Source organism: Hypanus sabinus, chromosome 8, assembly GCF_030144855.1.
Source record: "Hypanus sabinus isolate sHypSab1 chromosome 8, sHypSab1.hap1, whole genome shotgun sequence".
NCBI classification, from domain to species: domain Eukaryota; kingdom Metazoa; phylum Chordata; class Chondrichthyes; order Myliobatiformes; family Dasyatidae; genus Hypanus; species Hypanus sabinus.
Genome location: NC_082713.1, coordinates 43437599 through 43581777, shown reverse-complemented (window position 1 = coordinate 43581777; position 144179 = coordinate 43437599). Strand labels below are relative to the sequence as shown.

At 39.9% G+C, this 144179-nt stretch overlaps 2 protein-coding genes across 4 annotated transcripts in view; both read left to right on the top strand.

Moving 5' to 3' along the window:
* The window catches only part of gdpd2 (glycerophosphodiester phosphodiesterase domain containing 2), a 65602-nt gene extending 11150 nt beyond the window's left edge, over window positions 1-54452 (top strand). The window contains exons 2-16 of the mRNA XM_059976492.1: window positions 3456-3596; window positions 13425-13528; window positions 18106-18199; window positions 25555-25614; window positions 32441-32539; window positions 35461-35554; window positions 40134-40279; window positions 40692-40774; window positions 44008-44158; window positions 45348-45572; window positions 47252-47397; window positions 48332-48479; window positions 49717-49799; window positions 52267-52289; window positions 54329-54452. Of these exons, the coding sequence (XP_059832475.1) occupies window positions 3504-3596; window positions 13425-13528; window positions 18106-18199; window positions 25555-25614; window positions 32441-32539; window positions 35461-35554; window positions 40134-40279; window positions 40692-40774; window positions 44008-44158; window positions 45348-45572; window positions 47252-47397; window positions 48332-48479; window positions 49717-49799; window positions 52267-52289; window positions 54329-54369 (1590 nt within the window). The 5' untranslated portion in view covers window positions 3456-3503 and the 3' untranslated portion in view covers window positions 54370-54452. The remainder of the gene's footprint in view (window positions 1-3455; window positions 3597-13424; window positions 13529-18105; window positions 18200-25554; window positions 25615-32440; window positions 32540-35460; window positions 35555-40133; window positions 40280-40691; window positions 40775-44007; window positions 44159-45347; window positions 45573-47251; window positions 47398-48331; window positions 48480-49716; window positions 49800-52266; window positions 52290-54328) is intronic.
* An 8878-nt stretch (window positions 54453-63330) lies between these two features.
* On the top strand, window positions 63331-126233 carry kif4 (kinesin family member 4). 3 transcript variants are annotated; one of them, XM_059977041.1, is made up of 31 exons: window positions 63331-63468; window positions 65554-65680; window positions 65811-65925; window positions 66217-66407; window positions 71200-71289; window positions 71646-71812; window positions 71940-72034; window positions 73124-73243; window positions 74629-74804; window positions 74997-75058; window positions 76747-76879; window positions 77290-77348; window positions 78229-78334; window positions 85750-85821; window positions 87114-87296; window positions 87414-87517; window positions 91251-91395; window positions 92109-92219; window positions 92854-92937; window positions 93314-93424; window positions 96420-96572; window positions 97100-97197; window positions 101666-101795; window positions 103576-103746; window positions 104617-104715; window positions 105545-105622; window positions 108987-109076; window positions 120241-120402; window positions 121156-121269; window positions 123023-123133; window positions 123571-126233. In XM_059977041.1, the coding sequence occupies exons 2-31, from the start codon at window positions 65555-65557 to the stop codon at window positions 123742-123744; spliced, it is 3630 nt and encodes a 1209-aa protein (XP_059833024.1). In that variant the 5' UTR covers window positions 63331-63468; window position 65554; the 3' UTR covers window positions 123745-126233. The 3 variants fall into 3 exon arrangements, with proteins under 3 accessions (XP_059833024.1, XP_059833025.1, XP_059833023.1); XM_059977042.1 differs by lacking the exon at window positions 63331-63468 and adding an exon at window positions 63560-63628; XM_059977040.1 differs by lacking the exon at window positions 63331-63468 and adding an exon at window positions 63629-63667.
* The last annotated feature ends 17946 nt before the right edge of the window (window positions 126234-144179 follow it).

Here is a 144179-nt window from a genome sequence, read left to right as displayed (position 1 = left end):
CATGTCTGATCAGCCCTTCAGTGTCTCCTCAAAACCAACTATAAAGCAAGTCAGAAAAATGCCAGTTCTACATCTAAGTCATCTTTCCTGGGTTATGTCCTTTCATCCCAGGATATAATCATGGACCGAGAGAAAGTGTGCAGCATCATTGAATTGCTGTAACTGCGCTCCCTCAAATGGCTACATCTCTTCTTGGGCTCTTCCAATTTCTACAATTGGTTCATCAGAAAGTACAGCCAAATTGCCATTTCTCTCACCTCCCTCACCAAGTCCCCTACCTTATGGATAACTTGGTCTGCTGCCGGGGACCGTGCTTCAAGGAGCTCAAGAGACACATTACCACAGCTCCCATTCTCCACTATCTGAACACCTCCAGACCTTCTGTGATAGAGGTAGACACATCTGATATGGGACACGGGCCATCCTCTCCCAGCAAGGACTGGATGGGAAGAGGCACACTTGTGCCTTCTTCTCACACAAGCTCAACTCTATGCAGCACAGCTATGGAATAGGAGACAATTCTTGCCTCTGAAGTATGAGACTCACCCTCAAATGAGCTTTGGAGGAATGGGGACTTGGCAATGGGAAACACCAAGCCTTTCCTGATCCGGACTAACCACCAGAACCTCGTATCCATTCAGCAGAACCGCCAACTAAACCTGTATCAGGCTCGCTGGGCCCTCTTCTTCAAGCAATCCAACTTATCCATCTCCTACCAACCTGGATCCAAGAACACTCAGGCGGACACCCTGTCATGACAGTTAAACCCATGTTCCCTGTGAAGGAGCCAACAGTAAAGATTCTGTCCACCAGGACCCTGGTTCACAGATGCTGGAATGCTTGGAGGAGGGCATGGAGAACCATACCAGCTGCCAAGAGTGCTTACTGCCACCAGGCTAACACACATTGGTGCCTAGGCAGACTACTGCTGCCTGAGGACTGCGCCTGGCTGTTCCTCGGAGACATGTCACTGCACACTGACTCCAAAAGCTCTTGCCCCGGTTCAGTGGTACCTTTAAGTTTACGCAGATTCCATTCACTTGCCTTCTCCATCTGCTACTGTCCCTCCAGATCACGCCTACATTCCATGTGTCATGCCTGAAGTCCATTGTCCATGCCCCACTTAATCCATCTAAACCTGCATGTCTAGAACCAAGGGTGGTGGAAGGTAGCCCAGTATTCACAGTTCATCAGTTGATGGATTTACAGCATTGTGGGTGGGGTGTGCAGAACCTGGCCAACTGGGACTAGCCCACAGGAGAGATCTTGGGCCATCCAGTTTCATCTTGGATCCATCATCACTCATCAAGGAGTTCTGCCGGACCTATCTAGATCATCCAGGGCTGTCAGGAGCCATCCATTAGCAGGTGTGGTGATGGGGGGGATTCTGTCTGGCCTGCAAATGTAAGCTCCTCCCAGTCTCCAGTCAGCTAACAGGAATCACCTTCCACTTGTTTCCAACTCATTACCTGCAGCCTATTTAAACTCAGCTTTCATTCGCAATCTTTGAACCCTCAAATGAACCAGCCAGCCTCAACCAGTTGCTCCAGGCCTTCAGTTACCTAGTTGCCTTGTTAGGTATCTGTTGTCTCTTGTTTTGTGGCCCCCTCATAACTTGTTATTTTGTAGTTTATTATAAAGTGATCATTCTCGGCTAAATCATCTTTGCTGCCCTGCACTTGAGTCAAACTTTCTCTACATTTTCTGATAAGGTAAAGGGAGGGAATAAAATTGGTGGAGCTTTCAATATAAGACATGTCTCCTATTCTTAATAGGTTGAATAGACATCATCACAGTAAAGGATTGCAGAATTAAAAAGGAGTTTCATGCCTCTGCAGCTTGATTTGTTCAGAATTGAACATTGTGTAGATAAGTGCAAATTAATTTACTTTGATAGCAAAAAATAAGAAGGAATTATGTAATGAACTGCCCCAAAGGAATTACCTTACTTTGTCTGTCTTACAAAACCACGGAAGCTTTTCTTTGCACAGATAAATTGATTGGGATAATTAATCATCATTTCAGTTCCTCAAGTTCCACATATACAGTATAGCTGTAAATGAAGATCCATCAGAAACACAATAATGTCAAATGTATGCTGCACATTTACATTTCTTTTTATGGAATTCTACTTGAAAGTACCAATTCAATATATGCAGCCATTGTAACTACAAACAAAGTAATTCGAGTCAATTCACCAAATTTGCACCAATGTATTTAAATCAGAGAAGCAATCAATGGAATAAATGACTGTACAAAATTCCTCACTGCTGAGCAGGATGAAAGTCAGTAGCATATAAGTAACATGAAATAAAACCCTGTTTCATATAAATAAATAAACATGCTGAGCTATCTTTCAATGTACAATGTGCCTGCATGACATGCTACAGAGTTGCAGAGACATACAATAAGGAAATAGTCCCGACATCCTACCATGTGCATGATGACCATCAAGTGTCCATCAATAGTAATCCAATAAGTTTGGAAGTTTATTATGAGTTTCCCAAGTAGCAAAATAAAGGAATGAGCATGGTTTTTTTCCTATTTCTAATTTATTTTCTTCATAACTATGAGTTACTATAACTTCATTATATAGTTCATTGACCTGAGTATCAGCATTTACTAGGGGTGATTGATAAATTTGTGGCCTAAGGTAGAAGGAGTCAATTTTAGAAAACCTAGCACATTTATTTTTCAACATCGTCCCCTCCTACAGGTACACACTTAGCCCAGCGATTGTGGACCATACAGATCCCTTCTTTGTAGAAGTGGGCCACAACAGGGGTGTGGCCTAAGGTAGTAGGAGATGAGTTATTAACTTCAAACTTTCTGCATTATCACTCAAAGAGTTGAACTGCACGTGCATGTAACAAGAGAGTCTTGGACCTCCAGGTGGTCCACAGCAGGGGTGATTGATAAGTTTGTGGCCTAAGGTAGAAGGAGGTGAGTTATACAGCTCTCATTACGTGCACGTGCAGTTCAACTCTTTGAGTGAAAATGCAGAAAGTTTGAAATTAATAACTCATCTCCTTCTACCTTAGGCCACGAACTTATCAATCACACCATGCTGTGGACCACTTTCTGGAGGTCCAAGACACTGACTTCTACAAAGAAGGGATTCGTATGCTCCATGACCGCTGGACTAAGTGTGTAAATGTAGGAAAAATTAATGTGCTAGGTTTTCTAAAATTGACTCCGTCTACCTTAGACCACGAACTTATCGATCACCCCTTGTATTTTGCTTATATTTACTCATACCAGATATTTCAGAGTTCAATGAGATGATACTTATTCTGGCTCAGGTTGTTCCCCAACTCTTATCAATTTTTGTCTTTTTATTTTCAAAGCAATAACTGTGAATGGGATATAATCATTTCTCTGGTTTAATGTAACAGAATGTTTTACTCTTAACATGTCTCAATTAATTTACTTGTTTTCCTATTTTTCTTCCCCAGGTTAGTAAAGTTAATACCTGATAACAGTATTTGAAAGAGGATAAAGAGATGCCGCATGTGCTGAGGAAACAATGTTTAATCTGTGTTACTGGTATTTATGGTTGCCGCTGGAAACAAGATGGATTGCATCACAACAAAAAGGTATCATTCTGAATTCTGGGGAAATAATTACAGTGGGACACAAGATCTTTTCATGAGCAGAAAACCAACTTAGAAAAAAATAGAGTTCCCTACTGAATGCATTGATTGTCTAGATTACAGATGCTGTCTATGACTTTAATAACAAGTTTAAGTTTAGAAAGAGGTAAAACTGAAATAGCCAGTGCATGAGTCCGTAAGGGAGTGTACATCCTTCTAATTCTTGCAAGTGCAAAAGTTAAGTGCAAAGTAAATTTATTATCAAAGTACATATGTATCAGCATCTACAACCCTGGATTCATTTTCATGTGAGCATTCACAATAAATAAAATGATATATTCTAGGATCAATGAAGACCTCACACATGATGGACAAACAATCAATGTGCAAAAAACATCAAAAAAATACAATAAGAAAAAGAAAAACACAAATAATAATAAATAAGCAATAAATATCCAGAACGCAAGGTGAAGAGTCCTTTAAAGTGAGTCCATAGGTTGTGGGAACAATTCAGTGTTGGGGTTACCCTTCTGGTTCAAGAACCTGATGGTATAAGGGTAATAACTGTTCCTGAAACTGGTGGTGTGGGTCCTGAGGCTCATGTATCTCCTTCCTGATGACAGCAGCGAGAAGAAAGCATGGCCTGGATGGTGAGAGTCGTTGATGATGGATGCTACTTTCCTGCAACAGCATTACATACAGTGGTGCTAGAAAGTCTATGAACCCTGTAGAATTTCTTCTTTTTCTGCATAAATATGACCTAAAATGTGATCAGATATTCCCTTAAGTCCTAAAACTAAATAAAGGGGGCCCAAATAAATATGTTACACAAAAAACATTTTACTTGTTCATTTATTTGTTGAGCAAAATGATCCAATATTATATGCATTTGTTTGAAAAAGTATGTGAACATCTGGGGTAATGCCTTCTGCAAAAGCTATTTGGAGTCAGGTGTTCCAATCAATGCAATGATATTGGACGTATGGGTTATAGAGGTGCCATGCCCTATAAAAAAGACACACAGATTACTGACAGACCCTGCTGTTCTCAAGGAAAATCTGTCTATATGCACAATGCCTTGATCAAAACAACACTCAGAGGACCTTAAAAGAAGAAATACAGGGATGTATGAAGCTTAAAAAGGCTACAAAAGCATTTCTAGAGATTTGAGCATTCATCAGTCCACAGTAAGAGAAATAGTCTACAAATGGAGGAAACTCAGCACTGTTGCTAGCGTCCCTATGAGTGGGCATCCTGTATAGATCGCACCAAGACAACAATGTGCAATGCTGAAGGAAGTGAAAAAGAACCCAAGGGTAACAGCAAAAGACCAGCAAAAATCTCTAGAACTTACTAAAGTCGCTGTTCATGTGTGCATTATCAGAAAAACACAAACAAGGATGGTGTACATGGAAGAACACACAGAGGAAACCACTGCTCTCCAAGTATACAATGCTCCCAGTCTCAAGTTTGTAAAAGACACCGGGATGTTCTATACTTCTTCTGGGACAATGCTCTATGGACAGATGAGATAGAAGTTGAACTTTTTGGCAGAGATGCACATTGCTAGGATAGGAGGGAAAAGAGCACTGCACACCGCACAAAAACCTTATCCCAACTATGGAGCATGGTGGAAGGAACATCACAGTTTGGGGCTGCTTTGCTGCCTGAGGACCTGGACAGCTTGCAATCATTGAGGGGACAATTATTCAAAATTGTATCAAGACATTTTACAGGAGAATGTCACGGTAGCAGCACATCACCTGAAGCTTAATAGAAGTTGGATAAAACAACAAGGCAATAACCTGAATGACAAGAGTAAATCAACAACAGAATGGTTTAAAAGGAAGAAAATTCCTGTCTTGGAATGGCTGATTCAAAGTCCTGATCTTAATCCTATAAAAAGTGCTGTGAAAGAACCTGAAGCATGCAGTTCATGCAAGGAAGCCCACCAACATCCCAGAATTGAAGCAGTTTTGTAAGGAAGAATGTAAAGTAAAATTCCTCCAGGCCGACATGCAGGACTGATCAGCAGTTACCGGAAATGTTTGGTTGAAGTTATTACTATACAAGGGGGTCACACCAGTTACTGAAAGCAAAGATTCACATATTTTTTCCAACAAATACATGTAATATTGGATCATTTTTCTCAATAAATAAATAACTAAACAAGCATAATGCTTTTTTTGTGTTATCTATTTAACTGGGTTCACTTTATCTAGTTTTAGAACTTACATGAAAATCCGATCATATTTTAGTTCATATTAATGCAGAAATAAAGAAAATTCTACAAGGTTCAAAGACATTTGACTACACATGCTCAATGGTTGGGTGGGCTTTACCCATGATGATCTAAGCTGTATTCACCATTTTTTCTTACCAGGCCATGATGCAATTAGTCAATATACTCTCCATTGCACATCTATAGATGTTCATTGAAGTTTTAGATGACATGCAGAATCTACACAAAGTTCTAGGAAATTAGAGCCACTGTCATGCTTTCTTCTTAATGGCATTAGCTCTCTGAAATGATAACACTGAGGAATTTAAATTTGCTGACCCTCTCCTCTCTGGCTGACAACTGGCTCATGGAAATTCACTTTCCTCCTCCTGTAATCAGTAATCAGTAATCAGCTCCTTGGTCTGGCTGACATAAAGTGAGAACCTCTCAGCCAAATTTTCATTCTCCCTCCAATAGTATATAGAAACATAGACAACCTACAGCACATTACAGGCCCTCCGGCCCACAATGCTGTACCAAACATGTACTTACTTCAGAAATTACCTAGTGTTTCCCATGCCCCTCTGTTTTTCTTTTTTTTTGTAATTTATTTTTTTAATTGAAGTTCATCATCAAACAAACACTTCCATAAGATGTATTTCAGATGTTGTACACATATATATTATAATCATATATATCACAGATCTCCATAAAGTATTTCTCTGAGGTATACACTTATAGAAAAGAATGGAAAGAAAAACCAGCAAAAGGAAAGAACTATGTACAAGTAGGGAGCGATCTTTTTTTTACAACACATTCATTGATTTGTGAGAATAAAATCAGGCCTATGAGGCATTATGTAAAACCACTTTTCCCAGTATGAATCAAATTGTTCCAGCTTATGATTAACAGAATCTGTTATCTTCTCCATTTTGTAAATGTCCATTGTAATTTCCATCCATGCATTTAAAGTTGGAATCTCCTGTGATAACCATTTCCTAGTAAGAGTCTTTTTACCAGCCACCAACAGTATATTAATTAAATATTTATCTCTTTTTAACCATTCTTGAGGTATATTTCTCTTCAGATCATATAAATCTTTAGCCCTCTGTTTTTCTGAGCTCCATATACGTATCCAGGTCTCTTAAAAGACCCTATTGTATCCACCTCCACCACAGTCACCAGCAGCCCATTCCACACACTCACCACTCTCTATGTAGAAAACTTACCCCTGACATCCCCTCTGTACCTACTTCCAAGCAACATAAAGCTGTGCTCTCTAATGTTAGCCAATTCAGCCCTGGGAAAAAGCCTCTGACTATCCACACGATCAATGCCTCTCCTCATTTTATGCACCTCTATCAGGTCACCTTTCATCCTCCGTTGCTCCAAGGAGAAAAGGCCAAGTATACTCAACCTATTCTTGTAAGGCTTGCTCCCCATCCTTGTAAATCTCTTCTGCAATTTTTCTATTGTTTCCACATCCTTCCTGTAGTGAAGTGACCAGAATTAAGCACAGTACTCCAAGTGGGGTATGACCAGGGTTTTATACAGCTGTAGCATTACCTCTCAGCTCTTGAACTCAACCCCATGGCTGATGAAGTCCAATGCACAGTATGCCTTCTTAACCACAGTGTCAACCTGTGCAGCAGCTTTGAGTATCCTATGGACATGGACACCAGGATCCCTCTGATCCTCCACACTGCCAAGGGTCTTACCATTAATACTATATTCTGCCATCATATTTGACCTACCAAAATGAACCACCGCACATTTATCTGGGTTAAACGCCATCTGCCACCTCTCAGCCCAGTTTTGCTTCCTATTGATGTCCCACTGTAGACTCCACACTATCCACAACAAACCCAACCTTTGTGTCATCAGCAAGTTTACAAACCCATGCCTCCACTACCTCATCCAGGTCATTTATAAAAATCGCAAAGAGTAGGGGTCCCAGAACAAATCCCTGAAGCACTCCACTAGTCACCGACCTCCATGAAAAATACGACCCGTCTGCAAACACTCTTTGCCTTCTGTTAGCAAGCCAATTCTGGATCCACATAGCAAGGTCCCCTTGGATCCCATGCCTCCTTACTTTCTTAATAAGCCTTGCATGAGGTATCTTATCAAATGCCTTGCTGAAATCCATATACACTACATCTACTACTCTATCTTCATCAATGTGTTTAGTCACATCCTCAAAAAATTCAATCAGCCTTGTAAGGCACGACCTGCCTTTGACAAAGCCGTGCTGACTATTCCTAATCATATTATGCCTCTCCAAATGTTCATAAATACTGCCTCTCAGGATCTTCTCCATTGACTTACCAACAACTGACGTAAGGCTCACTGGTCTATAATTTCCTGGGCTAATTCTACTCCCTTTCTTGAATAAAGCAGCAACATCTGCAACTTTCTTATCCTCCAGAACCTCTCCCATCCTCACTGATGAAGCAAATTTCATTGCCAGAGGCTGAGCAATTTCCTCCCTCACCTCCCACAGTAGCATGGGGTACATCACATACGGTCCCAGTGACTTATCCAACTTGATGCTTTCCAAGCTCGAGCACATCCTCTTTCTTAATGTCTGTACGCTCAAGTTTTTCAGTCCACTGTAAGACATCCCTACAATCGCCAAGATCCTTTTCTGTAGTGAATACTGAAGCAAAGTATTCATTAAGTACTTCTGCTAATTCCTCCGGTTCCATACACAATTTTCTACTGTCACACTTGCTTGGTCCTATTCTCTCACATCCGTCTTATCCTCTTGCTCTTCACGTACTTGTAGAATGCTTGAGGTGTTCCTTAATCCTGCTCACCAAGGCCTTCTCATGGCCCCTTCTGGCTCTCCTAATTTCATTCTTAAGCTCCTTCCTGCTAGCCTTATAATCTTCTAGATCTCTACCATTACCTTTTTTGTACCTTTCATTAGCTTTTCTTCTCTTCTTGACTAGATTTTTAACAGCCTTTGTACACCATGATTCCTGTATCCTACCATCCTTTCCTGTCTCATTGGATTGTACCTTTGCAGAACACCACACAAATATCCCCTGAACATTTGCCATATTTCTACTGTACGTCCCTGAGAATATCTGTTCCCAATTTACGCTTCCAAGTTCCTGCTTGATAGCTTCATATTTCCCCTAACTCCAATTAAACCCTTTCCTAATTTGTCTGTTCCTGTCCCTCCCCAGTGCTATGGTAAAGGAGATAGATCACTATCACCAAAATGGTCTCCCTCTAAGAGACATGACAATTGACTAGGTTCACTTCCCAATACCAGATCAAGTACAGCCTCTCCTCTTATAGGCTTATCTACATATTGTGTCTGGAAACCTTCCTGAACATACCTAACAAACTCCACCCCATCTAAACCCCTCGCTGAAGGGAGATTCTAATCAATACTGGGGAAATTAAAATCTCCCACCATGACAACCCTGTTATTATTACACCATTCCAGAATCTGTCTCCCTATCTGCTCCTCGATGTCCCTGATACTATTGGTGGTCTATAAAAAACACCCAGTAGAGTTATTGACCCCTTCCTTTTCCTAACTTCCACCCACAGAGACTCAGGAGACAATCCCTCCATGACTTCATCCTTTTCTGCAGCCGTGACACTTTCTCTGATCAACAGTGCCACACCCCAATCTATTTCGCCTCCCTCCCTGTCCTTTCTGTAACATCTAAAGCCTGGCACTCTAAGTCACCATTCCAGTCCCTGAGCTATCCAAGTCTCTGTAATGGCCCTAACATCATACCTCCAAGTACTGATCCACACTATAAACTCATCTGCTTTGTTCATGATACTCCTTACATTAAAATAGACACATCTCAAACCATCAGTCTGAGCATATCCCTTCTCTGTCACCTGTCTATCCTCCCTCTCACACTGTCTACAAGCTTCCACTGTCAAGTGGCACAGGCAATAATCCTGAAATTACTACCTTTAAGGTCCTGCTTCTCAGCTTCTTTCCTAACTCCCTATAATCTGTTTTCAGGACCTCCTCCGTTTTCCTACCTTTGTTGTTGGTACCAATATTTAACACAACCTCTGGCTGTTTACCTTCCCACTTGAAGATATCGTGGACGTGATCAGAAACATCCTGGGCTCTGGCACCTGGGAGGCAAACTACCATCTGTGTTTCTTTCCTGCACCACAAAATTGCCTATCTAACCCCTCTAACTATAGAGTCCCCTATCACTGCTGCCAGCCTCTTCCTTTCCCTACCCTTCTGAGCCATAGGGCCAGACTCTGTGCCAGAGCTGGAACAACTGTTGCTTCCCCCAGGTAGGTCATCCCCCCCAACAGTGCTCAAGCAGGAATACCAATTGTTAAGGGGGTTAGCCACAGGGGTACTCTCTAGTATCTGAATCTTGCCCTTCCCTCTCCTGACTGTTGCCCTCTTACATGTCTCCCGAGGCCCCGGTGTGACTACTTGCCCATAGTTCCTCTCTATCACCTCCTCACTTTCCCTGACCAGACAAAGGTCATCAAGCTGCATCTCCAGTTCCCTAAACCGGTCCCTAAGGATCTGCAGCTCGACGCACTTGGCGCAGATGTGGCTGCCTGGGAGGCTGGGAGACTCCCGGACATCCCACATCTGAAACCCAGTCCAGAACACCGGCCTCACAGACATACTTCCTGTTTCTATTCTTCGCAAGTAACTTACCTTACCTCAACCCATTGAGCCAAAGCCCTCCTACTCTGATGCCCATTCTATAAAGCTGTCCTCCTTTTAAATTCTTCCCGCCGTCTAACTCGCTGACGTCCGCGCACCTGCACAGTCGTGCCTTGATCAAAATGCTGATGTGTCACCACCTTTTCTACCTTTGATTCAGCCAATGACAATGGTGTCATCAGCAAACTTAAGTATAGCTCAGTCTTCCATTTGCTCAATAATAGGTCTTATTTACTGTTTCATTCTTCATAATGCAAAGGTTTATGTTGTGCACGACTCTCCATATGACAGTTATGACACTGGTGCTTTTCTGTTTAGTCAGTTTGCAAATAGCGCTCACTGCTGCTGCTCTGTTGTTTATTTTTGTCTCTCATGTCTAAGTTATAATGTTATCCAAAACTGGATTCTAGTTGAGCTGTTATAGAATACAGAAACAAGAGCAAACCATTTTCCTCTCATTCCTATCCTACCAAATAATTCAGTTATGGCATCAGCAATTGTATTGTTGCCTAAGCATATTAGAGGATATAAATCAGATGGATGACAGGGAAGAGCTTTGTCATCTGGAACTTGGCAAGTACAAAGTGATTGATTTTGATAAGACAAATGGTGTTGGACAGTAAATGAAAGAGCACCAAGGAACGTTGAGCAGGGCAATCTGGGATTTTGAGTCTTTAATTCACTGCAAGTGGCAATACAGGTACATAGTGTAGAGTGGTAAAGAAGGCATGTGGCAAAGTTGGAATGTTATGCAAAACACCAGATCAACAACACTTGACGTACTGTCACCACATTTCAGAAAGGATGTGGTTGTAATGGAGAGAGTATAGAGGAGTTTTACCAGAGTATTACCAGGATTGGAGAACTTTAGTTATAGGAAGAGATTAGGTAGTCTAGGCTTGTTTTCTCTGGAGTGAAGAAGGCTGATGGGTAGATCTGATACAGATATATAAAATTATAAGAGGCACAAATAGGGTAGATAGTCATAATATTTTTCCCATGGTAGGGTTATTAAAATAAACAGAGTATACAGTAGGTTCAGGGTGAAAGGAAGGAATTTCAAAGGGGATGTAGGAGGAAGCATTTCTTTCACACAGAGAGTGACTGTCATGTAGAGCTTGTGGCCAGAGGAGTTGCAGGAAGCAGATGTAGTCACCATAGTTAGACTGGCGCGTGAACAGACAAGGCATGGGAAGATACCGACATAATGCAGGCAAATTGGAATAGCGCAAATGGGCATCAAAGTTGCCCCAGTCACAGTGGGCTGAAGGAACTGTTTCTCTGCTGTACAGCTCTATGAATAGAATGACCTGCACTCCTGTTGCCTGGAGAGCATACTGCTGCAGAGCTCTGTCTTGGACGTACTCAAGAAATTCAACATTGGCCTTACGATAAAACAATTTTTTCTACAAGTTTCTCTATTCTCTGAATTAATACATTCATAGGAATGTATTTTGCATAAAAAATTGACCAAATTTTCAACTGACTGAGAAGTGGCTCTTATTTGGAAAAGGTGTTAGCCACAGTCTGATCAGTGCATCTTCCAGTAAGTGAAGATGGGAGGTCCTACCTCTAGAATCGCTACAAGGAGCCTTACAGTGGAGAATAATCACACAAGGCATGGGCATCCACTAAGCAGAAAATAGGAATTTGTGCAGCAAAATCGACATTTACTCGGAAAATTCAGATATCAGATCACCATGTAAATGCTACACAGAGTCATGAAAGAACTAATAGAATTTAACCTCTAATTAAAAATGTTGTGATCTCTAGAATTAAGAATATGGCCCACAGACAAAGAAAGCTACTGCCAAATAAAATAGGAGAATGTAAAAGAAAGTATCTACTATTGTGCTACAGAGTTCTAACATGCTGGGAGTCAATGTATTGTTTGTTATTTATCACTTCGCTTTTCAAATGTGTTGCATTTTTTCGCATACTACCATTGAGGTTGGAATCCTTCTCACAGGTAAACCAGATTTTCCCCCAAGATTCCTTTAAGACTGCTTTAGGAAATGTTGCACAGGAATGATCAGACAGACATTGCTCTGTTTTAAGACATGTAAAAATCTCTACAGTTATCCATTAATAGCTTTATCTGGTTTATGTGTTCCTCTTAAAAGATATTTGTATGACAATGGATTTGGGCCTGAGTTTTTCTCTAGTATTTTGATACATGAGTTTTCATTAGCAATTTTGTAAATACTGAAAAATAGCTCCATTCATAGAACATAGAACATGGAAATCTACAACACATTACAGGCCCTTTGGCCCGCAATGTTGTGCCGGCCATGTAGCCTACTCTAGAAACTACCTAGAATTTCCCTACCACATAATCCTCTATTTTTCTAAACTCCATGTACCTATCCAAGAGTCTCTTAAAAGACCCTATTGTATCCGCCTCTACCATCATCACCTGCAGCGCATTCCACACACCCACCACTCTCTGTGTGAAAAACTTACCTCTGATATCCCCATTGTACCCACTTAAAAACTATGCTCCCTCAATTAGCCATTTCAGCACTGAGAAAAAGCCTCTGCCTATCCAAACGATCAATGGCTGTCATCATCTTATACACTTATTCACAAGTTACACTGACTTCTTCTCAATGGTTGGATCCAGTCTTGACCCACTTAAGAGGTGCAGATATGATTTGAATTAATATAGGTTTGTTTCAGCAGCTGTGGGAAATTAGTTGAGAATAATGGGGAAATTAATGGGGAAAACATGATGACTGAAACATTGCAGGAAAATGAACAGTTCTGTAACAAAATGTCTTGCTCCTCTAAGCAATATTTTCTCGGCAATATTTTCAATGTAATGCATGTTTTCATGTGCAATTGAACATCTAGACTCTTCTCTTAAGCCTTTCTACATGTAAGGAAATATTTCTCCTTTTTTCTAACCATCTTTATTTTGTCTTTGCAGATAGAGTCTACCTGGAATATTGTCCTGTCTTGCTGCTTTGTCATCAGTATTTTCTGGTTTTACTGCTGGTGGGCGTTGCTTAATGACTACAGCAATTTAAATGAGTAAGTGTGAAATATTTCCAGCATCCCTTGGGGAAATAAAGTCTATCAGTGCCTGGCTGAGACATGCCTATTGATTTTAATTCAAACTCTTTTCTTTTGTTCAACATCAAATTCCATCCTTCTGAGTCTTCATTCCTAACAATGCAGAATTCTTAAACTCCATCATCTGAGTAGTTATGGCGACCACTGGAGGTCGAACAAATCTCTATCCCTGTGTTTCAGCTTACCATCGTGTGGGCATCTCATTAAAATGTTTGTAACGTGACACATCTCAGATCATAATTAGTAGAGCTAAAAACTAACAGAAGCATTGAATTCTAACGGTACCGAAGAAAGATGTTTTGACCATAAGATGCATGAGCAGAATTATGTCATTCAGCCACTTGCGTCAGCTCCATTAAAGCCTATTTAATCTACGTCAGCTGTTGTTAAAGAAATCCTGTCAATATCATTTCCCTGTCGCCATGCTCTTTGCTATCAAGCCTTTCCAATTTCACTTTGAAAGCCCTGAAGACCCCGTTTCTCCCATTCGTATGTAGAAACTGATCCCAATCCCGCTATGCATACAAATTGTGTGCCTCATATATTCCAGGATCCCCTGCCTATAGATCTGTATTCCTTGTTATCTTAAAGGAGCAAATGCATAAGGGCATCATCTTCTATTTCCCAAAGCAGACCATCCTCAAAAGATCCCATGATATTAAATTCAAATGTCTGACATATAGACACACGTTCCATCTGAGGAACTGAAGGATTGGTTTCCCTTCTCTCTCTTCTTTTGGTAATTGGTCCTTCTTATTATACTTCTGTGCTTCTGACACCAGTCATTACAACACGTGGAGATATGGTTATCATATCAAGTGATTTTTATATATTTCCGACTTGTAGACAAGGCTGATTTATGGAAGTGTGTAAAAAATGGAACCGTTTCATTAGTTGAGAACAGGCTATGTCCAGTAATATGCAGAACATGCCATTCTGTCTTGAAAATTCTTCTATTTCAGTACAAATATATACTAAGGGTTATTCTCCGATTTGAACATCACCACCTTTGAATGTGCTGCCTTCCACTCCCTCCCAGTCAAACCCACAAGCAACAGGGGTGCTGTTATAGTCTGTTAGGCTAACCTCTCCCTTGTTGAAACAAGGGAGCAACTCACAGACATCTTCTCTTACTTACCTTTTGAACGGGACACCAACAAAGAGCATCAGGCCATTGGCTCCACCCTCGTCAGTGCTAGCAATCTCCCATCCACTGCCACCAAGCTCATTGTTCCCTTACCCCACATTGCTCGTTTCTACTTCCTATCAAAATCCACAAACCTGAGTGTTATGGTATGCCCATTGCTTGTGCCTACTACTGCAATACTGACCTCATTTTCATATAACTCAACTCCATTTTTACCTGTTGGTTCAGTCCCTTTCCACATACTGTATATCTGTAGCATTTCAAATGCTCTTGGTCACTTCTCTCACTAAGTTTCCTGGCCCTGATTACCTCACTTTTACTATGGGCATCCAGATCCTATACACTTCTATGCCCATTTAGGAAGATCTTAAAATTCTCCACTTCTTTTGGGGCAACGCATCTAACCAGTTCCTCTCCACACTACCCTCCTCCATTTGGCAGAACTGGTTCTCATCCTCAAAAATTTATTTTGCTCCTTCCGCTTTCTCCAAACCCAAGCAGTTGTCTGGAGCCGCCCCATAGGCTTCAGCCTTGCCTGCATTTTAATCAGTTATGTGAAATAGTCCCTGTTCCAAGCCTACATGGTAACTCTCCCCAGTTCTTACTGTGCTACAATGATGGCTGCATTGGTGCTGTTCCTGCACCCATGCTGAGCTCGTCAGTTTCATCAACTTTGCTTCCTACTTCCACCCTGCCTTTAAATTTACTTGGTTCATTTCATACTTCTCTCTCCCCTTTCTCAATCTCTCTGCTTCCATCTCTGGAGACATCTATCTACTACTCTCAGACTACCTACTGATTCTCACAACTATCTTGACTATAGCTTGTAAAAATACTATTCCCTTTTCTCAGTTCCTTCACTGTCCTCAGGATGAGGCTTCCATTTTAGAATATTTGAGATCTCCTCCTTTGACAAAGAACAGGGCTTGCTTCTACTTTCTACCATTGATTCTGCCCTTTACAGCACCTCCTCCATTTCCCACACATCTTCCCTCATCCTATCCTCTCACCCATATAACAAGACCATGTTCACATTGTCCTTATCTACACCACATGAGCCTCAATATCCAGCAAATTATTCTTTGTAGCTTCAGCATTTACAACAGGATCCTAACACTAAGCACGCCATTCCCTCCTCCCCACTATTGACTTTCTATAGATATCACTCTCTACACAACTCCCTTGTTCACTTATCCCTCCCCACTGATCTCCCGCCAGGCACTCATCCGTGCAAATGTGAAATGTGCTACATCTGCCCCTACACCTCCTCCTGACTCCAAACTGTCCTACCAGGTGAGGTTTCACTTCACCTCTGAGTCTGTTGGGGTCATATGCTGAGTCCCAATGTGCCCTACTCATCATCTGTGAGTCCGGATGTAGATTGGGAGACCACTCATCGAGCAGCTTTGCTTTGCCAGCCACAAACGGCAGAATTACCTGATGACCATCCATTTCAATCGACTTCCCATTCCCATTCTGACATGTCAGAAACATAGAAAAACCTACAGCACATGATGCACCATCAATAACTCACTCTGAGATGTAAAGGCGAGATATCGGCTTTTATTGACTGGAAGAAGGAACCAGCAGTGAGTGACCACCATACTACATCCTGGAGACTGAGAGGCCAGCCCCAGGCCTCGATCGCCTTTATACAGGGGTCTGTGGGAGGAGCCACAGGAGCAGTCAGCAGGGGGCGTATCCAGACAGGCACACGTAGTTCACCACAGCACAATACAGGCCCTTCCACCCACAAATTTGTGCCGAACATGTCTCTACCTTAGAAATTACTAGGCTTACCCATAGCCCTCTATTTTACTAAGCTCCATGTACCTATCCAAAAGTCTCTTAAAAGACCCTATCGTATCCACCTCCACCACCGTTGCTGGCAGCCCATTCCACGCACTCACCACTCTCTAAGTAAAAAAACTTACCCCTGACATCTCCTCAGTACCTACTCCCCAGCACCTTAAACCTGTGTCCTCTTGTGGCAACCATCTCAGCCCTGTTGGTCCAGGCCCTCCTCTACTGCCACAATGCAGCCACACTCGTTTTTATTTACTCATTTATTTAGTTAGAGATACAGTGCAGACCCTTCTGGCCCTTCAAGTTGCACCACCCAGCAACCCCCAATTTATCTGCAGGCTATTCATGGGACAATTTATAATGACCAGTTAACTTGCTAACTGGTACACCTTTGAACTGTGGGATGAAACCGGAGCACCCAGAGAAAACCCATGCATTCCATGGGCAGGACGTACAGGTTGGAAAAGCGACAACTCATATTCCGTCCGGTTAGCTTCCAGCCGAAAGGCATGACCATCGATTTCTCTAACTTCCAGGAATTTCTCCTCCTTCCCCCTTCTCACTATATTTTGCTGATTATTTTAATTTATCTTTATTTGTAATTATCATCTGCAATTTCAGAATTTTATTTTTTAGTTTTTTTAAATAATGACTTTTTGAAACTTAAGTTTTAATCTTTTATATAATTATTTACATCAATATTGACTGATTTAAAAATGATTACCAGAATTAATTTAAAATTGTTCAAAAGTTTGTAACTGCAGTAAATCATCAAATAATTAATAAGCCATCATGCTACTTACTGTACACCCCACCCTTACTTGTGGTTTGGCTGCAGTATCCTGACATCAAGGATGATTAGTGTAGCAGACCTGCAGAAGTTATGTGCAGCTGTGAGAAAAGCATGTGTAAGGTGAGGAGCAGTAGTACAGGAGAGGATGGCTAGCAAGGCAGATCAAACACAATCTGACCAATTAACATACTTTCAACTAGTCTCTGAGCACTACAATTGCAGCACATTTTCAGTAAATGTAACTGTTACTCAGTGAGATAACATTTTGAACTTTCCTTATGCAGGTACCCTCAGTTTTTGAATCACTGACTTATGTAAGCCCATATTTATGTTTGGTTCTGGCATTTCTTTTAAACAGATCTCCCTCATGTTACTGAACACTTTATTTAAACTGTTCCCTTGAGGTCACCCTGATCTAACAATAAGAAATTCAACTTCAGTTGTATCATGAATGTAACTTTTTTTTATCTTCCTTGTGTGTGGAATTTCGTAGCAGGTAACGGCACAAAACGCTGTCCACAAACTGTCCCCATCCAGCCCATTCAGCAACAACAGTGGGCAGTTTTCTGAATTTGTGATTTACCAAATGCAAATTTGTCCAATTAATTTAGAAACCCTGCAACTGTCAGAGGCAGTCTTCTACAAACAGTAATGCAACAGAACCTCTCCATTGCTTTTGGTCCTTATGCTAAATAAATTGCGGTCACTTTTGCCAGTTGGTAGGTATAATATGTATATCATGTATGAAATATGGCCATTCAAGAAATAATGTTTGCTATTACATTATAGGTATTTATTTGGAAAAATACATCGATGGTTAGATTGGTCTGTAATTCTTCTGGTATTGGCAGCGACCATCTTTAGCTATTGCTGTCTGCTCGTGGTAAGTTTACTGGTGAATTACAGTTTTGCTTTTGTAAGCTATTGGCACGTGAAATTAATAGACATTCTGGTGCTATAAGCTAGATACGTGTGTTAAAGCTTGTTCAAATTTGTCCCAAATCGATACACAAATATTGGGTGTTTGTTCTGATCCAAAAAGACATTAGGCAATGTCATTGCAAGTGGGGTGAATGAACACAACAAAATTCTTAGTTTTGCACAGATTTGTCAGAGTCATTTAGAGAGCTGAAGTAAAGTTGGTGCTGGAAATAAAACAGTTGAACTTTTCAGAATAGGGGGCTGACTTATGGGTTCAGGAAAGGAAGCTTTAATTGGAGCATTCTTGAAGATTCTTCAATCTCATTTAATCCATACTTTATTTCACCTGCAAACATTGAACAGAGCAGCACTTGTCTTGTTTTCAGCATGTGGTTATCCCAATGGCCCAGTTTAGCCACATACCTAACTAGTGTTGCACTTCAACACTAGTACTGTTTCAAGTTCATGTTCAAGGCCATCTTCATTTCCATTCAACCATAGTTGTTAGTTTCAGCACTACCAACGGTTGGCCTGGCAGAAGAAGACATGTTTTGCAGCTAGTATGGCCTCAATGCCTGCTTCCAAACATTTGGGAGATGGTGAACCATGGTTCTGGTGGATGGAACCTCCACTGTTGACACCTCTGTGGGGAACAATGGAGTTTGTAACCATGAAGCATTTCAAAGGGAGAGATACCTGTGGCAGAGAAGGTGTGTACATTGGGGGACCGCCCAGTCCAGAACAGATATTTCCTCCATGTGGAAAGATTAGAGGCTGCAAAGTATTGCAGAAATTCTCCACTTGCTGATTGGCTCTTCCTGACTGCCCATTGCTCTGCGTATAATAGCCAGAGGAAAAACTCACTGAGGTGTGGATGCAGACAAACGGCTCACCAGAAGTGAATTGTAGGCCCTGGTCCAGCACAATATCCTGGGGAAGCCATGGATGTAAACTACAATACATGTTGGACAACCAGGTCCATAGTCTCATCTGCTGATGGAAGTTGAGGAGGGCAAAGAAGTGGGGCACCTTGGAGAACTGGTCCACTGTTGTCATGATCACTGTGGCCCCATCAGAGGGTGACAAATTTGTGATGAAATCCATGACAATGTGGGACCATGGGTGTTGAGGGACCAGTAAGGGCTGCAGGAGCCCAGTGGGCTACTGGTTGGAGGTTTTTGACTGGGCATATTGAAGGTAGACAGCGACAAACTGATATACATTTGCAATTGGGGTGGACCACAAGAACCAGCGTCATAGAAAATCCGTCACGTGCCTGGATGGCTGGAGAGGACTATGGCGTGAGCCCACTGGAGTGCCACAGAGTGCACAACAATCGGCATGTACATCTGGTAATCAGGGGTGTCAGCCAGAGCAGATTCATGCTGTAGGAAGTGGTGAAGCTGGTTCTCAAGATCCCAAACAATCAGGACAAGGATCTAGAAGCACATAATGACGTACTGAGGATTGATCTCCATTTCAGCTGGGTCAAACTTTCATGACAGGGTGACTGCCTTTGTGTTCCTGAAGCTGGGTCAATAGGAGTTAGTGACATTCAATTGCTCAAAGAAGAAGGTCCAGCAAGCCTTACTTCAGTTGGGTCTGATGTATGGATATGAGGTTCTGGTGGTCAGTCCAGATCAGGAAAGGCTCAGTGTCTCCCATCAGTCAATGTCTCCATGTCTCCAAAGCCCATTTAATGGCAAGTAGATCCCTGTCTCCTGCTCCATAATGGTGCTGTGTAGAGCTGAAAGTGTACGAGAAGAAGGCAAAAGAGTACATCTTCCCACTTGGCCCGTACTGGGAGAAGGTGGCCCTGGCTCCCAAGTCAGATGTATCCACCTCAAGCACAGAAGGGCTGGAGGCGGAGAGTCGGAGCAGTGGTGAATTGTCTCTTGAACTCCTCAAAAACCTGATCCATGGCAGCAAAGCAGCTTATCTGTGAGTTAGCTGACTTAGTGAGGAAAGTGAGAAGAGCGGCAATTTGATTGTATCTTCAGATGAAGTGGCGGGCGGTAGAATTTGGAGAAGTCCAATAAGTGCTGTAGCTGTTTGAAGGAGCGCAGTCAGGGCCTTTCAATGATGTTACACACTTCCTCTGAGTCCACGGTTATGCCTTGGAGTGAATGCACGTAACCCAGGTAGGATATGATTGGAGTGTGTGACTGGTAATTCTCGAACTTGCAGTACAGTTGTTTTTTGACATTGGCTGATGGACTGAACAAATGTGACAGATGTGGTCTTGGGGGTCCTTGGAGAAATGAGGATGTCATCAAGGTAGATGAACAGATATCTGTGTAGCATGTCTCAGAGGATTTTGTTAATAGAACATAGAACAGTACAGCATATTACAGGCCCTTGGGTCCACAATGTTGTGCCGACCCTCAAACCCTGCCTCCCATATAACCCCCCCCCTTAAATTCCTCCATATACCCGTCTAGTAGTCTCTTAAACTTCACTAATGTATCTGCCTCCACCACTGACTCACGCAGTGCATTCCATGAACTAACCACTCTCTGAGTGAAAAACCTTCCTCTAATATCCCCCTTGAACTTCCCTCCCCTTACCTTAAAACCATGTCCTCTTGTGCTGCGCTGTGGTGCCCTGGGGAAGAGGCACTGGCTGTCCACTCTGTCTATTCCTCTTAATATCTTGCACACCTCTATCATGTCTCCTCTCATCCTCCTTCTCTCCAAAGAGTAAAGCCCTAGCTCCCTTAAAGGCTTAGAAAGCAGCTGGTCAGTTCGAAAGTCTGAATGGTATTACCAAGTATTTGTAGTGGCTAGTGGGTGTTATAAATGAGGGTTTCCTTCATCTCCACAGATTTATGGAGTGAAGTCAACTGAGGATGCAGGCAGGTGGGTCCCCAACTCAGTGGTGAACCAGATGACCAGGTGAAGTGAGGGTCACGAGTTGCGAGCTAGGGGTAACTCAAGAAGGGTGGAGTGTTGGGTGAGTTGATTAGGAGGAATTGGATGGACTCGCGGTGCACTCCATTGTTCATGTTCATTGGCTGTATGTGTGCTTTGACCATCCCAGACCCCAAGGGACATCTGTCAATGGCTGTGATGCAAATGCAGAAAGTGCAAGAGATAGGTTCAGTAGGAAGTGGAGGCTGCACATGGAGTGTGGTTCAGAAAGTTGCCTGCCCAGTCAAGATTCACCAGAGCCTACTGTGCACACAGAGCTGTTGGGTTGTGGAGAAGGACAGAGAGCGTGAGTAGGGCTATGGTTCTGGAACAAGGATGGAGCCATTTCCCAGGCACAGTGGGTATTTGATGCGTTGGGGAACGATTGCTCTGTAGTAGGCACACAGACTGTTTCTCCACTGATAGTCACTCTCTTTGGGCATTAAAGGAGCTCGTCCTAGCTGCCTGGTTGCTGGAGGCTTTGCTGAGAAGGATCCCTCAGCCTCAAGTGTTTCTGGGAATGGAACTGGAGGGTCCAGTTGACAATCCAAAGGACTGTTCCAAAAGACACTGGTCAATTCAGAAGGCCAGAGTGATGAAGATCTTGAAGTCTCAGGGCACCTCCGAGTAGGCAGCTTGACTTTCAAATGCTCCGAAGGGATGTGATGGTAACGGACCAGCAGTGCTTCCACACTCCAGTCAAACTCTACTTCAAGGGTTGTGAATTCCTCAGTGTAATCTGGCACGAAGTATGACTCATACGAAGTTTCTAATCCTTTGCCTCCCTTACACTTTCCAGATGGCCAAAAACCTGGTACATTTCAGCAGTGAAATCCTCATATCTATTGCAATGGGGGTCTTATTGTCCCAGTTAGTGGAGGCCCAGGTCACAGCTAGCCCAGTCAAGAGAGAGGTGATGAAGGGACTCTTGGCTCAGTCCATAGAATTCAAAGATGTTTGGAGCTCAATGCATTGGGTCAGGAGGCTGTGGCACTGGGATGGGGAACCGATAAAATTTTTAGGCACCGAATCTGGGACTCTGAGGGAGGAGGTTGACTAGCATGGTGTTGCCGTATTGAGACGGAAAGTTAATTGCGTGTGGCAAGCAAGTGGTCAATGGTTTCCTGCTGCCTCCGGATTGTGTGCTTATGTCGATGGATGAGTTCCTTTAGGCAAGGCTGTGCTGGATCAACCACAGGTCCACTCATCCCCTCAGGAAATGAAGAGGAGTCTTGACCCAAAAGCAGAGAACCTCAGACAATTCAGCAGTGAGCAATAACTTAAATCATAAACTACAAAATAGTAAGCCATGAACAGGTACTAATCACCGCAGACAACAAACTGAAAGGTGGACGCAACTCATCAAGGCTGGCCGGTATGGTAAGTGAACAAGGGCTGAGACTGAGAGCTGGGTTTAAATAAGCTGCAGGTGATGCGATGGAAACAAATGGCAGGTGATTCCTGTTAACTGGGTGGAGACTGGGAGGTGCTTGCCTGTGCAGGTCTGACAAAGAACCCTAACAGCCTAGGGGGGCAGGGGGAGTTGTTACCCAGCCTAACAGTTCTGGTTCTTATGCTGTGGTACCCTCTACCCGATAGCAAGAGGTCAAAGACATTGTTGGAAGGAAGAGAGGCACTGCTTATGCTTCACCTCTGATATATGTCTAGACAAGAGATGATGGCGTGGGAGTTATTCCTTTCCTTGCACGTAATATTCTTCAACATGATGGCCAAAACATCTAACCAAAAAAGATAATTACCTATGCATATAAATATTCACAATAAAGGGACAAACTGTTTGAGATTCACAAAAGAAATGTAAGAAGGTATGAATCAAACTTTGTACAATATCGGTACTGATGTGGAAAGCACTAGCTAGATCTACTTGTACCTAGGACTGGAGAAGGCCATTCAGTCCCTCTAACCTGTTCCACTATTAAATAAGATCATGGCTAATCAAATGTTATTTAAGTAACACACACAAAATTCTGGAGGAACTCAACAAGCCAGGCAGCATCTATGGAAAAAAGTACAGTCATGTTTCAGGCTGAAATATTGGAAAAAGGCCACACTTAGGTTGGAGAAACAACACCTTACATTCTGTCTGGGTAGCCTCCAAAATGATGGCATGAACATCGATTTCTCAAACGTCCAGTAATGCCTCCACCCTTCCCCCTCCCTTTTCACCATTTCCCATCCCCTTGTCCCTCTGTCACATAATCTCCTTGCCCAACAATCACGTCCCTCTGGTGCTCCTCTCCCACCTCCATCTCTTCTTCCATGGCCTTCTGTCTCTTTCACCAATCAACTTCCCAGCTCTTTGCTTCATCCCTTCCCCTCCAAGTTTCATCTATCACCTGGAGTTTCTCTCTCCCCTCCCCTCACCTTTCAAATCTACTCCTCAGCTTTTTTACTCCCGTCCTTGCCCGAAACATCAACTGTACTTTTTTCCATAGATGCTGCCTGCCTGCTGAGTTCCTCCAACATTTTGTATCTGTTGCTCAGATTTCCAGCATCTGCAGATCTCCTCTTGTTTGTTGTTTAAGTACACTTTCCTACTCTCTCCTCATGGCATTTGATTCTCTTATCAGTAAGAAATCTATCTTCCATTTATGAAGAGTTCATACAGTTTAACAACACACATTAAACACCCATTAGAGAGGGAAAACTCTGATTTCAAATCTCCGCTGCCTTGCGGCCATACCCACTCATGGGAAAGGCTTCCAGAGAAAATCCTGAGGACAAATCTGGACCTGGAGTCCCTAAGGCAGTCTGACGTGGTCTTCAACCTCGCTCTGGCAACTCCTGTGACGTCACTGGTGCCAAGTTGTATCAGCCCTTGCCCTTCCCTTGAACAACATCGGTGGCATGGAGAGGGGAGACTTGCTGCTTGGGCAACTGCCGGTCTTCCATACAACCTTGCCCAGGCCTGCGCCCTGGAGAGGCTGAAGCAAGACTTTCCAGGCACAGATCCATGGCCTCGCGAGAGTAACGGATGCCATCCATTAAACACACTTATAATACATATACAAGAAACTGGCCCTATAGCTCAATATGCCAGAGTTCTAAAGACTTACATCCCACTCACTGAAGAGTTTTTCCTTATCTCACTTTTAAAAAGACAACCCCATTAATATGAGGCAATGTCCTCTGATTGAGGACTCTGCTGGGAAACATGCTGCAAGCATTTATCCTGTCTATAAAACTGACTTTCTTATATTCTTCAGAAAGATTGTCTCTCAATCTTCTGAACTCCAATGACTAGGGTAGAAACCTATTTAATCTCTCTTTTTACAGGAGAATTCTTCCATATCTGGATTAATTCTCATGAACCTTTTATGAAGTACCTCCAATGGAATAATAACTTACTTTAAGGTTCCAGTTATAATCTCCTTGACATTGACTTTCATCTCTAGTTGTGCTATTGATTCATTTACCTTATGACAAATGGTTCATGCATTAATATAAATGTGTTTAAGTTTGAAATTTTTAATCTCTTTGCTTTTTCTTTTGTATTGTAGACTTATTTGCCTTTTGCGCTTGATTTCTTGCCTTGTTCATTTACATTCTATTGTCCTTTCTTTCCTATCCTCAGTTCTTTCTCTGAATAACCTTGCTTAGAGCCCTGTCTCTCAGCATACAAATTTAAACCTTCTCCCAGATGAAATCCATTCTGATAACTACAGCTCCTTCATTCGTGTTACTCATTGAACTTACAAAATACCGATAATAAACGTGTCGCAAAGAGTTAAAACTTGTCAGGCTTTTATTGTACCATAATCGATGTAGATGGAAGTAAATAAACTGTCCCACCAAGCCTGTACTCAAACATATTCATTGCCTCAGATATGATGTACGCACTTGTAAGCCATCCGACCCACTCAATTGGATTCCAGGCTATAATTCATTCCAGTACATCCATTATTCTATAAGGAAGTGATTCAAATTCAGAATTTAATTCCAGCCTGTGAAATTCCATTTATGAAGAGTTCATACAATTTAACAGGACATATTAAACATCACTTATAATATATGGACAACAAAAATAGGTCATGGAGCATGTTATCAATTCTGAATATGTTTTTAACTGGATAGCAATGGGATGTATAAGGTGGGAAATAACTGGTAGTGCAATATTGAAGATATACGTTAATAATTACTAAAGGGCTCCCTAGTATAAAAGTAGAATTTCAACTTTCTGAATTGTAGAAAGAAGGGATAAAAAGATTGCTGAATTTTAGTCAATAATTTTACTAACTTTGAAGCCAATTGTAAAGATTATGCATCCGTGACTGCCATAATCCTTCATTGATGATTTTAACTGGGGACTTATTAACTGTAGCATTGACATTGGTTCAACATGATACAGGCTGAGTTCTAAGTAATTATTTCTGTACTATTGTTTCAGATACTTGCACTGTGTCACCGTGCTTTGGGTATACCACTTTATTTACACTGGATGAACAAGGTAATGGAAAACAACTCTCTGCACTTTAGCTAAAAAGTCACCATTTTTGACCTGGTATCAACTGAAAAAGAATTAAAACTATTGCTGATTTTCCTTACTTTACCACTTCTATTTCATCTAGAGACTGAAATCTTTAATTTCTTACTGTGCTTTTACAAAATTGTGGAGTTATTACCCATGCCCTGTAACACTAAATGCACCTGACTGGTTAAGAAAAATGGTTGATGAATGTAGAGAAGCAGGGAGCAGAAATGATAGAGCAACTGAAAAAAAAGATTGAGAGTAGAAATGAGTGAGAATCAGCATAAGATGAAGAGAAGAAAAAGGAAAATGTGAACAAGGATGTAGTAGAGAAAACATAAAATGATAGAAGGGAGATGGGGAAAGAATGAAATGAAATCTGTCAGAGTAAAACCTAGAAAGAACTGGTGTATAAGGAGAAATAAAATGGTGACAATAGAATTGCAACATTCAAATGCATGTTGTGCTATATCATACTGAATTGCATATTCCATATGAGTTTCGTGCACATGCCAAAAGTGTGTAGAGTCAACTGTTGGTGTTATTAATTATCATGCAATGGTAAATTGACACGGGTTCATCAGGGTAAGGTACAGGAGCCTGAAGAATCACACTCAACAATTTAGGAATAGCTTCTCCCTCTCCACCGTCAAATTTTAGAGCAATTCATGAACCCATAAGGAATTTCTTTAGCCAGAGATGGTGAATCTGTGGAATTCATTGCTACTGATGGCTGTGGAAGCCAGATCATTGGCTATATTTAAAGTGGTCATTGATAAGTTCTTGATTAGTGAGGGTGTCAAGGTTATGAGGAGAAGGCAGAAAATGGGGTTGAGAGGGATTATAGATCAGCCATGATTGAATGGTGGAGCAGACTCAAATGTCCTAATTCTGCTCCTATGTATTATGGTCTTATAATATGAGCACTACTTCGTAATTCCTTCTTATTGTACTATTTATTTATTTTGTAGTCCTTTAGCTCTTGGCAAAGTCAAACTGCTGCAAAACAAAAAAAAAATCATATATATAAGTCAGTACTAATAAACCTGATGTTGATTGCTGGTAAATTGGCAATATATTAAGCTTGTCCGGGAAAAGTGCCTGAAAACTGGCAAAATGACAACCCACCAACACACTACAATTCTGACCACTGCACCAAACACATCATAGCCTTGAACAATTTGATGAGCTCTTTATTACTAACAGAATCATTGTGAGTTGCTCAGAAATTTTGTTTTGGCCTTTCCTCAATGCTGAAATTCTCTCATGTTGTTCTCTTCAATTACTGTATGTGTACAATCATTGACCTTAGACACCCGAGCAGGAGGAGGAGGTAGAAAAATAGGAAGAGAAAGAACAAGATACAGGACCATGTACTTGGATTTGATGTAAGGGCATGGTCAATTCACAAGGACTTTATTAATTGAATAGAGGGCCATACAAATTAACTATTTATACATGCATGCTGCACCTTACAAACAGTCAAACTATTTGTCTCTTATGTTGAATAACATCATTGTTGCCTATTCTTCCAAAACTACCATACTGGAGATCACCATCAACTGTAAAATGACAAGATGTATGACCAGAAACACTAAAGTTGCTGGATGCTGGAAATCCCGAACAACACACAAAACGCTGGAGGAACTCAACAGTTCAGGCGGCATCTATGGAGAGGAATAAACAGTCGTCACTTTCAAGCCAAGACATAACTATTTTGTTTGCAGATGCTTATTAGTGGTTGTTTATTCTGCAGAGAGAGACTTGTAGTTTGACATGGCAACTCCCTCCCATTACATGTGAAACACCCTGGTTTCCTTGGCTGTTTAAGTCTAGGAGAGACAACCGCCAGCCCCACCACACTTGTCAGATTGAGACGCGCTCGTTCCCACCCCAAACCCCGGTTTGTGTGGATGCTGTATCATTTGCTACCCTGTTACAAATTAATACCACAAAATAACAGACAGTACACTGCATACGATTAAAGGAATTATATTTATGAATCTTACTTAACTAAAGGGTTAGTAAAGTACAGTATAGCAAAAAGAAAAGGGCCCTCTCTAATTAAACAGTCAAACGTGCACAAGTTGGAGCTCATCTTGAACTTCTCTGTCACTCATGCGCTGGGCTCTCAGTCAACGTGAAAGCTCACACCACCTTCCGAATGTCACTTATAATCTATCTCGAACAAACGGGTCTCCCACCGGATCATATAGTACCACTGGTTCTCCCCAGTGTCTTCTCTCTTCATCTCCTCTTGAACAAAAGTCCCAAGGCCAACCTTAGTGTCCCTCACCAGAGAAACCTTCCCTTAATCTGACAATCCTAATTGCATGGCACACATTTCTCCTCATCTCTTATCTTCAGCAGTAACCCAAACAAGCATGAAAACAGAACAGACTGCTCTTACAGAACTGCCAAAATGAAATACATACAGCATAGCAGTGAAAATATGAGCCAGGGAATTACACTCTCCCCCACCAAAATGGTCATGTCCTCGTGACTTTGAAATAATTTGTCATCCATCATTAGCTCAGTTGGGCTTCCTGTCGTGCCAAACATCTTTTCTAGTGCTTGTATGTAGGCCACAGAGGTGGCAAAGGGGTCCTGTGTCTTTACGGATCTCACTATGTCAACTGCCAGCCCCTTCAAACTTTCAACCAATTACTGCCTTTTTCGTCATCAGAGCATTGCCACTCATCCAGCAACTGAGAGGTCTGCTCTGCCCAAGTCTCATAGTCCTCTTCCCCTTTAGGGCTGGGCTTCGTTCCTAAGAAAAGGCCGAGCCTGCGATAGCTGCGACTTTGAAGCTGGGAAATTTGTAATTTATTTGCCAGGGAGGTAAGGGCCGCTACTAACTCAGAATGCTCAGCCCTCTCTGGAGGACTCATTTGATCTTCTATCTCAGACCACTCCTTCCCCTCGCTCTGCAGAAATGAGAGCAACTTGTCTTTAAAGTCTCTGCCTCCAGCTATGGAAAACTTGGCTTCTGACTCAGCATGTTCATCTTTATTCCCCTCCTCCCACAAAGTATGGACAGCCCACAGCCCTTCCTCTCCCAGAGCCCCGATAGTACCAAGTAGTTCTACTGCCATTATGCCAGTGCTAGTCTGAACTAGAACAAAGTCTTTGCCCGCCATTATATGAAACCTCCACTCCACCTTTGCAGCAACCATAACCATGTATCATAATCACTTTATCGAACAATAGTTTAACACAGACTTAATTAACCACACAACCCACTGAATGAATGCTCAGGGCAATCACACAGTGTCTAACAAAATCCATCCTGGATGATACCCCCACTGTGAAACACCCTGATTTCCTTGGCTGCTTAAATCTAGGGAAGACAACCTCCAGCCCAGCCAAACTCGTGAGATTGAGGCACACTCATTCTCAAATGCTGTGTCATTTGCTACCACATTACAAATTAATGCCACAAAATAATAGACAGTGCACTGAATACGATTAAAGGAATTATATTTATGAATCTTAAATAAAGGGTTAGTAAAGAATAACAAAAAGAAAAGGACCCATTCTAATTAAATCGTCAAACGTGCACAAGTTGGAGCTCATCTTGAACTTTTCTGTCATTCACATGCTGGGCCCTCGGTCATCCTAATTGCATGGCACACATTTCTTCTCATCTCTTATCTTCAGCAGTTACCCAAACAAGCATGAAAAAAGAACAGACTGCTCTTGCAGAACTGCCAAAATGAAATACATACAGCATAGCAGTGAAAACATGAGCCAGGGAATTACACTCTCCCCCACCAAAATGGTCATGTCCTCGTGACTTTGAAATAATTTGTCACACACCACCTTCCAACCGTTGCTCACAATTCACCTCAAACGAACAGGTCTCCCACCAGAATGTACACTACGACCGGTTCTCCCCAACATCTCCTCTCCAGCAAAAGTTCCAAGCCCAACCTTAGTGTCCCTCATCATCCCCTTAATCCAACCGTCCTAATTGGATGGCACATATTTCTCCTCATCTCTGATCTTCAACTGTAACCCAAACAAGCGTGAAAACAGAACAGACTGCTTGTACAGAACTGCCAAAATGAAATACATACAGCATAACAGTAAAAATATAAACCAGGGCATTACTGCTGTAAGACACAAGCCCCAGCTCCGACATATAAAAGAAGCTTGACTTTATTAAGAACAAAGAATGAAAATGGCTTGAATTCGATCCTGTTACCCACCCGGAACATTGAGTGTTGTGTCTAATCAATGTGGTTGTAGTATACACCATATAGAACATGAGTAATATCAGTCCATCAGCTGAGATATCCATGATGTAAACCACATAAAATAAATTGGCTAGTATTACTTGAATGTTTGACCAACTACAAAGTGATCTCCAAGTCTCACATCATCTTGAGTTGAAAATGTACCGCTGTTTTTGCAATAGTTTCTCAGTGACCACTAAAAGCAGAGATCTTGGTTGTCTGATGCTATATCATTGTAGGGTCAGTGGCAACGTTTTATAATTTGCTTCACAACATTTTTTGGCATTTAATCAACTTTGCAGTTAACCCCAATGCTATTTGAGAAGGCTGAATAAAGTACAGAAGTTTCAGTCATCAAGTTCATAAGACAATCTTGTCAGCATTCCATGCTACATTGGAAGTTCTTGCAGATCTCAGCATACACCATTTTTACATTCTTTGCATGTGCAATCTTTATATCCAGACCTTAAGGGGACACACCAGAATAAACACCAATTTTCGAGCTAACTCTTTCTGGATGATCATTGTAACATGCTGAGGTAATTGATATTTGAGTCACTTCTAAGTTAAAGTTTGACTGCAAATGAGCCTTAGTTCACAACTAGAAACAACTATTACCTTCTATTGAACAAGTCATCAATTGGAATCCAGGAAGGACATTGTCAGAATTAGAATCAGGTTTAATTTCACCAGCATTTGTCATGAAATTTGTTGTTATTTGGCAGCAGTGTATTGCAATACATAGTAATAAAATAATTGTACATTAGAATAAATATATATACATATATTTAGTAATTAAATTAAATTAATAGTGCAAAAAGAGAAAAAATGAGTAGTGAGGTAATGCTCATGGGTTCAATGTCAATTCAGAAATCTGATGACAGAGGGGAAGAAGCTAATCCTGAATGGTGAGTATGTGCCTTCAGGATCCTGTACCTCCTCCCTGATGGTAGTAATGAGAAGAAATCATGTCCTGGGTGATGAGATCCTTAATGATGGATGCCGCCTTTTTTGAGGTATCACTCCTTGAAGATGTCCAGGATGCTGGGGAGACTAGAGCCCATGATGGAGCTGGTTGAGTAAGCAGCTCTCCAATTTAGTTCAATCCTGTGCAGTGTCCCCCCCCCCCCCACACCAGCTGGTGATGCAGCCAGTTAGAATGCTCTCCACGGTACATCTGTAAAAATTTGCAAGTGTATTTGGTGACATACCAAACCTCCTCAAACTCCTAATAAAATATAGCTGCTGTTGTGTTTTCTTTGTAACTGCTGGACCCACGATAGATCTTCAGAGATGCTGGCCCCCAGGAACATGAAGTTGCTCACCCTTTCCATTACTAATCCCCTGATGAGGACTGGTGTGTGTTCTCTCATCTTATCCCTTCTGAAGTCCACAACCAATTCTTTGGTCTTACTCATGTGGAATGCAAGGTTAATTCTGCAACTCAACCAGTCGATCTACCTCAATCCTGTACACTTTCTCTTCAGCATCTGAAACTCTGCTAACAATGGTTGTGTCATCAGCAAATTTATAGATGGCATTTGATCTGTGCCTAGCCACAGTCATGGGTGTAGCGAGAGTAAAGCAGTGGGCTAAGCACATGTGCACAAGTGTTGACTATCAGTGAGTTGGAGATGTTTTTTCCAATCTACACAGACTGTGGTCTTCCTGTTTGGAAGTCGAGGATCCAGCTACAGAGGGAGGTACACAAGCCTTGATTTTGGAGTTTTTTGATCAGAATTGTAGGAATGATTACCATATATGAATTGCTGAGCTGCAGCCTGTCGCAAATACCAGAATCGTCCAGGTGATCTAAGGCCGCGTGAAGACCCAATGAGATCACATCCACTATTGACCTATTGTGGTGATAGGTAAATTGCAGTGGATCCAGTTTATTACAAACCTTATTTTACAAAGAATTTAAAACTTTAAATTATTTGTAAAATAAGGTAGAAACAAGTAATTACATAGTAAATAGATGGAAAAGGTGAACAATGACAGGCATAGGAAATAAAGAGTGGAGACAATCTATGAGCAACTGTTGTTACAGTCCAAGGGTAACCATAGTTGACAGATTGATCTTAACTAGATAGATGTGGCAGATTATAGGAGCTTGGAACAATCAACTCCCCCACCTCTACACCCCACTCTCCATGTTGATTGGTTTCAGATCAACATAGACAGACTACATCATTTGCACTACTTCCTGAATTTCAACAAACAGATATCATTGCTGTTTCTACAAGTAGCAGCAGTAAGTGTGAAATGCACGTTTGGTTTCGATGCCTCTTAAAGGTGTTAAAACACAATAACAATTTCTTAAAGCTAATTGTTGTTGCTGTTCTACTATTTTGTTGCTGACTTCTGATTTAGCTTCAGAGCGCAGTGTAGTATTTATGGACAGCACCAAAAATGAAGCCATTCCAATTTCTATCCCTTACTTTCATCTAGGAATGTTAAGTATATCCTAAAATAGTGCCTGGGGTATATGAAATCCTGCAATAATTCCATAGGTCTCTTTTCCAAGTTAATTACTGTCATATCGATGTTCTCTCCTTATTCTCCAGGTTGCCGTGTTTATTTCTGCCTTGCTTATCTTAATGTTGATGGTTGTCATGAGAATAATGTGGAAGGAAGAATGGGACACAATACACATGTCTATTCAAGTGAGTTTTCTGTTTGTCCTCTTTTTCAATTTCTTCGTTTGGAGCCAAATTACAGAGTCATGTCAGATAACCTCAAACTTTGCAGTTTCCCACTGGCAGCATTCTCTAGGATCGTATTATGCTTGGGCCAAAAGCTGGGCACTGAACTAATTAGAAGCTTCTTTGTATTTTCATATGGAATAAAGCCACTGTTCTTTTGCCAGAATGTATGCTTCTAAATTCAGATATCCTAGAAAGTCTCAATCCAAACAGTAGGCTTTTTTCAAAGAAAGTGCCTGGTGAACATCAGAAGCTTGTTTTCTTAAATAGACAGTTGAAGAAAAATGCAGATTTTTTGAATATTCTTTCAAAAATGATCTCTTGCTGTATTTAGTTTTATGTGTTAGTTGCTGTTGGCCCTCTATTTGAACCCTTGCTTTCTGGGCAAAAGCTTCCTTCAATACGCTTGATTGCTGCTTTGAAAGCCTGACATTATTCTGAATGCACTGAACTTCTGAAGAATGAATAATATATGAATGTGGGAGATTCCAGCCACCTCCACTTCATTAGATACATTTCCAACCTCATTATATGCAAGGTAATTTAACAATGTCAGAAGAAGCAGTGCTTATAAATCCTGCTCTAACAGACAAGCTATGATAGGCTTGCAACATCTAATTCCAGATGATGACCTGCAAGTAACGACGAGATCAGAAATGGTTCTTCCTATACAACTTCACACTTCTAAAGCTGAAAAGTTTCACATAGCTGTGCTCATTTACAAGACATTTGCCATATCACCTATATAACAAAGAAAGAATGGCAGCATCAACACTTTTTGCTGAATGGAATTATCAGTTGCACTGCAGACAGTGCTATCACAGGCAATAAGGACTCCCAAGCGCAATGTCAAAGATAGTTTCTTCTTATCAGCCTCATAAACTGGGAGAATATCATGAAATTACATTCAGTCCATGGTTATTGGTATCTGATGACCTAAAATTTTGTAAACCAAAAGTTAATTACTATCCTGAAAATATCCAAAATATCTTCATATTGTAATGGGCGATGTGTACTTATTTTTAGAATACAATAACGTTAGGAAATTGGCACTTGAAAGAAACGTATAAATCTCCACCTCCATGCTATTGACATCACCCCAGCAGTAGTGGTTACCTCCGGTTTTATTATCTTCTATTGGGTCCAATCTCGCAAGCAGGAAAATTGCGCCATCCAATGTTCATACGATACACTACACAGAAAAGGCGATCGGTTTGTTCTATTGTGGAGACATTCATAAACACTAAGAATAATACTTCTCAGAGTGGGAGTTCCCAACTTAGATATTTCCTGTGTTTGATGAAAAAAGTGAACATGTATGAGGAACAGTTTTAACCAATCTTTTTTCAGAACATCAATAACCCTTTCTTCATTTAGTCATAGATGAGAAACCAGTGATTTTTAATTAACTAATTTAATTGATTTCCTATTCCTTTTATTGCTGTACAGTCTGCTTCCCTAACTAGAGCCATCAGCTTTTGATGTAGCTTCATCATCGCCATCATCAGCTCCAGCAGCTTGTCTCTATTGTCCCATTATAAACTATGAATCTATTTTTCTGTGGTATTACATTTTACCCTTTAGTGATGAGCTACAGCCCTGAAAGGAATGCTGCCCTATTGGATCCTGAATTCCCTAATCATATATGCCAGACAAGATCTCTAAATTTTAATTAAGCTACAGACTAATCAAACATAGAAGAGGTGACTCCTGTCACAAAATGATTTAGAACATAGAACATAGCACATTACAGGCCCTTCAGCCCACAATGTTGTGCCAACCATGCAACCTACTCTAGAAACTGCCTAGAATTTCCCTTGCTCATAGCCCTCTATTTTTCTAAGCTTCATGTACCTATCTAAGAGACCCTATTGTATCTGCTCCCAACTCTGCTGCCAGCAGGGCATTCCACATATTCTGTGTGAAAAACTTACCCCTGACATCCCCTCAGTACCTTTTTCCAAGCACCTTAAAACTATGTCCCCTCTTGTTAGCCATTTCAGCCCTGGGAAAAAGTCTCTGACTATCCACACAATCGATGCCTCTCATCATCTTGTGCACCTCTATCAGGTCACCTCTCATCCCCCGTCGCTCCAAGGAGAAAAGGCCAAGTTCACTCACTCTATTCTCATAAGGTACACCCTCCAATCCAGTCAACATCCTTGTAAATCTCCTCTGCACTTCTCTATAGTATCCACATCCATCCTGTAGTGAGGTGACCAGAACTAACACAGTTCTCCAAGTGAGTCTGACCAAGGTCTTATATAGTTGTAACATTACCTCACGGCTCTTGAACTCAGTCTCACAGCTGATGAATACCAACACACCATACGCCTTCTTAACAACTCCCTCAACCTGAGCAGCTGCTTTGAGTATCCTATGGATCTTGTGGATCCCCTACATTGCCAAGAGTCTTGCAACTAATATTATATTATGTCTTCAAATTTGACCTTCCAAAATGACCCACTTTACACCTATCTGGGTTGAAGTCCATCTGCCACTTCTCAGCCCAGTTCTGCATCCTATAGATGTCACGTTGTAACCTCTGACAACCCTCTAGCCTATCCACAACACTCCAACCTTTTCAGCCCAATTATATAGAGAAATATGGCATAACAGGTTTACCATACACTTTTCCTACAGGAACACTCCCACTTTTGCATATGATTCTTTGCCATTTATCAGCAAATTTCTTGCATGTTCAGAAATCACACTTCTCTCCAAATTGCACACAGATTGTGGTATAACTCATTTTAAGGGTGGAAGTTGTGAGTAAATGGACTTGAAAACTATGTTCATTTGCTTTTGCTTTGAATTAAAGTTTTAGTTTTGACTTAAGATGTTAACTTTAGAATTTTAAGTAATACTTTCTGTTTTTGCAGGTAACAGCTCCTTTCATTCACTTTGGTGCTGTTGCTGCTCTTACCATTGTGACTTGGCTGATGGCCAAACACTTTTTCCAATGTAAAAAACGCGGTGAGTAATGTGCATGTGAAGATGAGATAAAAGTCAACAAATAGGAGTCAAAAATTTAACATAAGAAGCTACAATCTAAACTTCCCAAGAGGATAGATCTAAGCAACAATGTTTGTCTGATATTTAGACTTCTGAGTGTATACGTATTCTAACTTTTGTACTCCGTTTTGGGAGTTGAGCCGTTTTAGAAGTGCACATCAAAAACATCAACTGAATAATGCAAATGATTTTCCAACTTCTTAAATTTTAGTCATGTTTTTCTTTTGAGAAGTCCTAACAATTTGACTTCTTGGGGAAACTAAAGTTTAAATGGTTTCTGTTTCCTTTATCATGGATTTTTATTTTTGAAGATATACTTTTCCTTAACATGAAACACAACAAAGACTGGAGAATCCTGTGCAACTTTCCATGTAGAAGATAGGGAAGGGGTATGCCTACATTACCTGATAATAGTGATCCCAGAATGTCAACGAAATATTTCAAATTTGCTTGAATTTTCTGCCTACAGCATTGTCTTCAGTGGACATTGAACACAATGTTTCTGATTCAGAAAAGGAAATATCACCATACAGAGGCTCTCTCATGAATGTGGGGAAAACAGAGAACAGAATTAATGTGGTTATTGTAAGTGGGTGGTTTGACAGTGGGCCAAAATGTCTGTTTTCATATGAGACCTTTCAATAATGCAGATGATTATCCCAACAATTATCCTGCTGGATGTCAACCAATTTTTTTTATAGATCATATCCTTACTGCCACCTATTGGGTTTGTGTGGCTTAGGCATTCAATCCTTCACCCACTAAACAAAAGGCTTACACTCAATTTATACTTGATGGTGATTAGAAAATCTCTATTTTTATGACAGCTTTTACTACTTGTACTTTTGGAGGAGGAAATTTTAGAAATTCTACATAGAATCACAGGTAGTAGTCATGGTAGTCAGGGTCGTAAAGAAAACTTTTGGCACACTGGCCTTCATAAATCAAGGCACTGAGTACAAGAGATATAATGTTATGTTGATGTTGTACAAGACATTGGTGACGCCTGATTTGGAGCACTGTATTCAGTTCTGGTCACCTACCTACAGGACAGATGTCAATAAGATTGAAAGAGTGCAGAGAATATTTACAAGGATGTTGCCAGGACTTGGGGACAGGAGTTACAGGGAAAGATTGAATAGGTTAGGACTTTATTCCCTGAAGTGTAGAGTATAGAACTCTTAGGGGAAATTTGATAGAGGTATCAAAATTATGAGGAGGATAAATAGGGGAATTGCAAGCAGGTATTTTCCACTGAGGATAGGTGAGACTAGAGCTAGAGGTCATGGGTTAAAGGTGAAATATTTAAGTGGAACATGGGGGGAACTTCTTCATACAGAGTGTGGAATGAGCTGTCAGGGGAAAAGGGGATGGGGGTTTGATTACAACATTTAAGAGATATTTGGATAGGTACATGGATATGAGGGGTATGGAGGGTTATGGTCTGGGTTCAGGTTATTGGACTAGGCAGATTAATAGTTTGGCATTGACTAGGTGGGCCAAAGTGTCTGTTTTTGATCTTTAGTGTCATATGACTCTGAATGGGATTATAATATGAGAAGTGTTCATGGTTTTGACATCAGAAACATGTAAGAGACAAATAAGGCTCAGCAATTGTCCTTCATATCTTGTGGAATCAGGATAACGATCAGTTTCAAATCTGCAGGGTGGTAGAAGGGAGAAGGGAAGAGTCAAAAGTTTAAAAATTAAAAAAACTGCTGGTGTCTTCCTCACTCATGGCTGATTCCATATTTTAAAAGAAGCTTCATATCTAACATTTTTATTTGTGTGTACACTTTAATGTTGGCCATCTCTATGACCCAGGGCTTCAAGAAATATGACAACTAACAGGAGATTGAAGTTTTCAGCCTTTCCTTTATGGAAAAGAAAAGCTGAAACCTTCTATCTCCCATTTGCTTACAGCTTAACAGACGAGAATAGTCACTGATACACACAAACTCCCTTAGTCGCTGTTGGTACTCTCCACTTCTCAAATAATTATCCAGTACCATATCACTTTGATGTCCAACCACAATCTTTACATTTTTCCTTCCCACACTTTCAACTAATTACAAGCTGTGGACATGATACAGGGTTGCTCATCCAATACAACAGCACAACAGCTCAAAAAGGGAATCCAACAATGTTAATCAGGTTAAGTTCCGCAGTGGCTATGGCTTCCAGGTTTTCTGGTCATTAAATGCTAACTGTTCCATGCCCAGACCATATTTTGGTAAATCTGCTCACGTGGCCAACCTTCTCCTTTTTGCATACAGGCAGAGGCTAAAGAGCAAAGCTCCAGAGACAAGGACAACAAAGAGTTGGTCCCGGGATGTAGCGGAGCAGATACAGGATTGCTTTGAGTCTGTGGACTGGGCAGTGTTCAAGGACACATCTGTGGATCTGAATGAATACGCCATGGTTGTCATGGACTTTATTAAGACAGTTGTAGATGAGTGTGTCATAACAAAATCATTCAGAGTCTTCCCCAACCAGAAGCCCTGGTTGAACCAAGAGATCCGCTATCTGCTGAGCACCAGGTCAGAGTCCCTCAAGTCTAGGGACCAAGTAAGTTACAAAAGGTCCAGGCATGATCTCCGAAAAGCCATCTCATTGGTGAAGTTACAATTCTGGACTAAACTTGAAACAACAAATGATTCTTGACTGTTGTGACTGGGCTTGAATACTATCATCACTTATAAAGTTAAATCAAGCTACATAGGCAACAAAAGGGCTTTGTTTCCAGATGAACTCAATGTCTTCTATGCTCACTTTGAGTGTCAAAACATAAACTCACACAGCCCCCAATGCTCAGTATCTGAGGCCAATGTGCAAGCAGCCTTCAGGTGGGTGAACCCACGAGAAGCACTCGGGCCAGACAGGGTACCTAGCCAAGTACTAAAGACCTGCACTGATCATCTGGCTGGATTATTCACTGAGATATATCATCTCTCACTTCAGCAGTCTGAGGTAGCCACTTGCTTCAAGCAAGCTTCAATTATACTGGTGCCTAAAAGAACATGGTAACCTGCCTCAATGACTATCATTCAGTAGCACTTACATCCACAATGATGAAGTGTTTTGAGAGGTTGGTGAGAAACATATCATCTCCTGCCTGAGAAGTGACTTGGATCCGCTCCATTTTGCCTCCTGGAGCAGCTTGACAACCGCAGATTGCCTTTTCACTCAACCCTGGGGCATACATTAGAATGCTCTGTATCAGCTACAGCTCAGTATTCAGTACCATCATCCCCTCAAAATTAATCAATAGGCATCAAGATCTTGGACTCAATACCTCCTTATGCAATTGGAATCTGTATTTCCATACTTGCAGACCGAAGTCAGTTTGGATCGGCAACATCACCTTCTCCATGATCTCCTGTTGTACAGATGTAGCACAAGTGGGTGTTAAACCCCCAATCTACTTGCTTTACACATATGGCTGTGTGGCTAAGAGCAGCTCCAATGATATATTCAAGTTTGCTGATGGCACCACTGTTGTTGGCCAAATCAGCATACGGGTGGTGGAATTGAAAATCTGAGTGAGTGGTGCCATAACAGCCTCTTGCTCAATGTCAGCAAGACCAAGGAGCTGCTTATCAACTTCAGGAGGAAGAAACCAGAGGTCCAGGAGCTAGTCCTTATCAGAGGTTAAGAAGGCAAGCAAATTTAAATTCCTTGGTGTTATTATTTTGGAAGACCTTTCCTGGGCCCAACACTTAAGTGTAATTATGAAGAAAGCACAGAAACACTTCTACTTTCTTAGGAGTTTATGATTACTCGACATTTCATCTAAAGCTTTGACAAACTTTTATAGTTGTGTAGTGGAGAGTATATTGACTGGCAGCATCACAGCCCTTGATGGAAACACCAATGCCCTTGAAGGGAAAGTCCTATAACAAGTAATGGTTATGGCCCACTTGTAATGCACATGTAATGCACATTTACATGAAGCATTGTTGCAGGAAAGCAGCATTCATTATCAGAGACCCCTACCATCCAGGATATTCTCTCTTCTCATTGATGCCATCAGGAAGAAGGTACAGAAGCCATGGTGCTCACACCACCATGTTCAGGAACAGTTATTACCCCTCAACCATCAGGCTCTTGAACCAAAAGGGACAGATAATTTCACTCTACTTCACTTGCCCCATCATTCAAATTTTCCCACAACCTATGGACTCACTTTCAAGGACTCTTCATCTCATGTTCTTGATATTTATTGCTTATCTCTGTGTTATTACTATTTACTTATTTTTGTATTTGCACAGTTTATTGTCTTTTGCACATTAGTTGAACGCCCGAGTTGGTGCGGTCTTCAATTGATTCTATTATAGATTTAATTGAGTATGCCTATGACAAAAAGAATCTCAGGGTTGTATATGGTGAAGTATATGTAATTTAATAATAAATTCACTTTGAACTTTGTAAATTTCCCTCAAATATTTCTGTAAGTATTGGAATGTGTGTTTGTTTACTGTTACAAAACCAAGATTCTAATCAATAGATCTGTATCATTAATTTTAATTTCTAATTTTAGTTTTCCAGATTGTCTTGTTCATATTTTATCTTGGATTGGTGATACTTCTTTATTTAACTCCTCTTGCAATCTCCTCTCCTTGTATTATTGAAAAGTCAAAATTGGCACAGAAACCAGATCTGATAGGGCACCGAGGAGCACCTATGGTAAGTATGAGCAACTCATTTGCATTAACTTCAGAGTCAGAGGGATCTAGGCTATATACCAGTAGTTAAGTTACCCAGATTATTTTCACCTCAGACCTTCTGATTCTGCTGTGTAGAGTTAAGATCTTCTTTTGATATTGCACTTTAAGAGCAAAGGAACTAAGGGGGAATAGATGGTGATGGAAGAAGACATTGCTCTGAGTAAAATTTACCCTGTATAATTCCTGTGTTATTTTGGAGCTTTACTCTGTGCCTAACTTTTGCCTGACATTCTGATAAACTAAGAATGCATAATACAAAATGTAGGAAAAGTAGACTGAGCATCATCTTACCCATGTAGTTTCTGAGTTTTGGGTGTCTGACACTGAGTGGATACTGGACATCTCATGTGGTCATAACTTTGCATTTCCAGTTGGCACCGGAGAACACCCTGATGTCTTTCAAAGAGACTGTAGAATGTGAAGCATCTGCATTTGAAACTGATGTAAAGGTTAGGTATGTGACAACAGCATTTGTCCTTAAGCAGTGAATTTACTATTTTGGGGGTTATTTCAGAGACTTTGGTTTAGTCATTTTAATTTCATCATTTGTGCAATGAATCCAACTTCATCAATGAAACTAAGTAACTTACTCCCCCTACCATAACAAACGACCGCCAATGCTGCTGGAAATGTCACCAATGGAAACAGTAACTGTGGAGAAAGAAATAGAATTTGCCCTTCAAGTCAAAATTCAAAATACCTCAACAACTTGTCCTCAAAAGCTTTTCTGTCCTTGCTGTACTGAGCTACTCCCCTGGTCCTATCTATTCTTCCCCTCCTTCTCTGCAACTTTAAAACTGTTTTTGGTCTTTCTGCTTTTTGAAAAAAGGTCTTTGATCTGGAACATTAAACCAGTTTCTTTTTCCACAGTTGCTGTTTGATCTCTTGAATGGTTCCAGTACTTTTGTTTATATTTTGTATTTTGTTTGAAGGACTTTTCATCAGAATGCCTGAAGCTTGTCAAACTCTCATTTTCATGCTGAGAATATGGAAAATTAGTACAAGGTTAATTGCTGACCCCAGCTAAATCAATAACAGGTGCACTCAAGTAGCACACAAAGATATTTCTTTTCCCCTTTCCAGTCCTCTATCAACTGTCTCACTGTGGTACTGTGGAAGAACTCTACAGCATGTTCCAAAATATGTATCAATGCCTGGGAGTTGGAGTGGCCCACTTCTGGGAACTGAGTGGTTATATTCCAAGTTGAACCTTAACCAACAGAGCTTAGTGACAGGCTTTTTGCTCTGGGCAAGAGACTTGCAAAGTGTAACCTATTCAGATCAAATTTCAATTTCTTGAAAGAGTGCCAAATAATTGTACACAAAACAGCAGACAAACCTCAATAAAAACCGAGAAAGGGCAACCAAGCAAGAATGAATAATCCAACCAAAATCAGGCTATTAGATAAAATACAAAGTTATTTCTAATGTGTAAGATTTCTATTGTTTTCCACCTTGATTTCTCGTCAAACTTGGAAAACTAGGTCTAAAAGTTGGATTATGTCTGTATAGCTGTTTTGGTTATGTAGTCCATCAACAACCATTTCAATCATAATGAAGCTCTGTGAAAGGTTGCTTTTAACAAGAATTATCTCCTCCCTGAGCAAAGACTTGGGTGCATTGCAATTCACCAGCTGCTGTGAAAGGTCTACCATGCAATAGTGAATGCAATCTCACTGACTCTCCAGTCTACTTTAGAGCATCTAAACAGCAGCAAAACATATGTCAGGCTGTTGTTTATCGATTACAACCCAGTGTTCCATACTATCATTCCTTCAATATTAATCACCAGACTTCAGAACCTTATCTACTGTAACCTCCTCAGCAACTGGATTCTCAAATTCCTCACTGGGAGACCACATTCAGTATACATCAATGACAGCATCTCCTATTCACTAACAATCAACACAAGTGCACTTCAAAGAGTAGGCTTAGCCCACTGTTCTACTCTCTCTACAGTCATGGCTGTGTGGCTTCGCACAGGTCATATGGCATTTATAAATTTGCAGAGGACACCACTGTTGGCCTGATACCCTGACCTCTTCAATTTGGCCTAGTGCCTGAATCATTGTACAAACACTAGGTTCAGTCATTTTGATATGATCTGCAGCCTAGACCCCGCCACCTCAATTTGGCCTGGCACTTAAATCGTCGTACAAACGCAGGGTTCAGTGGCTTCAATGCACTCTGGGGCTTGGACCCTGCCACCCCAATTTGGCCTGTACCTGACCTTTCCAATTTGTCTCGGTGCTTAAATCAATCAAACCTTGGGTTTTCCTTGCTCTCAGCAATGAGCCCACTGCCTCACCTTGCCACGGTTCTGCCACATGGAATTGCCTACGAGTCCAGAGGAAAGTTACAAGCCATTGTTTGCAATGACCGTTAACAGAAAAATAGTGATTAACAAAGTAGTTAGTTGTTTTCTTTGTCTCACTGGCCACTGCCCAGAAGTCATTGAGATTTTCCAGCAGCATCTTTAAGGGTGAGCAGCTTTAACTTCCTGTGCCTCAACACCTCTGACGATCTATCCTGGGCTTAATACGCTAATGCAATCATGAAGAAAGGTGTTATGAGCATGAGATTTGGTATGTCACCAAAAACTCTTGCAAAGTTCTCTAGATGTACAGTGGAGAGCATTCTGATTAATTGCATCACCGTCTGGTATGGAGACTTCAATGTACAGGAGACTGCAGGAGTTTATAGACTTTGCCAGCTCCATCACATTCACAACCTTCCCCATTACTGAGGACAACTTCAAAGAGGCGGTGTCTCCAGAAGTCAGTTTCCATCATTAAAGACTCTCACCATATGGGACATGTTACTACCATCACAGAGGAGATACAGTACTGCACTATACTGTGGCCACAAAACAACAACTTTATGTCACATAAGACAATTATAATGAATACAATTCTGATTCTGATTCCAGCCGGCTTCTGAAACCAGAACAGACATTGTAATATTTTATATACAACTGAGGTCAAGTCTAGGAGGGTGTGCGGAGGTCAGATGCCCTATCAGGGCCTGGGGTTGTTTGGAAGGATCAGGCTGGGATGATGATAAGGTACAGTAAGAGGCTAATGGTCATCCAAAAGGTGTGATAATTGGAATCAGGGCTAGGGGTGGGAGGCAGGAAGTTGCATCTTCCACAGAGCAGAGAAGGAAAAACCATTGTCTTTAACTACACTTACTACTATCTATTTTCAGTGGCCTTTTGAGTAGCAGTTTATAGTTGCAAGAAAACATTTTAAAGTGCAGTGCTCTCTACAGGGAACCTGTGGTTTGTGCAAGCTTGTGATGCCATTACCTTCAACTGAGTCATCATTGGGATTCATGAATGTACTGCAGTCATCTAGTCATCTTTGTGTGAGACATGATTCCACACAGTCAGTGGACCAGATAAATTTCTGATCAATGGTAAACTTCCCTGAGATTCAGCAAAGTGAATGTCAGGTGAGGATGGAGAGAAATGGAGATACCCTAACCCTAATATTAAGAATATTATTTATGAATATTGATTTGAGTTTGATTACATAGGTCACAGGGAATACTATGTCAGTACATTAAAAGAGTTACATAAGTGTACAAAGGGAATGCATCCACTGGATAACAACATGAGGAATTGGATAATTCATTAGAAAAATCAAAACTAGACTGATAAGCTTTACATTTTTCTTTTTTTCCTAGCTTGGATGGAGTTCCATTTCTAATGCATGACAGAACATTTGAAAGGACAACGGATATAATGGATATTTTCCCCAAGCGAGTTCACAATGATGCCTCAAGTTTTACATGGGCAGAGATTCAGCGGCTCAATGCTGGAAAATGGTTTCGGGAGGTGAAGATGCTGCCGCTTTTCAAACCTAAATTTCTCTTTGAGATCAAAGTGCTGCGAAATACTATGACCCATAAGGGAAATAAAAACAAATGAACTCAAAGCTTACCAATGAGGGAATAAATAATTTATAGAGAAGGCATTCAACTTGCATGAAAATCCCAAGTTTAAATCCCGCTAAAAATGATAGTTAAAATCATTTAAAGTCAACTGTTCAGAATAAAAGAAGATTTTTTATTTATTCTTTTGGAATAGCTCAAACTGCTTAATAGCAATAGGGTGTAATTGAAATAAAGGAACAATTATAATGCAGGGAGTGTGACAACCAAACTTCGACAAATAGCAGTGTGTAAGTAACTCAGTTATAAGAAATGCTCATTGAAACATAAGTATTTCCATTGGGGATAATGCTTTTTCTATTTAAAATAGTCCCATGTCTTGTTTTAATGCACCCTTGAAGGTGGAATCTAAAAGTCAGCTATTCCTGCAGTTCAGCATTCCATCTGTTCTGCAGTGAGGTATCAGTTTATATTTTGATGCACATGTTTCTTTAGTGAGACTACGACCCACTTCCAACTCAGATAAGATTCATATCTTTTGTTAAATTAATCCTGGATCTTCAACACTTTCTAGTAAGTGAGAATCCACTTCAGACCTGATGATCACTATAATATTATATGATACTCCCTCCCAGAAACACCACACATTTGCTGGTTGAGTAGATAGAAACATCATACAGAAAAGAAATGTTATTCTGATACTGAGACTACGTAATACAGGGAAATTAAATAGAGATGCTACATTTAACCATGCCTTATCTTTAAACACTGAATGGGATAGCATTCAGAGAGATATATTTTACAACTAACTTGTATGGTACCTAACTCCAAAGCTCAATGCCAACTGAAAATATTTGTGATCAAATATATTTATTTTTGTTAATTAATTTTCTTCAATTTAATGAACCATATTAGCAAAAATTAAAGAAAGAATATTGATAGTGATTAATAAACATTCCCTTGCCCAGCACTATAAAGCTGATTATTGTAATATTTTCTTGAAATCTTTTAAAGCTCTGTGTGGTAGTCAACAAATGGAACATTGTGTTTGTGTATGATATAAAATAATAAGAACACTTTTCTGACGATTAATCTGAATATGTGCTTTATTTTCCCACTGCATTTAATAACAGAAAGATCCTTACAGCACAGCACAGTCATTACCAAAGAAATCTCAAGAAGAAGCTTGCAAACAGCACGTTTGTTCACTGGCTGAACTACTGAAACTTGCAGAGGACAATAAAAAATTTATAATGTTTGACTTGCGAACTCCAACTGACAAATCTCATCGACACTACAATGATTCACATAAAGTTGTTGTGGAAACCATCATGAATTCTTCCATTGACCACAATCTGGTAAGGAAACTGAGTTTCTCCTTCAACTGGGCTGTTAACTAAAATTCAGAAAATCTTTGTACCGGAAGATTGTTAATTCTATAGCATGGCTCTTATAACAGGTCTCATTCATCTTGCAAAGAGTCTCTGCCAGTTGTAAAGCATTTTTAACTGAACATTTGTATCTATGTAGGATGGTAACTAAATAAGAATTGAAAATTTCAGAGAGCATGCAATAGCAATTCAAATCCACTGACCGTTCCTGGTGTACCAAACAGACTATTTTATTCCCGCATTTAAATTAGTCTTGAGGTGGTCACATACCTGAGGTATTTCCTACCATTTTAAAATGATATGATTGCTTCTATTCCTCAGCAGAGAACTTGGTTGAACTAGATACTTAAATACTGCAGTTCTCTTTCCCTCGCATTCAAGAGAAGAAATAAATTAGTAAATTGCTTCATTATTGTAACGTACATCGAGGTATAGTGAAAAATTTGTCTTAAATACCTGTTCAATTAATTACAACAGTGCATTGAGGTCCTACGTGGAAAAACAATAACAGAGTCCAGAAGAATTGTTACAATACAGAGAAAATGTTGTGTAGGTAGACAGCAAGGTGTGAGGTAGATTGTGAGGTCAAGAGTCTTGTCTTTCCATTCAAAAGAAGCATACAATAGTCTTTTATCAGCAGGATAGAAATTATACCTGCGTGGCAGTATGTACAAAGTACTTTCAGGCTCTTGTTTCTTCTTCCTTGTGGGAGGGAGGTGAAGAGGGAATGTCCATGGTGGGTGGAATATCTGATTATGCTGCCTGCTTTATTGAGACAGTGAGAAGTCATAGGCAGAGTCCATGGAGAGGAATGTTTTCCATGATATGCTGAGCTGTGTCTATGACTCTCTGCAGTTTCTTGAAGTCACAGGCAGTGAAGTTTCTATCCCAAGGTGTGATGCATCTAGAGAGGATGCTTCCTGTCATTCATTTATAAAAATTGGGGAAGGTCCAAAGGGACATGACAAATTTATTTAGCCTCCTAAGAAGGCAGAGGTGCTGGTAAGCTTTCTTGAAAGTGGAATTAACATGTTTGGATCAGGAAAAGCTATCGATGGATGTTCACTCCTGGGAAATGCTTTTTCATTCCACCTTCCAAAAGGCAGGAAAATATATGCGATTGTGCATGATGGACGATGTTATGTAGAAAAAGTAATCTGTGTTACAATCATTATAATCATTGAGCTGTACTGTTGTTTAAATAAGTTTGTCAATATACCTGCATCACCATCTGGTACAGGAATTGCAAGACTTCTGACTACAAGTCCCTATGAAGGATTGCTTGGAGGATCAGCAGGGTCTCTCTTCCACATATCAGAGATACTTATCAGGAGCACTGCAAATGCAGGGCCCTTACAATTGTCCATGATCCCTCCCATCTGTCCAACAATCTCTTCGACCCCCTACCATCAGGCAGGAGGCACCTGGTTCAGAGGAACATTGTTTCATTTGGTGGTATACATGTATACAGTTGAATGACAATAAACTGAACTTGAACTTAAACGCTATTATTAAAATTATGCATCTCCACCTCCTTATCAATAGCAAGTTCTGGCTTGCTTCAGCTCATCTTCTGCCTTTCGATTACAATAAAATTATCAGCCAATTTTTTTCCTTTCAGACTTAGTGTGTTTGCTTCCTTGTAGATCCTTTGGCTGCCCAACAATAAGAATAGCACCCCTCCTGGTTTCCAGCAGGTTCTGGGAGATAAACTTGACCCAGAAATACTGCGAAGGAAGAAAATTTACAAAATCAATATTCGTTATAGCAACATCAGTGAGGCAGAGATCAGGTGAGTTACTTCTAACTTAAATATGAATTGAACCAAACTGTAAACTATATAAAAATAGATCATGGAAGAGCTTAGCTAAAATCTCAAAGATAAAATGCGACTCATTTGAGAACATAGTAATGAAATTCTTTGTGTTGCAATGTACTAAAGGGATAATGCAATGAAATCATGCTCGCCACATAGAATCTCAGCTTTTAGGAATGATTTTCTACTCAGAACAGACTTTCATGAATATGTCCTCTCTAAGGTTCAGATATATGTTAACAGAATAGAATGTGTATTCTTAAGGATCATTCTCTGCAAAAGAACAATTTTGTATCATTCTTCCTAGCACATGATAGGATAGCAAGGCAAATCTACCCCATAGGACTTTTCCCCTTCCTGTTCAAGTGCATGCCATCCCTTGTTTACAGGTTAACTCTGGATCCCTGCCCCCTGCACCAACTCTTCAGCCACACACTAATCTGCTATATTATCCTATTCTAACCCTCATTCCCTCATGGCGCAGGGAGTAATCCAGAGATTACTTCTGAGGTCCTGGTTTTTAATCTCTTTCCTAACTCTTTATATTCACTCTGCAGGACTTAATCCCTTTTTCTACCACTACCATTTGTGCCAATGTGCACAATGACTTCCGCCTACTCACCTTCCCCACCAGGCACCAGGGAGACAACATACCATTCTAGGATCTCTTTTTCAGTTACAGAATCTCCTGTCTACCCCTCAACTATTGAGTGCTCTATCAATAAATTTCTTTCTGCCTTTACCTTTACTGCTAAGCCTCAGAAGCAGTAATGGTGACACAGACCTTGCTGCTGCTTTCTCCGAGTGCTCAATCGCCTCCTCCCCAACAGTATCCAAAACAGTAACTGTAAAGTATCCAAATCTTTTTGAAAGCATTTGGTTAATACCTTTTATCACTTTAATATTTCAGGAACTATGCAGCAAAAAATATCAGCACAAATGTTTATGTTGTCAATGAACCCTGGGTGTTTTCCACACTATGGTGTGCCAAGGTAAATTCTGTCACAACCAACGCATGTCATATCTTCAAGAAGATGGAAGTACCTATTTGGCACATGGTAAGTGAAACCTTTAAACTTTATGTAGGATGGGAGGTGTGTAATGAAGCAAGGCTGGATGTGGCACAGTTTGTATATTTCTTCATTTATTCTTAAACTTCATGGCAAACAGTTTATCTGAACTTCCTTTTTTTTGTAAACTAATTCTGCTTTCCTCATAAGACAGCAAGCTGAAAAAAAAGATTGACTATTTCATTTATTAACTGAACAGTTAAAATTCTTAGATGGTGCAGAAAATTCAAAGTAAAATTTATTATGCAAATACATACATGTTACCATGTACAACCCTGAGATCCTTCTTCTGTGGACATATTCAGTGAATCTATACATCAGTAACTGTAAAAAGGATCAATGAACAACAAACTGCGTAAATACAAATATAACTAAATAGCAATAAATAATAAGAGCATGAAATAACAAATAAAGAGTCCTTAAAGCAAGATCATTGGTTGTGGAAACGTCAGAAATAGAATGAGTGTAGTTATCCTCTTCAGTTCAAGAGCCTGATGGTTGAGGGTAGTAATTATTCTTGAACCTGGTCACGCGAGTCCTGAGGCCCCTGTACCTTCTACCTGATGGCAGCAGCGAGAAAAGTGAGAAATCTGCAAGAACACTGACGTCCTGGCAACAAAGTGCAAGCTTGACCAAGTTATAAAGGACATGAGACAATGTACAGTTTTTAATGATTAGAAAGTAGAAATCATTTAGAATAAAATTAAGCCAGAGATTTTTGAAACTATTTTGCATAACAAGGTACATCTGTAAGGAATTCATGTTAACTAAGGTTAATATTTCAAGTCGATAGCCTATGGTTAAATGTATTAGTTCCAATTAGCAAATGGGATTAGAACTATGATGCCTAAAATTGTAATTTATCTCTAATCTTAATCAATCAATTCTCTGAAATTTTGATGTAGTTTTATAATGTTTGCCAGCACCAAGCAAGATGAGATTGTGCAAAATTCAAACTTAAAAATTAAAATAAAAGATAGATTTCTAAGTTGCCAACTAATTCAATAATAGCATTTTTAACATGAACCTGTGGCAAAAATCAGCACGATCTAATGTTTATCATGAATCCATTTGATTACTATAACTATAAAGAACAAGGATCAGCTTTGGTCTGCAGTTAAGTATAAGCATTGTTAATTACCAGACCACTCCTGTCATTTTGCTTATAAAAATTGTTAGTATATTTTGTTAACTTTTGTTTAATCTTATCCTGTTTTGTTTGCAGAACCCTGAAGACTATTTAATCATATGGATAACTGTAGATTCTGTGTCTTTCCTGTTGATTCTTTTAATATGCTTCATTCACTGGTAAGGAATACTACTTAGCCTGCAACCAAAATAAAAAATATAATTTCAAGGCAGTAAATAAGAACAATGAGTGCTTCTTGAAGCAGACAGAACAAGGACTGGCAGCCCTTAAGTATGAGATTTAAACCCCAAAAAAAGTGAGAATGAAAGTCATGGAGTGTGACTTCCAATGGTGTACTTACCTGCAGACGCATATTCAATCATTCTTCATTCAGGGAGGACATATGAGCATTGGCAAGCTGCCAAAGCACTGTGCACTTCAGTTATTTCAACTGTCTTTGGTAAAGATTTGTTAAGTAGCAAAAATTAATGGCAGTGTTCAAAAGTAGGAATTGTGTATACTTTCCTTTTAAACTCCGTTGGTGTTTAACATGCCTGCTGCAGCCAGTCTGAAGCCAAGCTGATCATTGCAGAACAGCAAACCATCTGCTGAAAAACTAAGCTGGTGTAGCAGCATCTGTGGGTTGAATGGAATTGTCGACATTTGCTGTTAAACCCCTGCTTCAGACCCAATTAGTTCTGATAGTAATAACATACACATCCACATCAGTGCCAGTATCTTTCTTTTACCATTCTTCATAATTCATAAGGTTCTCAATGGAGCTGGATGATATTTCTTGACCGATCTTCCATATTCATTTGATTCATCTTGGGAATTCATAATTCCGTCATCCTCTGTACCAATATCCATTTGCCTTCTCACGGCAACAGCAGGAGATACAGCACTGTCCTTATCCCACTTTTCATTATTTCTAACCGTTTAAGGACCAAATTCGTTCTAGATAGCAAAATAATTAATTTGCATTTCTTCCAGTTTAGGGTACTATATTCTGTGCTCGTGGTGTAGTCTACTCTGTATCAAAATAAACAGAATTTGGTTTGCTGCATTGTAGAATACAATTATATATTTTTATCTAGAGATACAGCAAGGTAACAGGCCCTTCCAACCCAGATGAGCCTACGCTGCCCAAATACACCCATGTGACCTACTGACCGACTTACCCATAAGTTTTTAGAATGTGGGAGGAAACTGGAGCACCCAGAGGAAGGCCATATGGTTACTGGGAGAACGTATAAACTGCTTAAGGCACTGGTGGATTAGCATTAAGTTAATCACTATGCTACTGAGTGGCCCTAAAACAAATACCCGTTCTTTTTCACATGAATGAGGTTGAGACTTGAGCAGCCTGTCACTTTAAATAGCCTGACCTTGCTGTCTTTGGACTCCTGTGTTATTCAGAGGAAGCCTGATATAAGATTGATGAATGGCATCCAATGATGAAATGGCCAAGATGTGCCCCATGGTAGTGTAACTGCACTCTTACAGCTCTGGGTGTTGGAGTTCAGAGTTCACTTCCGGCATCACCTGTAAGGAACCTGTATGTCCTCGCCATGGAATGCATGGGTTTTTCTCAGGTACTTCAGTTTCCTCCCACAGTCCAAAGCCATAATGAGTGGTTATTGTAAATTGTCCCGTGATTAGATTTAAATTGGGGTTGTCAGGGGCAGTGTGGCTCAAGGGGTCAGCAAGGTCTATTCCGTGTTGTATTGCTGAATAAGTAAATTAATAATCATCAACCTATAACACTAACTCTATTTTGTATCCCTTCATAGATACTGCCTGACCTGCAGGTCATTTCCATAATTTCAAATTTCCATTATGTATAGTGCTTGGTACATTACAGTTCAAGCAGTGTTCTCTGTCCTCTCCCTTCTTTACACATATCCCCCAAGTAGATCAATAACTACAACATCTGTCCACTCTCAGCTAGCACCAGCTGTTACATCACTCAGTGTCTCTTGGTATCCACCTCATTACAGACTTCCCCTTTGTTCTCTCCACCACTCTTCCCCTGAAATTTAAATTTTTTTCATTTATAACTTTTCCTGGTTTTGCTGTAAGGTTAACAACCTAAAACAATTAAGTCTTTTCTTCTTTCCACAAATGCTTCCTGAATACTGGTATTTCCAGAATTTTCCTCTCTTTATTTATGATCTGAGTAGGTCCATCAAGGTAGATGATGGTAGGGCATTTCCCTTGTGGAATCTAGAACGAGATGGCATTGTTTCAGAATAAAGGATTGCCCATTTAAAACAGAAATGTGGAGAAATTTCTTCTCTCAAAGGGTCATGAATCTTTACAATTCTCTACCCAGGAGATTAGTGAATATATTCAAGGCCACAATTGACAGATTTATAGCCGATTAGGAAGCCTGGGGAAATGAAGCATAGATTAGATTACAGATGATTTTTGTGAACAATAGAACAGGCTCAAGGGGCTATTTGGCCTATTCCTGCTTCAAAGCACACATTTTTATGCTAGTGGCTTTCTTGATTTTGCACATTATTCCATAAAAATATCTATTGAAACTTTAATTAACTAATATTATGGCAGTGGGGAGAAGTTATATTTGTGAGGTCTGTTCAGTTGATATCATTTAATTGATGAATTACATTATTTTTGCAGGTCAAGACACAGACGTGCCAGAGGTAAAAAAAAAGAAATACTATGGTGAATTATCACTTTATATCTGGGAGCTATGAGACAGAGAGATACTGATGCCCATCTTCACACTTATTACTTTACAAACAAATCTCCCCATTTAAACTCAAATTTTAATTATTGCACTGGATTTTCACAACTTTGTGATGTGAATTCAGCCAGTTGACCAATCACTAGCATCCATTAACCTGCAGAGTAAATTCTGCCTGCCTGTACCAGCTAACCAAGCTTGAGAAGAACAGGAGCCAAAACTGGGACATGCTTTGCTGTCTTGTTTACAGCCTCTCCTTCATGAAAACATGGCTCTCTTTGGGGAACTAATTAGATCACTTAACCAACATAAATTGTTGGGGTGTCAGGGTCCAGTTGTACAAGATGTTGGTAAAGCTCTATCTGGAGTTCTATATGCAGTTCTGGCTGCCCGTCTGCAGGAAGGAAGCATTGGAGTGGGTACACAAAACACTTAAGAGGATGCTAAGAGGCTAGGACAGGCTGGATAGGCTAGGTCTATTTTGCCTTGGAGCACAGAAGGTGAATAGGTGAATTTATAGGGGCATATAAAATCATGACAGACATAGAGAGGGTGAATAGCCAAAGTCTTTTTCCCAGTGTAAGGGTGTTGAAAACAACAAGGCACAGGTTTAAAGTGACAGGGGAAAGATGTAAAATGGGCCTGATAGGAAAGTTTTTCACATAGAGTGTGGTGAGTATACGAAATGAGCTGTTAGAGGAGCTGGGAGAGGCAACTACAATGATGACATTTAAAAGACATTTAAACAGTTACTTGAATAGGAAAGGTTTAGAGAGGTGTCAGTCAAATACATGCAGATGGGTTGATCTGAGTTGACCAGCACAGACGAGCTGGGACAAGGACTTGTTTTCCTGGGGTATAGCTCTGTTGACTGTAAGTGCTTGATTAGTTTTCAGTTTCATCTTTGTATACATTACTCAGAAACTGCTGATCTCCTGGGACTTTCATTCTGAACACTCTAAGGGCTTACAGAGATTGGTGCAAAAAACAAAAAACATCCAGTGAGCAGCAGTTCTATGGTTGAAAATGCCTTTTTAATGAGAGGCAAAACACGCAAAATGCTGGAGGGACTCAGCCGGTCAGGCAGCAGTCTTGATGAAGTCCCGATGAAGTGTCTCACCCCGAAATGTCGACTGTTTATTGATTCCTATGTATGTTGCCTGACCTGCTGAGTTTCTCCAGCATTTTGTGTGCGTTGCCTTGGATTTCCAGCATCTGCAGATTTTCTCATGTTAATGACAGAGGTCAGAGGAGAATGACCAGACTAGTTCAAGCTGACAGGAAGGTGACAGGTAACCGCACATTACAACTGTAGTGTGCAGAAGAGCATCTCTGAATGCACATGTTGAACCTTGAAGTGGATGAGATACAGCAGCAGAAAACCACATCAGGTTCCACTCCTGTACCTAATAAAGTGACCAATGAGTTTATATTTTCCAAATCTTCACAGCAAAATTGTTTTTATGAGCAATAATGCTCTCAAAAATTGCTCCTTACAGACTACAGATCTGTAGTACCTAGATTAGTAATTCTCAACTCACAGACTATATGTAGCACAGCTAATACACCACTACAGTTTACACAACATGTCATTGAAAACATCTTTAACTGAGTACACAATAAATAGTTTATGTCCAGGCATCCAAAAATACACATTTAGAGGTGAAAGTATGTTCTACTCTGGAAAATGGATTACAAACCAGTTATCTAGATTATGTTTTAAGTTCATATTCAATGTTGTTTTTATTCTTATCCTATCAGGTGTGTAATAATTATAGATGATGAGTCACCTCATTGTTACCACAAACAGAATAATTTATGCTGTCAGTCTTCTTGGCCACCAATGTACCGTCAGCTTTATTATCTTCTATCAAGTCGTGGTTAAAACAGGATTTCTGCCAATTGTTTCCAATGTAATCATTGAGCCATTGCATTTAGCTGCTCACAAATAACTATTTACCTTTTTAATGATTTTTTATTGTTTCTCTATTCCAGATGTTAACATGCACAGAAACACTGAAGAGACTATACTATAATTAAGCTTTGAGACCTCTGTTACTCTATACTTGCCATAACCTTTAATGGCTCAGTATCACAGGAATTGTATGCAAAGTAAAGGTCAAAGGAAAACTGTATCTAATTTGTTAAAAATATTTTTTTAATGAATTGTTTTAAGAGTGCAGTTTATAAAATATAAAAGTTTATAAGTGCAATTTATAAAATAAAATGTGTATTTTTTTATCTGAAACTGTCCTGTTTCAATAGGTTTCATCAGACACATATATAAAATATACATACAGAAATTCTTTTTCTTTGCAAACATCTATGAAAACAGAGGAGTGCCCCAAAGAATGAATGACAGTTAAACATTAGAACCCCAAAGCATCCCCCAGCTCCCCCCCCACACACAAGCAGCAAAGCAACACACCCCCCCCCACCAGCAAAAATCATCAGTGCCCTCCACCAAGCACTCAAGCGTGCAGCAAAGCATCAGTAAAGACACAGACTTGCAGTACTCCAAGGACTACTCGTTCACCTGGTAAATCAACATACCACAGTGTCTCTCTCTCTCCCTCTCCCTTTCTCTCCCTCCCTCTCTCTCTCCCTCCCTAAGAGAGGTGTCCCCATTTCACTCAAAATGGGAGACATAGAAACTCATGAACAAAGAACTCGCTAATTTACGATGTTAAAAGTCTGTTGTGTCGCTTTTTCCGAGCTCTACACCCAGATACTCAGCCCCAGAAAGGAGCAACTCTTCAGACTCACACCCCACAGCAGCTAACCCACTGCTCCCGATATTCTGTGTTCTCCCGCAACGCTTCAGTCAGGGGCACTGGCCTAGAATCAGCATGTCTCCAAAGCAACGAAATTTCGGAATCCAGAAGGCGCACTAGTCTTCCAGGCTGCCTCCTTGGCATATCAAAAAGCAGCCATTTGGGAGGCCCTGAAAGTGGGTCCCTGCCTAATAGCAACTTTTAAACTATTAGATTAGATTAGATTAGATTCAACTTTATTGTCATTGTGCTGAGTACAGATACAAAGCCAATGAAATGCAATTAGTATCTAACCAGAAGTGTAAAAGAATAGTGTTATTTACAAAATAACTGCGAATAAAAAGTGCTACAGTATACAAATATAAAAGTACTGAGACGGTACAATATGGGTGCAATGCTGTTGAAGACCTGACTCCCTCACATAAATTACCCAAACCAGAAGAATAAACTTTTTTTCTCTCTAAATATACAGAAAGATTGATTCTAATTTTTTTCCTGAAAAAAAATTATCCATATCTCTCCGGATGTGCTGCAACTTTATGGCCACCCAAAAAAAAACCTGTTTTCCTGCTTGACACTAGGCCTCTAATTCAATCATAGCTCCCTGCTTTGGGGTATACCATACCTCACAACTTTTGCTTGGAAATGACCCTGAAGCATTTCAGACTGCAGGTTTTAAATGGTCCACACAGAACCTTACCAAGCAGCTTCCACATCAGGGCCCAACACTATACCAACCAGCACCTGTGAATGTACAAACACTGAGCTGAGTTTGGCTGGGAATGTGTAGGCCTTTGTTTAGTCCTGTGTTTATGTGAATTACCAGAAATTCCTGATCAAACCCAAAGTGTTTCTAGGTCTGATTTACTTCAAGAACTAGTATTAATAATTTGAGATTGCTCTGCCTAATTAATTTAATATAGAAGACTAGGTAACATTCCTGGTATACCACTCAACATTTATCATTCTATCACCACAACAGGGAAGAAAACATATATCCTGTTGCTAAAACATCAGTGTATGAACCTTTGCTGTCTTATTTGTCTGTAAACTGATTATAACAACAGGTGGTTATTTGTTATCAGTTTACTCAATACTTAATAATGAAGGTCATTTAAATTATTCCAGTACTACATCCAAATCATGGGTGCAGGACAGATGGTGTTGCTGTACTGTACTTAAACAACTGCTAATTGAAAACAAATGCATCTTGAAATCCTATCACAAGGATCTTTCTTTTCCACTCCACCTCTTCACATGAAACCAGAAAATTCAGCACTGCCATGGTTTCTTGCAACTATGCAATGATTTTGACTGTGGATGGAGTCCTTGAGCTGTTAAGAAGTGCTACCAGATGTAACAGTCCAAATTCAGGGCCTCCAAGCCTAGAGATCATTGTATGGATACTGGCAAAGACACCTGCAAGCTCCTGCACTTCAGTCACAGCAGAGCCACTAATGCAGTGTCTCAGCCCAAAACGTCGACTGTACTCTTTTCCAAAGATGCTGCCTGACCAGCTGAGTTCCTCTGGCATTTTGTGTGTGTTGCTAGGATTCCCAGTATCTGAAAATTTTCTCTTATTTGGGAAAGGAGAAACATGTGGTTTCACTAGGATAGTCAAAAACATTTAGAACACAGAACATTGATGATGTAACATCGTGGACATTTGCATATAAATTTGGTATATTTGATTTTGATTATTTAAATCAATATCAATGCAATGCAATGTGAACACTATGAACATTCTAATGAAAGATAAGGAAAGATAGAATAACTGCTGATGACTGGGGTATCAGGATTGGTTTTAATAGAACTCAGACAAAATGCTGGAGGAACTCAGCAGGTCAGGCAGCATCTATGGAATGAATAAACAGTTGATGTTTCCTGCAGAGTTTTAATGATATTGTATTCAAATTAATAGCTCAAATAAAAACTGGGTAAAGACTGGATCTCCTCCAGTCCTAGTCCTGATGCATAACTGATTGACGCATAGCTACTGGCAGATACTGAGCTCTCTTCTAACAAAGTTGGACTGCATACACTAATCAAAGCATCTGCTCTTTCAAGTACTGCAGAACTTTACTGGAGCTCTCCATGTAGAATCACTGCTTTAGCTACCAGTGGTTTTCTTTATTGTATCTTGTGCAACAGAGAAGCTTTCACTGTAGGAGGTGCACTGGCCAGGTGTGCATAGATTGGATACTCCAGTCATGAACAGTAACCACCCTTTATTTCTTATGATAAGTGAAAAGCTAATTACATAGTAAAATACTGCTGAATAAAGAGAATGTAACTATTACAAGGATAATGGAAAATGACTTGTATTATGTACTCTGTAAGATATCAAAGATACCTGTACCAGTAAGATATCAAGGATGCTGAATCTTTTTAGGCTGCAATATCTTTCAAAGTTCATATATTACATTCACGTTAAAATACAGTCCTCACAAAGATGGCAAGAAAAAGTGAAATAAAAAGCAGCTGTTATTGAGGAGGGGATGCCAATAGACAACAAACAGTGAGGTTTTTCAAATATTTCAAGTTGCAGTCTGGAAGGAACCTTGCTTTTATGGTCACAGTCTGCTGTCAGGTAAATATATTTATCATTCTGATTTGAGATTGCAGTTGTGGCTGGAGTTGGTTATACTTTATAATCAGGACCTCCTTACTAAAAGATAGCTGTACTACACGAAGTACAGAACCAGGATTTATTCTTCCTGAACATTCTGGAATGATATGCATTCTCACTATATGCCCATCTCTCAGTCTACATCATGTCCTCCTTCCTGAAGGAGCTTAGTAACACTACACTCCAAACAGAATGATTACCACTGAATCTACATTTGCGAATCCTTGTAGATGAAGAGATCTTAAAGACAAGACCACTGCTACATAACTTCCTGGAGATTTCAACTACATTCAGGAACTTCTTACATACAGGTTAACCATGATGAATTATGTAATCAAACAAAGAATAGAATACTTAATCAAACAATATCCTTACAATGTTACTCAAATATTACTGATATTGAATACACAGCACCAAATATGTAGAATTATAGCAAATACTAATAAAAAATCAATCAGGTGAGTCCCTTTACTTTATGTAATTCCTTATGATATTCCAGAAGCAATTTCAGCCTATCAAAACGATGCTGGATCTCAGAACCACACCATTCCCCCCATTAATTTTCTATATAGTCTAGTTTCTCCATATTCCCATTAACATTCCAAGATTTTACCACCCACCTACAATAGGGGTAATTTACAATACAGGTCCTCACTGGGTTACATATGTCTGACACCTGCACATAGGACCAATCTCCCATAAATATTATTAAATTCAAACGAAAACCAGTCTTGAAAAAAACTGTTTACATGTAACTTCCCCACAGTAATGTGACATCACTGATGGTTCAGGTCTTTTAAAAGGTACATGGAACTTAGAAAAATAGAAGAGGGCTATGTGGTAGGGAAATGCCAGGCACCTTCTAGAGTAGGTTACATGGTCAGCACAACATTGTGGGCCGAAGGGCCTGTAATGTGCTGTAGATTTCAATGGTCTATGTTCTATGTTATGAACACAGACTACCAGTTTCACTGCTGGAAGTCACTTAACATAGTTGCTTTGGAAATTGAAAAGCAATCATTTCTATTGATACTTAAAGAACAATACTCTATCAAACAATGTAACATACATCTTCTTACTTATGAACAAAATAAAATCATGGACTGTTGTAAAAATGGAATACAGTACATTTGTAACCCAGGGGAGCCTGTAGCCAATTAATATACCAGCCAGCATGGCTTTGAGATGTACCTGAAACCAGAGAATCTGAAGAAATTCATGCAGTTGCAGGGAGAACACATAAATGGCTCAGACACATTGATACTGTAGCTACAAGATCAGGTCAGAGGCTGGATATCTTGCAGTGGGTGATTGTCATCCTAAACCCTTTGCTCCAGTCTACACAGGGCAAGTCAGAGGTATGATTCAATACCCTTGACTTGCCTGCTCCAACAACACACTAGAAGCTCCCCACCACCTGCAATAAATTATTCCACTTGATTAGTAATACATTCTCCATCACTAAAAGCAAGACGATAATCAGGAAAAGTTTAGGAACACTCATGGGTATAGGAGGGAATTTTTCCTCAAGGTCAAAGGACACTGGCGATGTATTAAATGAGTACTCTACTTCAATATATACCAAGGAGAATGACATGGAGTGGAGTGAGATTACTCTGGGGTATGTTAACATACCAGGGCATTTTGAGATCAAGAAGGAGGTTGTGGTGAGTCTTTTGAAGGTTAGCAAGTTGGCTAGGTCCCCCAGACCCAATAAGATGTAGATTATTGAATAAAGGATTTGTGAAATCTTTGCAAAGATCTTTGTATCCCACTAGCAACAGTTGAAGGATTGTCCAGTACCGAAGGATTAGAGAGCAGCCAATGTTGTTCATATGTTCAAGAAGGGAAATAGGAATAATCCAGGAAGTAATAAATTGTTGGCCTCACATCAGTGTTAGGGAAACAACTGGAGAGGATTCTTAAGAATTTGATTTACCAACAATTTGAAAAATGTGGCATTGTCATAATGGCTTTGAATATGGCAGATCATGTCTTACAATTATAGAATTATATAAACATACAGCACAGAAACAGACCCTTTTGCCTATTTTGGCAATGCCGATCATGATGACTATCTATGCTAATCATATTTCTCTGTGGTACCCCCAGTTCACTCTATACCTTTTCTACACAGTATTTCTCCAAATGGCTTTTAAATGTTGTGATTGTATCTGCCTCTACCACCACTTCCTCTGGCTACTTGTGCAGATAGCCACCACACCTCATGTGAAAATCTTTCCCTTTATGCTCCTTCACCTTCACTTGATCTAAATCCTGACACACCAGATGAAACTGGGAATATCAGAAAGTTCATAATAAATCCAGAATAGACAAAGGAAGCAGATTCATGGTTAACTCTATTGCTGTTTCAGAACCACTGAGTATGTTCAAATATTTTAGTACTCTTTAAGATTTGTGGTGCAAGGGTATTTTTTTACCTTTCCTTTCCTTTCCTTTCCTGTTCTTCCTACTCTTGCTTCCAATGCTGATAGTTGAAAATATGTCTATCATTTTCAGCTCTTACTTCTATTAGTCAGCGATATTTTCATCACCAACTTCTTTAATTGATACAATACTAAGAATATCCACTGTTCCTTTATGGTTTGCTGTTCCTATTCAAGAAAGCTGTTCAACACACCTTCCTGGGGGTGATTAGGGATCAGCTACTTGAAGCCTTAAAATGGTATTTCAAAATGATTAAAATGTATTTAAATAATTCTTTCTTACCTTGATGGCAATGTTAGTCATCCACTCTAATCCTCCCAATATCCTGATGAACAACTTTTGGAGCCTCTCCAAGTTTGAACATCCCTGTTTTGGTGACCAAAACTACACACAAAATTACAAATGTGGTCCAAACAAATTTTTATACAACTGAAATGTGACATCCTAGCTTTTGTACACAGTGTCATAAATGATGTAGCTAAGTATCCCAAAGGTCTTTACCACCGTCTCCATTGTGTTGCCACTTTCAGGAAGCTATGAACTTGCACTCTAAGATCAGAATCAGGTCTATTATCATCAGCATGTGTTGTGAAATTGGCTAATTTAGCGGCAGGAGTTCAATGCAATACATAATACAGAAAATAAATAAAATGCAGTATATGTATATTGAATAGATTAAAATCATGCAAAACAGCAATAATATATATTTTTAAAGTAATGTTCATGGGTTCAATGTCCATTTAGAAATCGGATGGCAGAGGGGAAGAAACTGTTCCTTCAGGCTTCTGTACCTCCCACCTGATGGTAACAATACAAGAAAAGGATATGTCCTGAGTGCTGGGGGTCATTATTAATGGATGCTGCCCTTCTGAGGCTCCACTACTAGAAGATGTCCTGGGTATTTTGTAGGCTAGTACCCAAGATGGGCCCAACTAAATTTACGAGCTTCTACAGCTTTGTTCGGTCCTGTGCAGTAGACCCGCCTCCCCCTCCCACCACCCTTCCCTCATACCATACAGTGATGCAGCCTATCAGAATGCTGTCCATAGCAGTTTTTCAGTGTTTTTGTTGACATATCAAATCTCTTCAAACTCTTAATGAATATAGTCACTGTTTTGCCTTCTTTATAGCTGCATCAATATGTTGGAACCAGTTTAGGCCCTCAGAGATATTGACAACCAGGATCTTGAAACTGCTCGTTCTCTCTACTTCTGATCCCTTTATGAGGATTGGTATGTGTTCCTTCATCTTACCCTTCCTGAAGTCCACAATCAGCCTTTTTGTCTTACTGACATTGAGTGCTACACAACTCCACTAATTGGTATATCTTGCTCCTCTACACCCTCTCGTCTCCATCTGAGATTCTACCAACAATGGTTGTATCATCAGCAAATTTATAGATGATATTTGAGCTATGCCTAGCGATACAGTCCTGTGTATATAGAGAGTAGAGCAGTGGGCCAAGCACACACCCCTGAGGTGCGCCAGTGTTGATCATCAGCGAGGAGGAGAAGTTATCACCAATCCACACAGATTGTGGTCTTTTGGTTAGTAAGTCGAGAATCCAATTGCAGAGGGAGCTACAGAGGCCCAGGTTCTGGAACTTCTCTATCAGGATTGTAGGAATGATGGTGTGAAATGCTGAGCTCTTTGTACATTCATGCTCCTAAAGATCCTGTATTTATTGTTGATTGGCATTATATTTGAAGAGACAAATCAATGCAGTCCTGCTCTAACCTGCTCTGCCACTCAAAAATACATTGCAGATCTTCTATGCAGCACTATCTTCCAAAGATTCACAATCAACAGCAAATAAAATAGATCTCCCTTTGCAGTCTTAAATGCCCCATTCCTTATTTTCATTCTTAGATATGCTTAACTAGGAAAACCATCACCTCTAAAAAACTAGAGGTGTTTTTAGGTATGATGAATTTATAACACTGCTTCAGTCCACAAGCTGCTGAACTGATGCCTCCCATTTATAGTGCTCTTAAAGTCACCACGGGCAAGAATTAACCGTCTTTTAAGAGACTCCTGGATGGCTACATGGAGCTTAGAGAAATAGAGGGCTATGGGTAAAGCCTAGGTAGTTTTAAGGTAGGGATGTGTTTGGCATGGTTTTGAAGGCCGAAGGGCCTGTATTGTGCTGTATGTTTCTATTCCTATCTCACCATGGCGTACAGCACTCCTGTGTTCCTGTTGACCCACATTCCACATCATTCGTTTTTGTCCCTTAGGCCCCCTTATGATAGCCTTTTCCATGTTTTGGAATGGAGAGAACAGACATTTATCACAGACAAGTGGGGTAAACCTGAATGTGTTTCAGCAGATCGCCTTAAACCGAGATTTGGAGGATTCCATTACCATGCCTATGCTGTCATGACATAACCATTAGTGTGTTCACACACCTTTGGATGAGCCAGAGGCATCTACTGTTTCTCCACCCATGGAACATAGGACCTAAGCTGGTTTTAGTGAATTCTGGGGGGTGGGGAGGAGGGCTGTGTGGGGTAATGTAGTTGGTGGAAGCCCACAACCTCCAACATTGAGCTGGGGTTCACTTCAAGAGGCTGGTCTGGCGTGATGAAATAATTACATGAAGTACTGTTACCACACTTTCTGTTCAGTGTTTTGATGACAATAAACATGTTACAGTTTTTCTTAAAAACATAAAACGCCTCACGCTGTTTTATTTGTGAAAACCTACAAGAGTGCTCTGTCAACTGAATCAGATCTCACTCAAGATGACACAATGGCAAATTAAGCACAAACAAAATATATTTTCGCCACTGGACATTCATTTCCAGTTGAACAGTGCACCAATTGTTAAATGACAGTATTTTGAAGCATAACATATTTAAAACACAAGTTCCATGGCCTAGGACACAAGGGTTGGGGAGGTTCAAAATTATAGTTCGCCAAGAAAATGCTGAGCTTGAAATGAGAACAATGAGAAATGTTAACAATCCTCAGATTTTAAAAATACTCTGCACCACCTCTTGCTTAGGTCCCTATTGATCAGCTCTATTTCCATGGCAACTGCCGCAGCCCTCCAACTCTGCAATGCGCTGAATCGACGTAAAGGACGCCCTGCGCGGTGATGTCATGGTTTACGCGGTCAGTGATTGGCTGTGCTCTGTTTGGCGGAGGATTTGAATGTATATCAGCTTGGCGGGCGGTTGGAGTGCGAGTTGATAAAATCGTATCATTTTAATCTTAAAATAGAATAACTATTGAGTCGGTTTACAATCGGTGGACAAAACGGAAACGGGAATAACTTGAAGGTGGGAGTTTGCCTCTACGTAGCGGGCCGAAAGTTGACTGGGGAGAGATAAATGCGATTTGTAGTCGGGCCGAGGTGTCCTGCCAGAGGACAAGGCCTCCTTCTAATATTTAAACCGCTGTCCGCCGTCTTACTTCTTTGGAACGGGACATAGTGGCAGGGTCAATATTTTTCTTGTTTACTATGGATCGTGGGTGGAGGTATTGATTTATGTGTTGCAATGATTCCAGATTGTTCACATTATATTTTTTTCTCTGCAAATGCGTACTGAAGCATTAATCACAGCATCAAAGTTTAGTAATTCATTCTATCTATATGGTTTGGAATTCTTTTTTATGGGCTAAGCGCTCTAACTGTAAATCCCCGTCATTCAAGTATTTCCTGTGTTCTAATTTAGACCTGTTTTGCTTTTGTTCCGTTAAATTGAAGCGCACTGTCGTTGCATAATGCAAGTTCCACTTTTGGCTTTCTTAACTCTCGAATTTAAATATACCCTTTTCAGCTAAACAGATTTGATCTCTTTTATGGTTCATCTACAAGAAAACCCTTTGAATCTTTCCTTAATAGTATATTAGCCGCTGGATTTTTGTGTGTGCAGCTTCTTTTCATGATTGTTATTGGAGAGATTCTAAAGGTTGTATTTGTTGATAAGTCTCCATAGTGTGAACATAGTTCTCGTCAGCGTTGATTTGCAGATTTAAAATTTGTTTCTTCAGTTTGGAATCCTGAGCTGTTTACTACCCCGCAAATCTTGCCTCCTGCAAGAATTTCCACAACTTTATTTCAATTTCCCATTATTATTAAATTTGTTGCGGTATAGATTACTGAATTAAAATTGCTGCTATGTTTTTATAGAATATTTTGCAAAATAAGGTGGTAATTTTTTTTAAAAGGCCAACTGTTGCCACTCTCTTTAGAAAGGATAAACCCCTCGTTTATTGAAATGTCTCTTTCCTATTCTCGAGGGGGCAAAGAGACAGTATTCTGTAATTCCGTGGTGTATGAATTCTCTCAAACATCCCTAATTAAATTACAAAATCTCTTCTGAAGCTTTTCTTTTTGACATTCCATAATGGAAGTTATACCCAATGCTTGTGCAGTTTCTTCAAAGTGCGTATGTTTAATAATGTAGATTTAGTGTGGAATTAAAACAGCACATCCTTATCAAAACAATGGAAAATCTTGACTTGAGAATGCAATTAAGTCTTAGAAAAAGTGCAGTGAGTCACTTGAAACCATGGGAAATGCTTTATCCAAGGATTACTGATTTATAAATTTTGTTTTTGTACATTATTGCTTATTTCTCTAAAGGATATGTAGAATGCAGATCGTAAAGATCCACAATGTGGGTGTCCATATATTGCAATTTCTTCCTAATTTTAACATTTTAAGATTATCTTTAAACCCTGCCTCATAGTAGATGATATTCTTGCGCACTTCATGCACTCCAGTTTGATTTGTTATTTTCATATTTAACGGTACAGCAAGTACCTTCTATGAGAGAAGATGGTGCCTGCAATTATAAAAGAAATGAGTACATTTTATCCTATATTTGAATGGACATGCAATTTTTTTGATGATCTCTGCCATCTTAGAATCCAAATAAAACTATTAACACTAGTTCAAAGGCTTCGATGTCACTTTTATGAACAGTGCACAAAATGACACAAGTCTGGTCCATCAATAACTTTATTGGGCTGAATGGAATGTAATGGCTGTTGTATTTAATAAGCTCAACATTTTATTTTTGGTTCCTCTTCCTACATTTAAATCATTTGACTGCAAGACAGCATTTTTCCACTCCATTGTTATACTGGTTATGGTGTATTTCTGTTCCTTTTGAGAAAAATACCTAACAATTATCACCTCTTCATTCTTGACACTTGACCTTTTGAACTGCTTTTCACAATTTCTGCACTTGTCAGGCTTTGATTTGGTAATTGATACATTTGATGGCATTCGTTTCCCCAAATCCATCAAGCTTGTTTGTTTGTTCCATTAACTCTGATGCAGTACTTGTTCTTGTTACCACATGCATCACATACATGTGCATTTGTTGATTTGACCCATTCTTGTTTGTTGGCAGAATGGTGCGAGGAGAAGAAGAAAAAGTTATTCCCGTACGTGTGGTCTTGCGCTGTCGTCCACTTGTACGTAAGGAAATTGAAGAAGGATGTCAGATGTGCTTAACGTTTACGCCAGGAGAGCCACAGGTAATAATTTGATAGTAAAACAGCTCACTTTGGTTTGGTGTTTCAGTGATCTATTTACGAAAAGCAGTTGTTCAAAAGGAATGTCATTCTGAAATAATGTACTTTCTGATTTTCTTCTTCCTTGCTTTAGGTTCTTTTGGGAATTGACAAGTATTTTTCATATGATTATGTCTTCGATCCCTGTGTAGAGCAAGAAGAAGTGTTTAATGTCACAGTTAATCCTCTCATTCAGGGAATATTTAAAGGTACTAACTGACTATGTACAGTATAAGAAAAGTTTCAAGTTTTGATATTCTGTTCCACGTTGATTATCGTTGGTAACTGTTTTGCCATAGCCCTTGACTCTTATTTGTCACACATGTTAACTTTTTGTCTTTTTACAAAAAGATGTTTTAATAATCTGAAAATTTTAGTTAACTTGCTAATATGCATTATATGCCATGCAAATGCTTGTGTATTTTTAACATTGCAAGAACACAACAAGTAATGGCTAATATCTCTGACTTATTTATTTTGGTTATCTTGTACTTTTCTAGGATACAATGCGACAGTGTTGGCATATGGACAGACTGGTTCTGGGAAGACCTATTCAATGGGTGGCACATACACTTCAGGGCAGGAGGGTGATCCAAGTGTTGGCGTCATTCCAAGAGTAATAAATATGCTCTTTCAGAAGGTTGAAGAAAATTTGGAAAATGATTTTGCATTAAAGGTCTCCTATCTGGAGGTAAGGGAAGAGTGAGATCATGAATGCACAAAGATAGTTTCTGTAAATGGTATTAATTTCCATATGTGTTCTTGCAAAACATAAATCCAAGTTGTAACCTTTCTTAGCTTATCCACTAACTCCAAGAAGAGATTGTATTGAAGTAGTATTAAATGGGGGGGAACAATTTTTTACCTCATGTAAATATAGGGAAGGCCAGGCCCACAGTTTTCTAACCTTACAAGCAACTTTTCTCTAGCATTATTTTCAATTGACTCTGACTACATGTAATTAATCAAATTTAACTCCAAGAAGTCCTCTGACCCATACCTCTACCATCACTTAAGCTGCTTATTTCTTTCTTATCACTACTGTTCAAACTGTATTCTGAAAGGCTCACTAATGCCTTTTACTTTTTAGATGTTTCCAATACAGTTGTGTTTTTTTCCCTTTTTCTACTCTCAATTTATTCTCCAAAATGCCACCTGAATTCTAACAAATCCATGTCCTACTCTTCCTGCTTGCTGACTTGTAACTTTTGAGTTAAATAGTGTTACCTTATTTTATGCTTTCATTTCTCTCTAACATCTTGACCTTTTCATTCTGTCATCTCCATGTCACTAATGTATATGTTTTTCTCCCATTGTGGCTGAGGTAAAGGGCTGGGAAGGAATCTGAGAGAGGACAGTTGAATAAAAGCAAGAGGATAGGGAATCCAGAAGGGAGGTGATGGACAGGTCGTGAGGGTGGAGGAGGGGCAAATGGACAATCAGAATAGAGGAAAAGGTGGTGAGGGTCAGAGGGTTACCAGCGTTAGACATATTGATGTTCGTGCCATCTGGTTGAAGGCTATCCAGGCAGAATATGAGATGTTGCTCCTTATTGCAGTAGAGGAGGCCAAATGCAGGTTAGAGGAACAACACCTCACCTATCTGGATAGTTTGTAGAGAAGACACAAATGTTCAGAATAGTACACTAGATTGGAAGAAGATTAAGTGAGTTGCAGCTTCATCTGGAAGAACTGATTTTTGGGTAGTGGGAAGGGGTGGGTGGGGAGACATTAAGTAAAAGTATTGCATCTACTGTGTGGTTGTTGGGACAGTACCATTAGAAGTGGGTAATGGCAAAGGAGAAGGAAAGATGAATCTAATAAGGTGGAAATTCTGAAATTTGCCTAAGATATTTCATCTGTCCTATCCATTCACATTTGTATTTCTGCAGCTTAACCCTGTCTTGTTGTCTTGTTTTCCTAGTTCTGAGCAAACGTCTTAACTTGAAATATAGACTTTTTGTTCTATAGATACTGTCTAATTTGTATCTTCAGCCTTGTACATCATTATATTTAACTTCATTTCTCCTGTAATGAGCAAATTTTATCAAATAATTTGTTCTACCTTCTTCATCCAAGTTTGAAGTTGTTGAGGACCCACCAGTGGTCTCTGGCATAAAAGAGAAAAGAACCATTTATGCCTGTTGTCATCTGGTAGCCATTGAATTATATATCTGCCAAAATGTTGCTTCCAAAGCAATGAGCTTTGATTTTCCACAATGACCATCATCCACCTGTGCTTCACTAGACATGGTACCAGCAATAGTTGAAAACACTTATTACAGCAAAAAGAATGCAACTGAAGACATGATCTTCAGAAACAGTTGTCTCCAGTCAAGCTATTGCAATATAATGTTAATAATGTCATCAAGTTGGCATTGCAAAGTATTATCTAGATTCATTCTGTCCATTAACAACAGTCAAATCCACTTGGTGAGTTGCTGTCACTCTATCATTGGCAAAGATTAAAAAGAGTCATCAATAATACAACCAAGCAATGTATTGACCAATATAATTTGAGTTTTCTAGAGCCATGCAAACTTTGTCCAAAGTTGTTGGAAACCATCTCCGTTGGTGATGTTAAATCTTCCTTTGTGGATAATGTGTTGTTTCATCTTGGCCCTAGCTCCAAGATTTCCATTGGAGATGATTACATGGATGAAATATTTGCTACTTCACCAGTGTCCTCTCTATTACCAAGATCAAATGGTGTGATCAAATTCTCATTTGCAACTTTGGAAAACAGGGCAACATGTCTACATGCAGCAAAACCTAAGTAGGGTTCAGGCTTGAAGTGATGTGTGGTAGGGATCTCATTTCCCATTTAAGTGCCAGCTACTGAGTCTAACCACCAGCTCTTGACCATTCAATGACATTGAATGCTGGGCAGTCCTGTTAGCCACAGGTCCCAAAAGGTGGAGCTAGGACTTAATTGGAACAGTTATGGTGAATAAAAGAGCAGAATAAAAAAAGTTCTGAATGAATTGCCTCAATTCCCTCAAGTCCAATAAGACAAGTCAGAACTGAGAATCACTTGTCCAACTCCAACAATATGAGAAGGATGACAACAACCAAGACACAGCTTTCACATAACTTGCCACCCTAAGTTATTGCTTCTCTTTTATCCCTGGATGCTGGCAAACAAAAAAGTAAAAGGTCTACTTAAATACTTATTCCCTCCACTGTTAGCTGGATTTGGCTGTAATGTTATCATCCACAAAGTGCATTAGTGTTACTGTATTTGACATGACTGAGATGTATCTACAACAAAAGGGAAATTGCCGCAGGTCCATGGAAATGGTTGGCCTACATTGTCTCTAAGATTCAAATTATGCTGAATTAGTAATACATTGAAATTCCTTTGTTTAAATCCTACGATTCCTGACAATGCTCCAAGTACTTTTACCAAAAAGTAAAAATGATGTTCAAGAAGTCAGCTCATCACTTCAAGGTTTAGTCAAGAAATGCTGGCTTTGCCAGTAATGCCTATATCTTGTAAGAGGAGTTTGAAACATAGAACCTTTGCTATCATGGCACTCCCTCAGTATTATACTGAAATTTAAAAACAAAACAGATGAGGTACTCAAATATTTGCAATACTGCTGTTGTTGAGCTGCCAACTGGTGTGTTTAGCACAAAGTACGTGGGGTGGAAAGCGGTTCTCTTACTTGCAGGTTATAAAATTAAGATAGCTGCATAAGATAAACTTTTATTTTCACAAAACAATTTAGACATTGGAATTGATGTTTGTAGTACACATCTTACAGGATTAATTACTTTCCTTCAGACAGTCACCTTCTGATTTGGTTTGCTGTTAGTGCTTCAATCCTGGCAATTTGTGATTGAGTATTATCTTTTTATGAACAAAATTTATATTTTGTAGCAGGATCTTGCGCGCATTAATATTTATGGTTGACATCATTAGTAGCGTATAGGTGCACTTGCTCAAGAAAATACCCAGTTGGTTATAGATCATTGTCATTAGTAAATTTATTTTGGTGTACTTTAGCTAAAAGTATGTCCATAAAACTTGGTATAATAGTGACTCGGATTTGTGTATATAATGTAAGTATTGAGAGGTATGAGGAAAAAATATTTATGCACAGTTGAAGTGATTTTAAAACTTGACCAAAACACAGATAACACTGTAGTAAAACTAGTAGAAGTACTTCCTTGCACTGCTAGAGAACTGAGTTCAATCCTGACATTGTACAGTCTGTGTAGAATTTGCACATTTTCCCCTATAACTGCCTGGTTTCCTCCAGGTACTTGGGTTTCTTCCCAGATTCCAAAAGTATGTGGTTCAGTGGTTAAATACTTACTGCAAATTGCCTCTAGTACTTTGGTAAAAGGTGGAATCTGGAACTTTGAGTCTTAGAAACTAGAGGGGGAGAAGTGGTGGCAAAATAAGTACATTTAAGCAGGGTGATGTATGTCAGACATAAATTTATATAGGGAGTGGTTGTGCATGGCTTATTACAGGATGGAATGGACACATTAAGTGTGGATGAGCAAAAGTTTGCATTCAAATGTATTGTCAGAACATATACCCAAGGTATAAATGCAATTGAAATTTTGATTTTTTTTTTGCAGATGCAGCACAGTACATTACATACATGATGAACATGAATTATTTAAGCTTGATCTTGTGTTACTTTTGTTTATTGTATTGGATATGTTCAAGGTTGTGGAGAGGACCCACGTGTTTACAGTAGGGTAGTGGGGTACAAGAAATGATTGGGCTAATAATTGGTGAATATGTTCATGGGAGTGCAAAGGACAAAATGCAGCAATGAAACATGGATACAGTTATATCAGAGAGGGTTAAGCAGGGTGAAGATGAAATTGGAGGTGACAGTATTGATGGAGATGACACTTAACTAAGAAGCCAATGTAGGAATTAAGGAAACAAGACATTATATTTAGGAGAGAATGCATAGAGCCTGTAAACATCTGGAAGCTGAATATTTAAATATTCTCATTTGCTAGCCTTATTTGTTCAGTGATTGCAGTTGAAAATACTATTTAAGTTTTTCCCTTTCCTCAGTAAATAACTTGCTAAACTTTCAAAATGATCTATGACTGTACATTGGAGGAGTCACTTAAATGAATTGTAAAAGCTGGTGTTATGCTGTATGTAATGGATAACATGCTATGTGACAGCAGGTACTTAGTGTTGTACACATCTGTAGCATTGCAATCCAGAAACTGTTTTATGTTGATGGAGGAACAACTCAAATTGGGTTGAGGAGTTGGTGGTTAAATGAAAACTAAACAAAGGAAACCAGATGTTACAAACGGAAATTATCCCTTGTCTGAGAACTGCCTGCCTATTGACACTCCCATTGGTTGCAAGTTATCTTAAGGAAACTTTGATAATTTTCTGTTGGTGGTATTTATATATTTATTGAGAGGGTGGCAGGTAAAATGGTGTACTTCTGGGGCCTAAGATCTAGTTTGAACTTATATTTGCCTTTCATAAAGATCTACAATGAGGAGATCATAGATCTACTGGATTCGTCTCGGGAGAAATCACCAATACACATTAGAGAAGATCCCAAAGAAGGAATAAAGGTATGCTTGGAGTTTCCTTACCAAAACAGACTCTTGTTTATTTTTCTGCTTTAAGGAAAATTTTCACTACTTTGATTTAAGGTGCAATATGAGATGTTACACATGTTAGTCAGTTAACTGGGTTTGAACTGATTACGCTATATAATAGACAAAAGCCCACCTCTAAAAGACATTTAATTTTCTCATGGAAGTGCTCTAATGATCAATTTGCATTTTGGGGGAATTTATCTGCAAACTTATATCACCAGGTTTATTTTTTTGCTTGGCCTGGTTAATGCTATGGCTCTCCTGATTGTTGGAACATAATGTTCTTTTAAGTTGTTATTGCAAACTTGTGTTTTTTTTTCCCCCCTCAGATTGTAGGACTAATAGAGAGGAAAGTAAACACTGCAATGGATATGGTGGGTTGTCTAGAACAAGGGAATTCTACAAGGACAGTTGCTGCTACAGCTATGAACACCCAGTCATCTAGATCACATGCTATCTTCACTATTACGGTTGAACAGAGAAAGAGAAGTGATAAGTAAAGTTTGACATTTATTTACCATGTTTCATTAAATGTACAAGTGTTCATCTTTTAATGCTGTTGTGCATTTTGATATGCCTGAAAGTACAAGACCATTTCAGGGTAATTTTCTCTATCTTCACAGAAACTATTACATCCGTTCCAAATTGCATCTGGTGGACCTGGCAGGGTCAGAGCGCCAAAAGAAAACCAAAGCAGAAGGTGACCGTCTGAAAGAAGGTAATTTTGTTCTAAAAGATCCATATTATAAAATACTTTGACTCTGTTTCACCTTGGGCTATAAATGTGCTTATTAGAAAATATTATACAGTCTTTGGGTCTGAGTTCAAATCTCCAGTTTAGATTTCTCTTTGCAGTTGATCATTATAAGTAATGGGCAAGTATCTTTAAATACTCGACTGGTCTAGCTGGAGAGTAACGGCCTGAAAGTTAACTGAGTTTTGTAAACACGAGACTTCACACCATCTATGAACAACTTGATACCACAACAGTGGCTAAATTCTCAAAGGTGTTAAATCCATTTTCTGTGAGATCCATCATGGAGCTTGCTGGTTGTGGGTAGATACCCCTCTAACACTATTACTAACAAACTAAGCAGCAAAATTTGTTTAACTGAGGAGTCTGGAACAGCAAGTCCTGTACAATGTCACGAATAAAGTTATTTATAGGGCCATGGGTGCTAAACAATAAATTTGCATGCAATAAACAGAACTTAGTAAAAATCAGGTCTATGTAACCCTAATATGAGGAGAAAATCCTGATGAGCTTTCTGAGCTCTGACTGAATTGAGAGTGTGAATGTGATGATAAGGCTGATCACTTGCATTCTTTGGTCAGAAATGGGTGATATATCTTGGCCGCCTCTCTAATTTCCTCCATTGGATATGAAGTTGGATTTACTGAATTTAGCAAGGAATGTAATAAAGAAGACTTGCACTTGAATTGAAGTTTTCTTTAGTATAGCTGGAAGACTAGTACCTAAATGTGGGGGGGGGGGGGGGGGGAATAAATATAAAGCTGACTACTTGATTTGCCCCTGCCATTTAGTAAAGTTTCTAGCATTAATTTACCTTGAGGAAAAATAGTTGTACCTTATACAGCTTGAGGTTTGCTATCACTATTGTTGAGTAGGGAGTTTCCTACCCATTGTAGTGCTGTCACCAGATCATTGGTCTTTGTCTCTGGATTGTTGGATCACTAAACTCAGTCATTCTCATTGGAGCTTGTTGCCAAATATCAGTGTTTGTCATTGTGCATTAGGTTTTGTGGAATGTGCCCCAGATGTGCAGTAACAAGGTCTCTATTGCAGGGATTAACATCAACCGTGGATTGTTGGCCCTCGGCAATGTCATCAGTGCACTCGGTGATGAGAATAATCGCAAGGGCTTTGTACCATATCGTGACTCAAAACTAACACGATTGCTTCAAGGTGAGGTTTTGATTTTTGAGTTTCATGAGATTTATTGTGTGTATGTTTATTATTCCAAGTGAGTATTGTATGTTTCGGTGTTTACTTTTCAAACAGGAAGAACGTGGACTAGAGTTTCCTTTTTGGGGCTTTTTGTTAACAATAACAAGGGGAGATGTGTATTTCCCAAAATGTCTCTTTTCTAAGCACGCTTTTTCCACGTGCTGATTGCTGTTAATTGTAAAAATATTGTCAGATCACCAGGAGGTGGTAAGAGTGAACTCCCTCACCACCTCTCCTCTGACTCTCAACACAGGAGCCCCTCAGGGCTGTGTACTGTCCTCTCCCCTACTCCCTGTATTCCCATGACTGTGTCACCGCCCACAGCTCTAATCTGCTAATTAAATTTGCCAGAGACACTACATTGATTAGCCTAATCTCAAGCAATAACGAGGTGAACTACAGGGAAGAAGTAATCTCTCTTGACACAGTGGTGTCAAGAAAACGTCTCCCTCAATGTCACAGAAACAAAGGAGTTGGTTGTGGATTACAGGAGGAATGGAGACGGGCTAACCTCTATTGACATCAATGGATCTGGGGTTGAGAGGATAAGCAGCTTCAAGTTCCTCAGCATCCACATCACCAAGGACTTGCTTTTGTGCCCCCAAATCCTAAGAACTTTCTACAGGGGCACAATTGAGCATCCCGACTGGCTGCATCACTGCCTGGTATGGGAACTGTTCTTCACTCAATCACAGGACTCTGCAGAGTGATGCAGACAGCCCAGCGCATCTGTAATTGTGAACTTCCCACTATTCAGGACATTTACAAAGATAGGTGTGTAAAAAGGGCCCAAAAGATCATTGGGGACCCGTCACCCCAACCACAATCTATTCCAGTTGCTACCATCTGGGAAATGATACTGCAGCATAAACAGGACCAACAGGCTCTGGGACAGCTTCTTACACCAGGCCATCAGACTGATTAACTCACACTGATTTGACTATATTTCTATGTTAGATTGACTGTTCTACTTATTGTAAATTACTGTTATTACACATTTAGATGGAGATGTAATGTAATGTAAAGATTTTTACTCCTGTATATGAAAGTTGCAAGAAATAGTCAATTCAATTCCTAATGAAGTGATCAATTTTTACCTGCAAGTCTGCTGTTAATATTGGAAACTTTGGGGTGGGGGGCCCAGTGTTTAAAACAGCATGGACAACTACTGAAAATAAATCTACCAACCAAAACCAGAGGTTCTATGAATATAGTAATAATTTGGACCAGAGATTGGGTCTAATATCCTTTTTTATTTGTTTTCTTAAAAAATCTGTTATTTCGCTGGAGAGATGAAATCCTGTCTGCACTAGCCCCAATCCAGTTTTGCCTTTACCTTTCAGACTCACTTGGTGGAAACAGTCACACATTGATGATAGCTTGCGTCAGTCCTGCTGATTCAAACCTTGAGGAAACTCTAAATACACTCCGTTATGCTGACAGAGCGAGGAAAATAAAGAATAAGCCTGTGGTTAACTTTGATCCCCAGGCTGCTGAACTACAACGCCTTAAACAACAGGTACAAAGCCAAATACACTACTGTGAACATAATCTATCCTATCATAATGCAACCTGTGGAGAAGAGAAGCAACCTGAACTTTTATTTTTGTTATCTTGATTTTCTTTAGCATTAAGTGTACCATTTAACATGGATTAAGATAAAGTAAATAAAACTATAGGCATTAAACATGTAGTACTGTTTAACTTTTAGGTGCAAGAACTTCAAGTGCTGTTGTTACAAGCACATGGAGGGACAGCTGAAATGAGTAATGGGTAAGTTTGATATATAGACTACGCCAAGTAACCATGTTATTTTAAGCAGTTATCTTTCTGCTCTTCTGTTTATTAATACAAAGCCTGATCTTGTACCTGGTCTGTCTGAAAATTTCGATTAACGAGTACAATTTAAGAGGAAAATTAAGGACCGACTGCAATGGGCTTACAAATATACTGTATAGTGTTATACAGTGAGTGTTTAGTGAGTTTATCTTGGAGCTTCAGGCTTTCATCCTCTTTGTACGTGTTACTGAAGGACAGCAGTATGCAAATTGTAACTTCATATTTTTGCTTCACTGAAAGGATTTATAACTACTGTTGAGGCTTAATCAGTCTTAAATTTTGTTGTATTAATTTGTACTGCAAGCAAGTAGACTTGCTTAAGAGATAAATCTCATTGGCATAAGTTATTATTGATCTATTTAAAACGGAAGAATTCTAGAAGAGTTACTACATTTGGATTAGATTTTAGTTCTAGGAGTTTAAATGTTCTCAGTGGCCCAGACTTGCGTTTGAAAAGGAGTTCAAAATATTCATATTTTCGCTGTTACCTTGGTTCCATTTTGTAGAGAATGTTGAAGGGTGAGACAAAGCTCTTTGAATATGATCTTCTATTATGTTATTTTATTACTTGTCCAGAATGATTCCAGTTCTCAGTGGTGGTACATTGTGAAGGGATGTTGGGATCTGTATAAGGAAGTTATGTCTTGCACCTATTACCGTTTTAGTAATTTGTTCCTTTTTGCTTTGTGCCAAATTTGGACTGATTTTCTTACCTTAGAGGGCTATGGGTAAAGCCTAGGTAATTCTATTTTTTCTAAGCTCCATGTAGCCATCCAGGAGTCTTTTAAAAGACCCTATTATATCTGCTTGCACCACTGTTGCCAGCAGCCCATTCCATGCTCACACCACTCTGTGTAGAAAACTCACCCCTGACATACCCTCTCTATATACTTCCAAGCAACTTAAAGCTGTGCCCTCTCATGTTAGCCATTTCAGCCCTGGGAGAAAGCCTCTTGACTATCCACATTATCAATGCCTTTCATTATCTTGTACACCTCTTGGGTCATCTCTCATCCTCCGTCGCTCCTAGTAGAAAAGGCCAAGCTTTCAACCTGTTCTCATAAGGCATACCCCCAATCCAGGCAACACCCTTATAAATCTTCTCTGCACCCTTTCTATGGTTTCCATGTCTTTCCTATAGTGAGGCGACCAGAATTGAGCACAGTACTCAAAGTGCGGCCTAACCAGGGTCGTATATAGCTGCAACATTACCTCGTGGCTCTTAAATCAATCCCATGATTGATGAAGGCCAATGCACCGTTGCTTCCTTAACCACAGAGTCAACCTGTGTAGCAGCCTTGAGTGTCCTATGGACTCGGACCCCAAGATTACTCCGATCCTCTTTTATTTTTTTAACAAAAGTAAGACCCAAGTCATTGGGTATACTTAAACCAGTTCTTGATAGGTTCTTGATTAGTAATGGCTCCAAAAGTTTTGGCGAGAAGGCAAAAGAATTGGGTTTATGGAATGGTGGAGCAGACTTGATTGGCTAAATGGCCTAATTCTGCTCCTTTGTCTTATGGTCATTTGAGACAGTCAAGAGCTCCTATTTAATTTGCCTGTTGCTTGTGTTCACTGGCATGTGAATAAGGTTTTTTTTTTGTTTTTTTTTGTTTAATTAGAGTGGATGAATCTGAGAAACGACAATCTGCAATGGAGGCAGCAAGATTACAAAGGGAGGAAGTAGAAAATCTGAGCAAAGAACTTCGTGAAGCTGTTGGCCAGACAACACATATGTGTGAAAGAGTTATAGTGGTAAGATTAGGCAACATTTCTCTGAATATTTTGCTCTTTTCCAAACTATCATACAGTGACTAGATGTTTGTATATTATTTTTACATTTGGTCTCCAAGCATATGTTCACATGTTTATTAGTGATTTATCCATGTAATTTGCACATTAGTTTTCTTTTTGTATTATTTGCCCTATTAACTGTAATTTATTGTCAGCCCTCCTATTTTCCATTTACAAGTTGCAACTGTTCTCACCTATACTTCTCTCTTGTGCAAGAAAGTGGTACAAATGAAATGGGGAGGGCCTGTCTAAATTTTTATCACAAATCCACAGATAATGTGGTAAATCCCAGCTTAATGTAATAATTAGAATTACCTTGTGTAGATGTGATTAGCAAATTTAAAGTTTAATAATTGCATTATTTTGTTCAGATGGAACAGGTGAATGAGAAGCTGATGCACCAGCTCAGTGAACTTTCGAAGCATCCTGCGTATGTATCTGTCATGTTTTCGGTATAATTCAATAGACTCTTTTTAAAGTTTAAAATCTTGAATTGCCAATTCAACAGCAAATAGTGGTGACATTTTGGTATTGGTCTTAAATGCTTCTAAATATTTAGAATAATAGCACTACTGTTGATACTCATTGGGCTTTATTTCTGTGACTTCCGCTAGATGACATGTGAGTCATCAATCATTCAGCTTTAACCTTTTTTTGCACTTCCCTACTTATTGTTTATTAAGACTGTGTCAATACACATTTTGCTATGGTGTTTTAAATTGCTTGTGTTTATTACTTTATTGCACTCTAACTTGTAATTCAGAACTATCCTTATTTTCTGCTTTCCTTCAACTCATTATGGCAGTAGTGGTTAATAACTGTTCCCACAGCTAACAGACCTTTCCCCTTGAAAGTTTTTCTCTCTGACGTCTCCATACATATGCTGGTGTTATTCAGGTATATTTTGGTGATCTGCACATTCTTTGTACACTCCTTACCACTTCTAAATATTATCAGTTATGACTATGTTCAGCATATTGTCTCTTGGAGTGCCTCACCTGTTGCAATACTCTCAGTTTCCTCATCCTTATGTACTTAAGGTTGACCCAGTCTTAGAAATGCATAATTTCTGTTTGCTCTTAACTGTTTCAATCGTAAGTACATTGATCATTAAAGTTCTGGCTAGGATGGGTGTGGTATTTGATCACCAACAAATATTATTTCAGCAACTGAGATGGCAATGAAGGATGACAGAGAAATTTTGCATATGAGCAGAACAACCAGTCCTGGCATTTCTTATCTTTAGAGTAGTGTGGTGTAGGATTGGGTTGGTTCTGTGAGTAAAACTGAAGAAAATGTTTCCTTAATAGGTGCAAATTGGACTTGGACAAACTAATTGAAATCTCATCTAGTGAAGAAGCAAAGGAGCAAATTGATGATCTACGCAGTCTACAGCAAATGGTTGCCAAATTGGAGGTGAGAGCTGTGTGGTGATAAAGGGTTGAAACTTGCAAGCAATAATAGATTGAAGGCATCTTCATTGTTAGTATCTTGTTAGGTGGAGTTTGAATTATGAAACTTTCTTGATGTAGTTTCTAAATATCTGGACATGGTAAACAGTACATAGCCGGTTCTCAACTAACAAGTAATGTGGCATCCAGTGATCGGCTTATGATCATAAGATATTGAAGCATGAATGACCGTATTATCCTTTCCTCTTCTCCTCCACCCTCCCACCGCGCTGCCCTGTCAGCTGTGCCATTCAATAAGAATATTAAAAGCAACAATTACTTTATTGTCCTTTTAGAATATATGATATATTCATTCTTTGATTAGGTAAAAAATTACCAATATCATTAGCCTGTGGTGTCTGAAATTTTTATTTGGGTAACTACGTTCTCAGTGTTTTATGCTGTTGTTTTCAAGATGTCCTGAATATAAGTGGGCACTAAATTCTTAAACTTATGATTTAAGCTATCTGCAAGAGAACCCGTGTGTTTTAATTTTGAATTTGTATGTGGCAGAAGTGCTGGAACTGCACATGCACAATACTGGAGGAACTCCTGTCAGGCAGCATCTATAAAAATGAATGAACAGTCAGTGATTCAGGCTGAGACCTTTCATCAGTATGGAGAAAGAGAAGATAAGAAGGTGGGGGAGGGGAAGGAGTACAAGCTGCAAGGTGATGGGTGAAGCCAGGTGGATGGGGATGAAGAAAGAAGGTGATGGTTGGAAAGCAATGTTCTGAAGAAGGAATCTGATAGGACAGGAGAGTGGGCCATGGGAAAATGGAAGGAGGAGGGGCATCGGGGGAGATGATGGGTAGGGAAGGTAAGAGTAGGGAAATGAAGAAGAGGGTGGGGAGGGGGAGAAATACTATCGAAAGTTGTAGAAATCCATGTTCATGCCTTCAGGTTGGAAGCTAACTAAACAGAATGATTTGTTGGACCTCCAACCTGAGAGTGTCCTCAATGTGGCAGAAGAGGGGACTATTGACCGACTTGTCAGAATAGAAATGGGAAATAAATAGTTGGCCACTTGGAAATTCTGCTTTCTGCAAACAAGTGAGGTGCTTGACAAAGCAACTTCCAATCTATATTGGGTCCCAGTGACTGGCAGGAGTTGTGGAGAACTGTGTTTGATGTGGAGGCTCATGGGGTGGTAGGTGAGGACAAGAGGAACTCTATCCCTGTTGAAGTTGTGGGAAGATGGGGTAAGAATAGATGTCCAGGAACTGGAAGAAATATGGGTGAGGGCAACATCAATGGTGGTGTAGGGGGAGCCCTGTTTGAGGGAGTGTAACAGAAGGAAAGCCTCATCCTCGAAACAGATTGGAGATGAAGGAACTAAAAAGACAATTGCAATTTATGGGAGTGGGAGGAGGTAGTCAAGCTAGTGATGGGAATTGATGAGTTTGTCCAAAGAAAAACATCAGTCGACAGAAAAGTCAAAGAAGGGGACCTCAAATGGACTGAATAAATTTAAGGTGACAGTGGAAGTTGGAGGCAAAGTTGCTGAAATTGATTAACTTAGCATGGGCATACGAAGCAGCACCAATGCAGTCATCAATGTAGAGCAGAAAGAGTAAGAGAATATTACCAGGAAGTCTTGAAACATGGACTGTAACGCGTGGTCAATGGAAAGACTGGCCTAGCTGGGTACCCATGGCTATACCTTGAGTTTGAAGAAAGTGGGAGGAACTGAAAAATTCTTGAGGGTGAGGACCATTTCTGCCAGATGGAGGAGTATGGTGGTGGAGGGGAACTGGTTGAGTCTTTTGCTGAGAAAAGTGGAGAGTTGTCTCCTTGATGGGATATAAAAGTGTACAGAGACTGCGCTGGTGAAAATGAAGCGATCAGGGCTAGCAAGTTGAAGGAACAGGAGATTGAGAGTATGTGAAGTGTTGTGGGTGTAGGTGGGAAGAGACTGAACCAGGGGGGGTGGGGGGGGATAAAATGGAATTGTATTCAGTCATGAGTTCAGTGGGGTAGGAACAGGCATAAACAGTGGGTGTACTTGGACAGTCAAATTTGTGGATCTTGTGTAGGAGGTAGAAACGAGTAGTGTGGGGTAAAGTGACTGAGGTTGATGGCAACGGATAAGAGATCTTCAGAATTGAACACTGGTGATGGTGTGGGAGACAGTAGTTTGATAGTCCAGAGTGGGTTCCTTTTCGAGGGGTAATAAGATGTCTGAGAGTTTCTGCCTGGCCTCAACAGGGTAGAGGTCAGTTTGCCACACTGTAACAGCATATTTGGAACTGAATATCAATTTCATTTTGTTAAACCTTTCTTCTATTACAACCTTCATACCCCCTCCCCCCACTACTCTTTCTGGCCCAAAACACCAATTCTCCTCTTTTCATTGCTATGTAATTGATTTCAAAGTTGAGTTTTAATATCAGTGCATAGTCTGCAATAAATGAATCCAGTGTTTCCTCTGTTATATCTACTGCAAAGCTATTTCTTGCACAGTGTTTAATTCATAGCTGGAGTTAGTTGATAGTTCAGTTTTGAATGAGTAAGCATATGGCCACTCACTACCTTTCCATGGAGGATTACTTTGGCATTTTTTTGTTCGTTTTGTAGACTATTGAACTGATCTGTTTATCTGTTTATCTAATTGTGCTACATCCAATGACAACTTTTGGCTTGGTGCTGTTTCTTTGACAATATTTGCTTTGATGTGGGGAGCTTTCTGTGGTGGTCAAGTTTGCTTTGCTGAATGCCTTGAAGCTACATCAATTGCACTGGAAGAAGGAACATTTTTGGGATATGAGACGTGTCCAAATCCCAAGAAAATTCAGCTGTTGAAACCCTTGAAATCCTTGCTGGTGAACATATGACTGCAAGCCTTGAGGGCTTCCTGAAGTTTCCATGAGTCACATAATCCCTAGATTTGTGCTTTAGACTCCCATTCATAACACCATACTCGGGTAAATTGCCGAGGCTATTCCTGAGTATACGTTCAGTCTTCTGCTGCTGTAGCTATCAACTTCAAGGTTCATTTTGCACGTTCAGAGATACTCTAATGCACACTGCTATAACATGTGGTTATTTGAGTTACTATTGATTTTCTATCAGCTTGAACCAGTCTGGTCATTATCCTCTGAATTCTCTTATTAACAAAGCATTGTCACTGACAAAACCACTGCCCAGTGGTTGTTTTGTTTTACTGTGAGTTTATACAGACAGTTGTGTATGAAAATCCCGGGGGATCAGCAGTTTGAGATACTCAAACCACCCTGTCTGGCACCATCAATTATTCCACGGTCAAATCATCAAAGCCAATTTCATCACTTTTCTTCCCCATTCTGATGTTTGAGCTAAATAACAACTTGAACCTCTTGACCGTGTCTACATGCTTTTATGTATGGAGTTGCTGCCATGTGATTGGCTAATTAGATAAATATTGGCATTACAGGGCAGATGTACCTAATAACGTACCAAAAAATTTTTCATAGTGCCACATCCATGAAATGTTCTTAACTCTTTATGGCAGTTTATCTTACCCACGACATTTTACATAGAACAGATAGTGACAAATGTTTCTTTTGGCAGAATCTGTTTTATTTATTTATATTTTTTGCATCCAAATCCCTGAGGCCATTCTAACAGGCTAAACATCTAGACATGAAAGTGAATAGAAAATGAGGGGCTACCTTCACAATCTATGTTAATGGCCAACGTTCCAAACCAAGAGGAACTCTGTACGTCAAGCAGCATCTGTGAAGCTAGAAACAAGGTTAACATTTGGGTTAACAGCTATAAACCAATGAAAGATCATTTGGCTGAAATGTTAATACTGCATCTTTATGGCCTGTCGAGTATTTCCAGTAGTTTACCTTTATTTTGATTTTTCAGCATCTGTATGTTTTCTTTGCTTTTTGAATTGAGCCTGAGTAATGGATTCAGTAACTCCCTCCCCAGCAACTCACCTATGCAGAGTTCACGTATCACCATCCAAAGATTTGAGATGCAGATTAAAATTTGTTCAAAGAAAGTATGTGGGGTGGGGGGGGGGGGGGTCAACTCTTGTTTTCTTGATGCAGGCACAGCTGATGTGGCATTGCATTACAGAAAATTGAGATATAGCCTACTGATATTTAGGAGCATGGGTAGCATGGTAATCTGCTATTCCCAGCTATTGAGCCTTATTTTCAGATTTAGTATTAGCAGATGGCTAAGTCATTCAACGGTGTGAGGAATGGAAATAAAGGCCAGAAACTGGTAGAAAACATTAAAGACTAAAAATACAGCAAGGTCTCTAATGTTTTAGGTACATGCTATCTAGTGACCACACCCCCGGTACGCTGCTTTGACAGGCGGGATAACCCAGGTGAGGGTAGCTAAGAACCTCCAATCCCGGTGAGATGGGCATGCCTACCCAGCATGTGAAACCAGTTCTGGTGGACTGAGCAGTTAAGATCAACTACAGTGGTCGAGAAGGCTGTGCTGCAATGCTTTGTAGAGAACAAAGGGCATGCCAAGACAAAGGTGTCATGGCTATCCACTGTAGCTGAGGAAGTCTCCAATCATGATTTTTTTGTACCATTGGACTAAGATTTTTTGAGGACGCATTTCACTATAAAACTCCCGCATTGGTTGCATCATCGTCGGAAACAACAGACAACCAACATATCTAGTTTTAAAGATCTGAAGATGAAGGGCATGACAATAAGCAAGGATACAGATTGGAACATTTTCAACATTTAAACTGAGCAGTCACTGGGTGATTTGACCTAAAATTTAAAAAAGAGCAATTTGCAGACTCCTCTGTAACTGCAGAGATTGGCATTGGACTCTACTTGCAAAAGATTGTAACTATCCCTCTCATTGTACTGTTTCTTATCTCAACCCTCCCAGCCCCATTATGACTGCATTCCCTTTGCTCTTCCCTCTTGATTTGTTTCCTGTTCAATGATAATTTTGTTCATGTTGCTCGGCCTACTATCTCTGAAGTTCACATAGTTAGTTTTGCACTAGCAGTGTGCAGGGCAAAACATTTGTTTTTTCTCTAGCCATTTCATTCTATCTCTACATTGCTCTGATCTTTAGCACCAGAAGCAAAAAGAAATTCGTACCTTTCCTTTAGCCACAAAAATGTGAAATTGTGTACATTATGTTGGAATTCATCCTGAAGGATAGAAGAAAAGAACTCCCTCACAGACAATCCCAACTTAGAGCCATTGAAAGATACAGCAGTGTTGTGTCTCAGTAAAGAGGCATCCTTTACTGCCTATGGTCTTGGAGAAAAGTACATTGATTGTGAACTGTTTTTTTTTTGACAAGTGAGTGGTGAAAATGTCTTGCCTTCACTTCTGAGCATGTGAGAAGGGCCCTGGGGAAATGCTCACAGCAAAGCATTGGATCTGGATGGTGTGACCCCCAGGGTGCTGATGGAGTGTGGTGAGCAGCTGTGTGGAGTTCTCCAACACGTTTTCTATCTGGGTCTCGGCCTGGAAAGGCTCCCCTCTGTGTGGAAAACATCATGTGGTCCCAGTATCCAAGAAGGGCCAACTGAAGTCTTGAATGACTACCATCCAGTGGCCCTGACCTCACACATCATAAAGACCGTAGAGAAGCTGGCCCCTGCTCACCTCTAGCCCGTCAGTTCAACCTTCAGTCCCCTGCCATTTACCTATCAGGAGCACTTTAGAGTCGACAATGCTGTCATCTACCTGCAGAACAGAGCCTACACCCATTTAGACAAGCAGGGCATCACTGTGAGGATCATGGCTTTTTTTGCTTTCTCAAATGCCTTCAATACCATACAGCCCTCACTGCAAGGGGAAAAGCTGTGTTCAATGCAGATTGGCACTTCTATTGTATCCTGGATAATGGACTACCTGACCTGCAGACCACAGTTTGTGTGGCTTCAGAGCTGTGTTAGACATGGCTACAAGCAACAGTGGACTGTATTGGCTCCCTTCCTGTTTATCCTGTATACCTCGGGCTTTAAATGCAACAGAGTCATGTCATCTGCAGAAATTTTCTGATGACCCAGCAATAGTTGGATGTATAAACTGTAGATGAATACAGGACCCTGGTGGAGGGCTTTGTCAAATGATGAAAGCCAAATCATCTGCAGCTCAACATCATTAGGACAAAAATGATGATGGACTTTAAGAAGTCTATGCCTGTACTGCTCCTTGTTACAATTGATAGTGTAGATGTGTTGAGGACCTACAAGTACCTGGGAGTGCACCTAGATGACAGACTTGAGTGGAGCACCAACTCGGGCTGTGTATGAGAAGGGCCAGAGTCACCTCTACTTCCTGAGGAGACTGAGGTCCCTTAGAGTATGTAGGCCTCTCCTTCACCTATTCTACCAGTCTGTTTCCAGTACAATCTTCTAAGTCGTGTTGTACTGGGGCAATAGCATCCACAGGGGTGATGCCAACAGGCTCAATAAACGGATCAAAAAGGCTGGCTCTGTTATAGGAGTCAAACTGGACACACTGAGGCTGTGATAGAACAAAGGACCTTTTGGAAAATCCTGGCAATTCTGGCCAATGTTTCTCACCCTCTGCATGCCACCTTGGCTGAACAGAGGAACACATTGAATAATAGACTGAGACAACTGCTCACTTCAGAGTGCTATAGGAGGTTATTCTTGCCCTTATCCATTAGGCTCTGTAATGAGTAAACTGATAGCCAGGGAAGTGATGACGCCCCCTGTTTAGACTGTTTGAGGTAACTTATTTCTTATTCTTTCTTATTTCTCTGACAAGTGTACAGTTATACAGTGTCACAGTAGCATTATATTTGTAATTTCCTTCAGGGTAAAATAACTATATCTCTTTCTATGTAAGCAATAGTTTGAAAGGATTAATTCAGACTCATCTACGTATAAATTTTAATTCCAAATTGACTATAGAGAACATGATACTATGCATAAAGAGGTTACTATCGCTTTGAGGAAAATGCTGTCGCATAATAAAACTACTAATAATGTACAGTACATTCTTGATTCCTAAGCTCCTTGCTGAGGGTTGGAAACTGAGAAATAATCAATTTTGGTTCCAGCTCCCAACCAGAAGAAAAGTTAAATTCACTTTTTTTCCCCTTTCTCCCCCTTGTTTTTCCATCAGATTGCAATTATTTAGCGGGGTAACATGCTGTAGCAGACCATTGTGGTTCAGCAATTCATGCTGCCCAACCTAAAGTAACCTACAAATACTGCATAGATAGTGCTTTGCACCTGATAGCTTTTTGTACATTTCTGAGGAGGGAAAAACTAGATCTGGGGGAAGATTGCCTTCTAATTAATTAGACGTTGGAAGCTGAGGAATATTAATCAGTGTGAATCACATTAGACTAATTTTGACAGGACTTCATATCTTGTTAGAAATAAGTAACTTAATCCTGTGTTTAATTCTTCATCTATAGAATGAACGTATTGAAATCTTACCTGAATTGGAAGGAATTGGCATTGAACATCAGTTGGAAGAAAAGGCAGATGTAAGTTACCCCATTTTTGTGTGTTGTATATAAAGAAGTTTTAATGGTTCTAATATCTGCTTTGAGAAGTGTTTTAAAGTTTGTATTAAATTATGAGTTCAGGTACACAACTGCACTGGAATTGTAGCCATGCTTTCCTTTGATCTTATCCATGGAAAAACAATAATGAGCAATACAAATATGTTGTAGAGGCACTTGGGTGGTAGAAAGTGGAGTGTGATGGAAGAAGGTTGTTTCTCATTCTGGAGGTCTGTGTCCAGTTGCGTGCCAGTGCTGCGCCTTTTGTTGTTTGTCATCTATGTCAATGGTTTGGGTAAGAAAGGACAAATCACATTTAGGTTTGTAGCTAACACCTAAAATAGGTGGCATAGTGGACGGTGAAAGTTGTTAGATCGAAATATACTGGGAAATCTTGAGCTGAGCAAGTACGCTGAGAAAAGATAAATGGAGTTTAATTTGGATAAATGCAAGGTTTTGCTTTTTGGAAAGTCAAATACAGGTAGGGCTTTCAGTGTACAGCCAGGCCCTAGGTAGTGTAGATCAGAGGGACCTTGGCGTATAAGCACATCGTTCAGTGTAACTACAGTCACAGAAAGGATGATGAATGTTTTTGGCAAGCTTTCCTTGAGTCATTGCATATACAAGTTGGTATTTCATGGTGACGTTGTACAGGACAATGTTGAGGCCGCAGTTGGCAGATTGTTCAGTTTAGTTACTCTGCTATAGGAAAGGTGTTGCTCAACTGGAAAGAGTGTAAAAAGGATTTGCAATGATAGGGAGAGGTCATGCTGTCTAATGCTTTATTCCTGAGAGCATAAACTGAGAGGTGATCTTTTAGAAGTGTATAAAGTCATGAGCAATGTAGATGGTATGAATACATAGTCTTTTATGCAGGGTTGGGGGCAACTAGAGGGCATGTTTACTGTTAAGAAAGATTTAAAAGGAATTTGAGGGCTGACTTTTTTATACGAAGGGTGGTATCTTTGTAGAATCAGCTCTATGAAAGTGGTTATGGCAGAAACAGTAACATCTTTTAAAAGAGTTGGACAAGTTCATGGATTTGGAAAGGTTTAGGAGATTGTGGGCCAAACAATGGCAACTAGGATTAATTTTGATGGGACATCTAGACCAGCTGGGCTGAAGGGCTGCTTCTGTGCTGTATAGCTCTGGCTTTAACAAGTAAAGACTGAAGTTCTGTGTGCTTGTGGCACCACCTAAACTAAGTTATATAACATTACCCTTGTTACTGCAGTAGTACTGCCTGCTGATTTCTGAAATCCTTTTGTTCACAGCAAAATGGAGCCTTAAAAGAAAAGAGGGATTCTGATCCTTTCACTGCCAGTCATGCATTGAGGCATGCTCAAATGTCAAAAGAGCTGATGGAGCTGAATAAAGTACTAGCACTTAAAGAAGAACTTGCACGGAAAATGTCCCAGGGTGACTGTGAAATGGAACCTGTCCATGTTGTGTATGAGGTAAGCTTAAATGTGAGGGTTTTTTTTTCAAAGATTTTGCCCAAAATATATTGTGGTACAATTTATTTTGTATTAAACATTCTCATTGATTACTAAAGTATTTATTGCCTTTTCTAGGAGAACATCAAATCCCTTGAAAGTGAAGTTTCTGCCCTACAAAAAGAAAAAGAAGAGCTCGTACTGGCACTACATAGTGCAAAGAAGGACACCAATGCAACCAAGTAAGTTCATGTTGGCATCTTGTATCCTAATAAACAAGTGGAAATTGAGGCTTACTTTTTGATTTGAGGAGATTAAGCGAGAAGCAAATTGTTGATTCAGTGGATCAAAATGTTTATTATAATCGTGTGTCAAATGTGCCAAAATTTTTGAAACAGATTGGAAACTTGTGATCTTGTTTAGTGTTTCTGAATTATTGTTCAGACCCAACTGAGTATGAAGAGATTTTGGACTTTTCATATTATTAAAGCTTTGCATTTTTACTGGAATGTGTACAGGTTTTTCAAGAACATATAAACAGGAATCCTGCCAGTAAGTAATTTTTGTGAGGGCCTTTGTGTAAGAATTGGGCATTTTTGATTAATATTGCCCAATTATGTCCTATTTGCAAAAAAAATAAAGGAATGTGAACTTCATAATTTTCTGCAGTGCAAGTTTATTCATGATTGTTAGTAAAGAGGCAATTGATATTGCCACCTAAGCTACAATTTACTCTGTTTAGGTGTACCTGGGTCAGTTTGTAATTTGGTCCATTTATAGATAAAAGAACTGGGCTGTTGATTGCTGATGTGAAACATCAAGGCAGTATCCAATTGGGATCCTTAATGGTATACTCAGTGAAAATGTTTTAAATATGGAGAAAGCCTTTCAAATCATTCCACAACCAATCTCTTTCTTGTGGAGCCCGTTGCTTCATACCAGGACTCCTCTGAACGAGTTCCTTGGTTCAGTGTTAGTGGATAACAACTTTATGTTGCTTACTTTATAATAAGTCATACGTCGTAATGTTCACTTTTTTTTTAAGTCCTTGGTGAATAAAGTTACTTGGATGATGGTGTGAATGGCAATGGAATACATAAAAACTGATGGAAAGAATGAGACAAAACAAGAATCTGAGTTAAATTTAAAAAGATTGAATAGATTAGGACTCTTTTTTGGAACACAAGATTTGATAGTGATATACAAAATTGAGCGGTATATGTAGGGCAAATGCAGGCATTTTCCACTGGGGCTTGGTGGGACTGTAACAAGATGTCATAGATAAGGATGAAGAGTTTTAAGAGGAACACTAAGGGAAACTTTACTGAGTGTTGAATGTGGAATGAGCTTCCAGTGCAAGTGATGCATGCAAACTCTATTTCAATGTTTGAGAAATTTTGGATAGGTTCATGGATAGTAGGGATATGGAGGGCTATGGCCCTGATGCAGATCTGTGGGAGCAGGCAGTTTAAATGACTTGACACTGACTAGATGGGCTGAAGGGCCTGGTTCTAGTGTACAGTACTTCTCTGGTTCCATAAATAGATTTGCAGTTAATGTCTGCTCCTTGCTTTTAAAGACTTATTGTAATGCCTTGAAGAGGCAGAATTATTTAGACTGTTGCTGGATGCAATTGCTCCTGTTGTATGTTAATTTTATACACAATCTGAGTTCAGAGGCAGGAAGATATGAGATGTAAGGCAGCAACACACACACAACATTCAGCAGACCAGGCTGCACTTGCAGAAAACAGTAAACAAGCCATGTTTCAGGCTAAGTCCCTGCGTAGGGATTGATGGGGCAATATTAGGCTACATGACCCGTCAAGTTTGCTCTGCTAATCCATCATGGCTGCCTTATCTCTCTCAAAACCATTCTCCCACTTTCTTCCCATAACCCTTGATGCCCTGACTAACCAAGAACCTGTCAACCTCTGCTTTAAATGTAATCTGACTTGGCGTCCAGCCATCCTATAACTCCCATCAGGGTCTTTTTAATTTTTGCAGCTCCTTAACTCTACCCAAAAGGATTCTACATCTTACAATCCTATGTTACCTCTTTCTAAGGATTTGATTTCATTTTTTACTGACAGAGCCCCCCCACCACTTCTGCTTACTGATCCTTTTGATACAAGGTGTATTCTTGGATGTTAAGCTCCCAACTCTGATCTTCTTTCAGCCACATCTCAGTGATGGTCACAATGCCATGCCTCTTAATCTCTATCTATGCTACAAGATCATCTACCTTATTCCACATCTTGTGTGCATTCAAATATAACACCTTCAGCCTTTTCAAGTTTGCCCCATGTTACATTGCAACTCATCCCACTAATATTTTGCCTTATCACCTGCCTGTCCTTCCTCAGTCTCACAATACATTATGTTCACTTGTACGTCAACTATCTCATCCTCTGACTTATCACTCAAGTTCCCATTCTCCCCCCACATCTTAGTTTAAACCCTCCCCAGTAGCTCTAGCAAACACCCACAAGGGTATTGGTCCCCCTTAGATATGGGTGTAATTTGCCTTTTTCGTACAGGTCACATCTTCCCCAGAAGAGATCCCAATGATCCAGAAATTGGAAACCCTGCCCCTGCACCATTCATTCATCAGCACTATCATCCTATTCCTGCCTCGAATAACATGTGGTACTAGAAGTAATCCAGAGATTACTACCTTAGAGATCTTGCTCTTCGGTCTCTTTCCTAACTCACTATTACCACTGCACAGGGATTCTTTCCCCTATTCTACCTATGTTATTGGTGCCAATGTACACCATGACCTCTGGTTGCTCTGAGACATCCTGAATATGACTGAATTGAAGTTGGAGTTTATTCTTTATGTTGTATATAAATGTCTATTGTTGAGAAAGGTCTAAAACTGCTGGACAATCTGACTGGTGGAACTGTGGTGTAGGAGGCAATTGAAGTAGGAGATATAAAATGATCATGTGTTAAGAAAGCTACTTTTGCCCATTATCAAGGTTATGAACATTTTGTGTATGGCGAAGAATTTTGGAGGTAGAAAGCAAAATCCAGTTCCTGTCTGATCCAAGATGGTAAGCTTCTAAAGCAGTAAACTTGATGTTTGGGAGTTTGTGTTGAAATTAGGTTGTGGTACCCTAAGTAGTTTATTACCATAGTTGGGCCCAAGCTGTTACAGCATCAAAGGTAGGTGTTAAATGTAGGGAGCAAAATTTTCGCTTCATGATATGTAGTTAACTCTTTACCACATACATGATACCCATTCATGTTGAGGTAAAATTCTGGAAAACTGACAAAAACAATATAAGAATATGGAGATTGATTCATAACAGGAGAGGAAATTGTGGTACATAAGATATGGATTTCATGAAAGATTGTGGTTGAGTAGTGGAAGAGGTTTGGTGTTATGTGTCAGAAAGCATCAATGTGATGGGAAGGAAAAAGCAACTGAACCGCAAAGATTTTGAGTGCCTAACATAATTGAGTAGTGCTTTCATCTAGCCTTGGAGTGTTTTTTTTTACAGAACATAATGTAAGGATAAAGGATGAACATTTAGGACCAGGGTTAGAAGTTTTTTTTAAAAAGCTAAGAGGCGGTGCTAGAAATCTAAAATAAATACAGAAAATAAAGCTGACACATGGCAGGACAGAACACATCAGTGGAGAAATGGTATTGATATTTCAGGGTGATAGCCTGTAAGCAGAAATTTCTTTCAACCCAAATGTCAACAATTACTTTCCCCACCTCACAGATGCTTCTTGACCATCTGGATTCCTCCACCGTATTGCTTTTCATCAGAAATTTCTTCACTTTCAGTGTATTGGATGTGATGGTGGCATTGGTTGCCAGTCTAGAGATCCAAAAAACAGAGTTCAATCTAATACTGGCAACAGTGTTATAATTGAGTTATAATCTGGAGTTTGTAAAATGCCCTCTCAATAAAGGTAACTGTTTAAAAATCCATCTGTTTCACTCGGTATCTTTTTGTAGGGTTAGTGAACGTCGAAGGAAGCGTCTTCAAGAGTTGGAAGCTGAAATGGCAAACCTTAAAAAGAAGCTGCAGGAGCAGTCAAAAATCATTAAAATCAAAGAAAAGTCAGAAGGAACTGTTAACAAACTGAATCAAGAGATTCAGGTAAAGTACATTTTTTTTCTCTCTATGGTAAAATAACAAAATCAGAACATTAATCTTTTAATTTGAAATGTAAATTTTTAAATTGTATGACTCATTATTTGGTTTGGTACTATCTTTTTAACCATTGAGTTCCTGCCTCAGCAAAGTAATTAATTGTTCTGTAGTCTTGTATCAAAATATTAACCATATTAGGCTGGTCTCAGAAGGTTTACTTTATTTCTGTCCTGGCTTTGGAAATGTAGGAAAACTCTAATAATCTAGCAAACTCTTGTTGTCTGAATGATTGACTTTCCAGATTATTAAATATTCTCCTTTTGATATCGCAGTCTCTTAATATTTTGTAAATGTCATTAGCTTAAACTTTAGAGTAATCATGGTCTTAAAAGTAACGTAAATAGGGCTCTGGGAATCGGTTACCAAATAATTGAATAGTAGTTTATTAGAGTTTTGCTGTAAGTGTATCTGACCATTTCCATTTACTTCAAGTTTTTAATTAAACACGGAATGGATTTCTTTATGCTATGTTTTATTTCCATGCAATATAGAGTATTTATTTATGAAGGAAATAATAGGGATATAATTTGGTTAAGATTTTTAAATTGTAAAACAGTCTAAATTGAGATTATCCTCGTTCAAATTTGTCTTGATTGTTGTGAATTCTTCACTTGGATCATCCGAAATATTAAACCTTCAATGGCTGCCTTTTCTTCTAGGCTCTGAAGTGTCAGAGAGTTCAGCTGATGCGCCAGATGAGAGAGGAGGCTGAGAAGTCTCGTAGATGGAAAGCGGAGAAAGACAAGGAAGTTCTGCAACTGAAGGAGAAGGTAATACATTAAAGATGAGTTAAATTGAGCATTGAGGTTCACCTACTTGGGCAAATTTAAATTTTGAGTTGTATTATTTCACTTCCATTTTCCATTAATTTGTTTTCAGTTCTAAAAAACAATAGCAAATGCAAAGCTCTTGGCACATGGATGTGCAGAGAATGGAGGGATAAAAGGGGGTTTGTTGGGGATTAATTAATTTGGTACAGCATTGTAGGTCTGTTCCCATGCCATATTGCTCTATGTTTGAAGGTTCATTACTCTCCAATATTTATCACACTGATTCATTAGCAATGTCCAAATACAGATTTCCTCTTTTGTAGTGTGTACTTGAGACTTAACTTGCAATGTGTCCACTGGAGAATTGGTCTTGTTGCATGATACATTAATGTGAAACACTAAACATTAAAAATTTGGACTTGTAAATAAAAACACTCACTTATTTCTACTGTGACATGAAGATGAGAGAAGAGGCACTATCTGACTATTACAATTAAATTGCCTCTTCATACTTGTTGCTTATAATATGAATTCTATCTGTATTGTTTATTGGGGTTATCTTGGGAAGCAGGTAAAGTAGGGGATACCTGCAATGTTCAAACTATGTTACCAACTGATGTAATATTTTCTGTAGGATCGTAAAAGACAGTATGAGCTGCTGAAACTAGAACGAAATTACAAACAGCAAGCAAACGTATTAAGACGAAAGACTGAAGAAGTGAGTATGGCAACTTTGGATCTTGGGTAACAAGTTGGATCTTTTCTCCCGAGACCTTTGTACCCAGCCAGGACGGGACTGAAATTTAAAAAAAAAAACAACAAATTAACTGAAAGATACTTAATTATGTGGAGCAGTAATTGAAAATAAAAAGGAGATGTTTGCTTTCAGATCAAGATTTAAAATTTTAAATTTTAGTGCTGATACATTGTGCTTGCAATAGTACATTGCTTTTACTGGATTTGATGGTTGATTTTTACTTAGTAACTTTCCAGAAAAAGCTTTTCTGTAAACAAGTCTGTGGGGTGGGGGGGCGGGGCAGAGGGTCTGGTAAAGCTTGCTAGATTCTAATCTATCACCTCTTTTGCCTCCTCAGGCTGCTGCTGCAAACAAACGTTTACGTGATGCGTTACAGAAGCAGAAGGATGCTTCTGAAAAACGGAAAGAATTAAACCGTGGAATGGAAGGGACTGCAGCTAGAGTTCAGGTACAATCAATGTACATTTGAAACGTTTCTACTTTGCTTTCTGCTGTGAACATTCTGTACTGGCTTAAAATTTTGTAGTCAATGGACCTTGTTACTAATGATCCGCAATATAATCAAACATTTTAGATACTCTACAACAAAATGCAGCTAAGTATGGTTTTGTTTTCCCTTAAAACCAATATTATATGGAGTATATACTATGCCACAAATTAATTCAATTGGTTTTACATGTACTGCATCCATAGAAGTTGATCAGCGGCTGGTATCAATAAGTGAACAGCATACTGATTCCCTGAGGTCTTTTCAGTTTTGTAATTTGTACCTTTTAGATGGAGTGTTGAAATACAAACACAATCCTGGAAATGCTCAGGAGCCTGGATAGCATTTGGATGAAAGTAGAACATAGAAAACCTACAGCACAATATAGGCCCTTTGGCCCACAAAGCTATGTCAAACATGTCCTTACCTTAGAACTACCTAGGTTTAACCATAATCTTCTATTTTTCTAAGCTCCAAGTATCTATCCAGGAGTCTCTCAAAATACCCAGTTGTTTCTGCCTCCACCACGGAGAAATGGGTTTGATTTATTTTTTTTTTAAATTATCATAGTTCAATGAGATCAGATGTCAAGGACCACCCTCCCCACTCTCTCACACCTCCCAAATATTCCTAGCAGTCTGGTGAATTTATAATGTACTCCTGTATAATCCATCCCTGGAATCTGAGACCAGAAAGTTCTGCAGGTGTGATTGTGCCTCAGGTTTATCTATATACCTTCAGTAGAACCTTTCTCTTTGTACTCCAATCATCTTGTAATATATTTATTGCAACATGTTTGCCTTCCTAATCACTTGCTCCACCTTCAGTGATTCCTATACGTGGGCACCAGGTTTAAGTTTTTTTGTAGTCCTCTGCGTTGATAGTTGTAGATAATGTTAAGTTCCCTTCATATACAGTAAGTTAAAGACTTGTAAATTAAATTGTGAACAACTGGGGTCCATGTGATATTCACTAGTCAAAGGTTTTGGGGCCCAAAATTTAAAACAAAACATGTTTATTCCTACTTTCTCATTTTCTGTCATTTTTAACTATTCCTCAATGCACAGTGTTGCCCTCCTCCATCCCAAGTGATTGCTTAATTGGAGGTTTTTCAAAATTTGAATATACTATATGCAGTGTTTTTTTCTCCCTTTTTCCTGTTGGTAATAACCTCCAAATCTAACGCATTTGTCGAACAATTCTGACCTTGCCTAAGTATATTGGGTTTTTTTACTTCTACAATTTTCTTTCACTGCTGCCTCCAGGCCAAGTAACTGTAGAACCCTGTTTTCATTCTCAAATAATGGAGTTACATTTACAAATTTCCACATATGGAACTACTTTACAATCCAATGAATTTTGGAAGATACCAGAGTATGCTCAATAACACCCTCTTCCAAAAAAGATCAGCGGGTAATTGGAATTAATCAACTGTTGGATTCATTAATTTTTCCTCCTTTTACCCCCCCCCCCCCCACCATCCCCATAATGCTAATTTCTTTCTACTATCTGGATGATTTGTGTCATCTTTAAAAACAGGCAGCATATCCTTCATCTATCTTTCCTTATTATTTCTCATGATCTGTAAGGGCCTTGTATTTACTTTTACTACCTAGTCTTTCTTCTGTTTCCTTTTTCTGCAGTAAACTTTTGTTTCTCACTAGATTACTTCTAATCATCTTTCTTTTCCAAGTTTTTGGTCGCCTTCCTGAATTGAAGTTTACCAATCCTGTAATTGGCTACTCATTTTGACAGTAACCTTTGTTTGATCTGATACTGCCATAAACACTGGTTTGCTATGAGTGCTGCTTTCCCTGATGGCTCTTGTGTATGAAAGGATATATTTCTTAAGTATAAGACCATAAGCCATAGGACACAGGAGCAGAATTAGGTCTCGCAGCCCATTGAGTCTGCACCACCATTCCATCATGGCTGATCTATTATCCCTTTCAGCCCTGCTCTCCTGTCTTCTCCCTGTAACATTTGACACCCTGACTAATCGAGAACCTATCAACCTCTGCTTTAAATATACCCAATGACTTTTCCTCCACAGCCATCTCTGACAGTGAATTCCACAAATTCACAACCCTTTGACTAAAGAAATTTCTCCTCTTCTGTTCTAAAGGGGCATCCTTCTATTTGAAGGCTGTGCTCTTTGGTCCTGGACTCGCCCACTAGAGAAAACATCCTCTCCACATCCACAATCCATGCCTTTCAATGTTTGACAGGTTTCAATGAGATGTCACCCCCACCACCACCACCACTATTTTTCTAAGCTCCCAATGTGTACAGTCCCAGTGCCTTTGCAACTCTGATTTCTGAATTTTTGCCTAAATTAGAAAATAGTTTATATCTTTATTCCTTCCACCAAAGTGCATGATCCTACACTGTATACCATCCGCCACTTCTTTGCCCATTTTCCTAATCTGTCTTTCTGCAGCCTCCCTGCTTCCGCACTACCTGCCCCTCCCCACTCTGCCCATCTTCGTATGAATCGCAAAATTGGCCACAAACCCTCATTCATGTCATTCAAGTCATTGAATTATAACATGAAAAGATGTGGCCCCAACACCAACCCCTACAGCCAACTAGAATTATGTTTTAATTTTATAAACATCAGTAATTGCCTGTCTATCCATCTTGCTGTTTTACTGAAGTTTCACAATCTATCAAATCCAACGCACATTTCATACCTTTAGAATTTTTTTTACTTGTATTTAATGGCCTCAGTTTCATGTTTAAGTAAATCATTTGTAATTTTAATATTACATTTTATCATATTATGATTGCATTTCTAAAAGTCTGACAATTTCAGGTTGACTCTACTTGCTAATATACATAGCATTTTATAAAATATCCTCATTTGCTGATCATTACACCAAATGTACATTGCTTCAATAACTCCGTATCTTCACACTCAAATGAATTGTGTGCTACAAAATCTTTTATTTTGTAGAATTGGCTGGTCAATGAACTGGAGGTACTTGTAAGTATAGAGGAAGCTCGTCATCACTTGAACACTTTACTAGATGATCGGAAAGTTTTGGCACAGGAGCTTGCCTTTCTCAAAGAAAAGAAAGAGGCCCATCATCCACCACCAAAACTTAGGGTATGTATAGGCCATAAAACCAAAGGAGCTTGAAAGATTGTCTAGTTTGATTTCTGTGACCAAAATTGTAAAAGGTATGAAAGATCTTCAGCACGTTAAGCTTGTACTGCAATAAGTGGCGATCTTTTTGGAATGGTATTTATTTTTGGTTGTATTCAAATCTCTTCTACATAATATTTTAATTCATTAAAATTAATTTCATTGATGATGCTGCAAGTTCTTACCCCTTTGAAAATATCTAGCTCTTTTGATTCCATCAGCTCATTGTTATCAAATTTCTATTGTGGTTACGCTTTAATTTTTTTTGCAAGTTTCTGCAAATGCCAGCCAATCCCATGAATCTAGCTGCTTGCAGGATGATTTGATTGTGTTTTTGAAGCAATTTCTGTTAAATCACATTTCCACATTTTCCCCAGTTTGATTTCTTCCATTTATATGCCTATTCTAAATGATCAAACAATTTCCTGTTTAAGTAGAATTTGTACTAGTGTCTTTCTCCAGTTTAAGTATGCTTTCTTTTTATGTAGAGGCGAACTTTTACACTAACTGAGTTGATGAAAAACACAGAACAGGATCCATCTTTAAAGAAGCAAATTGAAAATGTGGAAACAGAAATAGAACTCAGGTACTTGGTAGAAGCATATTAAAATACTAGACTGGTACCATTGACACCACTGTTACACTATTGCTATCTTCCAGATCTAAACTACATTTTCCTGTAAGTTTTGCAAATATATTTTGAAAGTAATTGCCACTATCTAGCAGGAGATTAAATTATATAAACTCCACAGTAATAAGATGAACTGTATAATCTTGGGGTACTTGGAAGCACATGATGGAGGCTGTATTCAGCATGGTTTCCTCAAGGGAAAATCTTGTCTGACAAATCTGTTGGAATTCTTTGAAGAAATAACAAGCAGGATAGACAAAGGAGAATTGGTTCATGTTATGTACTTGGATTTTCAGAAGTGCCAGCATGAGGCTGCTTAACAAATTGTGAGTTTGTGGTATTACAGGAAAGATTCTGCAATGGATAAAACAATGGCTGATTGGCAGGAAGTAAAGAGTGGGAATAAAGGGATTCCTTTCTAGTTGGCTGCCAGTGACTGGTATTCTGCAGCAGTTTGTGTTGAGACCATTTCCTTTTACACTATAGGTCAATGATATGGATGATGGAATTGACTGGCTTTGTTTCTAAGTTTGCAGTTGGTATGAAGATGGGTGGATGGGAGGACAGGTAGTATTGAGGAAGTAGCGTGGCTATAGGAGGACTTGGACAGATTAGGAGATTGAGTAAAGAAGTGGCAGGTGGAATACAGCATCAAGAAATGTATGGTCATGCACTTTGGTAAAAGAAATGAAGGGGTTGACTGTTTTCTAAATGAGAAAATCTGAGATGCAAAGGGACATGCGAACCCTTGTGCAGGATTTCCTAAAGGTTAACTTGCAGATTGAGTCTGTGGTGAGAAAATCAAAAGTGATGTCAGCAGTCATTTCAAGAGGACTAGAACATAAAGGCAAGGATGTCATACTGAGACTTTATAAAGCACTGGTGAGGACTCACTTGGAGTATTGTAAACAACTTTGGGCCCCTTATCTAGGAAAAGATGTGCTGAAACTAGAGGGTTCTAAGGAGTTTAATGAAAATGACGCCAGGATTAAATGGCTTGTCATAGGAAGTGCTTTTTTTCTCCGTATCTGTATTCAGAAGAATGTGGGGTGACCCAATTGAAACCTATCGAATGATGAAAGGCCTTGATAGAGTGGATGTGGAGAGGGTGTATCTTATGGTGAGAGAGGCTAGGAACAGAAGACACAGCCTCAGAAGAGAGGGGTGGCCTTATACAATGAAGTTGAGGAATTTCATTAACCAGAGAGTGGTGAATCTGTGGAATTTGTTGCCAAGGGCAACTGTGGAGGCCAAGTCTATGTATATTTAAGGAAGAGGTTGATAGATTCTTAATTAATCGGCATGGAGGGATGTGGGGAAAAAGGTGAGAGACTGGGGTGAGAGAGAAAATGGATCAGCCTAATTCTGCTCCAGTATCTTATGATCTTAATAAAAATATGCTTATCCTCCATTCCTGCCTAAAGTGCCTATATTTGATGTGTTACAAGACGGAGAAAAATAACAGCAATCCTTAATTTTATTTCCTATTTTTCTTAATTCATATAATGTAATATTATGAGTGTCCCATTCACTGCCTTTTATTTTATTTCTTTGCCATGTTATTATAGAGTACCACCTATTGGTAAGAACAGAATTGTATCTACAATTGTTAGGCCATGAACAAATCTGAAGAATTATGATCAGTGTGTCATTTGAGTTAAAAACCTGTCTGCAGTGAATGCTCTGGAGGTCTGAATACCATTTGGTGTCATCAGTGATAATTCTAAAAATGGTACTGAGTTTATGTTAAGATTTTAGCATTTAAAGATATTCAGCGATGAGCTTTGGCTGGAACAAGTTTAATTTGGCATCAGCTTGGGAATAGCTTTTAATTAGGATCTGATCTGTGGCAGATCAAGATTTTTCTCATATTTTCATACAAAGCATGAGTGCATTTGGCCCATTGAATCCCTTGCCATTGCTTATTTTCTTGATACTGTTCTCCCAAGAAGAGTAATGTGACCTGCGTTAATGACCATCATCCAGTAGCACTCTCATCTTTGTGAGTGTTATGTACCCATACGGTTTAAATGAGCCAGCAGCAATAGACCACACCTGGAGTCTGGTTTTGACGTTAAAATCACTACCTTTATGAGTATCTACTTAATATAGCAACTTAAATGAGAATAATCAAAAGTTAGGTGTTATGAACATACATATGTGTAAATATAACTCCCAAGCTATTGAGCTCGGTGGCGGGGGGGCACCAGGCTTAAAATCTTGAGATGATAAGGTATGAAAGTTCAGTTCATCCACAGCTTAAATGATGTGAGAGATTTGAAATCCAAGGTGAATGTTGAGAGAAGGCATTTGTGTTGTATACCACAGGTTCCACGGTGGTAAAACAGGATAACAATTGCCGTAGGTTTTATCCATCATCGTTCCAAATCCACTTACAAATTATCACCAATAGTAGCTTATCACAGGGGAATGATCTTCAAAGGGAACTAACACCAAGGCAAAGGTTAACACATAGGTACATTCCACAAAGTTGCCCCAATCACACAACGTGATAGCCACTTATCGATGTGCTGGGTCGATGCTCAACCCCCCCCCTTGTGGGCACTCAAGTTCCAACTAGTGACCCCCTTTGTCACTGGTTTCCTCTATTGTCCAACTCCATCTGCGACTGACTGTGTGTGAGTGAGTGTCCTTAAATCAAAACAAGCTGCAAAGTTAAATAGTTCTGCCACACCCTCTCCCCCTCCCCCTCCCCCTCCCCCTGTAAGAATCAAACAAGGGCAAAGAAAGCCAGTGGCTGAAGTCACTCAGGCACTCTCTTAAAATGACAGTCCACAGCAAGATAAACCTAGGGGTTCATCTCAGTGAAGTAATACTTTGAGAGGTTGTAATGGCCAGAATCAACTCCTGTTGTATTTTTCTTTCTATATTATGTATCGCATTGTACTGCTGCTGTCAAGTTAACAAATTCCATAACGTATGCCAGTGGTGCTAACTCTTGATGCTCATCTTCCCCAAATTTCCATGTACAAAATTTTCCTGTACAAAGAGTAATTTACCAAGATCAATTAACTCCTCTAAACCAAAATGGCTCTGGAATGTAGTTGGAGATCTACACCGTAAACCAAAACTTGCAATCCCGACACAGGCAGCTCCCAGAACGGGAAATGAATCTGATCATAAACTGTAGTAAATGCACTCTCTGGTTCTCCACTGCTAAATATGATTCCTTATTGGTAGGCTAGTCATTGTTTGCATACCACCTGTAGTCTATTGGTGCTATTTTTTTTGCTAAAGCTTCTGTTAATAGAATGTGGAATTAGCAATCCTGTCCCCATTTACATTGAAGTTTAAGTGAGATCTTCCTCCCTTCACTTTTTTGACCTTCCTAATTTATTTTGTTACGTATCCCGTAACTGGATAACTTACCAGCAAAGATAGAGAGGTCCATTGAAGTCTGATGTCACTATTTTCAAAAGTTTTTATTTATAAAGGGGCACAAAAGTAAGGTTAATACAAACATTCAGATAATGCTCGTCACCAATACTCAATCTAAAGCACGGGTATAGTAATAATTATCATTAAGAAGTAATCTCGGCTGTTGTCTAGGGGATAATATTTTTGTCCGTTGGAAATATAAAAGTCATTCAGAAGTCTGCAGACTTTAGCCTTTCGGGGAATCGCTGGGTTTCACGTGTTTTAGAGGGATCGGTGAAAAACGAAAAAAAACTTGCCCGGGTCTTTATGAAGCCACTCCGTAAAATCAGGGGAACTTTGTTTTCCCCGTTGTTAGTTCGAAGTCCTTCTCGGTATTATCAGCCACCCGCTCCCCAGGCAAAGGAGTTAGGAGCGCACGTGGCATCGAGTGGCTTCCAGCCACGGGAGCACTGAGCCAGGGTGTCCTTCTGGTGCATTGCTGGGGTACTGCCTCCTGCAGTCCGCTTTTATCTTTACTTGCAGAGTTGTAGATGTCCATCAAAGTAGGGTGATGCAATCTCCACCCCCACATTGCCCGAGGGTGTCCATATCCATGGTAGCTGTCACGTAGCAGGGACATGCACGTCACACGGGTGCCTCTAAGAACAATGGCCAAAACTGTGGCATTGTCTCTCACTTCCGAGACCCGAATTAATAGCGATCTTGCGATTCTCTGGAAGGAGGGGGCTGCTCCCGCTCCTTCGGCCCCTCAGAGCTGTGGTACATGTATAACAATTTCATATCCTCTAGTGCTATGTTTATTGTGGGAATTTTGATCTTTGTAGCTTTGATTGAATGAGGGGAAAAGAAGTAGGAAGACTACATAGTGAGGCCAAACTTTGCTGGTTGATGGTGTCTGCATTTTAATTCACAATGGATCTAACAAGCCAATGATCAATCAACCCAATAATCAATAATGGAGTTTCAAGTTACTTACTTGGATTGTTAAAAAGTCAGCAAATTCTCATTTGCCTTGCTATTTTAGGAGTGCTCAAATTGCTGATCTCCAACAAAAGTTGATGGATGCAGACAATGAAGAGAGGCTTAAGCATCGATGGGATTCAATTACCACAATAATGGAAGCAAAGTGTGGATTAAAGTGGCTGATGAAAGAGGTAAGGAGTGACCAAGCTGAAGCTGCTATTAAGCCACAGTGCATTATTGGTTATATGTAATAGGCATTACATCAGAAATGAAAGGATAAGGGAGAATAAAATGTACGGTGCCCAAATCTGTTAGGTCTTTCATTTGAAAATGTGAACTCCTGCTTGAGTCTCTTTCCAAGACTGAAATGCTAGAGATTTTCAAAGCAAATTGACTTACTTGGGTGTCATGAGTACATTTTCCCCCAGCAGACATTGCAATTATCATTGCCTTCTCCTAACTTTCCACTCTTCCAGCTGCATACTTAACTGGGGCGCTATGAAACTCAGCTTTTTTGATTGTGCATTTGTCGCCTTTTTGTCAGTTGGTTCCTCAGTATGTATGGTCTTGTGTTAATCAGGTATATAATTTTGTACCCATTCCAATTTGCTATCACCACAATAGGTCAACGGCAGATGCAATCCTAATAGCTCTTCACATGGCCTTAGACAACCACGACAAAACAAACACCTATGTTGGGATGTTGTTCATCGACTATAGTTAAGCGTTTAATACCATCCCACAATTCTGATTGAGAAGTTACAGAACCTGGATCTCTGTACCTCCCTCTGCAATTAGATTGTCGTCTTCCTAACCGGAAGACCACAATCTGTGTTGATTGGTGATAACATCTCCTCCTAGCTGGCGATCAACACTGGTGTATCTTGGGTGTGTGGCTAGGCTTAGCTCAAATACCATCTATAAATTTGCTGATGATACAACCATTGTTGGTAGAATCTCAGATGAAGACAAGGGCATACAGGAGTGAGATAAGCCAAATCGTGGAGTGGTGTCACAGCAACAACCTTGCACTCAACATCAGTAAGACGAAAGAGCTGATTGTGGATTTCAGGAGGGGTAAGATGAAGAAACACGTACCAATTCTTGTAGAGGGATCCGAAGTGGTGAGAGTGAGCACTTTCAAGTTCCTGGATGGCAAGATCTGAGGACCTAACCTGGGCTCAACATATTGATGCAGCTATAAAGAAGGCAAGACAGTGACTATTAGGAGTTTGAAGAGACTTTATATGTCAATACACAAAAACTGTCAGGTATGGGGAGGCTGCTGCAGAGGGTTGTAAATTTAGTCAGCTCCATCTTGGATACTAGCCTACAAAGTACCCAGTATATCTTCAAGGAGCGGTATCTCAGAAAAGCAGCGTCCATTATTACGGACCTCCAGCAGCCAGGACATGCCCTTTCCTCACTGTTACCATCAGGCAAGAGGTACAGAAGCCTGAAGGCAAACACTCAGCAATTCAGGAACAACTTCTTGCCCTTTGCCATCCGATTCCTAAATGGGCATTGAACCCATGAACACCACCTCACTTTTTTAATGTATATATTTTTTTGGTACTATTTTTCTTCTATATTACGTATTGCATTGAACGGCTGTTGCTAAGTTAACAAATTTCACAACGCATGCCAGTAATAATAAATCTGATTCTGTTAGTGATATCTCATGACCTCACCTCTCAAATTGCGAGAACCCAACAATATGCCCAAATAACAATAGAAATGAACTTCTATCTCGTACTGTGTTAATAGTGAGTAGGTTAGAGTGGCCAAAAGAAAATCGAAATATATTCCTGATGTTTGTCTATTTTGGTAATCCAAGTCAGAGTTCACACACTCTTCATTCATGCTAGGAATAAAATAACCAAAATAGAACAAAGATGTTGCTGATTTTGGTGCTGTTAATTATTTGACTTCCGGAAGATAAAGACTAACATTTTTTTTCTGATTTTGAAGTTGGTAGCTTCTAAAGTGTCGTACAGTAAAATGAATAGTGTACTGATCCAGACGAAAGCTGATGGTGTGGAGCTGCAAAACAATTTAATTGAAGAACAAAACCGCATAGCTGAAATGGAAACTGAACATCAGCAACAGCTGCTGGATCAAGAGCAGCGACACCAGGAGAAGGTAAACTGCCATTTTAAAAATCCAACAAATTGCTTGCCTTGGCTGCTACTTCCCATTGGAGTATTGTCTTGTATCACCTTGGTTAACAAAGTAGTACTAAGCAGTTTCTTAATGGTGCATTTGAAGACAGATATTTAAAGTAGTATTTCTTCTGTGGAATCTTGGCAACTTTTAAGAAGTCCATTTGAAGAACAACCTTTCAAGGATAAGAGTTACAAATAGCAATTGCCTCGTGATCAGAATTTGTAACAAAATATTAGGGAGTTGCTAATGGAATTAAAGTCAGATATTTTACATGTGGTGTTGATGAGGCAATACTAAAAATACTGTGTAGCTATGGCCCCTTCATTTTTTTAAGAAAAGATCTGTAAGCAAATAAGGCTAATTTCTAGGATAAGTGTATTGTCCTAGCGTGAAGGACTGCAAAATGTTAAACCTGCATTAATTGGAGCAAAGGCTGATTTTTATTAACTCACTCAAGATCTCAAGGTGGCATGATGAGATGTTTCACTCAGGAATATTCCAAGTGAGGTAAACATCACAAAAGTAATTATAAACACAGTTGTGTGGGAATTTATTCATGGTGTGGTGCATCTCTAGAATTCCACCTGCAAGTTTTGGGCTTATTTAAAGAGGTTAATATTTTCTTTGTGTGTATTGATATTCCTTTAACAATTTTTTTTCCTGTTGTGCTCTTAGTTGAAAATCCTTTTAGCAAGATGAGAACGCGATAAAATTGTTGCATGTCATTCATTAATAACTATATTTGGATGATGAAAAATAACCATGATATAGAATAAAAATCATGACTTGCTGTAACAGTTTTAAATACTGAATTATTAGTGATTTAATGAACTATATACTCCTCAGGTCTTCTACCTGCTTAGCCAATTGCCTCAAAATGCGAATGTTACAATGGGTACCCTTCAGGATCAAGAGGCCCAGCTTCTGGAGAGGCTTAAGTTCCAGGTAAGTGTTACTCCTCTATTGTACCATTTGGAATTGGGTGTATGTATATTCTGCTTCACATTTTAAAATAGGATCAAGTTACTCAAGTCTGAATCGATGTTCCAGTTTTATTATTATCTTATTATTGAGTTAATGGGCAGAATAGGCCTTTCTCTCACTTTGAGCTACTCCGCCCTGCAACCTCTGATTAATCAGAGCCTAATCGCAGGACAATTTACAATGACAAGTTAACCTAACCAGTATATCTTTGGACTATGGGAGGTAACCGGAGCACCTGGAGAAAACCTCCACATTCAATGTGGAGGATGTACACACTCCTTGCAGATGACATTGGAACTGAAGTCTGACACCCTGATCTGCAACAGCACTACACTATAATGACACCAATTATTTCTTTTCCATGGAAATTGTCTTCTGTGCATTGTTACCAGCCCTCTCCCAACATCCCGCAGTGCAACTTCTGTTGATTACATACATACAAAATGGTGCAAACTGCAGCAGATTGGGTCACATCTGCAGGGAAACAAAGCAGTTAAATGGTTTGGATTGAAGTCTCTTCATCAAAGCTGCCTAATCTGCTGGGGTATCTCTACCATTGTGTTTTTACTTCAGACTTGGAGCATCCACAAGTTTTTTTTCATTTTCTGTTGAATGCACACACCATTCATCTTGGTCGATATCCTTAACCACCTCAATTTTACTCACTGATCGATTGGACTTGACAACTCCTCCAGTCAGATATTTGGGAACAACTGAAAACCATGCAGAGGTATATGGTGGAATTACTGAAACTGAATGTTTACCATGTTGAAATTTTTGATTCTGATAGGATGAAGAGATCCAGAAGATGAATGAGTTGTGTGAGCAAAATCAGCAATTGGTGGAAGAGAATGAATTGTATAAGCAAGTATGTACATGATGCTCAAAGTTGTTAAAGGCAAGAGTGTATAGAACAATTAACTGATTGAGATTCAGATTATTCAATGGAAATTTGAAATATTAGCCTTTTTTTAAAAAGAAGTACATTGAAACCACCTCTAAATTATCTTAAGGTGTAATCAGCAATGGAGAATTTTTTGCTATTTAAAGCTTTTATTTTAAGCTACATAGCATGAAATCCTGAAAAATAATTAAATGTCATTGTATAAGCTACACTTAAACTGTTTCTTCTTTCACTCTACTCAGAAGAATAACTATTGACTCTTCATCCAGTGCCTGCCCTCAGAAAGCCATTGCTTTTTTGATAACTAATTTGTGCTCTCCCTATTGCTGTTTGATTAATCATTGACAGCTCTTGTACCCAGATACTTGGATGTCATGAGCTGATTCTTATCTAATTGTTCTTAAAAGTTGTTTGGAATGTCATGATTTGTTTTTCTGTCCAAATCTAGTCAAAATGCTGACTCGTGCATGGCAGGACTAAGTGTGTATTTTGTGTAGCGTGCTTTTGAGAAGCACAATAAAATAGCAAAAGTTTCAAAGGACTTATTATGGCTTCTAAAACTTAGAGGGATTTTAATAAATACTTTTGGAGAAGCTTAAATAGGATTTTGATAGATCTTGGAAACTGAAGCAGCTGAAATGAATTGTGCGTGGAATGTTGAGAATTAAATGCTGAAAGCCAGGAAAGGAAAATGAGTTTAGTGAAGGTTAGAGAGCTAGAATAAAATGAAACTTTGATATTGTTTTACCAAAGTATTATTTAGTAGACAACTAAGTTAAGGGAGACAAGAATTTGGAAGTAAAGGATTTTGGGGGTATTTTGTACAGACTAGTGGATTATGCTGGGAAATATTGGTGAAAGGAATACAGGTTTTCGCCGCTAGCCGAAGGTAGAACGTTCCTGTGAAATGGTTCATAAGCCAGAATGTCATAAAGTGAAGAAGCAATTTCCATTTATTAATATGGGAAAAATTTGTGAGCGTTCCCAGATCCAAAAAATAACCTACAAAATCATGCAAAGTAACACATAGAACCTAAAATAACAGTAACATAGTAAAAGCAGGAATGATATGATAAATGCACAGCCCATATAAAGTAGGAATACTTTTCTGCAATCATTGCAGCACCGTCTAATGTAGCAAAAATCTCGCTACGTAGCGTTACTAGCGTAGCGGCAGCAGTCTCAGTGAAAGCAATCTCTCCAGTAACCTCGAAGCTATGAAGCTGCCACATCATACCAAATAACGCATCAAAATACACAGCCTATATAAAGTAGAAATAATGTATGTACAGTATAGCTTCACTTACCGGAATCGGGAAGACAGCGAGTAAACTGATGGTGTGTTAGGCTAAGTCGTCAGAGGTTGGGTTGGTGGGAGGTACAGGAGACTGGGGTGTCGGCAATTTTTTCCAATAAATTGCAGTTTCGTCACAGTTAAACACTTTTACAAATAACCACCTTCTGTAATTTCTTCAGTTCTGCTGGGAACTTTTCTGCAGCTTCAGTATCAGCCGAAGCACTCTGTCCGGTAAACTTTAAGCTATGAAGCTGCCCTAGCCTCAGAAACCGATCAAACCACCCATGACTACTTTTAAATTCCACTTTCGCAACACCTTCTTCACTATCGTCCAGTGCTTTGTTTCAGCTTATTAAAAAGACAATGATTTCTCTGACTGACTTAAGTTACAAGATAACGGAACACCACGCTTTGTACACCCATCAATCCACTCAAGCAATAGACTTTCTATCTCATCCATTATTGGATGCTGACTAAAAGAGACCACTTTGCTACAAGCAGAATTTCTCTGCGTATAGATAATACGAACGGTTCAACATGCGGACAATGTCCTTACTTCGTTCACCATGATCAAAACGCTTAGTTATGTCTAGTTTTATGCTAAGTGTAACACCCTTACAAGCTCTTCTAGGCTTTTCCAATACCTTAGGACTCATCTTGCTAATGGATGCACAAACTAAATCGAGATAAAGCACAGATGCTCACAGGCACTTGTTTAAGCAATGGCGGCTAGACTGCAGTTCCAGGGGAGGAGCTTGGCTTGCCTTTTCTAGTAAAAGTGAAAACTCTTTTGTTAGTGAAACTTCTGTTGGGTAACTAATGAGAGTCTTCCGTAATAGATGTTGTCAAGCGAACATTCAAAAAAAAAATGGGGGCCACCTGTATCTAAAGTAATCAAAATTACATTGAAGGAAAAATGGTTATTGGGGTTAAGATTTTGATTAAAGTCAGCAAAGGAGAAACTTGCCATGAAGGTTGGGCCAATGTTAAGCTAAGATTTTGATCTAGTTATTATTATACTCGAGGAGGCAGAATGAAGTTGAGTTGCCTGCAAAAGGAGTTTGAAGGAGGTGGGTTAGGCTAAACACATTGTCGTGATTGAGGCTGTTTGAGGATTTTTGTTCTTTTTATTAAAAAAATAATAATTGGTAAAAGATTTTGGTTTTCAAAACAGCCATTTCTTTTCACCTTTTTGTTAATGCTGGGCACTAATGGAGTGTCCAGCTTGGACAGCCTGGGTCTCTGCAACTAAATTAATGAATTGAAGAAAGCTACATAATTGTGGAGGCTAGATGCTATGCTCCTGCAGATTTTGTCTTCACTTCTGGAGCATTGAACTTATTAGCAATAGTCGCTTATTGAGCCAAACAGCCCATATGGCAGATCCAATCACTGTACTGGACAGAACTGCTTTGAGTCCTGTAAAATACTTCAACCTCCTTCATGCATAGGGAGCTAAAATGTGCTTCTAATTGGGGGGGGGGGGGGGGGGGAATGGTCTGATTCTGTTTCTCAGTTCTCATTTTACTGGCAATTTTTAGATATGGAACATTATCCTTTCCATCTTATTTGAAGTTTAGAATTGAGCCAAGGTGCCAAAGGAGTATTTTGTTTCTATATTATACTCATTTAAAAGATGTACATCTAATTTTTACCTCGGTTACTGTTAGATCTCTTCTGATTAAGTTCCTTTTAGGCTGCATCTTATCGCTATTCTGAAGTTTCTCTAAGTTATTAACTTACTACCTGTGGCACGAAATGAGGGAATGAGTAATGCTTTCATTTTGGATTCTTACATCTGTGTATAGTTCATGTAGAATGATAGGTGAAGTGTGGCAGTGGTGAAATGAGGGCAACAAGTTTACCTATCAAAATAGGATGTGATAATATCACACGACAGTGAATTAAATAAAAACTACCCTATGTAACCCCTTGAAAGCTTGTAGTCACCTGTTGACTTTTCTAAATTGTCCTCATAATTTGCATTTGATATTTGCAATCATATAATTTTAACAATTTTTTTCTTTGCAGAAACTGAACCTCCTTCAGTATGCAACTGCTAACCTGGGTGATAGTAGCCGAGTGCCTTCAGGTTCTCCATTTGATTACGTTCCTCCCAAGGTAAGAATGTCTTTGTTCCCCTTTCTCCTTTATTATATTAAGCCTTAAGTGTATTTGGGGGAAAAATAGCTGAACGGGAGTAATGCACTGAGTTGAAATGATAGGAACTTGCATTGATTTAAAAATTATAATTCAGAAAGAAAGAAATTCTTGACCAAATAAACTAGTACAGGAAAGAAAAATATCGAATGTGTGAAATAGGAAGGAGAAGTGGGTCACAGTCAGGAGGGGGAAGGGGAAGAGTCAGGGGTACTAGAGAGCACCCCTGTGACTGTACCCCTTGACAATAAGTACTCCTATTTGAGTACTGTTGTGGGGGGTCACCGGCCTACCTGGGGGAAGGAACAGTGGCCGTGCCTCTGGCACAGAGTCTGGCCCTATGGGAAAGGAAAGGAAGAGGAAGGCAGTAGTGATGGGGGACTCTATAGTTAGGGGGTCAGACAGGTGATTGTGTGAACGCAGGAAAGAAACTCGGATGGTAGTTTGCCTCCCAGGTGCCAGTGTCTGGGATGTTTCAGATCATGTCCAAGATCCTGCAGTGAGAGGGAGTACCATGTATCATGGTACATATTGGTACCAATGACATGGATAGGAAAAGGGAAGAGGTCCTGAAAACACACTGCAGGGAGTTAGGAAGGAAGTTGAAAAGCAGGACTGCAGAGGTAGTAATCTCGGGATTACTGCCTGTGCCACGCGATGGTGACAGTAGGAATGGAATGAGGTGGAGGATAAATGTGTGGCTGAGGGATTGGAGCAGGGAGCAAGGATTCAGATTTTTGGATCACTGGGACCTCTTTTGGGACAGGTGTGACCTGTACGAAAAGGACGGGTTGCACTTGATTCTGAGGGGGACCAATATCCTGGCAGGGAGGTTTGCTGAGGCTGCTGGGAAGAGTTTAAACTAGAATTGATGGGTGGTGGGAACCAAACTGAAGAGACTGGGGAAGAAGTGGCTGGCTCACAAATGCAGAAAGCCAGGAGACAGTGTGTGAGGGAGGATAGGCAGGTGATAGAGAAGGGATGCGCTCAGATCGAAGGTTTGAGATGTGTCTATTTTAACGCTGTTACGTACCCCGTAACTGGGTCACTTACCAGCAAAGATAGAGAGGTCCGTTGAAGTCTGATGGTACTATTTTTAACAGTATTTATTGATAAAAATACGCAAAAATAATATCAATGCAAACATACAGATAATATACGTCGTCAATACTAGTCTAAAAGTGCGGGTATAATAATAATCACTAAGAAATAGCTCTGTCGTTGTCTAGGGGATAATGTATTGTCCGATGGAAATATAAAAGTCACTCAAGTTCATGCAGGCTGCAGCCTTTGGTTGGAGTCGAGAGAGAGTTTAAAACTTGCCCATTCCTTTCATGATGTCAATCCTTCGAGAGTCTTTGCGGCTGATTTCTCCTTTGTTTTAGTTAAAGCCGTTCTTCCGTGGTAAGGCCCACCAATTCCGAGGCAAATGGAAAAGGACGCACGTGGGCTTTCCACCAGCTGTCACTATTACGCTGTTACAGGATTTCTAGCGTTTCTTCTGGTGCGTCTAAAGGGGCTGTTCCGCAGACCCTCTTTTATCCTGACTCACAGGGTCTCAGATGTCAATCAGGTTGGAAGGATGCTACCCCTCAACCAGCCCACTTTTGGTCATTCCCTGAGGGCTTCAAATAAATAGTACAGTACTCAATACACAATTCTGTCTCTAAGAGACAATGGCCGTTCCCGTGGCTTTGTATCGCTGAGGGGCCAGGACATTCCAAACGTCTCTCTCATTTCCTGGGTCTCCTGACCTGAATTAATAGCGATCTTGCGATTCTCAAAAAGGAGAGTGCTACTTTGGACCCTTCGGCCCCTCAGAGTTGGGGGCACAAACGTAACAACTCAAGGACTGCTGTGAACAAAGCGAATTAGCTTAGAGCATGGAGCTTGGAGATATAATGTGGTGGCCATTAGAGTCTTGGATGGCGCAGGGACAGGGATGGTTACTTCACTTTCCAGGTTTTAGATGCTTCAGAAAGGACGGGGGGGGGCAGGCAAAGGAGGTGGGGGTATGGCACTGTTGATCAGAGATAGTGTCACGGCTGCAGAAAAGGTGGACGCCATGGAGGGATTGTCTATGGAGTCTCTGGGTGGAGGTTAGGAACAGGAAGGGGTCGGTAACTTGGTGTTTTTTTATATATAGGTTGCCCAATAGTAACAGGAATATCAAGGAGCAGATAGGGAAACATATCTTGAAAAGGTGTAATAATAACAGAGTTGTCGTGATGGGAAATTCTAATTTCCTAAATATAGGTTGGCATCTCCCTAGAGCAAGGGATTTAGATATGGAGGAGTTTGTTAGGTGTGTTCAGGAAAGTTTCTTGACACAATATGTAGATAAGCCTACTGGAGGAGAGGCTGTACTTGATTTGGGATTGGGTATTGAATCTGGTCAGGTGTCAGATCTCAGTGGGAGAGCATTTTGGAGATGGTGATCACAATTCTATCTCCTTTACAATAGCATTGGAGAGAGATAGAAACAGACAAATTAGAAGTGTTCAATTGGAGCAAGGGGAATTATGAGGCTATCAGGCAGGAAATTGGAAGCTTAAATTGGAACAGATGTTCTCAGGAAAAAGTACAGAAGAAATGTGGCAAATGTTCAGGGGATGTTTGTGTGGAGTTCTGCATAGGTGTGTTCCAATGAGACAAGGAAGTTATGGTAGGGTACAGGAACTGTGATGTACAAAGGCTGTAATGAATCTAGTCAAGAAGAAAAAAGCTTATAAAAGGTTCAGAGAGCTAGGTAATGTTCAAGATCTAGAAGATTATAAGGCTAACAGGAAGGAGCTTAAGAAGGAAATTGGGGAGAGCCAGAAGGATCCATGAGAAGGCCTTGGTGGGTAGGATTAAGGAAAACCCCAAGGCATTCTACAAGTATGTGAAGAGCAGGAGGATAAGACATGAAAGAATAGGACCTATCAAGTGTGACAGTGGGAAAGTGTGTATGGAACTGGAGGAAATAGCAGAGGTACTTAATGAATACTTTGCTTCAGTATTCACTGTGGAAGAGGATCTTGGTGTTAGTAGTGATGACTTGCAGCAGACTGAAAAGTTTGAGCATGAAGATCTTAAAGAGGACGTGCTGGAGCTTTTGGAAAGCATCAAGTTGGATAAGTCGCCGGGACTGGATGAGAGTACCCCAGGCTACTGTGGGAAGCGAGGGAGGAGATTTCTGAGCCTCTGGTGATGATCTTTACATCATCAATGGGGACGGGAGAGGTTCCGGAGAATTGTAGAGTTGCAAATGTTGTTCCTTTGTTCAAGAAAGGGAGTAGAGTTAGCCCAGGAAATTATAGACCAGTGAGTCTTACTTCAGTGGTTGATAAGTTAATGGAGAAGATCTTGAGAGGCAGGATTTTTGAACATTTGGAGAGGTATAATATTTTCAAGAATAGTCAGCATGGCTTTATCAAGGGCAGGTCGTGCCTTACGAGCCTGATTGAATTTTTTGAAGATGTGACTAAACACATTGATGAAGAGCAGTAGATGTAGTGTATATGGATTTCAGCAAGACATTTGATAAGGTAACCCATGCAAGGTTTATTGAGGAAGTAAGGAGGCATGGGATCCAAGGGGACATTGCTTTGTGGATCTAGAACTGGCTTGCCCAAAGAAGGCAAAGAGTGGTTGTAGATGGGTTATATTTTGCATGGAGGTCGGTCACCAGTGGATTGCCTCAGGGATCTGTTCTGGGACCCTTACTCTTTGTGATTTTTATAAATGACCTGGATGAACAAGTGGAGAGATGGGTTAGTAAGCTTGCTGATGACCCAAAGATTGGAGGTGTTATGGATAGTGTGGAGGGCTCTGAGGTTACAGCAGGACATTGATAAGATGCAGAATGGGGCTGAGAAGTGGCAGATGGCGATCAACCCAGATAAGTGTGAAGTGGTTCATTTTGGTAGGTCAAATATGATGGCAAGATATAGCATTAATGGTAAGACTCTTGGCAGTGTGGAGGATCAGAGGGATCTTGGGTCCGTGTCCATAGGACACTCGAAGCAGCTGCACAGGTTGACTCGGTGGTCAAGAAGGCGTATGGTGTATTGGCCTTCATCAATCGTGGAATTGAATTTCGGAGTCGAGAGTACTTGGAGTACTGTGCTCGGTTCTGGTTGCCTCACTACAGGAAGGATATGGATGCCATAGAAAGGGTGCAGAGGAGATTTACAAGGATGTTGCCTGGATTGGGGAGCATGCCTTATGAGAATAGGTTGAGTGAACTCAGCATTTTCTCCTTGGAGCAACGGAGGATGAGAGGTGACCTGATAGAGATGTACAAGATGATGAGAAGCATTGTTCACGTGGATAGTCAGAGGCTTTTTCTGAGGGCTGAAATGGTTGCCACAAGAGGGCACGGGTTTAAGGTGCTGGGGAGTAGGTACAGAGATGTTAGGGGTAAGTTTTTTTATTCAGAGTGGTGAGTGTGTGGAATGGGGTGCCAGCAACTGTGGTGGAGACGGATACAATAGGGTCTTTTAAGAGACTTTTGGATAGGTACATGGAGCTTAGAAAAATAGAGGGCTGTGGGTAAGCCTAGTAATTTCTAAGGTAGGGACATGTTCTGCACAACTTTGTTGGCTGAAGGGCCTGTATTGTGCTGTAGGTTTTCTATGTTTCTAAAAAAAAAAATTTGAGAAACTTGTGCAAATGTTAAAGTAATGGATTAATTGTTAAATGGAACAATGGATCAACAAGATGAGATAAAATCCTCCTGCGGCATCCGAGGAATTCAAATTCAATTAATGTGGAATTTTAAAACTTCAGAAGTTGTAATCTAGAATTACAGGATTATTTTAAACACTGATCTGATTTACTAATTTCAGGACTGGAATAAGGTGTCCTTGTCCAGTCTACGCTCAATGGGACTCTGTGTCCATTAACATGTTTGACATAAGCTGCCCTCTCATGACCCAAAAAGCAATTGATGTGTTTGAACAGAAGTAAAATTGCCACCACCAATTTAAAGATCTATAACATTATATTCTGCGGTGTTTATTTTGGAAAGTCTATAGTGAGATGACTTGGGAGTTGGTGTTCTAAGTGGGGAACCAGGCCACTGATCTGTGAATAGATTAGTACAATGGTCTGTAGTAAACTTCAGAACCAAAGTCTGAAACCTGAAGGGAATTATGGCAGTGGTACGTAGCCAGTTTGGAATATCTGAGTTATCCATATTAATATCAGACAGATGAAATTTAGCATTGGGTCAAACGGGCTGATCGTAATGAATTGTGTGAGCTAGTGAATTAGTGCCCGTGTGTTGAGCTATATTTGGAAAAAGCTTGTCTTCTGGGTGAAGACTTGGACGCCCACCACCATGGTCCCTCTGCTAAAGGTCAGAGTGCCCTACAAGATCTAAAGTCATAGTCAATATTATTGTTATATAGACAAGTACATGTATACACAGGTGCAATGAGGGAAAATGCTTGCAGCAACATCACAGGCACAGCAGCATAATTTAGTGCAAAAGTCTTATTTTAGTCTTACGAAGCACTATTGGTTAGAGTTGTGGTTGGTTCAAGACCTGAATGGTTGAAGGGAAGCAACTGTTCTTGAACCTAGTGGTGTGGGACTTTGGACCTCTATATCTCTTTGCCCAACTGTTGCTGTGAAAAAATGGCATGGGCTGGATTGTGGGGATCTTTGGATGTTGCTTTCTTGAGGCAGTGTCACCTATGATTGCAGGAAGGGATGTGCCCATGATGTATTGGATAGAGTTTCTTGCATTCCTGAACACTTGAATTGCCATACCAGACCATGACGCAGCCAGTTAGAACACTTTCAACCATACAATTTTAGAAGTTTGCTGGAGACAGACTTGGGTGATATTCCAAAGGGCCTTTACTTTCTAAAGTGTAAAGATGCTGGCAAGCTTGTGATTTTATTTATATACTGGACCCACAACAGCTCATATAATGAGTTAATACACAACAGTTAAAAGCTGCTGACTCTCAACTGCCATTATTTTTCTGTCTGAAGTAAGATCAGCCACCTTCACCTTCCTGAAGTCCACATTCAGCTCTTTAGTTTTACTGATGTTGAGGGAGGAGTTGTTATAGCATAGTTTCTCAATCAGATGTCCTATCTTGCATTTGGTGAGTGAACAAACCCACCCAAAGTGTGGTCAGTATATAGAATGAGCTGCCAGAAGAAGTGGTTGAGGCAGGTGCAGTAAAAAACTTAAAGGAAATTGGATAGGCACATGGATAAGAGAGTCTGAGAGGGATATGGGCTAAATGCAAGAAAATGGGACAAGCTCAGATAGAAACTTGGTTTGCATGGACCATTTGGACTGCAGGGCCTATTTCCTTACTGTATGACTTTGCATCTAGTTCCTCTGTAAAGAACTAGTAAGATGAATAAGAACAAACTATTTCTGGCTGGTGGTGCCATTTATTTAAAAAAAATAGATACAGTCTGCCCTCCTTATCTGCAAGGGATTGGTTCTGGGACCCCTCACGGATACCAAAAAATGTAGATGCTCAAGTCCCTCATCCAACCTGTCTCAGTGCAGTGGACTTTAGGATCCAGCACCGGAGCTCTGAATCCGCTGTGTTTCTGTTCACGATCACGACTGAAAATAAAGTGGAAATAATAAAGCGATTGGAAAGAGGTGAAACGCCATTGGTCATTGTAAAAGCGTTAGGCTGCGTCAGTTAATGATCAGAACAATTTTAAAGGATAAAGTGTGAAAGGCCCTGCCCTGATGAAAGCTACAATTATTACTAAGCAACGCAGTGGTTTAATTACTGGGTTTTGGGGTTTTGAGTTTTTGATCCTCCACATCAACCCGACATGTTCCTGGCACTGAAACATACGTTCTCAAGTGTTTTATATGCTTAGAAAGGTAAAATATATACTAAGATAAACATTTGACGCTAAATAATACCAGATGTACCTGCTCTGACTTAGTAAGAGAACTTCCAATTTTTTTCAATCCCAATTCACGATAACCCACGCACATCCTCCTATATACTTTAAATCGTCTCTAGCTTACTTATAATACCTAATACAATGTAAATCCTATGTAAAATAGTCACTATACTGCATTGTTTAGGGAATAATGACAAGAAAAAGAAGTCTGTACATGCTTAAACAACAAGTGCTGGAAGAGCACTTCCAGGTTTTCTCGATTTGAGGATAAGGATGCCCGACTGTATATATTTTTGAGCATTATAATTGAGAAATGTTTCTGCTTAAAAGGAAATGAGACTTAGAGCTCTCCTCCAAAGGGCATTTGATACATCTGTTAATTATAAAACTGAGATTGTCTATAACTAAAATGACTGGTAGATTTGGGGTAAATGGGAGATCAATGAAAATAAATGCAGACTATGCTAAATATAACCTCAATAGCATGGCATTTGTGGAAAGAATCAATTGGTTTTTTGGGCGTCAAAGACCCTACAGGAATTGGACAAATGACAACATGATAAAGGTTAAGAGGGGGAAGCTGAAAAGAACGAAAGGAATGTGTGGGGTGGAACAAGGACTTGAGTTAACACTTTCTTCCAGAAAGAAGAATGCTTTCTAATAACTGGTAAAGGCCAAGGTTAGAGTGGGGAGCTAGAGGCTTTGGCAAGGAGAGGAGACGGCTAGGTTTTATGTTTCTGTCAGGTTTTTCTTTTCTATTTGTATCTGGCTAGCAAAGTGAGAAGGGATACCAAGCCAGTGTTGTGCTCCTTATGCAAAATTTGGGAGATTTCTGATTGCTACGTCTGCAAGAACGTATTTAAATGTAGCTCCTTACATGCAGTGTCAGGGAACTGCAGCTCTATGACCTTTGGTTCATTCAGGAATTAGAGGTGATACAGAGAAGCAGTCACACCAAAGTTGAAGGAGGCAAATGCAGGGTGACTTTCGGTAGAGGAAAATGGAAAAGGCTCATAGAGTACCTCTGTGACTGTTCACTCAAAATAGGTATAATGGTTTGGGTACTGCTGGTAGGAAGGCCTATCAGAATCAGGTTTAATGTCACTAACGTACGTCGTTGGCATCCTCCAGCATCTTACCCATAGCTAAGGAAGTTTTAAGTATTTCTGTTGGGGCCCCTGCAATTTCTTTACTAGCCTCCCATGAGGTCTGAGGGAACACGGTGTCAGATCCTGGAGATTTATCCCCCATAATTTGCCTCAACACAGCAAACACACCCTCTGTAAACTGTATAGGGTCCTCAACCTCATGGCTGTGTTGCCTTACTTCTATAGACTTCGTCTGTCTCCTGAGTAATTACAGATGCAAAAAATCAATTTAAGATCTTCTCCGTCTCTTCTGGCACCACACATAGATTATCATTCTGATCTTCCACAGGACCAATTTTGTCCCTTGCTGTCATTTTGTTCTTAATATATCTGCAAAAGCCTTTAGGATTCTTCTTCACCTTGTCTGCTAGAGCAACCTCATGTATTCTTTTAGCCTTCCTGATTTCCTCAAGTGTTTTCTTGCATTTCTTTTACTCAAATACCTCATTTGTTCCTGCCTACCTATACCCTGCTATACACCTCCTTTTTCTTAACCAGGGCCTCTCTTTAGAACTTCAAGGTTCCCTAAACCTGTATCCTTTTATTCTGTACCCTCAAATTTTCACTTTTGAAGGCTTCTATCAAGTGCACTTTTGCCAGAAAATAACCTGTTCTAATCTGTACTTGCCAGTTCCTTTCTGATACCATCAAAATTTGCCTCTGATTTTGAATCTTCATCTGAGAACCAGATCGATCTAGAATCTCATGGCATTATGATGACGAGATGCAAAGTTTTCCCTTGCACAAAATTATGCCACCTGCCTTGTCTCATTCACTGCTAGGGAATCTAGTAATGCACTTTCTCTTGTTGATTAAGGGAACTTTCTTAAGCACATTTGTCAGTCTTTCCCATCCAGCGCTTTTATAGTATGGGAGTCCCAATCAATATGCGGAAAGTTAAAATCGCATACAATCACTACTTTGTGTTTCTTGCAACAATCTGTGATCTGTCTACAAGTTTGGTCCTCTAAATCCTGTGGACTGTTGGATGGTCTATAATAGAATCCCTTACTTATTCCTAGTTCCATCCATGTAGCCTCAGTCAATGAGCTCTCTCATCTGCCCTGTCAGAACATTGCCATGGCATTTTCTGACTGGTAATGCTGTCCTTCCTTTCCATCACATTGGAACATTGAGTTGCTTGCCTTACCTCTCCTGCAAACAAGTATCACTAATGGCTACGATGTCTTAAGTCCAATATATCACAATTCAACTAATATACAGTATATCCGCCCACCTCTCCTGCACTATTTAATTTGCCACATGTTAAACTGTATGATTTTCCTAATACTGGCCTCATTAGCATATAGTGCTAGTAGCAATCCTGAGAACACAGCTCTCGAGGTCTTGTCCTGTAACTTAGCACCCAAGTCTCAGGACTTGCTTTGCCAAACCTCATCACCCTTTTTAACCAGGGCTAATCTGGAACACTATCTCTGGCTGATCATGCTCCCATTTAAGAATAATTTGACTTTATCCAAGGTGTCCCTGTCCCTGGCATTTGGTGGTAACATACATCTGGGAATCTTGTTCTTGTTCTCAAAGCCTCCTGTCTGTTCCCAAACCAATGAATCTCCCATCATTACATCTCGCTTCTTCTGCCCTTTGTTTCTGAGCTACAGAGCCAGACTCTGTACCAGAGACCTGACAGCTGTGTCACTATACTTGTTGAGGGGAATTGCCATGGGGGCAGTCATAACTTAGAGCACTTTTCATACAGGCAATGTAGTATAAAGTGCAAGATATTGGTTGAAAGCAAGGTTTAAGCTGGTTTAAAAGTGTGAACTGTACTGAAAGAATCATTCCACTGTCCTGCCTGACATCTCTACTATAAGTTTACTGTACAATAAGAAAAATTAAACAAAAATGCCTATAGTGTAGACTCCACTCACTGAAGCCTCCTCACTAACACTGGCCTATTCACACAATGGCAGTTTCCATAACGACCGCTCCACTTAAACCCAAGACTTTCTTTAATGGCCCTTGTTATGCATAATCCAATACAGGGGTCCCCACCTCGCTTTTACAAAAGACCTACATTAGTAACCTGTTTTTGCATTACAAAGAGGATTTTCGCTTTTAGGAAAACTTTTCCCATATAAATTAATGGTTCTTCGCTTTACGCCATTTCGGCTTGAGAAGGGTTTCATAGGAATGCTCCTCCTTTGTAAAGGAGGGGACACCTGTATCTCCAAGCGAACTGTAGTATGCAGAATGTCCCCTTGCTTTTGAAATCTCTCTTCTGAAATTCTTAACTGTTTTCTTTAGTCTCTACTGATGGAGAGAAGAAAAGCAAAATAAAAATGACAGGCTAGATCTGAGGTACAGACCACAACAGTTACTGGAAATTTGAAATGAGGAAATGCTCAACAGACTGCATAGCAACTGTGAATTAAACTGTCTTAATGTTACAAGTAGATGATCTTGTATGGAACATGAAGTTGGGTAATAGATAATCCATATTTAATAGAAAAAGGGTTTGAAGGCTAAATTATTGAAAATTAGATGAAATGTAAATTATGCCCCCACAGGACTTTGTTTCTTGCCATAATCTCATTCACTTAATTCAGAGTTCTGCATTTGCTTCATAAGTTTGCCAAATTTGGTTATCTAATTTGTTTCACACATGCATGTAGTTAATACTAGAAAGTCTGAAGTATTCTTGGGATGTGAATGAGTACTATGTTTAAAATGTGTATGCAGTCTAGTGATCTGGATTTTTTATATAAACACTATGATTGAAATATTTTATTAATTTGCTCAATGTAATTGTAATACTTGTGAATAAATGTGCCATATAAATATATGGAATAGTATGGTTTGATTTTTTTTTTGCATGCTTGAAGATGGGAAATGTATGATCAATTTTTGTCGCTGTACCTTGCTTAAGAAAGTTATTTAACAACTACTTCACCGCACGAGTAGCTGTTGCACTTTGAATTTTGAAATGGATTATAATTAGTGAGGGGAAATAAGGATATTTATCAAATAGTGACACGTATTAACTTGAGGAAATGCTGGTTGCTTTGCCACTGAACAATTGAATTGTCTGCTGTTTTTGTTGCTCTTTCTAATGAATGTATTTAATTATGCAGCCAAAAAACAAGAGGAAGACGTCTGCAAAACCAAACATGATGACTCCACGTCTGACTGTAGAAGAGCTATTATCTGATTCTGAGTCTGACGATGATTCTCTGGATCATGATGATGATTGGATACCTAAGAAAATCAAAGGAAATAAGAAAGCAAATTCTGGGGTATGTCTAATTATAAATTTTCAGGGTTTGTCACCATGACGTGTCAGTGCAAATTAGAAGTTACTTTTTTATATATAATTGCATAGTGTCCTATCTTAAAATGTGGTGTCATTTTAAAAACAGTAAAGTTGCCTTAAACTGAGAAATATTTTGCCTCAGCTTATCAGAACTGAAGAGTTCATTCTGAAAAGATTGTACCAATTACCCTTAATCTGTGAATGGTTCAGGTATCTGCTTTTAATCAAAACCAAAGCCTTGACTGCTGATCTGTCTGAGTGAACCATGTTGCTCATTTTCAAATAATGGATCATTTCCACTTTCATGGTCTGCATAGTCATTTCGCACAGAAATGGGCACTTCAACCCAACTGGTCTACATTGACCAAGAAACCTCAAATGTTTCCTACCAGCATACCCCTCCTTTTAAAGGTTGATGTTGTACTGGTCTCATCCACTTCCCTGGCATCTCATTCACTGTGTGTAGCACCCTCTGAATTTAAAACAAGTTGCCCCTTTGACTGTTAAATCTTTCCTTAAAGTACTTTTTTTGTTTTAGCAACTTTATTGAATAAAACTGGCCCAACTATTAAGAAGTACTTCTCTCAGTTTCACAGAACTCACATTTTAATTAGTAGCAGTGTGCCATCTCCTTTCCTACTGACCATCCACTTTGTACTAAAATCAGATAACCTACTCTCATTCTCTGAATGTTACTTGAATTGAATTTCTTTTCCTTGTGGTTTCCCTTTTGTAGTGTTCCTGCAAAGGTCGCTGTGCCAACCGGCAATGCAAATGCAGGAAAAATAAAATGGATTGTGGAGATCACTGCAGGTGCTTCACTGAACAGTGTCACAATCGTCTTAATATGGTAAGAAAACACACCTTCAGCATTGGGTTTCTTTCCCCAAACTCGGTTCCCATGTGCTGATGTTCCTAAAACCACATTAATCAGCTTAGTAGAAGGGTGAAGGTTTGAGTTTTCCCTGTTTATGGGTGTGTGCCATTGATCTATATGACGAGGAGAAATTTCTACATTCCTGTATCAAAGTAAATAGAGCACAAATTTTCACAATGCAAAATGCCATATCATTAGGATTCAGTAGTTCACGGTACCCCACGCACCAAAAATAAAGTACATTTATCCATGATTGCTGCTAGTACAAATTCTATTTCAGCTAGTTATTTGCTTTACTACAATTGAATTCTAGAGTATTTTCTTGAATCTGTACAGAGATATCTGAATTTGTACAAAGTCTGAATAACTTCAGCAAAGAAGTGAGTCTGCAGACTTGAGCTTTAGATTATGATCTTTGGACTAAGTGTCCACCCTTTCATCCAATTTCTATGCAGAGGATATTACCTCACATTGGGAATTATAAGCCTATTGTGTAGTCAAAAGTAATGATTGAATGGAAGTGGCAGGTAGTTTAAGGATAATTATAAGGATTCACTGCATACACTGTTTATTCTATCTGGTCTGATATCTACAGTTTGTGGTACAGATCTGTGTTTTCCATCTAGGATACCTACCTTGTCTTGGACTTATTTGGTTCTCCTTTGGTTTGAGATGACATCTTTGAAGTAGGATGTCACTTGGATGGACATTTTGGTGCCACTTATTGGTCAGTGTTCAGTTGTATCCAACAATGACAGCCCTCTAGATTATTAACACTTTGTAGGCCTGAAGATTCAATTCTCTGGCTCTCCACCTCCCCCACCCAAATTGGGCACGACATTCAGAATGCCAGAAAGTTGGACCAAACTCAAGCAGCCTGTACTCTACTTTTATAAGACTATTGAATGATTCCCTAGACAATTAATCAATTTTGATGCAAATCTTTAAGCATAGGGAAAGTAGAATAAAAGGGTAGGCTGCTGAGAAACACAGACATCTATAGAAGCATCGTCCTTTTTGAAAAGGCTGAAGTTAACAAGATTCTCATACAGATGTAAAGCAAAACTTGGGGAGTAAGGAAATGGCTAAAAATTAAACCAATGTTTTGTCTTTACAGTACAAGATATAGAAAGATATAGTGGAGGACTTTGGGTCTGGATAGCAGGGGAGTAAAAGCACAAACCAGTTAGTATTAGCAAAATTCTTAATAAAGGAATTACCAAGACTAAAGGTGATATGTTCCCAAGACCTGATGAACTCCATTCTAGGGTTTTGAATGATACCGCCATGGAGATGGTGGATATACTCATTACCATCTTTAAACTTGCACAGATCTGAGAAAGGTTCACACAGATTAAAAGGTGGCAAACGTAATTCAACTATGTAGGAAAAGAGAGTGCAGATCACTTAAACTTCTGTAGAATGAGCAACACAAGCATTTATTAAAGATGCACTAACCAGGCAGGATAATACATCCATGTATTATCCTGTGCTGCAGAGTTGATGCCTGATCATTTACTGTAGGTGATAAAGTATAGGAAATAATATCCTGGATCAGAATGCTTAACATGAAGATTTGGGATCAGTTGTTGTATCTGAATTTTTTTAAAAGTTCACAATGACGTCCTGCCAAGCAGAAACATTTTCAACTTGGTTTCAGTGCTTTGAGTCTTCTACCTTGTCTCTTTTACTCTGCTATCCAAACTTTTTCTACTCATCTTTATAGCAACAAGATGTGTTTGATGAAAATGATTTTGAGGGATCTATTAAACTGGATGATCCCACTGAATCGGAGTCTCGCTTCTTTGAGCCACTCAGTGTCAGCTCTGCTGATAAGGTAAGGCTATTACTTTGTTTACTGGAATCTTGTATCATTTGTAACAAGAAAAAAATTTAAAATACTGATGAAACATTATATTTAATGTTCTTTGAATGCCCATCCTATTATTGGTTTGATTGACTTGAGTATAGAAAGATTGATGCAAAGTACAGTACATTATACATTTTTAGGAAAATTAAAAGGAATTTAAATGTAGGGAACATACAAATTTCTGAGTAAATTAAGTGCTGATGTCATACACTAGTAGTGAAGAGATCTCTAAGATGTGGTCTCATGATCCACATCGAAATGAGAGCATTGTTTGTGACAGAAATGAATCCAGCTAGATTTTCCACATATCATTGGGAAGTACAAATATTGAAAATTCATCAGAAAATCATTTGGTAGAGGAAGCACGAAGTTGTTGCTAATTAGAACTCTTTTTGTTCTTTCAGGTTCTAACTGACATCACTGACCTTGGGCAAACAAAGCTGAAGCTAATTCGTAAACCACTGAAGGAGAATGAAGACTTGAAGAATACATTTAACAAAAAGAAAAAGAAAACACTGTCAAACTGTACCACCAGCTTCTTCACTGGATATCCTTCAGTCCCTGAAGATTTGGAATAAATTAACTAAAGCCTGTTCTGTAAATATGTTCTTAATATGTCTACTTGATCATTCCAAGAAAGCTAATCGGTGTACTGACTTGTTCAAATCGTATCTAGTCAGGTGCATAATTCTTTCTATCCTATTTTCTTGTGTCCTTTTATCTGTTGGTGTATGAGAGAAGGAGAGTATGTGATAGTGTTTTAATAGCAGTATCAGTTATTCTGTTTGGTTTGCTCCAGATGGAATAAAATTGGAACAGATTTTTTAATTTCTGGAAGAATATTTGAATAAATGCTTGCTTTATCTTGCTTTTAGTCTGGATTAAATATTTTATGTTTTAAATATTCATCATTTAACTATGAACTTGTCATAATCCTGAGTTTGTGAAAGAGGCAAGCACTGCTCGGTTCTGAATGTTTGGTTCCAAGAAGCTGGAATACTTTAAATTCAGCTATGATTGTGTCCTGTCCCTGAGACATATTTGCCATGTGGTAATGTACAATTTGCCTGGATGGTGACGTAGTGGCATTAGCGCTGAACTGTGGGGCGAGAGGTCCCGAGTTCAAATCTGGCCGGCTCTCTTGCACGCTTTCCATCCTGCTGGATTAAGAGCTGGTGATCTCTTATTTTTAAAAAAAACTCACCCGGCAAAAGACAAAGACAAACCGCTGCTGTAACTTGCCACATACATGATTTCCCAATATGTCAGAGCGCCATGGAGGGAAATTGTCCGCCAACTGGAAATTCCAGATGTGATTCCAACGCATGTACAATTAGGGGTTGAATTTCAATTTTTAAAGATTTTCCATTAAATGGTGAATCATAGCTGTTCTCTAATTTAATAAATTTCTGTAGTTTATAACTAAATAAAAAATTGATTTAGCATTAACTTATATAATGTGTGTTTTGTGTAACACAATGAATAGTACTTAGATACTTCAGATAACTTAAAGAACAGTGTTAACATTTTGTATATAACATATATTTTAAAATTTCTCTAGCACTTCTATCCAAAGGAGGCACTCAAGCGTGAATTTAAAAATGATCTGGATTCTGTCTAATCTCTAAATGTGGTTACACCTTGGAGCATAATTTGGCCAGCCTTTCAACTTTAATAGTAACATCATCGGCACAATGATGGATCCTTTGAAGCATTTCCCCTTGAAGATGTCCTTGATACTATAGCAGCTAGTGCCCATGACTTATTACTCTGCAGCTTTAAGTTTATAACTCTGCAGCTTATTTTGATCACCAGACAGTAATGTAGCTAGTTAGAATGCTCTCTGCAGTACATCTGGTAGAAATTTGCAAGTGTCTTTGGTGACATACCAAATCTCAAACTCCTCCTAACAAAATGTAGCTGCTGTTGTACCTTCGCAATAGCTGCATTGATATGTTGGTACAGAATAGATCCTCTGAGATATTGACACCCAGGAATTTGAAATGGCTCAGACTTTCCACTTCTGATACCTCTGTTAACATCCAATTGCTACTTCTCAGTCTACCTCCCTAATTGATCAAGATCACCTTGTATTCTGTGATAACCTTCATTGTCAACAAATCTTCCTAATTTTGTATAATGTGCAAATTTACTGATTGAGCCTTGTGCATTTACATCCAGAATCATTTCCATAAATAATAAATAACAGCAGTTCCAACACTGGCCCCTGCAACCCACCACAGCTCACCAACCTCTACTCTGAGAAGTAACCTTCAGTCACCACCCACCTCTCAACTAATCTTGAATCCATTGTCTTGCCCTCATTCACACTTTTGGTTACGTCTTCAAAAAAAAATCTAAAAAATTAATCGAGAACAAAATTCCACCCAGAAAGCCATGCTGACTCATCAGACTTTCTATCCAAATGCTGGTAGATGCTTTCTATCAGAATTTCTTCCTGAATTGGGAATGGGTGGGTTAAATGGTTAGCATAGGCTAGCTGGATGGAAGGGCTTGTTTCTGTGTTGTACTTTTCTGTGAGTCTAATTCCACCCCCCCACCCCCACCCCCGATGTTAGGCTAACTAGCCTATAGTTGCCCGGCTTGTCCTTTCTACCCTTAAACAACAGACTGATATCAGCCTCCTGGTCTTCAGGAGCATCACTGGTACTAATGAGCAAGTATTTGCAAAACAGCACAGTCCATCTCCATAATTTCACAATAAATTTAAAGTTTTTTAAACCAATAAATGGAATTGATGAGCAGAAAGGGCAATATCTGAAACTTCAAGCTGCAAGAATTGCTTTGATACATGGTTCATGATATTGCCAGTACAGTGTCTCACCCTCCCCTACAAAGTTAGTGTTCCTATGAAATCTTTCTTAAGCCAAAATAGCGTAAAGCAAAGAACCATTAATTTATATGGGAAAAGTTTTCGTAAAAGCGAAAATCCTCTTTGTAATGTGAAAACAGATTACTAATGTAGGTCTTTTGTAAAAGCAAAGTGACGTAAAGTGAACATTTGTAAAGTGGAAGACACCTGTATAGCTTTATATCAGACATTCAAGATGGCATACATATATTTGTGCATATTGGACAGAATGTATTCAACATCAAAAATAAAGTTCTATCTTTCTAAAACATACAGGTGAAATAAATGCCACATTTCCTTTTTGTTGCAGCAATTATTTTAAGAATAAATTGTGTGTAGCCATTGGCCCTGGATGTCCTGCAGTGGGAACACACAAATTCTTGATTGATTTTTCCTGGATTAAAAGAAGCCTTGTGAGTGTTAGTTGTGCAATTTTGATAGTGTAATGGAATAGCTATGGCTCTGGAGAAGGCCATTCAACCATCAAGTCAAAACTGGCCCCTTGTAATCAATGAAGAACAGTTCTATTAATGTTCACATTGATCTGCTTTTTTTTTCCTCAAGATGTTAATTGTTTTTTTGTATATCCTTGCAGCTGGTTAATTTGAGATTCCATTCAGTGAGGTAAAAAAAATCCATTGTGTCTTTGACCCAAAATAAATGTCTTTTCTAGTCTTTGAAATATCTGCTGCTATGAACAGTACCTTCAATTTAATGCATGATCTGTAGAATTAGAAAAATACCCAAGGCATTCTACGCATATGTGAAGAACAGGAGGACGACTAGAGTGAGGTATGTGCCTGGAGCTGGAGGAGGTACTTAATGAATACTTTGCTCCTGTATTTACCAATGTGAGGGGCCTTAACAATTGTGAGGACAGTGTAAAACAATCAGAATCAAGTTTATTATCACCGGCATGTGACGTGAAATTTGTTAACCTAGCAGCAGCAGTTCAATGCAATACATAAAAGAGAAGATAAATAATAAGTAAATCAATTACAGTATACATACATTGAATATATTTTAAATGTGCAGAAAACAAGCATACTCTTTATTTTAAAAAGTGATGTGGTATCAAGGGTTCAATGTTCATTTAGGAATCGGACGGCCGAGGGGAAGAAGCTGTTCCTGAATCGCTGAGTGTGTGCCTTCAGGCTTCTGTATCTCCTACCTGATGGTAACAGTGAGAAAAGGGAGAAACAGGCTGCTATAGTCATAGTTCCAAGTAAATTTATTATCAAGGTACATAAATGTCACCATGTAGAACCATGGGATTTATTTTCATACTCAATAAATCCAGTAACCATGATAGGCATCTGTTAGTCTTGTGAGACCATGGATTTGTGCCTTGGAAGGTTTCCAGAGTGCAAGTCTGGGGTGTGGGAGACCGGCAGTTGCCCAAGCTGCAAGCCTTCCCCTCTTCGTGCCATTGGTGTTGTCCAAGGACTCAAGCAACTTGGCACTGGTATCGTCGCAGAGCAATGTGTTAAGTGCCTTGCTCAAAGACACAACACGCTGCCTCAGCTGAGGCTTGAACCAGTGACCTTCAGATCACTAGACCATGTGCCAACACAATGGTAATAATAGTCTACAGTGTGCAAAAGACAACAAACTGCAAATACAAATTGAAAGAGACAAAAAAAAAGCAATAAATAACAATAACATGAGATGAAGAGTCCTTGAAAGAGAGCCCATAGGTTGTGGGAACAGTTCAGCATTGGGGCGAGTGATGTTGAATGAAGTCATCCGCTCTAGTTCAAAAGCCTAATGGTTGAGGGGTAGTGTCTATTCATGAACCAGGTGGTGCTGGTCCTAAGGTTCCTGTACCACCTTCCTGATAGCAGCAGTGAGAAGAGAACATGCAGGATTAGGCTATTTGGCCCATCAAATCTGTTCTGCCATTTCATCATGACTGATGAACATCAAACCATTCTCCTGCCTTTTCCCCACAACCTTTCATGCATTGACTAAAAAAGAACCTATCAACCTCTGCCTTAAATATACCCAATGATCTGACCTCCACAACCGTCTACGGCAATGAATTTCACAGGTTCACCACCTTCCTCATCTCGGTTCTAAATGGATGTCCCTCTACTGTGAATCTGAGCCCTCAGGTTCCGGACTTCCCCACATAGGAAACATTCTCTCCATATCCACTCCATCTGGGCCTTTCAACATTTGATAGGTTTCAATGAGATCCACCCCTTATTCCTCTAAATTCCTGCAAGTAGAGACACAGGGCCATCAATCACTGCTCATACGATAAGCCTTTCATTCATTCATTCCCAGAATCATTCTCGTGAACCCCCTCTGAACTTTCCCCAATGTCAGTGCATCCTTTCTTAGATAGGGCCCAAATCTGCTACAATACTCCAAGTGAGGCCTCACCAGTGCTTTATAAAGCCTCAACATTACATCCTTGAAACTATATTCTACTCCTCTCGAAATGAGTGCTAACATTGCACTCGCCTTCCTCCTTTAGGAAATCTTAAACAAAGGCTTTCAGGAACCTTTGCACCTTGGATTTTTGAATTTTCTTCCCACTTAGAAAAGTTTGTGCTTGTATTCCTTCTGCCAAAGTGCATGAGCAGGCATCTCTTGACTCTGTATTCCATCTGCCACTTCTTTGCCCATTCTCCTAATCTGCCCAAGTCCTCCTTCAGCCACTCTGCTTCCTCAACACTACCTATCTTCATATCATCGGCAAACTTGGCCACAAAGCCATCAATTCTGTCACCCAAATCAATAACAAACAACATTTAAAGAATTGGTTCTAATACTGAGCTCACCAGAAGCCAATCAGAAACGTCTCCCTTTGTCCCATGCTTTGCTTCCAACCAATCAGCCAATACTCTATCCATGCTAGCATCTTTCTTGTAATATCATGGGCTCTTATCTTGTTAAGTAGTCTCATGTGTGGCATCTTGTCAAAGGCCTTCTGAAAATCCAAATGCACAAAATCAACCAATTTTTCTTTGTCTATACTGCTTGTTATTTCCTCAAAGAATTCCAACAGATTTGTCAGGCAAGATTTTCCCTTAAGTAAACCATGCAAACTTTTGCCTAATTTATCATGTGCCTCAAAGTATCCTGTAACCACATCCTTAACAATCAAGCAAACACAAGGTTAATAGCAGGATTCTTAGCCATGTGGAGGAACATAGGGGTCTAGGGGTCCATGTCCATAGATCCCTCAAGTTGCCATGCAAGCTGATAGATTGGTTAAGTGTTTTATGACGTGTTGACCTTCATTAGTAGGAGGTTTGTTTTGAAGAGTCGCAATGTAATGCTTCAGTTGTCCAAAACTTAGAATATGTATTCAGTCATAAACAAGAAAAAATCTGAATATTCTGGAAACCCAAGCAACACAGACAAAATGCCGGAGGAACTCAGCAGACCAGCCAGCACCTAGAAAAATAGTAAAGTCAAAATTTAAGGCCAAAACCCTTCAGTCCTGGTTGCCTCTTTATAGGTAGGAAGTGGAAGATTTGTCCAGTGTGCAGAGGAGATTTACGAGGATGCTACCTGGATCAGAGAACAGGTCTTATGAGGAATGATTGAGCGAGCCAGGGATTTTCTTCTTGGAGTGCTGGAGGATGAGAAGTGACTTGATGTACAATGTAACAAGAGGCAGAGATTGAGTGGGCAGCCAGAGACTTTTCACGGGACAGAAATGGCTAATACGGGGGCATAATTTTAAGGTGATCGGTTTGACGAGTAGGACGGAGGATGTCAGAGATAAACTTTTTATACAGAGAGTGAGTGGTGTGTGGAGTGTGTGGAGTGTGTGGCCAGGGATGGTGGCAGAGGCAGATATATTACGGACATTTAAGAGACACTTAGATAGGTACACAGATGAAAGGGAAATGGAGAGTTATGCGGGAGGGAATGGTTAGGTTGCTTTTAGGATAGGTCAAAGGTCAGTACAACATCTCTATGCTGTCATGTACTGTAGTCCATGTTCTAGAAGCAATAGAGCTCTGCAACCCAACTCTGTCATTCACAAAAGTCATGATTTTGCTTTGTTCATTATCCCAGCTACTCATGGAAGTATGTGTGCCAAGCGCGAGAAACTGGGCTTTGTATAGGTGAGTACTTTGTCAGCGTGGACACAATGGCCTTTTTCTGTGTTGTGTGGCTCTGTGACTAACCCCACATCCTCTGTTTCCTTTAATCTTTCAGCCTCAATCTTGAACATACCTAAGGGCTGAGCAATTTCCCTGTCTTGAGGAATGGAATTCCGAAGACTTACAGTCCACTTCATTTACTTATTAACAATACAAGCCCACGACCCCAATTAACCCTGAACTTATCACAGGACAATTTACAATAACCAATTGACCTATCCGGTATGTCTTTGGACTGTGGGAGGAAACCGGAGCACCCAAGGAAAACCCACGTATTCCACGGGGAGGACGTACAGAGACTCCATACAGAACAGTGCGGAATTGAACTCCAAACTCCCAAATGCCCCAAACTGTAATAGCTGCTATGCTACTTGCTAAAGTTCTTCTCATCTTGGTCCTGAATGGCTGATCTCTTGTTCCAAATTCTAAATGTTCCAGTGAGAGGATACCCTTCTCATTTTTCTGGACTCCACTGAGTATAGATTCAACCCTGCTAATCTGTCCTAATACAGTAAACACTCCTGGCAAACATTCTGTTCACAGCCAACACTACCACTTGCACAATGATAAAAATGTTCTGACAGCAGGAAGCTATTCAGGTCATTGTGTCTGTGCTAGATTAAAAAAAAGCAACCTAGCTTAATTTCATCTTCCAGCTCTTAAAGTAAAATTCCAGGTACTCTCTAAAATGACAATGCTTTTAGTCTGTATCATTGTCCCTTCCATCCTAAGAGAATTTTTCATTATCCTCCCTCCAGACTGCCTAGCAAATGCTTTAAGTCTGAGCTTCCATTATATTAATTTCCCACTAAATCTAAACACTTAAATCAAATCACCATTCAACCTTCTAAGTATGTATTGGGGAAATCCAACTTGTTTCTGTATTGTCTCATTGTCCAGATAAATTACATTGCCCCTCTCCAAAACCAATAAATCTTCCATCAGAATTGGCTACAGCTCTTCAGGTTGATCTACTCAGTAATTAGTATGAAGGGGGCATTAGCTGCAGCATGTTCCTGTATATTCCAAGTCTTTCTATATAAAGCATTCCCTAAATCTTAGTTTGCTATTTCATTTCATGTTTCCCTTCTTCAAATACTATAAGGGGCAATGATGATAAGGCGCTGTTAGATAGGCTCTTAACTTAATCTGGCTCATTACTAAATCCAATATTACCACCTTCTCCCTAACATCCGCACATATAACTGAAAACTGCGAATCTGAGCACCTTCTAGAAATCCAGACATGAATTATTTTACTGATATCAAATTATATGGAAGTTAAAATACCTCATTAAATACCCCTCCCCTCATTTTTGCTCTTTATTTCCTCCATTAATCTAATATTTCTCTTCACAACTATTATTAGAAGGCCTATGTACAACTCCCATTGGATTCATAAATCCTTTCTTGTTTCTTAATTATATCCATACATGTCTCTACAGCTTGCTCACTCTCATTATAACCACTCAGTCACTTGGTTCAATCCTTAATAAATTAGATTGATCCTCCTCCTCTAACACTGCCCCCCATCATTCCTGTAGATCTTCAATAGGAACTAAATCTAGAGTTTCTACCTTATAGCCTGGTCAATCATGGCTACCATGTCACAAGTCCCAAGCCACATCTGCATCCGTAGCTATTCAATTGTTCTCTTTGCGTTCCATCCTTTTGAGACTAGATCACATAAACGGACCACAAACTCTGATCTGTCCTTCTATTGCTTTAATCACATTTGCCTTCTGCTTGGTTTAATAAATTAATGTTCTGTTTTCCACCGTGGTGCACTGTTTCTAGCTTATTTTCTAATTAATTTAATTTGTTCTCGTACAGTTGTCACTGCCTTATCTGAAGTACTGAGTGTAGCACTGCTTTCCCTATTTAAAATGGATTATTTGTGTGTGAGAAGGAAATTAGAATGATTCTTAGAATGGCTATGTTTCCTTGTGAAGGAATGTTTGACAGTTGGGCTTTTGGAGGTTAAACGAGGATTTGTTTGAAATATATAAGATCCTGATGAGTATTAACATTGTGTATATAGAAAATCTATATCTAGGGATCACTATTTAAATAATTGATGAGGTACGATTTTTTCCCTCTCAGATGGTCATGTGCTTTTGGAACTTGCTTCTTCAAAGTATTAGAGGCAGAGATTTTGAATTTTTTTAAGGCAGATATAGATACTTGATAATCAAGGACGTGAAAGGTTGCCATGGATTTACTGAAATGTAGTATTAAGATTGTAATCATGATCTTTGTAAATGATGAAGCAGGCACAAGGGGCTGGTTGGCCTGCTCCTGCTCCTAATTGGTATGTTTCATTTGAGTCCTTCACCAAAAATCTTCCTGCTCTATTGTTTAGTTTAAAAATATTTTTGTTCACTTTGTTTATTCTTTGTGATAGAGAAGTGATCTCAGCCAGATAAGGCTGTGGCACTAAAAGATACAGTTGCTTCCTGACACTCTTGTCCACCACTCCTCCCTAAATCATATGTGTTCCTCCTTAATCTTCTAATAGTTATATCAGTTTACACATTGCTCAGTTATAGTTCACACTCGGTTACGTTAGTGGTTAGTGTTATGATTTTACTAGGATCATTGGAAATGAAATCACAACTAACTTCAGTTCAAAGCACGTTTATTATTGAAGTATCGTTGCTGTATATGACATTGAAATTCATTTTCCTCACAATCACAAAACAAAGAACAATGGAACCAAACAGTTCAAAGATAAACATCAAACCCTCCTCCCTCCGCACATAAAAATATTGCACAAACAGCAACAAAAAGAAGAGTGAAACACAGAACGTAAAACACATATTTCAGTACAGTTCCATTAACAATATATGTATATCAGTGAGCAGGGTGTTATTGTAAATAAGGTTCAGGAACTTCAAGCTCAAATAGCCAGGAGTGTGATGTGCTATTGATAAAATAAACTTGCCTTAAAAAGACAATGGACTGGGCATTAAATACTTCCAGGTACAAAATACAGTGACTTTTGGGCCAACAGTTTTTTGGGGCAGCCATTTATTTGGAACATTTCTTAAAGAACTAGAAATAATTGATCAAATAGCTGGGATTTCTTTTGTTTATTTGGGACACTATGCCACTTAATTGGGACAATAGACTCTTGCCAAACAGTTTCTAAATAGGTTAGTCACGTTCAGTTACTGTGGCCATTGGGCACGGCACTGTGCTTAGAGTGAACAGTTTTTAAAAATATCATCATTTACATGTGTTTGTGTTCAAAAGCAGTGATTTTGGTCACTGATATTTGGCGAGAAGTAAACAGTAAGACAATTCAGAACTGGTTTGCTCACTACAGTTTCAAGCAATCAGGCTTGGAAATGTCAGAGATGGTTGGAAGTAAAAAAGAAATGACTTCACTACTTCAACAAATTTGGAACTACAAAGAGTTTGAAGTTATTGACAATCATTTTGAGTTTTACAATGAAAATGAAGATTTGGAGGATGCAAATGTTGAAAGCATTGTACAAAGGCAGACCATTATCTGCTCTAGGTGTCTGCCCTGATTATGTTAATTTACAATCTGTTATGTATCCCGTAACTGGATAACTCACCAGCAAAGATAGAGAGGTCCGTTGGAGTCTGATGGCACTATTTTCGAATGGTTTTATTCATAAAGGGGGGCACAAAAGTAAGGTTATTACAAACACTCAGAACATATACATTGGCAAAACTCAATCTAAAGCGCGGGTATAGCAATAATCATCATTAAGAAATAATCTCGACTGTTGTCTAGGGGATAATATATTGTCCGTTGGAAATATAAAAGTCACTCAGAAGTCTGCAGGCTTCAGTCTTTTTTGGGGAATCGCTGGGTTTCACGTGTTTCAGAGAGAGTGAGGAGAAACGACAAAACTTGCCCTGGTCTTTGACGAAGCAACTCCGGAGCGCACGTGGCTTTTGACTGGCTTCCAGCTATCACAGGAGCATTGAGCGATCGAGTCCTTCTGGTGCGTCTCTCTGGGGTACCGCCTCCTGCAGTCCCCTTTTATCTTGACTTGCAGAGTTGTAGATGTCCATCAAAGTAGGATGATGCAATCCCCACCCCCACATTGCCCGAGGGTGTCCATATCCGTGGTAGCTGTCACGTAGCAGGGTCTTGCCCTTCGCACAGGTGTCTCTAAGAGCCATGGCCAAAACCGTTACACTGTCTCTCATTTGCCTGGGTCCGAGACCTGAATTAATAGTGCTCTTGCGATTCTCCGGAAGGAGGGGGCTGCTCCTGCCCCTTCGGCCCCTCAGAGCTGTGGTACATTCATAACAAATCAATTAAAAGAATATGGTAGCGTATAGTGGATGAATTCATCCGACAATAGCTATTAGTAACTGACACACAATATTACAGCAGAATTTGTCTTTTATATACCTTTTTAACTATTTCCAGGAAAATTTGGCTAATTGGAGCATCCACTTAATTGGGTCAAAAATGTATTGATCCTGACCCACTTAACCAGACACCACTGTATTCTGGAAGGAGATAAATTATAAGCCCACAAACATGGCTTAAGTAGTGGGTAAATGATTGGAAATCCTTCTATGAGACCAGATATACAGTATAAGTATTTGGATAGACAGGGCCTGATTAGTGACAGTCATCATGGCTTTGCCTACGGGAGGTTGAATTTAACCAATTTTTTAAGGAGGTTACTCGGAAAGACAGTGAAAGTTGTCTATGTGGACCTGAGCAAGGCCTTTGACAAAGTCCCACTTGGGAGGCTGGTCAAGAAGGTTCAGTCGCTTGGCATTCAGGATGAGGTAGAAAATTGGATTAGATTTTGGCTTCATGGGAGAAGCCAGAGAAAGAACCTTATGTAGTAAGGTGATAAATTTATAGTTGGTCTTTAAGCTGTGCAGAAAGAGTAGAGCAGTGGGTAAGCACTCACCCTTGAGGCCCGCCAGTGTTGACTGTCAACGAGCAGGACATGTTATCTAATCGACACTGGTTCTGGTTTCCCAATGAGGAAGTCAGGGATCCAGTTGCAAAGGGAGATGCAGAGGCCCAGGTTTTGGAGCTTATTGATTAGAACTGACAGTATGATGGTGTTGAATGCTGAGCTGTAATCAATAAAGAGCAGTCAAACATAGATATTACTATTGTCCGGTGATCTAAGGATCAGTGGACAGCCAGTGAGATTTCATCCACTGAAGACCTATTGTGGCAATAGGCAAATTGCACTGTGTCCAAGCTTTTGCTTAGGCAGGAGTTGATTCTGGCCATGGCTAAACTCTGAAAGCACTTCATCACAGTAGATGTGAGTGTAGCTGGGCAGTAGTCATTGAGGCAGTTTACTCTCCACTTCTTGGGCACTGGTGTGATTGTTGCCCTATTGAAGCAGGTAGGAAACTCTGACTGCAGCAGCGAGAGATTGAAGATGTCCTTTAACACCCTCACCAGTTGGTTGGCACAGGTTTGCAGTGTCCTACCAGGTTCACCATCTGAGCCTGACTCCTTTACCCTCATGAAAGATGCTCTGATGTCATCCTCTGAGACAGAGATTACAGGGTTACCAGATGATGCAGAGATTTGCCCAGGTGTTGTTTTAATCTCCATTTCAAAGTGTGTATAAAAGGCATTGAGCTCATCTGGTAATGAATCTTCATAGCCATTCCTGATGTTAGGCTTCACCTTGTAGGAAGTAATGGCCTGAAAATATCTCGCAGCTACCTTCATTTGGAATTATTTTTCTTACTCTTAAATTAGCTTTCTGTAGGTCATATTTGGGCTTCTTGTATCACCAGTATTGAGTGCCACAGATCTAGCACTCAGCAAGCTACAAATCAATGTGTTCATCCATAGCTTTTGGTTTTGATGTGTCTGGTATGTGCTCGAAGGCACATTCGTCCAGACTGATCTTGCTGAAGTTGGTGGCAACTGTGGCATATTCATTCAGATTCAAAGATGAATCCCTGAATATTGTCCAGTCTGCTTACTCAAAGCTGCCTTGTAAGCACTCCTCCGCCTCTCTTGACCATACCTTCTTGGTCTTTACCTCTAATGCTGCAGTCTTTAGTCTCTGCCTATACAAAAGGAGTAGATGTATAGCCCGGTGTTCAGACTTTCCAAAGTGTGGGTGTGAGATGGTACAGAGACTATTCTTAATGGTGGTATAAAAGTGGGCAAGTGTTGGCTCCTCTGGTTCCACAGGTGATATGTTGTTCAAAGACTTCTTTAAGCTGGCCTGGTTGAAATCCCCTCGATGATAGGAAGGCATCAGACTGTGCTGTTTCAAGACTGCTGATCAGGATTCTCAACTCCTCCAGAACCTGCCTGATGTGAACCTGAGGTGGGATATACACTGCTACCAGGATGATAACAGACCCTCTCTTGGCAGATAGAATAGGTGACCCTTGATGGCTAGATGTTCCAGATCAGGTGAGCAGAGCTGAGACAGAACCGTCACGTTTGTGCCTCATGATGAGTTAATCATGAAGGATACTCTCCTTCCTCTACCTTTAAAAGACTCAACTGACATGTCGGGATGGTGAATGCTGAAGCCATCGTGCTGCAGAGCTGTGTCCAAATTTGTGGGGGTTTGTCATGTTTCTATGAAGTAAAGTACACAGCAGTCCCTGATTTCTCCCTGATACAGCAATCTTTCTCAATTTTATTTTTAATTTCAGGAACTGCATTCACCAGTAGGAAGTGGGAGTCTAAAGCTTCTGTGTTTCAATTGTACCTGTAGCCCAGTGTACCTTCCCTGCTTCTGGTTTTTTAATCAGTGGAAGCAAAGAGAATAAAAACAAGGAAGCTGTGTCGAACCTTTCTAAATGTAAAGCAGTATATGGATTTTACTAAGAGATTTGACAAAGTTCCCAAATGGTTGGCTCATTCAGAAATTCAGGAGGTATGGGATCCAGGAAACGTCATTAAATGCCTTACTAAAATCCATACACTGCTCTACCTTCATCAATTTGTTTTGTCACTTCCTCAAAGAATTCAAGAATTGTGAGGGGCAAGGCCTGCTCCTTACAAAGCCTGTTGACTCACCCTTATCAGACTATGCCTCTCCAAATGCTCATAAAACCTGTCTCTAAGAATCCTCTCCGATAGCTTGTGAACCACTGACTTTAGACTCATCGATCTATAATTCTCATGGCTATCCCCAACGAGAATTGAAAACATCCTAGAATCTTTACAGCAACACATACAAAATGCTGGAGGAACTCATCAGGCCAGGCAGCATCTAAGGAAAAGAGTGAACAGCTGATACTTTGGGCTGAGACCCTTCATGTGTTGCTCAGGTGTAAGCTGTCCAGTTTGTACAGTAATGCCTTCCACAGAAGAAATCCCAATGATCCATAGATATGAAACCAATTCTTCAGCCAGACATTCATCTGCCAAATCAACCTATTCTTTCCCTCACTGATGTGTGGCACATTCAGCAAACTAGAAACTAGTAGTCTTGAGGTGTTGCTTTTCAGCTTCCTACTGAACTCTCTATATTACCTCTCCAGGACCTCATCCTTTTTCCAACCTATGTTATTGATACCAACATGTTCAACAACTTTAGGCTGTATACACTCCCCTTTAAGAATGCCATGGATCCGAAATGAAATGTCCCTGACCCTGGCACCTGAGGGGCAACATAACATCCAGGAGTCTCTTTCACATCCACAAAATCCCCTGTCTATTCTCCAAAATATTCAATCTCCTTTCACCACTGTTCTCCTCTTCACCCCCTTCCCCTCTGAGCCACAGAGCCAAACTTGGTGCCAGAGACTTAGTTGCTGCTGTTTCCCCTCAGTCATAGAAAAGTATAGCACAGAAACAGGCCCTTCAGCCCATCTAGTCCATGATAAACCATTTAGACTGCCTACTCCCATCAACCTGCATCAGGACCACTGTCCTCCATATCGCTAGCTTCCATGTACTTATCAAAACTTCTCTTAAATGTATAAATCAAGCTTGTATGCACCACTTAAGCTGGCAGCTCATTCCGCACTCTCATGCCCCTCTGAGTGAGTAAGTTTCCCCTCATTTTCCCCTTAAACATTTGACCTTTCACCCTTAACCCATGACCTCTGTTTATAGTCCCACCCAACCTCAGTGGAAAAAGCCTGCTTGTATGTATACCCTATGTATACCCCTCAGAATCTTGGATATCTCTATCAAATCTCCTCTTAGTCTTCTACATTCTGAGAATAAAGTCCTAATGTATTGAATCTTTCCTTATAACTCAGATCTTCTACATCAGCCAACAACCCGGTAAATTTCCTCTGTATCTTTCAACCTTTTTTACATCTTACCTGTAGGCAGGTGACCAAAATTACACACAATACTCCAAATTAGATTTCATAAATGTCTTATCCAACTTCAATTTAACACCTTATCTCCTGTGCTCAATATATTGATTTATGAAAGCAAATGTGCCAAAAGCATTCTTTTTGACCCTATCTACCCGTGATGTCACTTTCAAGGAATTATGTACCGGTATTCTCAAATACCTTTGTTCTATCACACTCCACAGTGCCCTACCTTTTGCTGTGTAAGATCTACCCTGGTTGGTCCTACTGAAGTACAACACCTTGCACTTGTCTGCATTAAATTCCACCTGCCATTTTCAGCTCATTTTTCCAGCTGGTCCAGATTCCTCTGCAAGCATTGCTAGACTTCCTCACTGTTGATAGATGATAAACAACGACGGACCCACCACCGATCCCTGCGGCATTCCACTAGTTCCAGGCTTCCAGCTAGAGAGGGAACCATCTACCACCACTCTCTGCCTTGCCAACAAAGCCAGTGTCTAATCCAATTTACTACTTCATCTGGAGTGCCGAGTGAGTGAATCTTCTGACCAACCTCCCATGTGCGTCCTTGTCAAATCCTTACTAACATCCATGTAGACAACATTCACTGCCTTGCTTTCATCGATTCTCCTGGTAACTTCCTCAAAAAACTCTATAACATAGGTTGGATGTGACCTACCTCACACAAAATCTTGCTAACTATACTTAATCAGTCCATGTCTATTCAAATACTTATATATCCGTTCTCTTAGAATATCTTCCAATAATTTTTCCACTTCTGATGTCAGGCTCATCGGACTGTAATTTCCTGGTTTATTTTAGAGCCTTTCTTGAACAGTGGAAAAACATTGCTTATCCTCCAATCCTCTACCTGTCACCAAGAATGATTTAAATATCTCTGCTAGGGCCCCAGCAATTTCTGCATTTGCCCCCCACAGGTTCTGAGGCAACAGCTTGTTCGGTCCTGGGGATTTGTCCACCCTAATTCAGAATCTGAATCAGGTTTATTATCACCGGCATGTGACGTGAAATTTGTTAACTTAGCAGCAGCAGTTCAATGCAAAACATAATCTAGCAGCGAGAGAAAAAAATAAATAAAATAAAAATAATAATAAATAAACAAGCACATAGATTGAATAGATTACAAAAAAGTGCAAAAAACAGCAATACTGTATATTTTTTAAAAAGTCAGGTAGTGTCCAAAGATTCAATGTCCATTTAGGAATCGGATGGCAAAAAGGACGAAGCTGTTTCTGAATCGCTGAGTGTGTACCTTCAGGCTGCTGAACCTCCTCCCTGATGGTAACAGTGAGAAAAGGGCATGCCCTGGGTGCTGGAGGTCCGTAATAATGGATGCTGCCATTCTGAGACATCGCTCCCTAAAGATATCCTAGGTACTTTGTAGGCTAGTACCCAAGATGGAGCCGATTATATTTACAACCTTCTGCAGCTTCTTTCGGTCCTGTGCAATAGCCCCCTCCCCCCCACCCCATACCAGACAGTGATGTCAGAATGCTCTCCACAGTACAACTGTAGAAGTTTCTGAGTGTATTTGTTGATATGCCAAATCTCTTCAAACTCCTAATAAAGTATAGCCGCTGTCTTGCCCTCGTTATAACTACATCAATATGTTGGGACCAGGTTAGATCCTCAGAGATCTTGACACCCAGGAACTTGAAACTGCTCACTCTCTCCACTTCTGATCCCTCTGTGAGGATTTGCCTCAGGGCGGCAAACTCTTCCTCTGCTATCTATATAGGGTTTATGAAGTTGATACTACTTTGCCACACTACTATAGACTCTGTGTCTGTATCTTGAATAAATACAGACACAAAAAATTTATTTAAGATCTCCCTCATCTCTCTGGCTCCACACATAGATTACCAATCTGTCCTTCCAGAGGACCAATTTTGTCCCTTGAAATCCTTTTGCTCTTAACACATCTGTAGAATCCCCTAGGATTCTCCCTCACTTGGTCTGCTAGGGCAAACTCATTCCTTCTTTTAGTCCTCTTGATTTTCTTCTGAAGTGTTCTCTTCCATTTTGTATACTCTATAAACACCCACTCTTGCCAGATTATTTCTATTATTATCAAAATTGGCCTTTCTCAAATTTTGAATCTCAAACTGAGAACCAGACCTACCTTTCTGTATATTTACTTTGAAACTAATGGCATTGTGATCACTAGATGCAAAGTATTACTCTGCACAGACTTCTGTCACCTGCCCTGATGCATTCTTTAATAGCAGATCAAGTATCGCATGCGCTCTCATTTCTGTACACATATGACAAACTCTATCTGTAGTCCTTTTATAGTATGTGGAAAGTTAAAATCATTTACCACAACAATCTTATGTCTCTTGCAACAGTCTGCAAATTTGTTCCATTAAATCCTCAGTATGTTGGGTGGTCTGTAATATAGCCCCATTAAAGTGGTCATACCTTTGTTATTTTTCAGTTCCACCCATAATTCCTTCCTAGACATGTTCTCCAATCTGTCCTGACCGAGCACAGCTGTGACATTTTCCCTGACTGATAACACCAACCCTCTTCCTTCAATCCCTCCTACTCTGTTGTATTTAAAACAACTGAATGCTGGAATATTGAGCTGCTAGTCCTGCCCCCCCCCCCCCACAAATCAATGTCTCACTAATAGCTACAATATCATAATTTCAGGTGTTGATCCATGCCCTGAGTTCATCTTCCTTCCCTACGATACTTCTTGCATTGAAATATATGCAGCTCAGGCTATTAGTCACACCATGCTCAACCTTTTGATTCCTGACTTTGTCTGATGTATCCACAACCTCTCCACTAAATGTTCTAGCACTCTTGTTCCTGTCCCCCTGTAACTCTAGTTTAAACCCCTCTGTGCAGCGAAAGCAAACCTTCCTGCTAGGATATTAATCGTTCCTTCCAGTTCGGGTGCAAACCACCTCTTCTGTACCTTGTACGTGTCCCTCCTGACTGTAAGAGGCATGCCTGTTTTTGAGGGTAATGGCCACAAGGGTAGTCTGCACTACCTGCCCATTCCTTTTCCCTCTTCTGACAGTCACCCAGCCTCCTGCAACTTAAGTGTTAACTACCTTCCTGGGGTTTTTATCTATCACCTTCTCATTCTGGCAAATGAGCTGAAGATCATCCAGATCCAGCTCTAGTTCCCTAATATTCCCTAAGACGTTGCACCCACATGCACTTCTTGTTGGGGTAGTCGTCAGGTGGTCTCTGAGGTACCCCACATGCTGCAGGTGGAGCACACCACTGACCTGGGTTCTATGCTCATTACTGTAGCTGGGCACATGTAGATAAGCAAACAGGAGCTTGACAGAAATCCCAAACTCAGCTCTGCCTCTCCTTGCCAAATCTTCTTGAGCCAAAACCTTAGCTACTTGCTCTGAAGATGGCCCACTTACACCATGACTGCTGAGTCCACAATGCACGGTGGAGGCATTCTGACTGGTTGCATCAGAATCCAGCATGGAGCCCCCAATGCACAGGATCGCAAAAGGCTGCTGAATCTTGTAGACTTAGATGATTCCACCACTGGAACAATCCTCTTTGCCACTCAGGTCATCTTCATGAGGCAGTACTTCAAGAAGGTGGTAAGGATCCTCACCATATGGGACATGCCTTCTTTGTGTTTCTACTACTGGGAGGGAAATATAGAAGCCTGAAGACACACACTCAGCATTTTAAGAACAGCTTCTTCCCTTCTGCCATCAGTGTGTTCAATCCTGATGCCAGGATGCTGTTCTTTGACTACAACTCAGCAGTTAACGCACTAGCTGACAATCAACACTGGTGCACCTCAGGGATGTGTGCTTAGCTCAGTACTCTGCTCTCTCTGCACCCATGACAGTGTGGCCAGGCACAGCTCAAATGCCATCTATCAATTTGCTGATGACACAACTATTGGCAAAATTGCAGATGGTGTCAGGAGGGTGTACCGGAGCGAGATATATCTGCTAGTTGAGTAGTGTTGCAGCAACAACCTTCCACTCAACCTCAGTGAGACCAAAGAACGGGTTGTAGACTTCAAAAGGGGTAAGAAGAGGGAACACATACCAGTCCTCATAGAGGGGTTAGAAGAGGAAAGAGTGAGCAATTTCAAGTTCAAAGCAAACTTTATTATCAGAGTACATACATGTCATCACATACAACCCTGAGAATCTTCTTCCTGTGGGCATAATCACAGATCTATAGAATGGTAACTGTAAGCAGGATCAATGAAAGATCAAGTAGAGCATATGTTATGAATGTACCACGGCTCTGAGGGGCCGAAGCCCCCTCCTTCCGGTGAATCGCAAGAGCACTATTAATTCGGGTCTCGGACCCAGGAAAATGAGAGACAATGTAACGGTTTTGGCCATGGCTCTTAGAGACACCTGTGCTAAGTGCATGACCCTGCTACGTGACAGCTACCACAGATATGGACACCCTCGGGCAATGTGGGGGTGGGGATTGCATCACCCTACTTTGATGGACATCTACAACTCTGCAAGTCAAGATAAAAGGGGACTGCAGGAGGCGGTACCCCAGTGACGCACCAGAAGGACTCGATTGCTCAACGCTCCCGTGATAGCTGGAAGCCAGTCAAAAGCCACGTGCGCTCCGTAACTTCTCTGCCTGGGGTGTGGATGGCTGAGGATACCGAGAAGGACTTCGAACTAATACCAGGAAAACAACGCTCCCCTGATTCAATGGAGTTGCTTCATCAAAGACCCGGGCAAGTTTTTCCGTTTCTCCTCACTCCCTCTGAAAAACGTGAAACCCAGCAATTCCCCAAAAAGACTGAAGCCTGCAGACTTCTGAGTGACTTTTATATTTCCAACGGACAATATATTATCCCCTAGACAACCGTCGAGATGATTTCTTAATGATGATTATTGCTATACCCGCGCTTTAGATTGAGTTTTGCCGATGTATATGGTCTGAATGCTTGTATTAACCTTACTTTTGTGCCCCCCTTTATGAATAAAAACGTTCGAAAATAGTGCCATCAGACTCCAATGGACCTCTCTATCTTTGCTGGTAAGTTATCCAGTTACGGGATACGTAACACATATAAGACAGTAAACTGTGCATATGCAACTATAAATAAATATCAAAAAATAATGAGAGAATGAAATAACAAAGTAAAGAATCCTTAAAATAAGATAATGTTGTAGTGGTAGCATCTCAATAGATGAGTGTAGTTATTCTCTGTTGTTCAGGAGCCTGATGGCTGAGGGGTAGTAACTTCATAAAATCCCAGTGGTGCAAGTCCTGAGGTACTTGTACCTTCTACCTGATGGCAGCAGCGAGAAGAGAGCATGACTTGGGAGATGAGGATATTTGATTATGGATACTGCTTTCTTATGACAATGTTCCATGTAGATGAGATCAATGGTTGAGGGAGCTTTACCAGTGATGTACTGTGTTGAATCCCCTACTATTTTCCATTCTAAGACATTGGTGTTACCATACCAGGCCATAATGCAGCCAGTCAAAACACTTTCCAACTATGCTTCTGTAGACATTTGTCTAAGTTTTTGATTTCTTGCCAAATCTCTGCACACTCCTCATGGAAGTAGAGGCAGTTGTACTTTCTTTGCATTTATATGATGGGTCCGTGATAGGTTCTCTGACATAGTAATGCCTAGGTCTTTAAAGATACAATCTTCATCTCTGAGCCTCCAGTAAGGACTAGATCATAGACCTCTTGAAGTCTACTATCAGTTCCTTAGTCTAGCTAACAT

What these genes read in the sequence shown, in the direction of transcription:
- kif4 (XM_059977040.1), top strand. An exon ending in ACTAACACGATTGCTTCAAG is followed by an intron (nt 73,244 to 74,628) that starts GTGAGGTTTTGA and finishes TTTACCTTTCAG; the next exon opens with ACTCACTTGGTGGAAACAGT. An exon ending in TGTGTGAAAGAGTTATAGTG is followed by an intron (nt 76,880 to 77,289) that starts GTAAGATTAGGC and finishes TATTTTGTTCAG; the next exon opens with ATGGAACAGGTGAATGAGAA.